At 34.7% G+C, this 120,691-nt stretch overlaps 1 protein-coding gene across 3 annotated transcripts; it reads left to right on the top strand.

The window, feature by feature from the left end:
• Positions 1-19,207: 19,207 nt before the first annotated feature.
• On the top strand, positions 19,208-119,175 carry LOC150104064 (tubby-related protein 3-like). 3 transcript variants are annotated; one of them, XM_090396731.1, is made up of 12 exons: positions 19,222-19,330; positions 26,403-26,481; positions 30,336-30,492; positions 42,112-42,213; positions 46,010-46,143; positions 68,414-68,629; positions 69,926-70,035; positions 79,545-79,632; positions 95,719-95,814; positions 103,719-103,806; positions 109,834-109,917; positions 119,037-119,175. In XM_090396731.1, the coding sequence occupies exons 2-12, from the start codon at positions 26,428-26,430 to the stop codon at positions 119,168-119,170; spliced, it is 1,263 nt and encodes a 420-aa protein (XP_090252857.1). In that variant the 5' UTR covers positions 19,222-19,330; positions 26,403-26,427; the 3' UTR covers positions 119,171-119,175. The 3 variants fall into 3 exon arrangements, with proteins under 3 accessions (XP_090252859.1, XP_090252857.1, XP_090252860.1); XM_090396733.1 differs by lacking the exon at positions 26,403-26,481 and having other exon boundaries at positions 19,208-19,330; XM_090396734.1 differs by lacking the exons at positions 19,222-19,330; positions 26,403-26,481 and adding an exon at positions 55,361-55,439 and having other exon boundaries at positions 30,343-30,492.
• Positions 119,176-120,691: the final 1,516 nt, after the last annotated feature.

Here is a 120,691-nt window from a genome sequence, read left to right as displayed (position 1 = left end):
CTCTCCAGCCAAAAAGCTGCGGGTTCGAATCCCACTATGGGCATGGATGTTTGTGATTGTTAGTGAAAATACTAGTGGTGGTGATGGTGGATGGTAAATGGCATTGTAGTTGGTGGATTGAGCAGCGGAGATGCAGAGTTGTAGATTAGGTGCCCTCCCTCAATGAGTCCTTGGACTCCCCTGGAGGTGTCACTTAATAAAAATAAAAATAATAATGATAAACTGCTGGACAGGATGGGTATGAATAGTTATTAACTTGATTACAAGGCTTGTTGACTAATAGGAGCCAGTGAGCTTTTTATGGAGGTGCAGTTTCCAAAAAAAGGAAAGTGAGAAGTGGGATGTCATCACAGAGCTCTGTTCTGGGACCACTGTTATTTAACTTACATATCAATGATATGGTTCATGGGTGAAAGGAGATATTCTTTTGTTTTCTGATGATGCTAAATTAGGAAGAGCAATGTCAGGAAGTTCTAATGTGTTGTTGTTACAAGAGGATTTGAATAGGTAGGTGCTTTGGACTGAAGAATGGGGATTTCATTTCATTGTTGCTAAGTGTAAAGTTATGCACTTTGGCTAGAGAAGATGAAATGAGGTTTATCACATTGGAGGAACTTTGCTTCAGGAGGATTCTATCAGTTGTTTGCTGATGAAGCAGAGCTCGGAAGAATTACAAGAAGGGAACTGAAGTTTAGAGGACACATTGTGAAAGTTGTAAGGTTTACCCAAAAAATTGTTGCTGTAATGTGAAGATTGCTGACATATACAGATAAGAAGGTAATAGTTCCACTGTATAAGATGCTATTATTATGATTATACCTCATTGGGATTTCTGTGGACAGAAATCCCAATGAGGTATAATTTCTAAATCCAAATAAGGCTAGATTTCTGTGCACAGAAATTTGGTCGCCTGGCTATATTGGTAGTAGGGAAACATTGGAAGAAGAGGCAAATAACTAAGACTGTATAAGGACTCTGGAATATTGAGTGTGAGTACAGGGAATCTGGACTTCAGAATTTGGCAGATAGGAGAAGGAGGGGTGATATGATTGAGATATATAAGCTGGTAAGAGGAGCCTACCAAATAAATACAGTGGAATTATTGCAGAGGTGAATAGGTAATGCAAGAACAAGAGGTCATCCCTGGAAACTGTACAAAGGTCATGTGAATAAAGAGGTAAAAAAGAGATCTTTTGATTGGTGGATGGTGAATGAGTGGAATCGATTGTCGTAGTGAGTGTTCCAACATTTGAATGTGAGGCATGATAGTTATTGTGGTCTGTAAGTGCTCAACATCCTTCAATGAGTCTTTGGACTCCATGGAGATTAGAAGTAATACTAAAATGGAAATGCAAAAATGCTACAGTTAGTCCGATAGATCAGAAATTGAGTGCCTAAATGAAACCAGCAAGAAGTATTATGGGGGATAGTGGGGGGCATGTCCCAGAAAAGGAAGGTAACCAGTGGCATACCACTGTCGTTATGCTTGCAGAATCAAAGTGATTAACTTAATTTTAATGATATTTCATTAGGATTGATAGGGGATATTCAATTGCTTGCTGATGAAGCAAAGTTTGGAAGAGTCACAAGAAGTAATGCTGATGTCACATTTCTTCAGGAGGATTTCAACACATGTTTAGCTCATTTAAGCTAAAAGAGAAAGAATGTCACTTTATAGTCCTAAACAACACCCTCGCTCATTCAAGCATTACCCTTTATGATTTTTCATTTGGCACTATTGCATTATTATTTTATTATTATTAAAGCAAACATTCATGTAATCAACACCTATTGTTCAGGGAGTATCACATTCAGTAAGTAACTAATGACTTGTCTGGACATAAAAAGCATGTAAGGATGGATATTCGGGAAGTTGTTGAGTGAAAGAGAACAGTGTAGTTGAAAAGGTAGTCAATATGTTGTCTAGGTATGATAATGATGAGTTGAAATGGAGAACAGGGATCATGAATGGTATGTTAACAGAGCTGTGTGAGGAGAAGGAGTAGAGTTTGTAAGTGTGTGGGATGTGTTTGAGGGAAGGATGGAAATGTACAGAAGTAACTGGTTGCATATAAATGGACTTGATGTGGGTCAGTTAGACTATTGCTGCAAGGAGGAACAACGAGTAATGTGAGAAAGAGAGCAGAGGAAGTAAGAGGTGAAGAGAGGAACTGGTGAGACTGAAGTGATTGTAAATAAGAATAGTATTACTATTCTTAATGATAATGATAGAACAAAAATGCAAGATGTACAGAGAAACGGGTGGAATCAAGAGAACAAGACAGCAAAGGTTGGTCGATTGGTAGAGCCTTTGCTACTAAGGACTCACAAAAAGTTAAGCAAGTTTGAGCACGGTTAGTAGTTGGAAGGGAGTTCAATCGTTCAATGCTGTTGGCACACTCTTCCTCGATGAGTCTTTGGACTCCCTGGAGGTGTTAAATAATAACAATAATAATAATAAGGAGAGTGGAAGTTGGAAGTAGTAGTAATTGTGTGTATGAGGATGGTAAGTATGGGAATGAGATAGCCTGGGATGTACGCGGTCTAGATGAATCTAAAGAGGTAGATAGGGTAGTAATAAAGGAAATTGGGAATGGTTAGATGTGGGGGAAATCAAAACCCAAGTTGCATTGACAGGACTGGTTATAGACCTAAAAGTGAATTGTTGTGTTTATTTACAAATGCCAGGACTATCAGAAATAAGGGAGATGAAATGGTTTTGTTGATCAAGTTTATTCACCCAGAAATTATTGAAATAAGTAAAATATGGTTGAATAAGGATGATATCCTGACGGGAATAGAAACAGAAGTGTATGATGTTTTTCGCAAGGATAGAAAGGACACGAAGGGAGGGAAGGAGAGTGCTGTTGATGATAGCAAGTGAATTATGTCTGCACAAAGTGAAGATGCCAGATGTAAATAGTGGCAATATTTTTGAGTCAGTATGGTGTGAGGCAGTGGTTGACAGGAAGAGATATTTAGTCCGATGCTAATATAGGCCAGGGAATGTGGAGAGTGGTGATGAAGAAATATATAAACAACTTTGGTTGGTGAACAAGGAAAGAGTGATTATCATGGGTGATTTTAATTATAGCAGTATAAATTGGAATGAAGAGACAGCATTTGAGAACAAGATAAATGAATTTCTTGAGTTCTTGACAGATAACTAGGCAATGTGTAAAGGAGAGCACATGAGGATCAGGAGTTTTAGATCTGATATCATCAGAGGATGTGATTGGGGGGGGGGTCACACTTGCCTCCAGTTGGTGAGAGTGATCATAAAATGATTACCTGGATTTTGGCTAGCCATATGAAGATTTTTGTAAGGAAAGAATATGTGTGGGGAACTATAAGGCTGGTGATTATGAAAAACTCAGGAGGCAGCTTGGAGCTATAGCATTGTATGAGGTGTTTAGCAAGAGAGAGATAAATGCTGCATGGGAACTGATAACGTCCAAAAGATATTTAACAACATCGATGTGCGAATGGATTCTGAAGGTCAAAAGACTGAATAAAACTGGTGTCAAATGGATGAATGAAGGGATTAAGTGTAAATTTGGATGAAGAGGATATTATGGAGGCAGTACAAGATGAATAATGATAGCAATCAATTGCATGAAGAGAATAAAGAGCAAGCCAGGAAGGTGATGACTCATTTAGCAAGAACAGTAAAACTGCAGTATGAGCAGAAATTAGCAAATCGGCAAAGAAAAACCCTAGATAATTTTTACAGGCGTGTGGCAAGTAAAAGGAAGAATAATTATGGTAAAATGATGTTAATTGATGAAAATGGTAGAATGGTAACTGCTGAGGAAGACATACTTGAGGTATTCAGTGAACAATTTATAAAGGCATTCCATCCTCATCAAGGGAAAATCATGAAAAACTCAAATGTAGAGAACATAAGAGAGGATGGCTTAATTGTGAGTGAGTAGGAGGTATATTTTTCTGGTCTTAATATGAGTTAGAATGTCATTTATCTTGGATTATGCTTTTGCAAAATCTAATTATACCACTTTATATGCATCTCCCTTATCCAAAATGTTTGTCACCTTGTTACAGTACATAATTAAATTCCATTCTTAAGAGTGGCATCCCACTGTGCCTAAAAAGGAAAGTAACTGATGATACAGGGATGGATTTAGCTGGTGATATGCAACTGTTTGAAAATGATTATGTAAAATTGGGGAGAAATGCAGAGTCAAGCAGATGTTATGGCCTTACAGAAGAACTTGAATAGACTGTATGAATGAGCAGGTAAGTGAAAAATCACTTCAGTGTTACCAAGTGTAAGGTTTTGAACTTTGGTAAGCAACAATGGGATGCAGAGTATACACTTGGTGGGGAAACATAAAGGAGGTAGAGGAGAGAGAGAGAGCTCTAGGAGTGTTGGTGGACAAGGACCTGAAATTTAGGAGTCACATTGCATAAATTGTGAAGTCACAACACTGGATAATGGCAATGATGCATAGGACCCTTACATGCAGAAATAAAGAGGTGAGGTTATGATGCTATTGTATAAAGCCTTGATCAGGCCTCATATGGATTATTGTGCACAGATTTGATCACTGGATTTCCATGGTGATGAGGATATGTTAGAAAGGGTCCAGAGAAGATTCACAAAGGTGGTCAATGGTCTTTAGAATGTGGAGTATGAGGACAGATTGAGAGAATGCAAACTGCAAAGCCTTGTGAGGAGGAGGAGAAGAGGGGGGGATATAATTGAGACATATAAGTTCATCAGGAATTGCTATCAGGTTGACATGGAAGAGATTTTCATAGAATGGAAGATGGGGTAGAACAAGATGACATCCCTGAGTGCCTGAATGTGTTGTGAATGTAGATGCATTGAATCAGTTTATGACATTGTTGGATGAGCTTTGTGTGTGTGATGGTGTATACCTCTCACGATGAGTCTCCTACTTCATGGAGGTCAGATGTTAATAATAATAATAATGTTAATGATGATGCCAGTATTCTCTGGGACAGAGGTTTAGCATGTGAAGTGGGAAAATATGATGTTATTTTTTGTGCTATTCTGCATACTGGCTTTGCTGGCTTTAAAGTCAGCAAATCATCAGGTTAGTATTCAATAGCTGCAAGCCAGAGGTGTTTGTTTTTAGGTGCATGTGCTTCTGGTATTGGCTTTTATGGTGTGTTTTATTTGATTTTTACAATTCGGTTTTGCTTCCAGAAAGGTGAGACATTGACTTAATTGAAATGATCAGGTTAGCATTTGACAGCCACAGGCCAGAAATATTTGCTTCTAGGTGCATGCATTGCTGATATTGGTTTCTGTGATGTGCTTCATTTACTTTAGTGTGCACAACTGTGTATGTTTGGCTTCACTGACATTAAATGATTAGGTCAGCTTTTGAGTGCTGCAGGTCAGAGGAAGTGTTTATTTTTATTAGCTTTTCTGCATAGTGAATGATTTATTTTTTCTTAATCTTGGTTCCCTGATCTTTAAAAAAAAAGGCCCTTTTTTTTTTTAAAATCTTGAGAGAGCCCTTTTTTTCTGACTTTATCCATTATTTATTAACTTGTAATGCTTGTATGAAAATCATAAAAATGCCAAGGATTTTTTCCATTGTTCTTGTTTGTAAAACCTATCAGATTTTTTTTTTTTTTTCTGAAGTACTCATTCTCAAGGGTAGACAAATAATGCAAAATTCCACTCACCATGTAAAAATGTACTCACATAGTACCAACTCCTTTTCCCCCCTCCAATTTCTAATGATATTTTGCAATAAGTCAATATGAGTTCCATAAAGTGATTAATGGTGCTGTTTGGAGATCATTTCCTTTCTGTGAGAATCATTGAAGAATTCAATAAATAATAAGAATAGGAAAAACAGTAAAAACAACAATGAATTCTTGGAAAATATAACTAGTTAAATAATTTTATTTTACTTGAATTATATTACACATTTATATTATGCATATTCTTCTGTGTTTTCTTAAAGTTAAAAAGTGTTTTATTTAGAAAGTTTTTTATTAAATAAAAAATATTCTACTTAGTCCAGTCTGCAACTACTCACCAGTTGGCAAAATCTACTAGCCATAGGCAAGTGTATTTGTTGAGCCCTGCTCATTCTCATTATTTTCACTTCTTGATGTAGTAGCCATGCTAATATCTACTATAAACAATACAGATTATCTTGAAAATGTCTGCCAAAAAAACTAGACATTGCTGAAGAAAAATAATACTGATATCTGTTATGATACATTTTGGTTTTAGTATGAAAACTAAGGTTTTGGTTTGGTCATTGCCTGTATCATATGATTTGATAATGCTTATTTTAGTTAAAAATTGAAGTTTTTTTTATGTAATATTTCTTTATTCAAACCTAATTCCTTTTAGTTGAACCAAAAACTGCAAAAAAAGAAATTTGTAATTTTCCTCTCAATTTTGATACCTACTGTGACTTTAACATAACACTGCATTTTTTTAAAGAAATAAAACAAGTGGCAAATTTTAGGAGTTGATACCTGACATCTCTTGATATCTTAATGTAATTTTTCCTGCAACCTCCTGGACTGCTAACTTGAAATAACCAAAGTATAAGAAAGGTATGCTATGCATTGCATAGCCCTCCTATGATGAATATCAATGCAGGGAGTTAATGAGATTTTGAATAATAATAATAAACACCAAACCTCTGTAGAAATGTTATTTTGTATCAGATATAATGGTTTTTTTTTCACTGAAGTGAGTTAATCGGTCTTATATTGCTAGCAAGAAAACCTCATGGTGAGATTTTAGATTCACTGTGGGCAGTGTGTTAAGTACATTGTGAATAATTTTTGTGGGCCTCCAGCAATGAGTCTATGAACTCCAATACAGTTATTTATTTAACAATGTTAATAACAATAAAATTAGTTTTTCCTCAGCAAAACAGCTGAATGGGGAAAAAATAAGTATTGGTATTAGATTATGAAGTATAGCATGGCATCAATGAGTCTTGAGACTCAATGTACGCTATCTGATCAAAAATATCTGGATGTCTACTTACAGGGCCGTCGCCAGATTAGATCCTGCCATGAGGCAAACAATTAAATATTACCCATGAGGGATTATAAAACAAAAATATAAGAAAATCTCCAACTGCTAATTTGTTTTTATTACAAGAGAAACATTAATGCAAAACAATTACATAATAATATTAATTAAATGTTTGCTCTATGGGGATATCGCACAATAAAATTGTTTATAACTCTTCTAAATTTAAATTATAAGCTATGTCCACCTCTGTCAATATACTGGTAGTTGCTAGACCAATCAATCTTTCTTGGGTCACTGCTGTTCGCAAACAATTTTTAATCAGTTTAAGCTTGGAAAAACTTCTTTCCACACATGCTATGCTAACAGTAATTGTTAACAATATCCTTAGGTGCAGTGGTTATGTTGGGATAAATTTCTACACACACACACACATATATGTGTGCGTGATAAAATTTGATGAGGAGCACTTTTCTCTTGTATTATTTTGGTGAGAAATTTTTAATTCTTCAAATAAATCTATTGCATCTACATCAGATTTTGAAAAATATCTTGTTGCCCTAATATGGCCCCTACCGTATGGCTGAACGAGCGCCCTTAATTAAGCGGCGCCGTGAGGTAGGCTACCTCTATGTGATACCCTGTTGATGGCACTGCCTACTTATCCTAACTCTCACTCTTACATGAGGGGCATTAATATGGAGTTAGTATACTTATTGCTTCTATAACTGTCTTCAATCTTCTGGGAAGATTTTCCACTAAATTTTGGTATGTTGCTGCAGCAATTCCCTTCCAATCTTCCAGAGGAGCATTAGTGAGGTTGGTTACTGATGTCGGGCAATTTTGCCATGGCTACAATTGACATTCCAATTCATTCCACAGGTGTTTGGTGGGATTAAGATCAGGACTGGGTGCAGGAACAGTTAAGTTCCTCAACACCTACCTTATCAAACCATTCCTGCACATAGCTCACTTCATGGATGGGTACAATGTCTAGAATGTTATTATATTCCACGACATTAAGATTTCCCTTCATATGGTTCAGTCTGGGCCCCTCTCAGACTGAACCATGAATAACAGCCCCACACTGTGATGCATCCTCTGCCAAATTTCACAAATCCAGATTCAATCCATTGGACTGTGAGATGAAGCATGATTCATCACTCCAGAGAATGTGTTTCCACTACACCAGAATTCAATGACAGTGAGCTTCACACCACACCACCTGACACTTGGTGTTGTCCTTGATGTTAGTTTTGTGTGCAGCTATGGAAACCCATGTTCTTCAGCTCCTAACATTGCAGAACCATTTTAGAATTTGTTAGCAAGTGTTTCAACCAAGGAGATGGAATTTTTTCTCACCATGCACTTCAGCACTGAGCTGTCCTGCTCTGTGATTCTGTAACCTTGCAGGTCATAATTCTGCTGTTTGTTACTCCTAGGCATTTCTACTTTTCAATAGCATCACCTACAGTTGATTTGGGTAGCTGACGTAGGCAGAAATTTACCAAACAGAGTTGTTGCAAAGGTGGTATACTATGAAGTGCCGTGGCGAAAGTTACTGAGCTCTTCAGTAAACAACAAATTACACAGATATCTGCAGTAATTAACTTTAATGAAATGAAAGTACAGATATTTTGTAGTGAAAATAACAGTACATAATCAGTGCATAGAAACAAGCAGATCAAAGAAACGGGTGGCGCATTTAGAGAAATGGAAAAAAACACTAGAAAATTTTTCAAAAATCTTTTCCTAATTAATACAATTCATTTTTTTTTATTTATGTTGTGTCGTGTCTTCTATTTCTACACTACTTATAAATTAGCGATCATCGCAGATGCTCAGTCATAGGTCGTATGCGATGTGTAGTCTTCTATTTCTACACTACTTATGAATTAGAGATCATTGCAGATGTGTAGTGTATATTCTCAATTCATCTACTCAACTACCCACTCCCCGAACCAAGATTAAACCCTGAGTGCGCTACTGCATACAACAATCGGTTTACCAATTAAAAACTGTTGCCACGTGTTAGAAATTAATATATTAATAAATAATATTATTAAAACTATTTTTGATGGTTACATAAAATGAGAATTTCTCAAAAGTTTGGGAGATTCTCATTTTATGTAACCATCAAATTATGTAACCATCCATTTCAATGAATTTACCTTTAATTTTATTGTGTAATTATAAAGGTCAAAATAATAATTTTCTTTTGCCTAATTAAAACTTGAAGTTCCAAGAGAGACAGAGAGGTCCTACTTCTCCTTCTGCAGAGATCAGTAGCTCAGGAACCAACTGAAAAAAAAAACAGTCAGGAAAAGTTCCTCTAGTCGGCAACCAAAATCGAAGATCAAAAACAGTTACGGTATTTTATTTCCTCGTTATGATTCCATTTTTATTGGCAAAATAAGATTCCTTTCCTTTTTTGTTAAAATTGGCGTTTCTTGGCAAAAGCGATTCGAAACGATAATTCATTGTACATTTCAGGGTAGTAATTTCCGTTGTTACATCTTTGTTCAAGACTAGTTAAAAATTCCCCCACACCCCATAGAATTTAAATTTCATTGGAAAAATAATTGCCAATGAAATCATAATAATCATAATCTTTTCCTTCTTTGTTTTCGTTAGAATTGTTCATTTTGTTACTAATTAGGATGACTATAATAATTCCTCCTGTCTTAACAAAAGTCAATGAAATTGGTTATTTAGGACCAGTATTAATTTTTTGTTTGTTTGAAATGTGATTTGAATTATATCTACAAAACACGATTATATCTACAGTAGGAATCCTCAGCTCAAGATTCAATTTCTCGGTTAATGAATGGTGTTACTATATTATTATTATTATTATTATTATTATTTCGTGGCACCTCCAAGGAGTCCAAAGATTCATCGAGGGATGGCACCCACTCCACTACTCTTTGTCTCCATCATCTACACCAACGCTATCTACTGCTTATTCCCTTACTTAAGATTATTTCCTTATTGGCTTTTGGTTTAAATATTTGGTTAAATAAACAGAATTAAATATTGTCGCATTTAATTCTGTTTTGCCTAATTTTGCCACTTCAAATAGTCCGAATGAAACTAAAATTGAAACGATTAAGTAAATCTTAACAAAGATCCTGAATAATATTAGCATTATTTAGAGTTTCTGAAAAATTAAATTAATCACATTGTCTGTTAGAGAATGTTATCAATCGAGTGTCATTAAATTCTATCAGGTGAGCGAGAATTACTAATATCAATGTGCTCTTCTCCTCTCCCAGAATAATTTAAGTACGGATAAACAGACAAAGCGAATTTAATACACCTACTGGCCACTGAATTGGAAACCTTTATGCAGATATACGTGAATATCACTTACCGTATATGCAAAATCTTGGTCACGTGCGTCACCAGGTTTTCCAGGTAACCATTTAAGAATGCTGATGGTTAGTAATCATCAAAAAGTATTGATCACAATGGGGAAAGCAAAGAAACTTGCAGAGCTCAATAAAGATCTTATTGTGAGACTGTAGCCACGATTTTGAAAACATATTATTATTATTATTATTATTATTATTACTATTATTATTATTATTATTATTATTATGGGCGACTCCATGGAGTTCTTAGACTCATCGAGGGAGGCCCTAAACATCATGTCCATCAACTATTCGACATTCGCACAGTATCTATGATACTTTACCTTGAACTCATTCACTGTCATAGCACCCAAAGCACACTCTGGCACCTTATTCCACTCATTCACCACTCTAAAAGTAAAAATCCCAGCTCTAACGCTCTTACTAACCACACTGTTTCCCAGCTTCCATGGATGTCCTCTGGTACTTCCACCACCAGTTCTGTTCTCAAAAATATCCTCTGAATTAATCATATAGAAACCCTTCAGCAATTTGAATGTCTCAATCATATCTCCCCCTTTCCGCCTATCAACCAATTTCTGCAACCCACAAATCTTCAACCTGTTTTCATAAGGTTCATTCCATAGACCTGCTATCATCTTTGTCACTCGCCTCTGGATCCTCTCAACCTCCTCCCCATCAAGAAGAAATCTGGGTTACCAGATCTGGGCACAGTAATCATCAAGACTTGATACAGAGGAAAAATAACTTGCTTATCTCTGCTCGTCAAAGTATTCTTCAACATCCACGTGATTTCATGAGCTGATTTAGCCACTTTTGCGATGTTCCCCCTAAACTTCAACTCCCTATCCACCAACACTCCCAAGTCTCTGCCCTCACCAATCTCCTGGAGTACAGTTCCACCAAAGTGATATACTGCTGCTAATCTTTTCACCCCAAAATGCATAACCTTACACTTCGCCACATTAAATTGACATCCATGCTCCTTAGCCTAGAACTCCAATCTATCCAAATCATCCTGCAAAATTTTGACATCTTCTGCATTTACTATTGCCCTACCCAACTTAGCATCATCAGTGAACAAACGAACCGTTCCTCTCAGATCCTTCCCTGTATCGTTAATGAACAAATGCAGTGGTCCAAGAACAGAAACTTGCGGCACACCACTAGTCACAGGCCGTCTTTTGGACTCTATTCCTGAGTAAACTAATCTCTGATATTTCTCCATCTCACCAACCCTGTATCCATTCCCATATGTTGCAGTTTACGGATTAGACTTCCATGTGGTATCCTCTCAAAGGCCTTAGCGAGGTCCAGTAGAATCACTGTAAATCCATTACCCTTATCCAGTTCAGCCATCACTGTGTTATAAAACCTGAGCAAGTTACTGAGAAATGATCTACCCTTCACAAAACCATGCTGTCTTCAATACAGTATCTCATTTTCATCAATCCTTTCCTGTATTTTTCCCTTGACTACTTTCTCCAAGACCTTGACAACGACTCCTGATATGCTGATCGGTCGGTAATTTGTTTCAGTAGTCTTGGATCCTCCTTTATACAGTGGAACATTTTCCCCCTCTTTCCACCCCTTCGGGACTAAACCAGACACAAGACTCAGATTAAACAATAAGGTCAAGGGCACTGACAATTCTTTAGCCACCTCACGTAAGACCCGTGCGGATATACTATCCAATCCCACAGCTGTATTCACATTAAGGTTCTGTAATAGACTATTCACCTCCACTTCATTCACCACAATTCCCCATATAAACTAATGGTTCGTTCAATGTTACCACCTGGTGATATATTCTTGCAAAGTGCTCACTCAGTAATTCCACTATATCGACTGATTCAGTGACCTCCCTACCATAGGCGTTCCTTAAAATCATTCTGCCGTGTACGCACAGTTTTTCTTTTACTAGTAGCATATTGAAAGAACTGTTTGGGATTCTCTTTAGCTTGCATGGCTAATTTCCTTTCATAATCCGTTTTTGCTTTTCTCATCACACTCGTTACCCTTCTGGCCTGCACTTTATACCGTTCATGTGCTTGCAGGTCACCTTTCTCCTTATATTCCTTCCAGAGTTGTTTCTTTTTTTTTTTTTGTAACTCAAGTTTACATCACAGGTAACTAGTTTTTCAAAAGGTGAGATAGAATTACTGTTGGCAGTAGCATGCCTATTATGGAAACCACTGATTTCTGCGAAGAACCGGAAAGTTTGTCTACAGTGGTGTCAGAAATACCATGACTAGACATTAGAAGATCGAAAAACGTCACGTGATCTGACTAGTCACAGTACACCTTGTTCTGTACCAATGGTAGTCAGAGAGTTTGGGAAATGCTAGAAAACCAGATCCGGGAACAAAGTCCTCTTCCATCAAATCTGAAGCAGTTAAAGAACTGTCTAGTGAACCTCTGGTTGTAATAAACATAGATGAAATCCAATAATCTATGCCAAACCGCATATATGCTGTAATTTGGGCTAAAGGCGGTCCAACACGGTATCAAATAAAAGTTTTTAATTTAATTGTAGGTTCGTACGTATTTTTGGAAAGGGTAATTAGAGTAAATTTCCATTTAATTAATTAATACGTAAATAGTGATTATGTTCTGGTTTAAACAACAAAAATAAACATATATTTCACTCTGTAGCAGTTATTCCTGTGTAGGAAATGTCTCTCATGTAAGCATCAAACAAAATTCTGCTTAGTCACATAACATTTCAGCATTGTTTATGCTTGTCAACTGTTTCATAATAGTGAATACATAATGAGGTCAATAACCAAGTTCTGCAGATAGAAGATTTAATATGCTAGTTACCAACTTAAACATACTTTCTACCTATGTACCGATGAACTATACAACTGATACCTCTAAAAGTAATAATCATTAATGTAGACACCGGTTATATAGTAATATCACATGTACTGCTGATAGATTGTGACGCTGTTGGAATGTTTCTCTTCCTTTTATCTTGTGCTAATCGCCTGGAACCCAAATACCTCAATTACAAATTTCTTGATTGGGCACTTCTCGCCGTAGCTGACAGAAAGTGCCGATACGGTGAGAATAATTACTAATTATCGATTTCCATACAGTGTTTGTAAACATCGACCAATAGCGTGTTATTACTGATGATTCATATGTAGTGGGTTTTTTTTTTATACTCGTGCCCATTTTAGACTGCAATATGCGATACAACGCCATCCTCAGGTTTTGTCACAACACTATAATGACATTTATCATTGATATTATTCAGTCCCTTCAGAGATCTCAGTAGTACAGTCGGATGGATAATGCGTGCACACTTCAGTTTAAAAGACCTGGATTTAAACTTCGACATGACTTCGAAAACATTTTTATAGGATTTTCTTCATCCGTACATGAGTTAGTCGGTCTCTCAGACAGAAACAAGATGTTTTGTTGTTTTTTTTTCTCTTTTCGGTAACGCGGATTTAATCTCCTGCAAAACAAACTGTTGTGAATTATATGCATATAACAAACCACTGCCTACTATGGATGTTTTTTTTTAAAAAAAAAGTGGGGGAGAGGTTGGGAAAAGCAGCTATCCTATTCTCTCGCAACTAACTTCGCAAGTCTGCAATAGTACATATAAAAGGAAAGGTAAAACATTCTAACATAATCTTTAAAGAATCTAGAACTCATCTCAGAGTCCGATTCTACACAAACAGTGTATATCAAATTATTTACACTACATCAGTTTATTATACATGAGAAGCAGCAGAGTAGTCGATGAGTATTATATAATGTGTGTGTGTGTGTGTGTGTGTGTGTGTGTGTAGAAGGGGTCATGTCGGTAGTATAAAAACAAAAAATACATACAAAAGAAATTCATTCACATCTATTTCGAAAATATTCCTAGCCCTGTCACAAACATAAATGAGATCCGTTACTACCACAAACAAACATTTCGCATCCAGACTCACTTTTTTTCTTTTTTTCTGAACAGAACTTTAACTAGCGCACACACAAGAACTGCCCACTTCCATTTTCCAAATTACCACAATTCATGGATTCAGTCGTTCCATTTATTACTAACCGCTTCTAATACCCACACACACAAGAACTGCCCACTTCCATTTTCCAAATTACCACAATTCATGGATTCAGTCGTTCCATTTATTACTAACCGCTTCTAATACCCACACCGAGCTCTCTGAATATGTCCGAACCTGATTTTCTGCGATCCAACCACCCTGATATTGAGGCCACCATTTTTCAATTCCACTGTCCAAGCTGGAAGAAATACTGAGCGGTATCTGGTGTTAGTAATGGATAATGGACCAATGCAAATTGTCCACATATCCACCAAGACATGATATCCCTCTCCACTTACAGCACGCTTGATCTCTTCTTAACCAGTTTTCCTTTAACGAATACTGCAGAAATCATACTCTTAGTAATTCTAACCATAACTTTGTTCAAATTTTTCTATGAAACGCCCTTTACCCACCTGTGCTCAGGTTTTCGTGTTTTTTTCGCGCCACGATAGTATCAAATCATGGTCTGATTGGTATTTCTGCTCACCTCACCAATAACTGAAAACATTCTCGAAAGAATGAAGTCCTCATTCCCCTATTCCAATCTATAAATCTTGGTCTTCAACAGGTATACCATGGCAAATAAAGTAAAAATAAAAAATTCATCGTCCCCAAGTGGCTTAGAAAAAACTTCATCTTGATCTTCGGTCTACACTACAGTTGCAAACACACATCTAATCAACCGTTTACTAAAAATAAATAAATGTAAATTGGCAGCAAAACAAACCATCAATTAGGAATTTTTAACACCTAATGACTGAATGTTGGTGATCATAAATTGTTGCGAGGTTTATCTAAGTAATTAGTGTTCTCATACCTGGATTCATTGCTGTATGTCTCTGTCTTTAAGTTCATATGTAGTGACGATGCTGATTATAGAAAATAAAATGAATGTAAACGTGATCGAGTTGGCCAGAATAGCTTTATGCACTCCATTCAACAGGCTGTGAGTTTGAATCCCACTATACTATAGCTGCTTGTAAAAATATTTACACAGTATAAATTTCTTTGCATGATGAAAAACTCCATCCTGCTAATTGGAATCCTTACATGTTAAATTATTAGACTACAGTACTATAAGGTTTCACGAGTGCAGAAGAGGAGAAATGGCATGTATTTTCATATTCAAAACTATAGATAGAATTTGAGATTGGAGAGGGAAAGTCACTGATGTATAAGAGGAAGAGTAGTAAACCAGTAGCGCACTCAGGATTTTATCTTGGGGAGAGGGGGGGGGGAGAGTTGAGTAGACCATTTGAGAATAGACATTACGCATTGCATACGACCTATGACTGAGTATCTGCAATGATCGCCAATACATGAAACCCGTGATCTCCTCTGACCCGGCTCCGGACAAACGAAGTAGAGCTCGATCCTCCCGAGCACTGCCTCGTTCGCCTTGCGTTCACAGCGGCCGTGATTCCCAAGAGCTATAGGGTATTCCTACCTTATGTGACCGCTAATTCATAAGTAGTATAGAAATAGAAGACACGATACAACATAAATAAAAAAAATAATTTTAATCAGGAAAAGATTTTTGAAAAATTTTCTAGTGTTTTTTCCTTTTTCTTTTTTTTGGGGGGGGACAGTCCCCCCTTCGCCGCTGGGTGCACCACTAGAGTAAACAATTACCGTGGCATGCAGTGATCACCCAGAGAGGAAACTGACAATCCAATCACGAAGGCAAAGTGAAACCTTATGGTTTCACCTTAAGATATCCTTATGGATATCTTAACTTGGTAAGAAGGTTTGCTTCGATACGAGACTTGCTGAAATGCTTTGGAAATATCGAGTAACTGGTTAGTTTTTCCAAGTTTCTCCCATGGCCTGTGTCTAAAGGTGATAACGCTGGCCACGAGATCTAATATGAAAGGAGAATAACAAAATCCATGTTGGTGATCACTAATTACTTGGTGGTTGTCAGGTAGTGGAGAAACGTGGTGCTATGTCTTCCATTACTTTCGAGAATATAGAGGTGAGGCAATGGAATGATAGCTTGATGATAGCCATTCTTCTCTCTTTTTAAGCTGTTGAGAAGATTTTTGATGAGAATAACAGCTTATGTGAATAATATAGGGTAAATATTAATTCTGGAACACAAGTTTTCATTACAATTAGAGGGATATCAACTGAAAGTTTTGAGTATCGAAACGACTGAGGAATCTTCTGTCCTACTGGCGAAAACACCGAAGAGGCATGCAGCGAGCGGTTTGTGGTATTGGGAGAAAGAATTTTCATGTTGTCTATACAAGAAATGAGGAAACGATTGAAATATTTTTTTTCTTTAAATCTTTCTCACATATTAATGAAAGAGAGGTGGAAAAAGAAAGGACATAAGTTGCACCCAGAACTCATAGTAACAACCAGAAGGACCACTGCAAAAGGCGAGGTGTTTTTTTTTCATTCTGCCTTCACTAATTCTGCTTTGAATTAGCTTATGATTTTGTTACAGCTCATACAACCTGTAGTGGAGGCAAAGAGTGTTTATATTTTATTTTAGTTTTTTAGTTGAACTGCTTTAATACACCTGTTGGAAGAAAGGCTTGAATAGAGGGATCATGGAATTTGGAGTGGAGTGGGTAATGGAGGTTCTCATTCCAGCTAGATTGTTCAACTTATACTGTATATTGTATTGTAACAGGCGCTTGGATTGGAGTAATCACAGAATGGGAGAGAGTCATCCTGGAAGCCTTCCCGTTTGGTGAGGTTGTAGTGCCATAGAACATGAGAGGAAGATTAAACAGGAGAACATCGATCTGTAGAACAAGAAACATTGACAGGACGATATTCATAATTGTCAAGAGGAAAACGTGCATTTATAATGCATTTGGAACGAGATTTGGTTAAGAAAAAAGGATCAATGAGAATGATAGATGGAGTTCAACGAACATCCCTGAAAATACCTATAGAAAAGGCAAAAGCACAATTTGTATGACAAGAGGGACTGGAATGAATGAACTTGAGAAAGTGCGATAATCAACTAAATTGCTCTCTTCTGGATGGCATCAAGAAATTTTAGGAATGCTTTTAACTTCCCCTACTCCAATATGAAAACAGTATTCTAAGGTCTGGCGGATTTCAGATTTGTATAAAACTGCACCTGAACTATATAAGTAAGAAATGAACTCTTGAGCAAAAAAATGGGTGCGTGATGCTTTTTTTTTTTTTTTGTAAGGACATGCTAACAGCGCTTCTAAGTCAACTTGAGAAGAGAAATCTAATCTAAGCTGGAGATCTGGGTATTATGAAATACATCATTAGTGATTAGAGCAATAGGATAGTAGAAGGATGGTTCCAATACTCCTTCACTAACAAGGCAATTTAAAGGGAAGATGATGCAATGGTGTGTAAGTGACGACCTAAGATGAAACTGGTCACTCAGCTGCAAATAATAGAAACCAGACTATCACATTATTATTATTATTATTATTATTATTATTATTATTATTATTATTATTATTATAACGGTGTCTCCATGGAGTCAAAAGACTCATCGCGGGAGACTCACATTGACATACTAACCATTATTTACACAATACCTGTCATACTTCTCATTAAATATTATTATTATTATTTGTGATACCTCCAAGGCGTCCGAAGACTCATCGCCGGAGGACACCTACTATACAACCATCTGCACCACTACACCGAACCTCTACTATCAGTCATCTCCATCAACGTCATCCACCGCCCACCCCACCACAACTAGTATTTTTTGTCTGTAAATTGTGTGTTCTGAAGGGCCGATTTGCCTGTATGCGGGATGAAAAACCCGAGTTTCCGGGAGAAAAAAACATGCTACCTTCGTATGAGATCGGCTAACTCACCTTCGATTGAAAAAGTCCACATAAAGATTCCTCAAGTTCACGACGAGAATCGAACTTAGGCCTATTTCAATCGAAGGACGCAATGTACCGTTGTTCTTCCAATTGCGCTACAGAGACGCTTATCTCATGTCACTTATTTCATGAGTTTCTCCAATCCGAATGTTTACAAAACCTGGAATTCTCCGATTTGTAAAGAACTGAACTTCAAAAAACAATAAAAAAAAGTCAACGCTATTCATTCCCTATACAAAGTAAGCTGAACCATTTTAGCCCTATCCAACTTCAAAATTAAGGCCTATGTTGCTCAGTGGAAGTGACGCTTGTGTCCTCTGCACTAAGCCGCCAGAAGATGGGATTAGGTTCAAGGCTAGTCTCGAGGAGGAACTTTTTCTAAGCCTTTCTTTGACCGGTTCCCTAGTTAATTGATCTCTGGCACGAGTAAGCGAGTTTTTTCTCCCGGAAACCCTCCCGAATTTTTCGACCTAAACTCAAGGCAATCAATTGTAGAACACACATTATTTCAGACAAAACATATCCTGTTAAGGTTAGGCATCAAGAGAGATGGCATCACTTGTTTGCCTGTCTCTTCGTCGGTTGCTTTATCTAATTCTTTATCTAAAAGCCAGCCACCCGAATTGGACATATTGCCAGTCAAGAATTTCATTATGCTGTTTCAAATCTCTCGTTACTCTTTGACTTGGAATTCTGCTAATTGAATATAATAATAATAATGACAAAGAAATAAAATTTCTTTGTATATAAATGAATATCCGCTAAAGTCTGCTATTCTCGTAGGGATTAGGAAAGGCGGTTTTAGCGGATAATTTCACAAATTTGTTTGTTAATTTATTTATTTTAACCGTTTGATTTAACCAGCAGAGGGTATGCATGGCATTTCACATACCTATGAGCATTTCGTGATTTTGTTTGTTTACATATAGTTTGAAAAGAAGGGTTGTTTTGATATAATAAGTTGTAGTGTATTTTATGCACTAGAATTGACAGAAAAAGAAAAACCTAAATCTTCAGAAGTTCAGTTCTTTTGAAATCGAACATTTTCAGGTTTTGTGATTTTATATAATTAATAATAATTTGGGTTTATGTTTGAACTTTACTTTGAAGTAGTAAACGCGCCTCACAAAAGTACAGTAATTACTGCTTAGGCATTAATAAGTAATTGCACAGTATTGATATACTGGGATATGATGCAATTAGAATTATAATTGCGTAGACAGAGTTGTTGATGTAGTTAAATTTGTTACTGTGTAACGAATGATATTCTCTAACCAAAATGCACTTATCTAGAAATTGATCTTTATCTAAAATAGGACATGTTCTTATCCATTTAATCTTAATCATATTCTCAGTTGAATTGCTAAATGAAGTTTAATAACGATTTTTAGTTAGTAGTAATTAAGTCCCCCCCCCCGGAGATTTACAGGTTTTTTTTTCAGAGTAGATATTCCTATAAATTTTGTGACACAGGTATGGAAAAATTCACTGGTTTCTCATGGAATAAATTATGAATAAATTCATTTTTTTCCGCCTAATATTCCTATAAATTTTGTGACACAGGTATGGAAAAATTCACTGGTTTCTCATGGAATAAATTATGAATAAAATTCTTTTTTCCACGTAATATGGAAATAAATAAACCAAGCAACTTTTGAGTCCTTTCAGATCTTTCCTTTTCATTTCAACCTTTCCCTAGAAGTAAGTACATCAAGGATAGTAAAAGCATGTACCCTGTAAAGTGCTTCAGAATAATTCTGAAACACTGCAGAAATTTTTTTAAACTTTCCTCAAGGTGATATCACTGTATTTATACAGGTTACAAAAGTATCTTTGAAAAAGGAAATAAAGAATATTAAAGATTTATGAGTTGAATCAGAGATATATGTTGATTCCATTTGAAATGCCACACATATCATTAACTTGTGAAAGACTGAGTAGCCACCTCAACTGTGAAGCACCACTCAGCATTCATTTTGTAGTTATAATGGACCTTCTTCTTCTTATTGTGCTATCTTCTATCGAAGATCAGCGACTATCTTGGCAAACAAACCGTGCTCTTGTGCTAATCTGAGCAGTTGTGCACTGCTCTTTCCTGTCCACATCTTGATGTTGTCAAACCATGATATTCTTTTTCTTCCGCTAGTTCCTTTGCCATCAATTCTTCCTACCAAAATAGTTTGTAGAAGTTGGTATTTGCTGTTTCTCATGATGTGTCCAAGATATGATGTTTTTTGTTTCTTGATTATTTGTACAAGATGTTTAGCTTTGCCAATGGATTTTAAGACATCTTCATTGGTAATTTTTTCTGTCCATGATATCTTTAGCATTCTTCTGTATAGCCACATCTCAAAGGCTTCGATTTTCTTGATGGTTGTCACCTTCAATGTCCATGTTTCAACTCCATAGAGCAGAATAGACCACACGTAGCATTTCAGCATTCGGCATCTGACTTCCATGTTTAGGTCTTTATTGCAGAATAGTGTTCTCATTTTCATGAAGGACTGCCGTGCAACTTCAATCCTTGTCTTTATATCTATTTCTGGATCCCACCGTTCATTAAGCCAGCAACCAAGATATTTATATCTTGACACTTGATCAATATTTTTCCCATTGAGTGTCAGTTTCATTGATGAGGCTGGATGTTTGCTGATGATCATGTATTTTGTCTTGTTGATGTTTATATTTATTCCCATTCTTTGGCTTTCTATGTATACTCTGTCAATGAGTTTTTGGAGATCCATAATGTTATCTGCAATTAGCACGGTGTCATCTGCATATCGTAGGTTGTTAACAATCTTTCCATTTATTGTGATTCCCTCTGGACATTCTTCCAATGCTTTTTTAAAGATTACCTCTGCATATATGTTGAACAGGAGTGGTGAGAGCACACATCCTTGTCTCACTCCTCTTTTGATGTTAATATCACTGGTGGTAATGTTGTCTAATTGAACGGTAGCTGACTGATTCCAATACAGATTTGTTATTAGTCTTATGTCTTCTTCGTCTAGCCTTATTTGTTGAAGGATTTCTATTAAGTTGGTGTGTCTGACTTTGTTGAATGCTTTTTCAAAATCTATGAAACACATAAAGACAGATTTCTGTTTTTCTATGCATTTTTGTATTAATATTTGGGTACAGAAAAGGGCCTCTCTAGTACCAAAACCATTCCGAAAGCCGAATTGTGTTTCACTTAGAGTTTCTTCACTTTTTCTATAAATGCGATTCTGAATTACTTTCAAAAATATTTTTAATGTTTGGCTCATTAGACTAATAAGTCTGAAGTCACCACAGGTATTCGCTTTGGGTTTATTTGGGATAGTGATAAATGTAGATTTGAGCCAATCTGATGGAAATTCATCACTTTCATATATTTTATTAAATAGTTTTTCAAGAAGTTTGATGTTATCTGGTTCGATTAATTTTAAAAATTCTGTTTGCACACCATCTGGTCCACTGGCTTTTCCTGTTTTACTTGTTTGTATAGCATTCTCTATTTCGCATTTCATGATTGCTGGTCCTTGAATGTTATCTTTTATATTTATAGGCTTCTGTCTAGTATCATTGAAAAGTTCTGTTACATATTTTATCCAAATCTGTGCTTTATTCTCTTCTTCTAGAACTATTTTTCCATTTTCGTCTCTTAGAGACACTATTTGCTTTTTCCTCAGTTTTCCGGAAATTTCGTTGATTTTCTTATACAGATTGAAATTATCATGTTGTTTCTGAAGCAGTTCAATTTCAGTACATAAATTTTTCATCCAATTTTCCTTGGCTTCTTTTATTTTTTTCTTGATGATGTTATGTGTTTCTGTATACCTGGGTAGGTCTTTGTTTTTATACAATCTTCTTGTATCAATAAGAGAAAGAATCTCATCTGTCATCCATTCCTGTTGTTTTATATTATTCACATAACCTACTTCTTCAATACTTGTTGTTACGATGGCATTCTTTAAGCTATTCCAAAGAGATTCCACACTTTTATTTTCTTCTATGTTAATCTGTTGTAATCGCAGGTTAAGCTGTGTCTTGGCACTTTTATTTATGTTTGGGTCTTTCAGTTTTTCTACATCAATTTTCTTTTTCTTCTTTTGTGATTTTTTAGCTGATTTTAATCTAAGACGTACTTCTGCAACTATGGGATTGTGGTCTGATGAGATATCTGCTCCAGGATAACTCTTTGCACTCTTTATACTACTGTGGAATCTTTTATTTATCAGTATATAATCAATTTGATTTCTGACAATATTATGTTGGTTATCTTGAGGCGATTTCCAAGTGTACAGTCTTCTGGGCGGAAGTTTAAACCAGGTATTTGCTATTGTTAGATCTTCTTCCTGACAGAATTGGACTAGGCGATCTCCTCTGTCATTTCTGGTGCCTAAGCCATGTTCGCCAACAATTTCTCCATCACCCCCTCTTCCCACTTTTGCATTGAAGTCACCCATCACTATGTTTATATCATGTTTCTTTGTTAGGTTTTTAATCTCTTTTAGGTGTTCATAAAACTCTTCAACATCTTCTTCACTTTTGTCAGCTGTGGGTGCATAAGCTTGGATGATATTTATGTTAACAGGGTTTCCCTTAAGTTGTAACAGCATTATCCTTTCAGAAAATGGAATCCAATTTATTACTGATTTATTGATTTCTTCATCTACTATTACAGCTACACCATGTCGATGTTTGTTCTCATCATTCCCAGAGTAATACATTGTCATATTATCTTGTTGACACTTTCCAGATCCTGGCCATCTTGTCTCGCAAATTCCCAAAATCTGGATGCCCAGCCTCTTCATTTCTCTTGTGGCATTTCTTAATTTGCCAGCTTCATACAGAGTTCTGACATTCCAAGTTGCAATTTTAAATGTGGACACCATTTTGAGCCCGGAGATTCTTCGCACCCCTGTCCCATTTAAGGGACGCCGGGAACTTGGGGCCAATTGTAAGGGTTTGCTCGCCATGGTGGTTGTTCTGGAGATAAGGTAGAGCAGTAGTTTCTCCATTTGCTTTCTGCTCCGCAGTATTACAGACGTACACAATATAATCATATTGCCATCTGCAAATCTCTGATCATAAGCTTTTCCGTCATCATTTGACTTCAACCTTGGTCAGTACTGACAATGCTGCTTCCCAATGTCAGGGGCGGTGACCCCAGCAGGTACTTATTTAATGGCAGCACTACTCGCCATGTCACCGAGTTGTCATTGGGCTTTGTGAGGTTTTAAGTGAGACAGAGTTGCTACTTCTGCTCCCCCACGCCCTGATAGCTCAGTCGCTGTTGGTCCACTGCTGCTTATTCGCCAGATTGCTCTGCTTATATCGCAGCTAACCTCCATATCTGAAGGCTGTTCCCCGATCCGCCACCTGGGGACGCACCCGGTAGTAGTCAGACTAGAACTAGAACAACTAGAACTAGACCAACTAGAACAAATGGTAGCTACCTAGCAGTACTGTTTAACTCATAACAGGTATCTGCAACATCACATCACACCATATGAAATATTTCACCACTCACCATACAAAAATCTTGATTTTTTACATGGAGAGTTTGTGGGAGAGTGGAATGAATTATTAGTTGAGGTGGTGAATGCATGAATATTGGCAGCATATAAGGTGAGTTATAGCAGGCATTCTGATGGTTAGCATAGATCCATTCCATGATGAGTCATATAATCACAGGAAGGTCTGAAAATAATAATGGTGTCATGGTTTTTATCTTGTAGGTTAAGAATGGGTTACCTTGAGGTTACTGATTCATATCTGATTAGTGCTACACAAGAATAAAAACATGTTGAAAACTTAGGGACCAACTTTCAAACAAAGAATTGATTCATTTTGTATATAAATATACAAACATAGAATTGAATGATTGATTCAACTTAAATATAAATGATAAAATAACAATAAACATGCATCTGTGTAAATGCTCACAACTGCTCTACACACATCACATCACATACATTTAAAATAAAAATAAATAAATTAAAATTAAGATTTTACAAGCATCTAAATTCAGATAGTTATTATTATTATTGAATTTTGGTGCCAGATGTACAAAAGTTAATATGCATGATGAAAAGACTCTTTGTTATAAAATATTCCAATATAATAATTAATGTGAATTTAAAGTTTTCCCATCCATGATTTCCAGTTGCAAAGAAAATTTTAGCACATAAATTCCTTATCATGTTGTTTTCTTTAAAATAAATATCATTCACAGACATCCGATTCTTTAGAAGAGACAATGAAAATACATCTTAGTTAGCAGCAAGAGTCAGGAGGATAAAGGAAGTAGAAATTAAGTGGATGAGTAACATCATTAATCATGAGTTGCTAAAAAAGAAAGGTTTGTGAAAGAAGCCATCTGTGCCAGACCTCAAATACTTTGAAAATGTCTAAGTGTAACACAGATTTCTCCAAACTTTTTCATGATGTATCCAAAGATGGATGATATAGGCAAGGATATCCATGAATCTTGATTATTGAAATCCATATTGCTGGTCACTGATTAGTTGCTAGTTCTACAGGTGTCAAAGAAGTTTATTATTGATGAATTTTCTCCATTATTTTAGACAACACAGATGAGACCAGTGGTCAATAGCTTGAAGGTACACACATCACATTTTTTTTTTTTTTTTTTTGGATACATATTCTACATATGATAAGGAACAGATGGTAATTCAGGAGAACATCTCTTGAGCACACTTAGTGAAATTCTATCAGGACTATAAACCTTTTTGCTATCCAGGTTTTTCAAAATTCTTCAGATGTCTTTCTGGCAGAAGGTCACTGGAGATGATGCATGTTCCAGATAAAGGAGGAGGTGATTTGCATTGATCATCTTTGTTGGAGTTGGATGAGAAGATTGATACCTGGAGATCAGCTTTATCTTTGGGTGATAAATCTGTGAAGCACAGATGGACAAATATATCACCCAACAGCTTTTTTGAAGAATCAGAAGGTATTGATTACCATTGGCACAGCTGGTGAGTTTTCTACATTTAGCCCTTCCAAAGTCAGACTTAGCACTTAGCCCTGTTAATGATGATTTTACAACTGCTGTAGGCTGGGAATTTTGAACAGAGTAGGAAACAAAGATCATTCCAACTTCTGTGACAAGATCTAGAGAATAGAAACAGTAGTCTGACCATGGAAAGAAATAGTAAAAAGTCTCAGAGATCTTCCCACTTGGCATTTGTGGTGTCAAAGTACATCAGTTTGTGAATGGTTGAGAGGAGGGCATTCCAGGAGAAGATTGTCTGGAATTTTGGGTTGGAATGAATGATTTGCTTTGGTCATTGTTTAAAGCAGTTACCTCCATTTCTCTATCTGGATGACATATCCTAGTAAAAAATCACTCAGTAATTCAACTGCATTTTTTCTGCTGCTTTCACCTTTCTAGTAGCTGCATGCATTAATTTTATCTATTCCTAATCATCCTTTCTTTTACTTCTCTTGCAGTAAAATAATTCACTGGACTACCTTTTTGTTTACTTGGCTGATTTTCTTTTATAATCCATTTTCTTTTTTACCATGATTACCACTTTTCTGGCTCAGTCTTCATGCTGCTCGTGAGTTTGCTTATTACATTTTATATTCCTTCCACAGGAATTTATTTTTATGCAAGTTCTGCTTAATGGATAAATCCCATCTGATTTATCCATTTAAGCCTGAGATTACCGATGCTGTTGGCACACTCTTCCTTGATGAGTCTTTGGACTCCCTGGAGGTGTCACATAATAATAATATATTACAATCTAATACTGCTTCTTTCTTCTCATGCACTGCTGTCTTTTCATTATTGTTTTTGATATTGTGTCCCCAAGCTGTTTTCAGAATTTGTTGTGAATTATCAGCTTTGAAGTTCTTCTAATACCCTATATTTGACTAGTGATATTTGTCCAAATTTTTTAAGATAAAGCTTATTATTATTGATGCATTTACTGATACAGTGAGCCATTTATTTGTTTTCAGATAATATATAAAGCACTCACGCAAAGAAGTTAGAAGAAAATTAAAAGAAATTTAAAAATGATGCCATGATTTATTTGAATTTTTTCTTTATTCATTTTTTGTTTATTTTTTATGTTGTTAATATTTTAAAGCTTTTTTTAACTTTTAGGTAAATTTATCATTCTGGTTTTAAAATGGGTGAAGAGTTGGCAGCAATCAGAATGCGTCAACAAAAGATTAATCAGCAAGTATGAAAAAAATATGCATAATATCACTTTCACTTTAAATTGTAGAACAATAAGAATATTTATTTTCAATAACCTATTCTTAAATAAAACCCTATATCATTGGTGTACAAATTAAACAAAGGACCAAGTACTGAGCCATTGGTGTATCTTATGGTACATCACTGGTTGCCTGCCTTCTCCATAAACCACTCTTTGATATCTGTCCATCAGCCCTTCTAATCCAAATCACCTTATTAATTTCATATCCATCCCTATTTGCTCCAATTTATGCAATAGTTGTCAAATGCTTTTGCAAAGTCTAGCAAATATCACTTAATAGCATTTCCCTTATCCATCTCCATTGTCTCTTGATTATAGAAAGTAAGCAAATTACTAAGACAAGATCTACCCTACACAAAACCATCTTGTCCCTTAGAGGATCATATTCTTATCCACCCAGTCCTGAATTCTATCCTTCAATAATTTCTCCAATACCTTAATCACCACTCCTGAGATGCTGATTGGCTTATAATTTGCTCCTTTGTCTTGGATTGGCTTATAATTTGCTCCTTTATGTAATGGGATTATTTTGTCCTCTTTCCACTCCATTGGCACCTTCCCACTGCTGAGGCTTAAATTAAACATCTTGGTCAGAGGAGCTGATAATTCCCTTACACATTCTCATAATACATGGGCCGATATGCCTTCTAATCCCATGGTTGTGTTCATATCGAAGTTCTGCAATAATTTAAGCACTTTCATTTCTTCAGCCTCCATTCCTCATATCAAGTTCTGTTACCTTCCCACCATCAGCACTTTTTAAATTCCTCCTTTTACTTGCCACACAGCAGAAGAACATTTTAGGATTACTTTTGACCTCATTAGCTAGCTTTCTCTCTTTGGCCTTCCTTGCCATACTAGTCACCCTTCTTGCCTGGGCCTTATACTGCTCATGGGCATTCTGATCACCTTTTCCTTTATAATCTCTCTGCACCCTTTTCTTTGTGTGCAACTCATGCTTGATGAAGCTATTCATCCATTTAATTTTTACCTGATTTATCCTTTTGACTCTGGTATTGCTTTCTTAAAACACCCCTTGACCACCTACCATGCACCAACATCTCTCCTCTCCAAATTCTTATGCCATTGCTCCTGAAAGCTGTCTCCTTAGCTTGTCATAATCACCTTCTTTGTAATACCAGACCCTGAGATAACCACTAGTTACCTGCCTTCTCCTAGACTCAGCTCCTCCATAAACTACTCTTTGATATCTGTCCATCAGCCACCCTCTTATCCAAATCACCAGCTTTGGATTAGAGAACGGATCCATTCCCATTTGCTCCAATTGATGCAGTAGAATTCTGTATGGAATCCTGTCCAATGCCTTTGCAAAATCAATATCACTGAGTAGCCATTTCTCTTATCTAACTGCATTGTCACTTTATTACAAAAAAGTAAGCATACTAAGGCAAGACTTATCCTTTACAAAACCATGTCCTTTTTAGAATACCTTATTCCTATCCACCAGCCCTGAATTCTGTTTTTCACAATTTGTCCAATACCTTAACCACGACTCCTGAGGTGGTAATTGGTCTATAATATGCTACTTCTGTCTTGGCACTTCACTTTATGCAGTGAGACTGTTTTGTCTTCTTTTCACTCCATTGGTATCTTCCCATTACTGAGGCTTAAATTAAACAGCTTGGTCAGAGGTGCAGATAATTCCCTTACACTTCCTCTAGTACATAGGCTAATATGCCATCTAATCCCATGGCCATGTTTGTATTGAGGTTTGGAAATATTCTAAGGAACTCTACTTCAATTTCTATTCTCCCATCAGTCAATATCACATCTGGCATTGCAACATCACCACATAGATGGTACATTCTTGCAGCAAAATGATCACTTAGTAGTTCAACAATTTGGTTTGTTTCTGTTACCTCCTCACCATCGGCACTTTTTAAAGTGATCCTTCCATCTTTTTACTTGCCACATAGCAAATGAACTCTTTAGGATTTCTTTTGGCCTCATCAATTAGCTTTTTTTCATAATTAGTTTTGGCCTTCCTCACCATACAGGTCACCCTTCTTGCCTGTGCCTTGTACCTCTTGTGTGCATGCGGATTGCCTTTTTCATTATATTCCCTCCACAGCTTTTTCTTTGTGACTCCAGCTTAATGATGCTGTTCATCCATCTAACTTCTACCTGATTTATTCTTCTGATGCAGATATATATTCTGATTCTGCTTTCTTCAAACACCCCTTGACCACCTACCATGCATCCACTGTCTTTCCCCTCCAAATTATTATGCCATGGCACTACTGATAGCTGACTCCTTAGTTTGTCATAATCACCTGCTTTGTAATTCCACATATATATATATATCCCTTCTTAACAGAAAATTCTGCATATCTGGCAATCTCCCAGTTGAAGAGTGCATGACAAATTTCCCGAAGCAAAGGCAACGTAGCTAAATTGGTGTTTCTGTTAGGTTCTCTGATTCTATGATCAGATACAGCACTCTTGAACCTGTGTCCCATCCATTACATGCCGCCTTAGGTAATTATCTCTTAGCAACTGCATAAATTCCGTTTCCTTTCCTCCCTGTGACTATTCCTCCTCCTAATCTATGTTCCCATAGTTGAAATCCCCATAATAATTACTCAACCTGCCTCATCATGCTAATTTGCCAATGCATGTCATCTACACACACACACACACACACATATATATATGTTAAAGATGCCAAGCTATTTTAAACCTGGTATCTATAGAAATTAATCCATCATTAGATCTTACCAAACTAAATATTATATTTAAGATAAAGGTAATAGTTTCATTCAAATATGAATGTATGGCTTAGAAGCATTTGCAAATTCAGCACAAGCATTACCTTGGTAAAAAGCATTACCAAGCATTACCTTAGTATCACAAAGTGATTATTATTAGCTGATTATAGACATGTTAACACAAGAATATTTTAATATTTGACAAATATTTCAGTCTGAAACTAACATACTGTCTTCAGTGGCTACATAGGAACTGTTTTTAACAAGGTGGGATACCAACAATTGGTCATTCAGCTGCGTGATGTTACATTGCTAAGCATTAAAGAGATGAAAAATTTCATCAGAGTGATGACTACATTATAGGCATTTTAATTGAAATTGATTCCTGTTCTCCATTAGGTTTATCTTCATATGTTGTGTTGAATACTACATATCTTCTTTTCCCTCATATTAATGCATGAAAAAAATCATAATTGTTGTTTAAAAGGATCTTGTCTGTTTTCGTAGTCTCAATAACACTAATTATGTTGATGTGGTATTTTTGCAGTTCTTCTGCTAGTTTCACCTCTCCACAGAGTCAATTTTCCACATTCATTATAGACAGGTTTCTTTCTTTATGTAGCTGCAACCCTTAAGCAATCCAAGTTGTAATACATAAAATGTATATACATAATGTATGTTATGTGTTTATGTATAATTTATATTTACTTTTTATAAAAATTATTTTAAATTAATTTAAATGTGCATAATAAAGGTGTTATCTAAATTAAAAAAGTATGATGGACTTGATGACTGGCTTCTATCTACATTATGTAGTAATTTTGTGATGCTAATAATAAATATATAAAACATTTAAGAAACATAAAAAAGGATTAATTATATATGTTAATGCATTTATATAGCTTTTATTTACAAAATGTTGGTAATTAATAATTCCATCAATAAAAATTACTCCACACTTGTTATGATTATATTGATTAAAATTAAACATGGAAAATTAAACAGATTCAGTTCATAATATGAAAATAATTGAAAGTAGTTTAGGTATGGAATTATATATATGTGTGTTTTGTTTTACATTTATAGCGCCAGTATTTGGAACAGAAACAGAGAAAGAAACGACAGTCACCTGGTATGCTGCAAGTAACTGAAAATTTTGCTACACCTAAACACAGGTTATTTATGTATAGCAAACAGCAGATGTCTTTAGAAGATCCTGATAAGGATGATAATATTATCAAAGGTCAGAAAAGAGTTTTGTTTGTTATATTATTTACTGTGATTGTTTGCAAAAGTTCTTTGTGATGATGTGATTTAAAATATAAGGAATTTGGATGTTTTCCAACTATGTAATCCTGGCTTATGAATATCAGAAAGAAATTTAAATATCTATATTTTAGATATGGAATGTTTTAGCATGACGATGTTGTAAACGTTCAACTGTTATTTAACTTTTATATTTTTGTAATAATCACTGTTATAGAAACTGTTCAGGAGTGGATTAACATTAAGTTCTACCATGACTAGAATTTATGGTAGAAGTTAATGTTAATCCACTCCTGTACAGTTTCTATAACAGTGATTATGACATTGGTATGACAGCTGTTTAACAAGTAGAGTTCTTTGCCGAAAATAGCCAAAGTTTTCTGCAGATATGATTTCAGTGCCACTGTTAAACCCTTCATATTTCTCATAAAGATCACTGTTATGTAACTTTTATAATTTTATAATAATCACTGTTATAGAGACTGTTCAAGAGCAGATTAATAGTAAGTTCTATCCTGAATAGAATTTATGGTAGAACTTAATGTTAATCCACTCCTGAACAGTTTCTATAACAGTGATTATGACATTGGTATGATGACTGGTATGACAGCTGTTTAATGAGTAGAGTTTTTTGCCAAAAATAGCCAAAATTCTCTGCAAATATGATTTCAGTGCCACTATCAAACCTTCCATATGTTCTCATAAAGATCAGCTGCATCCTGTTGAACATCCCAGAGCATATAAAGTTCCTTGTGTCTGCAGTTTAGCATGCTTTGGACAGATTGGTAGATCAGTTAACATCTGCCTTGAAGAATGCCAAAAATTACATCCACAGTCATGTATGGCAAGTTGAAATTGGCAAACCATGCTCTGGGTACTCTTTCACATAGGATCAGATGGAGGAAAACATCTTTATTATATATAAGTCCTTGTAGGTCTGAGAGACTATTTTTAGAATCAGCATCAGCTATAGAGCACTATCCTAACCTCAACAATTATGGTTGCATTAATTTATCAAAGATATGGGAGACTCATTTTAAGACCTGATAGTTTTATTTCTCTAAATGAACATTGTGGTTATCCTACCCATAGAGGGCATCATGTAAGGGACAATAGTTCTGTTGTCAGTTACAGTTTAAATTGTTTTCCTCAATTATATAGCCAGGTATACAGAAACACATAACATCATCAAGAAAAAAATAAAAGAAGCCAAGGAAAATTGGATGAAAAATTTATGTACTGAAATTGAACTGCTTCAGAAGAAACATGATAATTTCAATCTGTATAAGAAAATCAACAAAATTTCTGGAAAACTGAGGAAAAAGCAAATAGTGTCTCTAAGAGACGAAAATGGAAAAATAGTTCTAGAAGAAGAGAATAAAGCACAGATTTGGATAAAATATGTAACAGAACTTTTCAATGATACTAGACAGAAGCCTATAAATATAAAAGATAACATTCAAGGACCAGCAATCATGAAATGCGAAATAGAGAATGCTATACAAACAAGTAAAACAGGAAAAGCCAGTGGACCAGATGGTGTGCAAACAGAATTTTTAAAATTAATCGAACCAGATAACATCAAACTTCTTGAAAAACTATTTAATAAAATATATGAAAGTGATGAATTTCCATCAGATTGGCTCAAATCTACATTTATGACTGTCCCAAAGAAATCCAAAGCGAATTCCTGTGGTGACTTCTGACTTATTAGTCTAATGAGCCAAACATTAAAAATATTTTTGAAAGTAATTCAGAATCGTATTTATAGAAAAAGTGAAGAAACTCTAAGTGAAACACAATTCGGCTTTTGGAATGGTTTTGGTACTAGAGAGGCCCTTTTCTGTACCCAAATATTGATACAAAAATGCATAGAAAAACAGAAATCTGTCTTTATGTGTTTCATAGATTTTGAAAAAGCATTCAACAAAGTCAGACACACTAACTTAATAGAAGTCCTTCAATAAATAAGGTTAGACAAACAAGACATAAGACTAATAACAAATCTGTATTGGAATCAGTCAGCTACCGTTCAGTTAGACAACATTACCACCAGTGATATTAACATCAAAAGAGGAGTGAGACAAGGATGTGTGCTCTCACCACTCCTGTTCAACATATATGCAGAGGTAATCTTTAAAAAAGCATTGGAAGAATGTTCAGAGGGAATCACAATAAATGGAAAGATTGTTAACAACCTTCGATATGCAGATGACACCGTGCTAATTGCAGATAACATTATGGATCTCCAAAAACTCATTGACAAAGTATACATAGAAAGCCAAAGAATGGGAATAAATATAAACATCAACAAGACAAAATACATGATCATCAGCAAACATCCAGCCTCATCAATGAAACTGACACTCAATGGGAAAAATATTGATCAAGTGTCAAGATATAAATATCTTGGTTGCTGGCTTAATGAACGGTGGGATCCAGAAATAGATATAAAGACAAGGATTGAAGTTGCACGGCAGTCCTTCATGAAAATGAGAACACTATTCTGCAATAAAGACCTAAACATGGAAGTCAGATGCCAAATGCTGAAATGCTACGTGTGGTCTATTCTGCTCTATGGAGTTGAAACATGGACATTGAAGGCGACAACCATCAAGAAAATTGAAGCCTTTGAGATGTGGCTATACAGAAGAATGCTAAAGATATCATGGACAGAAAACATTACCAATGAAGATGTCTTAAAATCCATTGGCAAAGCTAAACATCTTGTACAAATAATCAAGAAACGAAAAACATATCTTGGCCACATCATGAGAAACAGCAAATACCAACTTCTACAAACTATTTTGGTAGGAAGAATTGATGGCAAAGGAACTAGCGGAAGAAAAAGAATATCATGGTTTGACAACATCAAGACGTGGACAGGAAAGAGCAGTGCACAACTGCTCAGATTAGCACAAGAGCGCGGCTTGTTCGCCAAGATGGTCGCTGACCTTCGATAGAAGATAGCACAATAAGAAGAAGAAGAATTATATAGTCTGGTTCTGGATTGTAGATTTTAAGGATAGATTGAGAATATGTGGACTGCAGACACTAGCAAGCAGGAGAAAAAGAAGTGATGTGATAGAGGTCTATAAACTTCTGAATGGGTGTTATAAATTTTTGAGAGATGAAATTTTTTGTTATATGAAAGGTGGGGAAAGGACAAGGGAAGGAACATTTGTGGAACTTAAGTCTTTGTGCAGTTAAGAAACAGGTGAGAATTAGATTTTTCTCTCACAGAGCATGAGTAAGTATAATGGGTCGACTGTTGAAGTAATGTGGTGTGAATGAGTAAGAGAAGGTATGACAACTGGTGTGGATGATCTATGGCTTCCCTCAACTCCCTGGAGGTCTCAGTTAATTATGATAATAATTTAAATTGTACATGTTTTTGGTCATAAAATGTTACAAAATATAAGACATCATCATCATCATCAAATTCCTGCCATGTACCCTCAAAGGGGTGTACAGGATATGATAGTACAACATGAAAAAAATTACATTATTACTAACTTCCTATCTACAATTTTCCTCCAAATCAGTCTGTTACTTGTCAAGACTCCAACGTTATCAGATCTTATATTTCTATCGTCTAAGGCACTTTGTACCGTATCAATCCACCTATATCTTGGTCTTCCTCTGGGTCGTTTTGCTGCCAACCTGGCAGAGAACAAAATATAAGACTTATTGTTTAATTGACCATATATTTAAAACGTACTTCTGTTCGTACAAATTGCCTACCGGTTTCGCTAGTAACTGACTAGTCTCAAGGCTTGCACAGTACAAAAAATGGTAAATGCAAAAAGGTTTAAAAGAACTGTTAGTACCTGTTAGGTAGCTAAGGTAACACGTTCGCATGACACATCTACTCAGTATCATGAACACACGTTACATGCAAACGCGTAATACGATTATTCGCGTACTGTAGCTGTGTTGAACTGAGGGAATTAATTAAATTTTTCCACGTATCGTTCAGTATGGCCCCCTGATTTCTGTTTAGGTTACTGCCTGTACGTAATACAACTGCTGCTTCTTTAAATATTCGATGTCTGTAATCCTCGTCTACTTAGGGCATGGAGCTGTTATTCCAGTCTATAGTGTGGTTCTAAGTTGAAAAGTGATGTGCTAATCCGGAGGTGATCGTTCTGTTGTGATTAACATCACCGACATGTTCTTTCTGTCTTATTTCCAGGCTTCTCGAAGTCTGTCCAATGTAGGAAAGACCGCACATGCAAGGAATATTATACACACCTGGATATTTATAAAATGGAACACTGTCTTTAGGAGATCTTAGAAACTGTCTTAAGCTATTTGTTGGTTTAAATACAACCCTGATGTTATGGGTCTTTAACAATCTCGCAATTTTTGTGGAAGTTGAACCTATAAAGGGGATGACTGCTGTTGAAATTTGCTGGGAGACTGTTCTTTGTTGTTGGTTATCTTTGTATAGAAATTTGTTGATGATGTTTCGAAGATATCCATTTTGTGATAATGTTGTAGCTATTTGAGACAGTTCTGCTTGAACTTCTTCCTCGTCAGAGATAAATTTTCTAGCTCGATTTCTCAACATGTGGATGATGTTATGTTTCTGTGACCTATGATGGTTTGAAGAGTAATGTAGATATCGTCCAGTGTCCGTTGGTTTTTTGTAAATTGACAGTTTGATACTGTTACCTTGTCTTTTTACTAGTAAGTCCAAGAAGTGTAGCTGTTCGTTATTTTCTACTTCTAGAGTAAATTTTATTTTATTGTGGAGTGCATTGATTCTATTAACAAACATGTAGGTTTTCTAAGTTGTCCTTCCATATGATGAAGATATCATCCACATATCTCCACCATATAGAAGGTTTAGGAGTAATGCTGGTGAAGATTTCATCTTCAAATTTCTCCATGAAAAGGTCTGCACATGGTGGCGACAGAGGGCTGCCCATGTCTAGGCCTTCTAATTGTTTGTAAACCTTGTTGTTAACTTTGAAAAAATTTGATTGTAGGCAATGCTTGAACATTTTTGTAATATCTGGAAAGAGATCTTTGATAGTGTTCATTACTTCTTCTACTGGTACATTTGTGAACAAAGACACTACATCTAGACTGGCCATTATGTCTGTTTGTGGTTTTTTAACGTTTTTGAGTTTGTCCACAAAGTGTTGAGAATTTTTTAAGTAGGACTCTGTCTAATTTTTCCCTTCAGTAAGTTCGCTAGGTGCTTAGCCAATAGATACGTTTGGGAGGACCTGCCATCCACAATCGGACGAAGTGGCACTTCTTTATGCACTTTAGGCACCCCATACAGTCTAGGAGTAATGGGATGTGAGGATTTAAGTTTTCGTTTTAGTTCTTCAGGCCAAGTATTCATATTGTGGATCAGGAAGTTTGTCTCATTGTGGTTCTTCATGGTAGGATCTCTGTTGAGGATTTTGTACGTGGAACTGTCAGTAAGTTGTTTATCTTCTTAAAATAGTCTTTTGAGTTAAGTATAACGGTGGCATTCCCCTTGTCTGCTTTCGTTATTATTATTATTTCTTTGTTCTTCCTCAAGTTCCGAATAGCTTTCCTATCATATGGAGTGGTATTCAGTTGTGTTTGTTTTGCTGTTGCTAGGATGATAGTGCTTTTGAATCTAATATCGTTGGCTACACCTAGTGGTAGTGGGTAGAGACGTTTTTCAATTCCACATATAAAGTCCATTTTTGGGATGTAATTAGGAGTGATTGAAAAGTTAAAACCTTTCTTTATAATCTCTGATTCATGTTTCGAAAGGCAGTGATTCGACAAGTTGAAAATCACTTTGTTAACTGGGAGGCCTTTGTGTGTCTGGTATTTTTTCTTGTACAGTTCATTAAATTTTCTAATTTGTTTGGCTTTATTGCACTGGAACTCGTGGCTCTGTTCTATCATGTGGTCTATATAATTCCAAGTCATATAATCTAGACTATTGGAAATGTCATCAAAATAGTTGCGGCAATTAATATCACTTATATTCAATTCGTACCTGATATGTTGGATTCTTTCTCTGAGTAGTGCCAATGACATCCTGTGGTAAATTCTTTTGGCTTGTATGGATTGAATATTTCCTTTGATTATAAGGAATTTAGGGATGATAGAGAAATCCCTGCACCTGTTTAGGAAAGTTAAGTGGTTCAATACTTGGCCTTTCTGCATTTTTCCTTTTCTAAGCACCATACTTTGTGTTTCATTAGACTATTTAAATTGTGCATGTTTTTGGTCATAAAATGTTACAAAATATAAGACTTATTGTTTAATTGACCATATATTTAAAACATACTTCTGTTCGTACAAATTGCCTACCGGTTTCGCTAGTAACTGACTAGCTTTCTCAAGACTTGCACAGTACAAAAAATGGTAAATGCAAAAAGGTTTAAGAATACAAAGAACCATTAGTACCTGTTAGGTAGCTAAGGTAACACGTTCGCATGACATATCTACTCAGTATCATGAACACGCGTTACATGCAAATGCATAATATGATTATTCACGTACTGTAGCTCTGTTGAACTGAGGGAATTAATTAAATTTTTCCACGTATCGTTCAGTATAGCCCCCTGATTTCTGTTTAGGTTACTGCCCATACGTAGTATAACTGCTGCTTCTTTAAATACTCGATGTCTGTAATCCTCGTCTACGTAGGGCATGGAGCTGTTATTCCAGTCTATAGTGTGGTTCGAAGTTGACAAGTGATGCGATAATCTGGAGGTGATCGTTCTGTTGTGATTAACATCACCGACATGTTCTTTCTGTCTTATTTCCAGGCTTCTCGAAGTCTGTCCAATGTAGGAAAGACCGCACATGCAAGGAATATTATACACACCTTGATATTTATAAAATGGAACACTGCCTTTAGGAGATCTTAGAAACTGTCTTAAGCTATTTGTTGATTTAAATAGTCTCCCAGCAAATTTCAACAGCAGTCATCCTCTTTAGAGGTTCAACTTCCACAAAAATTGCGAGATAGTTAAAGACCCATAACATCAGGGTTGTATTTAAACCAACAAATAGCTTAAGACAGTTTCTAAGATCTCCTAAAGACAGTGCTCCATTTTATAAATATCCAGGTGTGTATAATGTTCCTTGCACGTGCGGTCTTTCCTACATTGGACAGACTTCGAGAAGCCTGGAAATAAGACAGAAAGAACATGTCGGTGATGTTAATCACAACAGAACGATCACCTCCGGATTAGCACATCACTTTTCAACTTAGAACCACACTATAGACTGGAATAACAGCTCCATGCCCTAAGTAGACGAGGATTACAGACATCGAATATTTAAAGAAGCAGCAGTTGTATTACGTACAGGCAGTAACCTAAACAGAAATCAGGGGGCCATACTGAACGATACGTGGAAAAATTTAATTAATTCCCTCAGTTCAACACAGCTACAGTACGCGAATAATCGTATTACGCGTTTGCATGTAACGTGTGTTCATGATACTGAGTAGATGTGTCATGCGAACGTGTTACCTTAGCTACCTAACAGGTACTAACAGTTCTTTTAAACCTTTTTGCATTTACCATTTTTTGTACTGTGCAAGCCTTGAGACTAGTCAGTTACTAGCGAAACCGGTAGGCAATTTGTACGAACAGAAGTACGTTTTAAATATATGGTCAATTAAACAATAAGTCTTATATTTTATGATAATAATTAATAATGCTATTGATATATGTTACATAGATACATGTAATTTTTTTTGTATACTTTCTGTGGGTACATATGTGCTTTCATTGTTATAGTCATAAGATGTTTAAATTCATACAAAAATCTTAAAAATAAACACCCAGAAGTAGTAGCACTTGACAAAAACTTTTTTTCAGCATTCTAAAGAAACATGGTCTTTTTCAGTTTCAATCATAAACACAATTTCAGTAGTGGATGCAAATAAGTCATCACTAGTGTTTTTTTTTTTTTTTTTTTTTGAATTTTTAGGATTGTGTGACTTATACACAAAGCAGTGTCGTTGAAAAGGGGACATGGGCAAATTATTTTTCAAACCAAAACTTTACCATACTAAAAGCAAAATAATATTGCATTTGACATCAAAAGCATAAACAAAATATTCCATATCAATCTTTGTGCCATTAAATGTTTTTGCAATATACTTTAATTGGAACTGCAATGATCAATTTGCTCTTAAATAGCTTACATAGATTTTTTTTTTTTTATGTCCTTGTGAGAACGTTTGTTCTCACAATCACAACTAATATCTGGGAGCATTCTTTCTCTAATGGTGAAATGCAGAACTAGGTGACTCTAAAATTTGTAATTCTGATACATGTGGTACTTGGTTAAGTGAGATTTGAATAATACTGTTGACTGTATTTCTTTGTTCACTATTCATTAGTATTGGCATTTTAATTCTTCCACTGTTCTCTAAATTGTTAAAACAACAGTTTACTGACTCTCCTTCATAGCTCATCTCCAACCTCACAGAACAAATTTTTCTTCCTTTTCATTCACCTTTTGCTATCACTTGAAATGGTGTATTTGCTAAAAGTATAGTCTACAGGTATACAAATAATATGGTTGTAAGTTTTTTTTTTCCCTAAGACTTTCTGCCCATCAATGTCACTGATATACTATAGGTTGAAAATGGCTTCGCATGTATGCAATTATCATAAAAAATAAATAAATGAATATGTCATGAGGGGAAAAAATATTGAATTTTGCGTTATCTCTTCTAAAATCTATCATCTGGCTTGATCCTGGCTACAAACCTGTTCTTATTGTAATTTTCATTCTGTTGATTTTTGTATAGTTTTGGGTTCTTTGCTCTACTTTCATTTCCCCAAATGTTCACACTGGATAAATTGCATCTTGACTTGCCTATAGGCAAGTCAAGATGCAATAGGCAAAACGATGTATGGGATGCCATACATTGTTTTGTGCTTTTTGTTTGCATATTGGATAGGCATGCAGCCAATCTCTCTCTCTCTCTCTCTTTCTATATATATATATATACAGGGTGTTCGGGATAAATTTGACATATTTATAATTAATTATATTTTTCCGTAAGTTACATGTATTAACACACACTTCTCTTCATTTAAAAGTTTGGACCCTTCTTCATTCATATACAAGATGTCAGAAAGGATGGATAGCTGGAACCCACCTGAATCATGGAAGAGAATAACTTGTATCATGATGATTCGTGCCCGCCATCAAAATAAGGATATTACGACTGCTGCCCAATGCTCCCTGAATACAGTAAAAACAATCAGGCATGAACTAGAGACTTGCAATGGTGACTACGAGGATGTAGCAAGAAGAAAGATCCCTAGCAGACGATCTGATTGCGTTCGTACAGCAGAATTCCTCGCAAATCTGCAGGAACAGGTGTTGAAGAACCCTGGCATTGGAATTCGGGCTTTGTTCGTGGAGTTGCTAACTGTAGTCAAGCCCTGGATAACAAGGGTAGCCAATGGTAGGCCGTATGTATGGCAGCAGGATTCGGCCCCTTGCCACACCTCTGGGAAAAGTCAAAAATGGTTGTCTGAAAATTTCTACGACTTCACCAGTCCAAATGTTTGGCCTCCAAACTCCCCAGACCTTAACCCCATGGATTATTTTGTATGGGGCGCAGTTGAAAAAGACACCAATCGCACTTCCAGTAATACAAAAGCCCAGTTAATGGATAAAATTAAAACAGTTTTTGCGGCCCTTCCCAGGGAGACTGTTGCATCAGCTTGTTCGAGGTTCCGAAGCAGAATTGAAGCTGTGATCGATGCTAATGGTGGTTATTTTGAGTAAATCTTGTTGATAGTATTGTAATTAACTCTGCCTGTAATGTTTTTTTGTCAATTCATTAAATTTAATAGATACAAAGAAGATTTTCTTTTTCCTTACGAAACTGTCAAATTTATCCCGAACACCCTGTATACACACACACACACAAACACACACACACACACACACACACACACACATACTAGGGGTGTTCCGCCTCCCTAGCACCTACAGTGCCCAACTCCCCCTGAGTTCTGGGCTGGTAAGATGAAAAACGTGACATAAAAACTTTTCAAATTTCGGCTTGTCTTTTTATATATATAGAGTAGATATTTTTTATTTTCTAAAAATATTCCTAGTGAATAACACTATACGAATGTTAATTTCCCCACATACCATAACTATACTGCATGGCAACACAAAAGTAAAAGTTATATTGCAATGCAAATACAGTATAACATCCTAACAATCTGTTTCAAAATAACGGATAAGTGAAATTTATTCTTAGAATTTTCAAAGATTATCCCTTTATTCTTTTACCCCAAGAAGAACTTCTCTTAATTTTCAGAGTTTATTTACAAGAAAAAAAAACTTACTAATCTCTTCTTATTTTTTAGAAATTATGTTTGGAAAAAAAGTAGAAATGAAAAATCATGAGCTCTGTGCAAAATTTGCATTTTAAAGTTGATATGTCAATAGCACTGTTTATAGAGAGATTTTATACAATTGTTATACATTTTATAATTATTTTATAAAAGTAACAATGACTGTGGTGTATATGTGTGTGTTTTATGCAATATTTGATTGTATTTCAAATGACTGCAGGATACATAAGAAAGGAACAGAAATTTTACTCTTCAGTTTTACTTTTGCATTCACCACATGTATATAAAATCATTACACGTTCAATGAAGTGAATGATAATTAGAATATATATTATATCTCACTTTCCCTTTCTCAAAGCAACAGTTAATTAAATTTAAAAAAAATCTTCTGTTGTAGAAAATAAAAGTGGTCACAGTGGTTGCAGTGATACTACAATCTTGCTGAAATTAGTATAGAAAACTAATAATTATAATGATTGCTTTATTTTCTTTTGCTGCTTTTGTAGATAAAGTGGGATGATATAATCATAAAACTGAAATATCACTAGACATTGATGTATACATCACCAGGCAATGAAGCCAACCCATTTTGAAAAGTAAATTTTTTTTTGGACTTCAAATAAGATAACATTACCTTGAGATTGTCTGCACCTAGTTTTACATTAAAAGTTCATCAAAAAATATTGAAATTTCATCTATATATATTTGTCAATTTGTAAAATCTGCCAGCCCAGTGCAGAAGGGACATGATATACAATCAAGCAGGTTCTCCTGACTTGCAGTTTGTACAGAACACAGCCTAGCATGAATGTGTTAACAAAGGAATCAGAACTGGTGATGCTATCCTTGTAACCAAAGTCTGCTAAGCTTAATGTTTCTCTTAAAATGATTTTAATGGCTTATGAACTAGAGTATTTTTTTTTGTACATTTCATCATCCATGTCAGTAGTTCCTGATGATATCATCAATATGGATGATGAAATGCTTAACATAATATAATTAATGAAATCGTATTTTCCCTAAGCATCGGTAACATCCTGCAAAAATTAATGAATTAAAACACATATGTATTAATGTAAATTCAACATAAATGGAGGAAGTAAATATATAGAGTTTAAATGGAACTTTTTTTTTTCCTATGAGTTCTCACAATCCTATGAGTATTTTCTTATGGCCCAGCTTTTTGAAGCTACTAATGTAAAATGTTTATTAATAACTAACTTTTAATTATTTATTTATTTTTATAGATGATGAAACACTGGATCACAGACAAGGTGTCTTGGAATCAAATGAATTCTTACTTGATTCAGAATATATTCTTGCTAAAGAGCATCCTGCAGAAGAATCAGGTAGTTTTCCATTATTTTTTCAAATAAATATTGTTCACACTAATGTTTCATGATATAAACAACACTAAGAGAGTAAAAAAATTAATAAAATATAAATTTTAATTTTAATTTTTATTATTTTTAATTTAAAATTTTTTCCCCTCTTGGTGGTGTTTATGCCATGAAGTGCTATTATGAATAATCAACAATACCTAAGTCTTTCTATGTGTGTAGCATAGCTATGGAATAGCTGGTACTGAGAAGACTATTTACTGTGGTGAATAGCCTTCTCAGCCACATGGTTCATTTATGACAAAATATGACAAAGGCAAAATTTTGTCATATTTGGAGTAAGGGGGGAGATGAAAGGTTGAAAAATATTTCTTTTCTTTGACATACATAGCAGATAAATTCAGTCAGTAATTTGAAGTTATGCAAGATTTTGCAAAAGGTTAAGATCATTGTACAATTAAACAATAATAGCACTGCTGCATCTGAAATTTCTTTTTAAACAAAAAATGTTATTTCAGCACATAATGGAAACAGCATAAGATGAGTGATAATAATCGGTTGCATGAAGAGCAGGCAAGGGAGGCGACTCACTTGATGAGGGTGGCAAAAAAAAAAAAAGCAGCATGAGCAACAGTTAACATGAGTTAGCTCACAAGACTGAAAAGAATTCCAAGGAGCTTTTTCAATATGTAACCAGTAGAAGAAAGAATGATTATGGGAAATTGATACTGGTTGTGAAAATGGTAGAATAATGACAACTACAGAGAATATAATTGAGATGCTTAATGAGCATTTCATAAAGGTATTTAATTCTTGTGACTGTAACATCATGCAGATGAATACAATGGGAAGGAAGGAGGAAGAGGTACTCATGGTGAGTGAATAGGAGGTATATGAGGAATTAAGTGAACTTGAAGTTAATTAGACAGTAGGACTTGATGACTGACATATCACTACATGTTTTGAAGGAATGTTCTTGAAAGTTAACAACACCTTTGACATACCTTTCTAACATGAGTCTTGCACTGTGCCAAGTTCCAAGGAACTGGAAAGAAAGCAAAGTCGTTCCACTTCATAAGGGAGGTGATAAGAATAAAGCTTTGAATTATAGACCAATCTGTGTGTCTGGAGTTGTGGTTAAAATATTAGAGAGGTTATTCAGAAACAAAATTCAGAACAGGATTGATAACAGCAGCATTCTCTTTGATGGTCAGCATGGATTTACTAAAGGAATATTATGTTTTAGTAATCTGCTTACTTATTACAACAAGGTGACCAATGCATTGGATAAAGATGATGCATACACAATGATATGTTTAGATTTTGCAAAGGCCTTTGATTGATTGGAAATTGGGGGTTGGATAATAATTAGCACATTGGATAAGGGATTGGCTGTCTGATAAGCATCAGCAAGTTGTGTATTGAGGAGTGATATCCCAGAAGAGGAATATTGCTAGTGGTGTACTCCAAGGGTCTGTTTTCAGGCTGTTGCTGTTTAACTTGTATGTTAATGATATTGGGAATGTTTGAATGGTGCTATTCAGTTGTTTGTAGATAATGCAAAGTTGGGGAGAACTATGAGGAATGAAGCTGATGTCATGGCTTTGCAAGAGAACTTGAATGTGCTGGTTAAATTGAAAAGTGATTGGGTTTGACAGTTTAATATTGCAGAGTATAAAGTTTTAAAATTTGGGAGGAAAAGCTGGGATGCAGATATGGCAGTGATTGTGGACAAGGACCTAAAATTTCATGGTCACGTTGCTAGAATCATGAAGACAGCAGAAGGATTGTTACATTGATTTGGAGGACACTGACGTGTAGAAGTAAGGATGTTATGGTTTCACTGTATAAGACTTTGATTAGGCTACATATGCACAGATTTGGTCACCTTTTTTTTTTCATAAGGATGAGGAGATATTGGAAAAGGTCCAGAGTTGATTGACAAAGATGGTTTCTGGTCTCTAGAATGCTGAGTATGAAGACAGATTGAGGAAATGCAAATTGCAGACTAGTGGACAGGAGGAGAGGGGGGGGGGTGAGGGATATGATTGAGACATAAGCTATTAAGAGGTTATTACCAGATTAATGTGCGTGAGATTTTACATAAAATGGGGAGAAAGAGTCCTCCATAGAAGCTGTAAAAGGAGAGTGTGAGAAAGGGATAATAAGTAGGTTTTTTTGCATGATTGGGTGATTGGAATGCATTACCTGAGAGTGTGGTGAATGCAAAAATGGTAACTATATTTAAGGCATAGTATGATGAACTGTGTGTGTAATAGTGGGATTTCTCACAATGAGTCTCTTGACTCCATGGAGGTCTGATGATGATAATAATTTTATGTGCAGAGGTCAACAGTGTTAAGTTACATTGAGTCATTTGAAGGGTGACATCACATGGGTGTATAGGGATTGTAATAAAATAATTGTGATAACATAAGCTTTGTACAATCCTTGATGGGCATGTCTTGCTGCTGTTGCTGTCCAGTGAGATAGCTTCATTCATATCTCGTGATTACACTACCATGAAGAGCAGGGGTAGGCAAGAGCCGTCATTCTGTCACTTACATTTTGTAACTGTGTAATTTAACAATTGCTTTCTCTTAAATGCTTTAAAGTGCCTTTATAAAGTACATTTTGGTGTAGTTGCTGTTTTGTTGTTCTATGGACAGGCTGTGTATCATTGATTGGGCCATCTTAAGTTGCATTGCAGTATCTTGTAAGGGACAGTTAAGATGTAGGAAAGTGTTAGTAAAATCTGTAAAACTAGCATTCACTCTATACAGCATGTTTGCAGCAGGTGTGCACTATGTGTAAGAGAATGATTAAGGGATACACATTTGTTTATTACTATTTTCTGTTTCATTAGTATGAGGGAACATGGACACCAAACAGACTTGATATTAACAAATATCTGTCTTTTCTGCAAAGGCACACGTATCTCTGTATCTCATTATAATACTTGACCAGTTCTTGAACTACTAAAAACATGTATTGTGGATGTACAATTGTTCCATTGAGTCTGAAAGGGCAGCATGTATTTGCAAACCAGATCTAAATTTCAGCTATCAGTAATGAAACACCTCATTTGTAATTCAATCAGAGTTAAAATGATCTCATGAAAGAGCCTAGAATGCAAGGTCAGAATCCCCCCCCCCCCACAGAAAAGAAGCATATAGATCATCTCCTTTCAAAAGCTTCAGTAAACGTTTTGTTTTATGAGTGTCTTTTTGCAGTGATATTTGAAAATAATTTATTTTTGCAGTGATTTGCAGTGTATTGACTTCCTATCAGCAGATTAATGAAAACATTAAGGAGGAACTGGGATCTTGATGAAATGTGTTCTTGATGAAAACTGAGAGTCAGATATGACTGAAGGGTTAAGTTATCATCATTCTTGGAATCTGTCCCAAATCTGAGAAGCACTCATCCTCAAATCTTCAGCCCAATCGGCCAAGACCAAAGCCCACTAGGTGGCACCATTTAAGACTAGGTCCAACTTTGATTACCTTTCTTCAGCCTCATTTACCCAGTGTTAATGCTTGCATTCAACATATCATTGTTCTGTGATCTCTGATGATGACAATTTGACTTTACCAAAATTTTGGAAGTAATAAATAAACTTATTTAATTTTAATATATTCATTTATAAAATTAAATGAATGAAAAACATGAAAAAAAATTTCAGAAAAATATCTTAAATGAATGTTTTTTTCCTCATTTTATATGATATAAGTAATAAATTATAAAAGGAAGTTTTTTTTTCTCTCTGTAATTTAAAAAGATATCAAATTTTTTTTATGTATAGATTATCAATACAAGGGTATTACAAGTGCAGATTCTGTTCATTCTTTATCACTGGCATCAAAATCTGAACATCTGGACCCTCCTAATTCTCCTGAAGCTCCAGATCTTTATTCAGAAACATCATCACCAGTTCAAGTTAGTAATTTGGGTTGCAGTCATTTGATTATGTTTTTGTATTGATTCATTTTTTAAAATTTACCATTTCATTTTTAAACAACATAGCTCTTAATTATTTTAGTTAATTAAAATGGTCACTTTGGGAAACTCATGCATTTTAAAAACATTATTGTCCAGAAAACTTAAAATGAATCCACATACCATATTTATTCAAGCAAATGCATTTAAAGTCCATTAGGTAAAACCAACTCTTATTTAAGGAAATAACACTGCATTAAAAAAAAAAAAAGAAAAAGAAAACATTCCTGGAATACAGACTGCTGAAGATATTATGTTCTCTGCATAAGTGTACAGAGCATTTTGTTTATGGAATATGTCCTCTAGACAGTTTAAGGCAATTTATCACTTATTGCTTCCAAAAATGAAATACAGCCTCTCTCCCTACTCCCTTTAGTGCCATAACATTTATTTTTGTTTTAAATCATTATTGAACAGAGCATGAGCATCTGCAGTTTTCAGTTCAGCAAATTCATTAGAAAGAAATATGTCACTACTAGATAAGAATGGGAAGACAACATTGAAATAGATGCAAACAACTCTATTACAAATACCCATGAAAAATTTAGCCACCAACATGATAGCCAGCACACCTTCATATTGCTGACTTGCCATGTATATAACAGGTTTTTTAATTCCTTTTTATTATTTTATTTTCATTTCTTTTAAATTCATAGTTTGCTTAATATATTTTTTAAATTGGTTTCTTTCACATTTTTTGGCTATCTGATAACTATTTCTATGCTCATTTATTAGTTCTTTATGTTCTTATATATAATATAAATAGAATTTGATTATATGTCAAAATAGCATATAATCAAATTCTATGCTATTTTGACCTTCAAAAGTGCACACAGGTATATCAAGTTAATAATATTTACTTAGTAAAATAAATCTAACTTAATTTATTAGATTCTTTTATCTTTTAGCCTAGTTATAATAGCGAGGCTGCTCCATTACCAAAATAGCTTTGGGTTTTTTTTAAAATATTGATATCAAAATAATAGGAACATTGGTTTCTCAGATAATGTTCATTATTATCTATTACTTTTAAAAACTTTTGCAAAACATCCATGCCACATCGGGATTCAAATTCACAGTCTGTTGGTTACAGAGTGAGCTATCCACCTCAGCCAACCAGACTGGTAATAAAATGGTGACAGTTGTCATCAAATGGAATGCCAATATGAAAGTAGAAAGTGAGATCACATTGTTAATGCATACTTTATTATGTAAATCCCCCCCCCTCCCCCACATACACAAATTTAGAAACGTATTTATTTATTTTTTTCAAATTATTAGCTGTAAATGGTGAGATTTTATACCAAGTATATTAAGTTTGAAAGTCTGAGGTGTCACCATATATCATCAATATATATATATATATACACAGTTTTGCTGGCCTAATTGACCAAGTGGTTAGTGTATCCACTCTCCAACCAAAAGGCTGTAGGTTCAAATCCCGCCATGGGCATGGATGTTTGTGCTTGTCTATGTGAAAATAGTGGTTGGCGATAGATGGTGTTGGTGTAGGTGATGAAGGTAGTTGCAGTTGGTGGAGACAGAGTTGTAGAGCAGGTGCCCTCCCTCAATGAGTGTTTGGACTCCCTGGAGGTGTCACATAATATTAATAATAATACTGTTACAACTTCTGCATACTCTCGCACTACCCACAGAATTGCGTGAGCCCAGTTCCGTTAGTGGTGCTATGCGCAGCCAACATTCACATGTTTATCAGTAGAGAGATGTCTATCTGTATGGGTTAACATGCAGTGGGGAGATTATAAGAACCGTGTAGCTGTAATAGCACTTCACAAGACTGAAATGCAGCCACCTGTTATTTTCAACATTCTAAAAACATTTGGGATCAGTAGGATGTTTGTGTATCAGACTATTAACCATTATAACAATACAGAAGACATATCTTACTGCCAAAGAACAGGTCGACCACACTGCATTAGGATGCAACAGCTTGTGAGGGCTGTGAAAGCACACCTCTAAAATAATCTTTTGAGAACTCAGAAAGTGATGTTGCAAGAGATGAATGCTTTGAACAGAATGATGTCACATGTACTAACCAATGACCTGGGAGTGAAAGCCTATCGGCAATCTACTGGACACTTCCTAACACCACAACTTATACAGCAGAGAGTGATAAAATCAAAGGCACTTCTCTGGTGATATGCAAACAAAGACATAACAACATATTCATTTAACCACCAAAATGTTGAGGTATATTCCCCATATGGTTGAAGTATATCCCTGTGTCAGTGATGGTTTGGTGGGAGGTGATGCATCAGTGGTATCCAAGTTGCATTTCTGCGAGATGGGGGGGGGTCTAAACCTCTGAAAAAATGTATCAAGACACTGTGCTGGAACCTGTTGTATGGTCCTTGAACAACACCTTTTTTCACAGTAGGCAGTAGACCTTCCAAAAGGACTCAGCCCCTGCACACACAAGGCGAGGACAACACATCAATGGTAATGTGTGATCAGGCAAATGTGCCTGATCATACATCACCATCTGATTGGCCATCTAGAAGTCCTGATCTGAATCCATTGGGCTTCAAATTGTAGTCGGAGATTGAGAGAGTAGCCTGCAAGAGATGATACCCCTGCATTGTCAGCCTGAAGGCAGATTTGCAGCAAGTAGTGGCAAGTACATGCATCGATAGTAGCATGTACAACATGCTACTATCGATATGTGGCCTTACAGACTTGGGACTTGCGTGGAGGCAAAAGGAAGACATTTCGAACATTGAGTGCTGTTATATGCATGTTATACATGTTGTTTGTATGTTTTAAAAGCTGTAAATGATTTACTGATAGATTAAAGGTTAATGCACTGTTCAAGTTGTAACAGTGTGTTTATGGCTAGACTAGGTATAATAAATTATACATATTCCCCTCCTGCCACTATGTTTTATATATATTTTTTACTTTGCTATTAAAAGATATATTTTTCTGTTTTAATAAAAATTATTAAGTCATTATTAAAGCTTGTGTAACAGCCAGGCATTATGTACTAAATGCCTGGCTGGCCAAGTGTTTAGTACATACACTCTCCTACCATCAGGCTTCAGGTTTGAATCTCGTTGCAGGCTTTGATCTTTGTGAATGTCATTAGAAAATGAAATTCATGAATGCAAGCCCATTACCCTACTTATTGGAGGCCTGAAAAAGATTGAAAAGTTCCATGTTCTCTAGAGAAGAGTTATGTAAAAAATAAATTTAAAAAAAAATGCAAAAAAATATGAAATTAATTTTAAAAAAATTCCTTATCCCACCCATAGTACTAATGTACTATAGAGTAACAAGCTTTCATGGATGAAAAAAAAAAAACTCAATTCTCTTTAGTTTAACAGCTTCACATTCACATGTTATCATAATTATTATTATAATTTCTTGGCATATGTCTTCAAGGGATGTATGGGATACTATGATACTGCTACATAATTAATATGATTACTAGTTTTCTATAAGTAGTTTCCTTCCATATTAATTTTCATTTGTGGAGTCCCCCAGTATTATCAAATTCTATATTTTAGTCTTCTACACCCTCTGTCCAAAAAGAAACCGAACTTTTCAAAAATAGAAGAAACTAGTGGCACCACCTGTTGTATTCTTTTTTTTTTTCTTTGTCGAAAGCAGCAACCTTCATTAGTGTTGTGTCAATTGTTTATGTTTGTTTCATTTGTTTCATTAGAAGCTGAGTTATAGTACCAAGAGTGATGACAGTGTGTTTTGATGAACGGTTGGAAAATGAGTTTCAAACAGAAAGCTGTGATTGACTTTTCTGTTAAACTTGGTAAAAGTTTTACCGAAATGCATCAAATGCTTAAAAAAGCATACAGTGATGAATGCTTATCCCATACTCAAGTTTACGAGTGGTTTAAGCGATTTTAAAGTGGTCGTGAGATGCTTATGGATGACGAAAAGCCGGGCTGTCCAAAAACTGGACTGAGCGAAGTTAACATCCAAAAAGTGCATGATTTCATCAAAGAAAACCTGAAATTGTCCATGAGATTGATTGAAGATGAATTGGGGATTTCAAAAATCAACTGTCCACAACATTTTGACTGAGAGTTTGGGAATTCGTGATTTGTTCCCCACAAGTTGACCGACGACCAAAAAATGTATCAAATTGAACACTGCAAGGACCTCATTAAAACTGCTCATAAGGACTCAAACTTCCTTGAAATGATCGTTACTCTGGTGACGAAACATGGTGTTTTAAGTATAAGCCCAAAACAGAGTGCTGAGTGGAGACCACCAGAAGAGGAGCATCCGAAAAAAAATTTGATTTGTTTCTATGATTCCAAGGGCATTATCCACAAAGAATTCGTTCCGCCTGGCCAAACGGTCAATGGTGAGTTTTATCTCGAAGTTTTGAAGTGATTGATAGCGAGAATTCGTCATATAAGGTATGAATATCGTGATGCAGGCCACTTTTGCACAATAATGCACCATCTCATTGTTCGAACATTGCGAGACAGTTTTTCAGCAAAAACCAAGTTTGTGTGTTGGATCACTTGCTGTGTTCACCTGATTTAGCACCCTGTGACTGCTTTCTCTTCCCCCGACTTCATTTGCCGATGAAAGGAAAACGATACGACAACAGTGAAAACGTTCAACCAGTAGTAACCACGATCCTGAACAGTATCCCAAAAACCGATAACTTTTGTTAACTTTTCCTGTCATATTCTGTTTAAGCAACTATAACTATCTTAGATTAGCTCTGCTCATACATTCTTGAATGCTGATAATGTAAAGTTCCTTTGTAATATTTAATATCTTTACTATTTTTTACAATTTTTTTCAGAACTCTCTTATCTACAGTCTTTAGTTTTCAGTTAACTGTTTTATTTTCGATGTAAATTTCAATTTAGTTTTTGGTAATTTCTGTCTTATTATAAATTTTATAGGTGGATTTCACAAAACCTTGAACAGAAAAGGATGCCAAGTATATTATAGGTAAATGTTAGTCTGAGAAAAGAGATCTAAAATCTGGCTCTTTGTGTATTATCAAGAGTAAGAGAATGTGAATTTAGATCCTTTTAGTGAAAAGAATGTCTTTTGGTAGCATCAAAGGTGACTAGTTTAATCTTGCAACTATGGATAGGTGGATAGTCAGTAAGAAAAGGTCAATATATATAAAAGAAGGGTGGGTAGGTGACAGAATAGAGCTCTGGAATATACATACCTTCATCATTCGTAAGGCAGTCCAAAGAGAGGAAGCTATCCACAACATGCAGTGATTGACCAGGAAGAAAATTTGCTATCCATTTCAGAGTGGGAGGTAGACCAAAGGATGGTAATTTGCTGAACAGGTCCTGATGTCAAACAGACATCAAGACCTGTTCAGTATGTCAAAAGCAGTTGCACAGATTTTTCTGAATCCTTTCTATAGCGTGCATTCTGAGTTAGGTAGCATAAGGAAAGAGATTGCTGTAGATCTGGAGTGATGAAATCTGTATTGGAAGTTGTTTATTAACTGGTGCACTCCAAGCAGTGGAGCAATTTGATTGTTAATGATTTTCTCCATTTTAGAAATAACAGATAAGGACAGTGGATTGGTAGTTAGATGGCAGATTGTATAATAATGTAAAATCACTGAAAAATTATGGAGTTTCAGAATACGTGCTTTTTTTGTTTTTATGTAGTCTACCTTATAAAAAAATAATAATAATAGCAAACAATAAAAATAAATAAATAGAAAAAGGAAGGAAGAAATGGAATGAATGAAAGTAAAAAAAAAAATAGAAAAAGAAAACTAGCAATTGTGAACTTTGAATATTAGGCACCATTGTTAACTAAGCTAAAAGGTTTACCTGAATTACAACTGATTTAAAAGTTTCATTGTTCTATATATTTGTTGAAAAGACTCTCTCTCACCAGTTAATTACCACTTTAAGTCAGATTTCGCTGTGATATGTTTGTGAATGTCTGTAGGTGGCAGATAATTTTCATTGCACAGTGAGACCACGCTCTGCTTATTGGAAGTCTGAAGTGGGTTGAAAAATTGTCCCATTTGGTTTCCAGATTATCTGATTATCCCATTCACATTACTGCTGTGCTATAGATTGTTATAAATTGAAAAATTATTTGGCAAAATAACAAATTGAATTTCAAATAATAAAAGAATAATTTTATCAAAAGAACTTCTTAACATGCAAAATAATTCTGTATGAAATTACACTTTACAAAGAATTTAAAAACAAGATTAAGTATAATAAGATTTTTATTATTTTTTTCTCCTACTCAAGTATTTATTAGATATCAAATATTTTTATTGTGTGCATGCATATTTTATTGCCTAACTACAATTTCATCTCTTTTTTAACTAAAACTGTCTACTCACATAAGCCTATTCTTCTTTTTTTGATGATATGCTTCAATAGCTTGTTGACTAACTTAAAAATAGTTCTAACTTTAACAAATTATTATTATTTTTTTTTTTCCCTGAAAGAAAATGTTTAGTTTATGCTACTTATTTTACTATGTAACATTACAAAATATATTTTGAGGAAATTAAGTCACTGGTGAATTTTTGTCAAAATATTGACAAAAATCCCCCCCCCCCCCAAAATTAAATTGCTTAAGAGAGCAATTTCAAGTTTTATTATCAAAGCAAATCATAATAAAATAACCACTTAAAAAATAAAGTCAGATTAAATATTAATTCTAGAAAAAAGAATAAAATAAAGTAATATGCCTAGTAAATTATTTCAGCATAATTGCTTATATGCATGCCATTTTTCCCTCTTATTTGTATTGTCATTTCAAGTTTTGATTGATAACTTTTTAAGGCATTTTTGTGTCTAAAAAGTTAACTAGTTTTATAATGAGTATAGCTTGACTTTTATTATAACTATTATAACTCAGAATAGTGTATTAATTGCTGAATTTTTGAAGGTTTTTAAAAATGAGACGCTAAGGTAATTCTGTAAATAAATGGCTGAGAATCGATAATTAACATATAGAAGAGGGGTCTGTAAAGTTCTGATAAACACCTAGAACAAAATTTTTTTTTTTCATAGAAAAATGTTTTTTCAGAAAATATCATTTCTTTTAGGATATGTAAGAAGACATAAAATTAACTAATTTTTGTTTGTTCTAGGTGTTTATCAGAACTCTCCCCCCCTCGTGTGTGCGTTTGTAAAGACGCAAGTGACAATAAGTACCTTACATTGCTAAATTCACTATATGTTTAATTTCCAATCATGATTTTTGAGCTAACATGTCCAGAAGCCATTAATGAAAATATATATTGAACAAAAAACAACAAAGATAATAAAATCCTGTTTTCATAGCTGACTAATATGTTGTTAGCACTCTCAACATCATCATCAGAGCCATAATGTTAAGTTGGAATATAAATAAGATGTTTAAAATAAAGAACACATCTGTGTACTGACTGATATTGAAACAAACATTAATACACTTAAAGGAAAAAAAGCATGATGAATATCTAACAATGAGGATATTAATATTACAGTGACTGAAATGAACAATAGTCCCAAATAGTTAAATTGCTCTTTAAAAAAATATTAAACATTGCAACTTTTAATGATAATTTCCTACATTTGTGAGAAATGAGTATACTATGATTTTTACTTAAGTTGAGTTGATTTCGCTTGGTTTCACATATGGGAATATATATATATGGAAGCTGCTTCTGTAAACATAATGAGGATTATTCCATTTAATACTTTTAACTAGTGGTCAATTAGGTATAATGATTAGATGCTTTTTTTTGACAGGATTACTTAAAGGAGGCATACAAGTTCAATTTCTTAAGTGTAGTTGATTCCGCTGTAGAAGACTTGTTTAGTGTAACAAACTGTTGAAAATTTACAAACCAAAGCCCCATAAACACACCGTTCTAAAGAAAGCTAATCGTAACTACTATAACAAATTATTTGTAAGATCCCATACAAGTTCCGTAGTTAGAGTCAGCTGGATTCTAGATTCTTGCTTAGAGCTCTTTCATATCTACAGGGAGTCACAGACACCTACAGGGAGTCCGCAGACTCCCTGTAAGTGTCATGTAATAATAATAATCATCATCATCATCAAATTCCTGCCATGTACCCTCAAGGGTGTCATGTAATAATAATAATAATACAAAAAATATCTATAATACCAAATGAATTAAAAGCTTTTCTGGATCTGAAAAACAATACAGGAATACTTTAATGCTAACAAAACTTGGAGAATAGTAAAATTTGTAGCTTGTTTTAAGCAAATAGTGTAAGAAGTTATAAAGAACAAAGATTTAAATCTGAAGTGATCATGATTTGAAGGAAGCAAGAAAAAGCTTGCTATCATTTAAAAAAAGTTTAGCTTTAGAACGTTAAACAATAAGATGACAATACTCTTGCCTATAAATTGATTCTTCAAAATTTACATTATACCATTGAAAAAAAAAGCTATTGAACAAAAAAATACAGACTAATGGGGTGGGGGTACAATTAAAGTTGAATATAATCAGTCAGTACTTTTAATAACTGTGATTATCTGTAGCTTGGATTGATTATCCAGGGAATGTTTTTTATTTACTCCAGATAATTGCAAGTCTGTTGTATTATTTATTTGCATTTTAGCTCAACCATGTATTTGCAAATGCCCAGTGCATTAAATTTTGCATGCTCTTTATATTAAAAATCATCCTCTTTATATTCCATTGTCTTAACTAAGAAAACTAATAATTTCATCTGCCTCTGATCATTCTTTCTGAAACTAGCAAAAACATTAGTCAGATACAAAAATTAATTTTATTATCTTTATGGGATGTTTGTTTGATAGATATTTTCAGTCACTGAAAATATCTATCAAACATGTTTAATTTCAAACTTTCAATGCAGATTTCAGTTATCTTCATAGATAGATAAGTGAAAATAAATGCCAGAACTACTAATATAAATTAAATTTTATGTTTCTTGTATTGTAGAAAAATAACTCATTATTTTACCAGCATCACACATTAATATTTCACATAATTTTGTAACAGTACAAATAATTTCTGGAATCTTAGTTGGGTATTTTGTGCTGAGTAATGTGCTTTTGTGTCCATATAACTTTGTCAGAGGATAATATATAAGGTCAGTATAAAAATCATATTGGCACAAATTAACAGTAGGGCACAGTAATCACAGTCATGTTATTATTCATATAGGTTTACGACTAGCACTGGAATTTATTGTTTGACAGAATCATTTCCAGGAATTGTCGAATGGAAACTGAATATTTCTTATGTGAGTATTGGAATTATGGATCATTTCTTTCATTTAAATGTTTTTGAAATGTAATTTTATACCATAAAACCTATTGTGGTTGATGTTTTTTTTTTTTCCTTCTTCTTTTCATGATGGCAATTTTATTAGTACAACATATTGCAACTTCTCTGCACACATTTTTACTGTTAAGTTAGGTTTTTTATGTTTATATTATCAAAATAGTCTGTTGGCTTTGATTATAATCTGATTTAAATATCATGGTCCTGTTTCCAGTGACAATTTTATTAGTGCAACATATGGCACTCAACTTCCTTGCACTTTTTTTTTTACTGCTAAGTTTGTTTGCTTTTGTTTATTACTAAAATAGTTTGTTGGCTTTGATTATAATCTGATTTAAATATTATAGGTCTGTTTCCTTTATATTTGTACAGGTGGTACTTTTTGTTGCAGTATTGTATGCATAGTTCAGTTAATTTGTTCTTAGCTACTTGATTTATTTTTTATCATTATTTTCACACTTTCTTAACAGCTGATTGCAACACATATTTTGATTCATTTTGGGCTTCTGCATTTTTCTATTTATTCATAATTATCAGATATCTAACCTGTTTAAAGAAGCCAGGGGAGATATTTCTGATTTTCCTATTTATTTTTATTTAGAGAAAAATAATATAATGAAAAAATTTGAACAGATATTAAAAACTCTGAGTATGTAGTAAATATTGCCATTGGTTTGTTAATTTTACTTCTGTTGTGCAATACAATGATATGGGATATTTTTGATATCTTCATATGCAGTACTTTATATTTGAGTCATATCTGTTTATGGGTGTCGTGTTTTTTAATCATATCATAATTGATACTAGCCTTCATGTGAACTCTTATGGATTGAAGTATAGTAACTTATTGCATAACAAAGCTGAACGCAATGTTAGGTTAGCCATTATTATGGCTAACATAACAAAATTCATTAATGTGAAACTAATTTTCTAGATTAACATTATATTAACATTTTTTCTTCCTAGAATTGTCTTTCTCATTTACTAAAATTGCATATCTTTTGTGCCTGAACTAATATTTTTCTTCTGCTGCCCGAAGTGCATCTCTGTGTCTTTTAGTGATATAGCAGTATCATTGATTAAAACTTTACATTTTTTTCAGTAATAATCGACTTCTTGCCAGGTATGTAGTAATTTTTTTCTCTTACACTGTAGTGCAAATTTATCTCTCCTTGTAAACACAATATTGTCATAAAGAAGGATTCCAAGAAACAATCTTTTTAAAGGGAAATTGTGGAAAACTTAAGCAATGGTTATAATATTTTTTTAATCACATCACATATTTATTGCTAACAGCTAATGCAATTCAAAACAGATGCTTTTACATCGACAGCAATTTGTTTGCCATATTTCATTGCTTTGTCAATGGGTTAGCAAATAGGAATTTATATAGATCACTTGCAGATGCAGTTGTTCAGTTTGGCAATGTTATACCACTTGCTATATATTTTAAAAATAATTTCATTTATCTTAATTAAAAAAAGTGTTTAAAGCCTTTGGCTTTCCAGCATTATTTAAAAAAAAAGAAACAGTTTCATTCCAACACTTAATGACCGAAACTTAACATATGGTTCCTATAGAAAATCCATTTCTTAAGCATTAACAAGTGAAGTCATCTGCTTCTATATATAAGTCATTGAGTTGTGAAGATATTGCACATGTAAACTTTGTTTGTTAACTACTCTTGGATAAAGAATTAAAATAATAATATACTTTTTTGTTTAATATAATTTACTTTAATAGTGTAGAAGACTAAAACAATTATATTACATTCAACATTTCCTCATTTATGTCAATGACATCATCATCAGGAGTTAACAAAAATACCAAACTTAACAATCCACAATCATCAATAAGTATAAGAATAATGTGAAGTTTAATGAACTGTTACCCTGAAATAGCACAATTTGCTGTGATGACCCTTTGTGCTTTTTATTCACTGTTTTTATGCAACCCAGTGCCCGATATTGCAGCAAATGGTCAAGCAGGGCAGAAATTTTTAACCTGGAGTTCTAATTTCTTGTAGATCAATTAACACATTCTGTTAGAATGCCTAATGCAGTATGTTAGATTCGATTCATTTGTATCTTAAGGTAAATAATGCATCTTGATATCTGAGTTGGTTTTTGTGGATGTGGAGGCAGGGGTCTGAATGCAGTTACTAATTTATATTTTTTGAGTTCTTTAAAATTATTTTTAAGACTGTAAATCATCTTTAACTTGTTAAAGATACTTCTGAAAAAATCAGCAAAACTATTAAAAAATACAAACTATAAGCACATTCTGATTTCCACAAAATCAGAAGTATTGGTACAACATCGAATTCTTGACGGTGTACCAATGTTGTATGATGTAGAACCAAATTCTCCTTCTCCTTCCATTTTCACAACTAGGAATATATGGAATACAGTACACACATGCAACTTAGCATATTGTTATTTATATGAGGTATCTCCGTGGAGTCAAAAGACTCATCATGATAGACCCACAGTAACCATTATTCGCACAATACCCATCATACTTTTTCCTTCAACTCATTCAAATTGGAGCAATCACAACTATCTCTGGTAATTCACTCCGTTCATTCACCACTCTCCAAGTAAAAAATCTAGTCCACATGCCCTTGCTAACCACACTCTTACACAACTTCCAGGGATGATCCCTTGTTCTCTCTCTCTCTCTTTCTCTACCTGCTCGTCATGCATTCGAAAATTTCTTTGGTGTCAATATTATAGAATCCTTTAGTAACTTATATAAGTTTCTATATCATGTCCTCTCTCCTTCACCTGTCGACTAAACTCTGCAACACCTTCAATTTATCATCATAGAGAGCATTCCACAGACCTTTCACTAGCTTGGTTACTTGCCTTTGAATCCTCTCTGACACCTTCTGATCTCTTGGAAACCCAGGATGCACCAAATCATAGCCTTATAAAGATAATAATCTCCCTATCTTTATTCGTCACTGTGTTCTTCAACATCCAAGTAATCCTGGGAGTTATTTTGCCAATTCTCTGTTCACCATCACCATAGATCCCTAGCCTCGTCAATTTTCTATAATCCAGTACTATCAACAAAGTATGTAATCTTTTCATTCCATTCTGCAACATTAAATTGACAGCCACTGTCCTTTGCCCACACTGCCAATTTATTTAAATCATCCTGCAGGATATCTGCATCACCTTTATCAACTATTGCCTTCCTCAGATTTGCATCATCAGCAAACTGAATATTCCCCTTTTCCCTTAAATCTTTCCTTATATCATTAATATACAAATTAAAGACTAGTGGCCCTGGCATGGAGCTCTGGGTCACTCATTAGTCAGACTCATTTGCCTTAATTCCACCCCTGATGTCTGTCATAACCTCCTCCCCCTCCCAAAAAAAAAACACCTCATATCCATTCCCATTTGTTCCAACTTATGTAATAGTTTTCTGTGTGGTTTTCTGTCAGATGTCTTTACAAAGTCCAGCAGTATTGTAATGTAACCATTTCTTTTATCCAATATTCTGCTGCCACATTTATTAAAAAATGTAAATAAATTACACATATACAAATTCATGCTGCCTCCCATAGAGTATCATAATTCCTATCCACCCATTCCTGAATTTTACCTTTAACCAACTTTTCCAATACCTTAACCACTACTGCTGAGATACTAATTGGTCTGTAATTTGCTATTTCTCTCTTCGAGCCACCTTTATGTAATGGAACTATCTTACCCTCTTTTCACTTGCTTGGAACTTGTCAGAGATGAGATTTTCTTCCTTCTAATCCATCACTTGTCACCCATGATAATTGCATGATCTGCACTTGTTGGGCTAATCTGCCAATTCATGTAATTTATATCTTCCTCTGGACCACCAGGTCTATAGCAGCAACTAGTAATGTATTTTGTCCTGTTGGCCTTTATCTCACACCAGATAGCCTCGAATGAACCAGCTTCCTCAGATCTAAAATCCTGCTTGTCTTCTGTGAAAATACTATATCCCTTACATTCCATCCCTATAACTACACCATTCTCTCTCAACATGTCTTATCGATGCTGATAATTTTTGGCCAAGTTGAACTGATCAATGCCAAAAACTTCTTTCCTTTATTTCTAATACTTCTGGCATTTGTGTACATGCATTTCAGCATCTCCTTGGGCCCACATAATGTCATTACCCATTTAGATATATTGTCCAATTATAATTATTGTCACAAAAGAGAGAGCATTATATGTCAAAAACTAACTTTAATAAAAATTACTTCTTTGAAATCTTGCAAAGATAATTTGACATTTTCCTTTCAGTTGGAAAGATCTGTGTTCAGATCTTATCCTGGATGGGAGAAACTTGCTTTAGCTTTCTCAACACAAGTCATCCAATCTCATACAGAGAGAGAGAGAGAGAGAACGGGAGGGGGTGGTGCAGGAAGGCAGGGTTTTCTATCCTGCAAGACATCTGGCTGGAACTTTTTTCAGTTGTCTGTGTTAATTAATCTATAAGAAATTAACTTGTTTAAATTATAAATCATCTTGATTCTAATGTTTGAAAAATAATTTATTTATTATTTTCCAAAGTAATACAAGAGGTCACATTGATCACAGTATTTTTTGGACAGTAATTCTGAAGCTTCATATTGTGCACATTTATCAGTAACTGTGGCTTGTTAAGTTTGATATTTTTGTTACTTCTTGACATTTACAGGAATTAACAAAGATGATGAAATGTTAAGTGAAGTATAATTAATATAATAACATTGAACATTAATTAATAACACAAACCACATGCATTCTGCCAAAGAACCAGTTACATTCTGCTTCTTTGTTATTGATTTTTGGTATAGTTGGAGTATTAGTGTGGTATTTTTTCTGTACCAAAAATGAAGGGAAGAAATAAGTACTAAAGTAATACAAATCATATGAACGGTTGATTCTTGTTGGAGGGGATTCCCTAGAATTTTATGATTGTTTCCAATCAAGGAAGACTTGTTTCCACAGCTAACTGTTGTTATTAATGATGATAAAAATTTTATCATCATTAATAACTATTTTTAAAAATAAATTCTTGTTTCTATGAGAATTTATGAATTCAGTTTGGTAGAATTACTTCCAATAACAAAATTATATATTTCATAAATTTTCACAGATAAAATAATGAAATATTAATTCCCAGATGCAGAAGCTTACCAGATTACTTTAAATTTTTCAGGAAATGACAATGTATACTAAAATATTAATTAAAAAAACTTTAATCAATACCTTCCAATATTTTGGCAATGTTACATTGTCATCTTCTGGGAACATAAAGCTATGATATGTGCATGCAGGCACATATCATAGTTTTATGTTCCCAGAAGATGGCAATGTAACATTGCCAAAATATAGGAAGGTACTGATTAAAGTTTTTTAATTAATATTTTAGTATACGTTGTCATTTCCTGAAAAATTTAAAGTCATGTGTAACCAGCGTATAAGTTTATCTACAAGCTTACCAGATATTAAAAGTTTTCAGGAAATTGTCATGTATGCTTCTGGTGGTCCAGTAAATATCAAGATGGTACCTAATCTGTTGCCAAGTGTTTTGTATTATGTCTATTATGACAGAATGACCATCACTGATTAGTACAAATGCAGGTTAGCCACTTCTTTTGCTGATATTTGGTTAAAGATACTTAAAGGACTTCATTTGGTATTCCTAATCTGATCTTTTTTATGTACCTTCACAAAAGAAATCTATTTTGAGGAATTAAATCTGAGGACCTAAGAAGTTATGCAATAATTTTGCTCTTCTGATCCATCTATTTGTAAACTGCTTATTTAAAAGGCTTTTACTGGGTTTGCTTAATGTAGCGGGGACTGTCATGGAAGAGATGGCCTTTTAATATCAGGACTGAATTGCATACTTTTTGCAGCATGCTCAGGTACTTTGAATATTGTGGCTTCTGCAACAGTTAGAATCAAAACACATTATGCATTCAGTTTTAGACTGAATCAGTTCCTTTTTTTTTTTTTCTTACAATGTGTGGATTCACTTCTGCAAATTTCACAATTGCATCAATGTACCCTAAATAGAAACACAAAATATGACTTCGTCATTGTTAAGAAATGTCATTATCTACCCACAATAATTTCTGGTATGGACTTCTTCTAGATAGATTTACCACTTGCAACTTCTCCACCATACAAATTTCCTAAAACATAGTATTTTGTGCACATCATCTACAAAAGACTTTGGAATTTGTAATTATTGACTGCCTCAACAAAGAATTTACTGGGCTATGTTTGGTATTCCTATATCACATTAATCAGTTCACATCCACTGTCTAATTCCCAATTTTTCATCGAACCAGTTTCCAACAAGTATGTAAGTATGTCATACCATTATGCAGCATTGCTCAGGTAGATCCTGTCAGTATTTCTGCCTAAATTTTCTTGCACAGCAAATGGAAACATTTGAATTCATCAAACATCACTTAGCTCTTTTTTACTGTTACATTGTGAACAGCACCATTTTGACACTCGGTTGTTTGCAGCCGATTCACTGAATGCAGTCACTGCTGTATTCGGTGAATCAGCTGCAAACAGCATCTGTATTCCATGTTAGGAGCGACTAAATTCAGGTCAAGGAGTGGTGGCTGACACGTGACGAAACTTAACCATTGAAACCGAATGAACTCTAACCAACCTAAAGATACATGCTGGCTCGACCGTTGCCCGGTCAAACAAGGGTTGCACCCACCATTAGGGAACCAAGATAGTGAAGGCGAAAAATATGCTATTGAAACAAAACATCACCTAGTAGACATGAAAAACATAACAAGCATAGGAACATGGAATGTAAGAACTCTTCACCAAGAAAGGGCATTGGAAATACTACTGCATGAATTAGACAACTCCGATGGGAAGTGATTGGACTCTGCGAAACTAGATGGACTGGAAAAGGAGAATTCCACCATGTACAGTACAAAATCTTAACTTCAGGCAGGGAGGACAACAAACACCAAGAAGGAGTAGCACATATATTAAAACCAAAGGCTCAAAACTCTCTATTGTCTTATAATCCTATCTCACCTAGGATAATTAAAGCAAGATGTAAAACATCAATCGGATCACTGACTATTATTCAAATATACTCACCAACTTCGACATCATCAGAAGAAGACATTGAGGAGTTCTATATAGATTTGCAAAAAGCAGTACAGCAAACATCAGGTCAAGATCTCCTAATTGTAATGGGGGACTTAAACGCAAAAGTAGGCAAAGACTGGGATACCTGACTAAGAGTAATCAGAAAGTTCGGGTATGGAGAAAGCAGTGAACGTGACGAAAGACTGCTAAACTCCTGCTCAAATAATAGACTAACAATAACCAACACTCTCTTTAAACAACCAAAACCCCAAAGAAAATGGACATGGATATCACCAGCCAGACAAACCAAGAATATGATAGACTATATTATTGTAAACCAAAGATGGAAATCAAGTATCCTAAATTGCAGATCCTTTTCTGCAGATTATGGATCAGACCATACGCTAGTATTAGCAAACCTAAGAATAAAGTTAAAATCTGAAAGCACTTTTAGAGTCAAAAGGAGACTGAATGTAAAAAAATTACAAGACAACAATATTTTATGAAAATGTTCAACTAGAACTAGATAAAAACCTGAAGGAACTACCAAAACAGAATATAAACATCGAAGAACATTGGTGCAAATTAAAGGAAATAATATTAAAATTGGCAGAAAATACAATAGGTTATATATACAATACACAGAAAGAGAAAGTAAAAAGGATTGGATCTCGAATGAAGTAAAAAGGTTAAGCAATCAAAGGAAAAGCATGAAACTATAACAGAAATGAATATAATGGATTAACCAGAGAAATTAGAAAACTAGTTAAAAGAGACAAGAATAACTAGTTAGAAGAAAAATGCAAAATGGCAGAGAAGCTATCAAAAGAAAATAACCTTCATGGATTATATAAACAAATAGACCAAATTAGTAAGACATGGACAATAAAAATTATAATGATCAAAAACAAAGAGGGACAACTAATTGAAAGTAAAACAAAAAGAATGGCCAGATGGGAAGAATACTTCAGAGATTTATATAATAAAAACAGCTCCCAGGATATTACTATTCCAGCCACTGAAATGGAAGAGGAAACAAATTTTTACCAAAGAAATAATAGCACACAGCGTAGAAAAACTCAAAACTAGGAAAGCACCTGGCACTGATCAAATACACGCAGAATTCTTAAAAGCAGGAAAGGAACAACTTTTGGAACCATTAAAAACATTATTTGAAAAGATCTACAAAAATGAAGCAGTGCCTGCTGATTGAAACAAATCAGTTATAACTCCTATATACAAAAAAGGAGATAAAACAGAATGCAATAATTACAGAGGCATTAGCTTTCTCAGTATTCCAAGTAAGGTTTTTACGAAATTACTCCATAAACAAATTAAGCCATATATCCACTACGAGAAGAACAAGCAGGTTTCAGACCAGGACGAAGCACAATTGATCAACTATTCGCCTTAAGACAGCTAATAGAAAAGACACTAGAGGACAACTAAAGTTGTTACATAAATTTCATAGACTTTCGTCAGCATTTGATTCAATCCGTAGAAGAGAACTATGGAAGAATTTGGAATTCCCAACAAAACAATAAGAATAATAAAGAATCTTTATGAGAAATCTGAAAGTGCAGTATGAATGGAGGATACCTTAACCAACTGGTTCCTCACAGAGAGCGGAGTAAGACAGGGATGCAATCCGTCACCAGACCTATTCAATCTTACATTGGAAGAAGCAACCAATAAAGCCTTAAACAATGAAGACTCCAGAATCAAAATATATGGGGAAAATGTAACAAATTTAAGATTTGCATTACTTGCAAGCACAGAAGAAAATCTACAACGAATTTCTGATAAAATAAAGGAGTGTATAAAATCTGGATTAAACATACATATAGACAAGACAAAAATTATGCAAATAGGAAAAAGAAGCACCAATCTGAAAATTGAGATTGATAGTAAGAATTTAGAGCAGGTGGAAAACTTCACCTACCTTGGAGGAGTTATTGAGTACAATGGTGAAATTACAAAAGATATAAAGAGGCGAATCAGTCAAGCATCCCAAACTTTTGGACAACTTAATAAAATGTGGAAGTCAAGAGACATCAAACAAAAGTAAGAATCTATGAAACAATTGTTCTCCCAATCCTCCTCTATGGAAGTGAATGCTGGAATCTCAAAAAGGCTGAAGAGAAAAAATTATTAGTTACTGAAATGGGTTGGCTAAGAAGATTACTTGGAGTATCTCTGCTGGATCGACTAAGAAACGAAGATATAAGGAAACGACTAAAACAAGAAATAACAATAATAGACAAAATCCAAGAAAGAAGACTGTGATGAGTTGACCATGTGACCAGAATGGGAACAGAAAGACTATCATCTAAACTTTCCACTTCTGTCTGTCTCCCAGGACAGACAGAAGTGGAAAGAGTTCATTCGGCCTCATCATAATCATCATCCACATAGATGATGGAAGAAGAAGAATGCCATTAGGCTGGATTATTTGCTCTCTTGGTCACTAAAATTTGGTAAGTTTCTTCTTCTGCAAGTGAAAACCCAGTGATTCTATTATTAGTTATAATGGTTTACTGAAAGAAATCACATGTAGTTTGATTTTTCACAGTTTTTTTAATTTATTAGCTACAATTTTTTTTTTTTTTTTTTTTTGTACTTAGATGGTAGGCAATATATGTTGCCTTATGTGAGATCATCTCCCTGCTTATTGGAGTCTTGAAGTTTGAAAATTAAACAGTACTTTGTTTGGTCTGTAGAGCATTGTTCCCAGATTATCCTTAAACCCACCCTTGGCAATAAGCTGCCAATCTTTCATTGGTGAAATTATTATTATGAGGCAGGGGTAGTATGCTGATTTTTATTTTTATTTTTTTGAAGTTTTTGACTGTTTTTTTTTTTTCCATGTATTTTTAATGATTTTGAGTTTGCTTGAGGTATTTAAGGCAGATACCATCTAAAGCTTATTTTCCAGACTAATGAGTATTTTGCAGTTGTTTGCTTATTCTATTTCCAGGTTATTTGACATCTGGTTTGAAACATGGAGTATTATGTTTTATCCATAATGCCTATATCATATTGTGATTCATTATTGTCTTTTTAATCTATTTTACATCCCTTTTGGGCCGATTTTATTTGTGGTAAGAAAGTTTATTTCAGTTGAACTCTCCCCCCTCCCTTTCTTTCATAATATCATAATGTTATTATTATTATTATTATGGGTATCTCCATGGAGTCAGTAGACTCATCGCAGAAGACCCAAACTATCAAAATAATAACTATCATATCTGTTTGAATTCATTATCAGATGAAGAACTCACAACTGAGTCAGGCAATGCATTTCACTCATTCACAACTCTCCAGGCGAAAAACCTCGGTCTCACACCCTTGTTAACCACACTTTATCTTAATTTCCAGAGATGACCTCTTATTGTTCCATCACTATCATACAGCTGAAACATTTCCCCTGCATCAATCTTATAAAAACCTTTTAGTAATTTAAATGTTTCTATCATATCCCCTCTTCTCTGCCTATCAACCAACCTCTGCAATCCACAAGCTCTCAATCTATCAATGTAGGGAGCATTTTTTACATCACTCACCAACCTAGTGTCACTCTCCTCTGAACCGTCTCTCCACAACCTCCTCATCTCCAAGGAATCCGGGCGACCAGACCTGAGCACAGTAATTCAAATGTGGAAGTATCAACGCTTTATAAAGGGGAATAATAACCTCTTTATCTCTGGATGTTAGTGTGTTCCTCAATAACCATGTAATCTTATGTGTAATCTTGGACACCTTAGCAATGTATCCCCTGAACTTCATCTCCCTGTTTACCAACACCCCTAAGTCCCTAGCCTCATCAATATCTTGGAGTACCATTCCATCAATGTAGTACACAGCTGGTAATCTTTTAATCCCAAAATGCATAACTTTACACTTTTCCACATTGAACTGACATCCATTTCCTTTTGCCATTTTACCAGCTTATTTAAATCATCCTGCAAACTCTCAACATCAGCTTGATTTTTTATTGCACTACCCAACTTTGCATCATCGGCAAACAACTGAATATCTCCCCTCAAGCCATTTCCTATATCATTTATGTACAAATTAAACAACAATGGCCCAAGTACAGAGCCCTGAGGCACACCACTGGTCACCTGCCTCATCCTGGACTCTACTCCTCCATACACCACCTTCTGGTGTCTCTCCTTGATCCATTCTCCTATCCATATCACCAGTTTAGTATCTGTCCCCATCTGCTCCAATTTGCGCAACAGTATTCCATGGGGATATCCTGTCAAAAGCCTTAGCAAAATCCAGAAGTACCACTGTGTAGCCATTTCCTTTGTCCAACTCAGATGTCATTCTATTATAAAAAGCTAAGAAATTGCTAAGGCAGGATCCACTTTTAACAAAACCATGTTTAACAAATGTCTAACAAAACAATGTAAAGTTCCTTTCATTCCTTCGTTAATTTTAGGCTCTACTTTGTTGATTCCAATTTTCTTAACCATACACACATGAACATGTAAGTTCTATGCTGTCAAGAACGTGTTGTCTTCATGATTGTATTTTTGATATCATTGATATTTGTAGTATGTATTTATGATTGCATTTCTCAAAGCACTTTTAGTATGACATAACCAGTGCCAATTATTGTACATGAAACAAAATGCAAGTGGATTTATGATATCTTCATGATACTACTTGGTGAATACCTCTCTCATATATGGGTACGGATAAATTGAAGTGACTTACTCTTTTCATCAGACCACAGTGCTGTCAAAAGACATAAAAATAACTAAAGTTAGCAACATATTTTGATGATGTTGTTTTCTTTATTCATTAATATACTAGCAATAGCCAGTCTGAGTAGTTTACGTACCTACTCTCCAACCAACAAGCTGCTAGTTCAAATTCCACTAGGCATGGATATTTGTGATTGTCTTTAGGTGACTGCCTCACTTATTGAAATCCTGAAGTGGTTTGAAAAGTTCAATGTTTGGTCTCTAGAGTAGGGTTTCCAGACTATGTAAAAATACATTAAACAAAAAAAAATAAAATTGATAAAATATAGGAAAAAAAATCCTTAGCTCGCCCATGGCAAAATGTACTATAGGTTTGCAAATAACCTTTCATGGGTGGGAGCACCATAAAAAAAACGATTGTAATTGAATTGTAATGACTTTCAGAAAGCAGTATTGTAATTACTTAGTTATGAGACTTCATTGTGTAATATGGTGAAAATTCCTTCTCTGCTTATCCATAACATTTGTCTCTTTGTTGCATAATGAATTATTGCGTAAGCTATCACACTTATTACATGTATTACTGAAATCCTTCATTATTAGACACTGAAAATATGAACATAAAAGAGGATAATTGGAAATTAATTGCATCTGCTGTGATGAATTATTAAACACATTGTCTAATTGGCCCTTGTATAACATTTTACTTTTTTTTATTTCTTCCTTATAAAGGATAATAAAAAACAAGGCAACTGCTAATTAAAATATATGCAGCTAGCCATTTAGCTGTCTTAATTTCTTATAACTGCTTCTTTAAAATATTTTCAATAACACTTATTCAGTGTGTAAGAATGAAATCATTATAGATTTTTATAATATAAAAATTATGTATATCAAGTTTTTTATTCAAAATTTACACCATGAAGTTTGATCATATAAAGCTGATATTTATATCAAATAATTTGCTGTATAATGTTCTCCATTTGAAAAAGTGATTATTTCATTATATAAAAATAAGTCAGATATTTAAATGAGTTAATATTCTCATATACTTGATTATAGACTGTAGATTCTCAAAGAGAATCTCATATACTTTATTATAGACTGTGGATTCTGAAAGAGAGCCAACAAGTGAGAAGGCAACTGTGACAGAAACTTCAGAAAGCGTTGGGGATACATTAAACATTAATTCTTTTGTTAAAGAACCATGTTCACTTGGTTCAATAGTACATTGTCGAATCACTCGTGATAAGAAAGGAGTTGACAAAAGACTGTTTCCTGTATACTTTCTATATCTGGAGAAGGATAATGGAAAAAAGGTATGTAAATTTTATATAATACAGTAACATATATATAAGAAGCAAGATTTAGTATTGAAGCACATTCAGTATGCTAAGGAAAGTGCAAGAGTAAATTTAAAATCACATGGCAAAAAAGGCTGCTCTCATTTTTGTTTAGGGATTAAGTGTTTAATCATTTGTAATGCATACATGATTATATATGTGATAAATAAAGACCATAGAATCAAAATACCTAATTATGCTTATTTTATTATATGCCTGCAAAACACTATTTTGGTCCAAAAAGTATCATTTGTCATGGATATAATAACGATAACATGATAAAGGCATTTGTTGCTGGCAGGTAAGTGATCATGTATCCTCAGAAGACATTAGAGAAAATGTGGAAGAGCTAAATTATGTGTAAAAATAGATAAATTCATAAGAATATTTTCTTCTATATTCTTTATAAAGAATATAGAAGATAAATATCATGCATGTGGCAAAATGTTCTAGATGCTACCAAAAAAAACTTAGAAATGAAAGAACAAGTGCAATAAAAGACAAAAACAACTTTAAGAGTAATTACTGGAAAAATAATTGAGATAAGCAGTAATGTCGTAAGTAAGCAGAAGTACTATCTCAGTATTCTGTACATTTAAGACACATACCAGGAACTTGATGATAACAGAATATTTGCCTTCATCTGTTAGAAGCATGTTAAATGTTAAACTAATGATAAACATTTGGTTTACATTAGTTTGTTTAGAATTAATGCTTTAATAATATAGTACCTGTATTCTGTTTTGCAATTTGACTGTCCTTGGATAACATTTGACGTCCATTTTCTTTTGTGTACGTTTTGTATTCCATTGTTTTGATAATGGCCATGTTACATTTTTCTTAAATATTAATCCCACACGTGAGAAATTGCAATAGTGTTTTTGTGTTGTTATGTAGACCAGATGGAATGATGTTTTTGTCAACAGAAAGTTTGTATTCATCACTCCTTAGCCCACCCAATGTGCTGTGATGTACTACATGTCTGCAACATTTTGTGGGTAGGAGTTACATAAAAAATGCAATTAGTCTATAATTAACTGTGACTAATTGTATTCATTATATTTCATTTAAACCATAATAGAATAATAAATATACCACCAAATTTATGAATTACAGAATATAAAATTCTTTTATTTGAATTTTTATTTTTAGCTCTGAACAACAGTTTTGAAATGTGATGTTTATTTCAAGTACATGTATTTAATAAATAAAAATGGTTTTTTATTTTTTTATATCAGTTTTGGTGAATTTTTTCAGTGATTTTTTTTCCAGGTATTTTTGCTGGCAGCTCGTAAAAGAAAGAAAAGTACAACCTCTAGCTATCTTATTACTACTAGCTCAAGTGATTTCTCCAAAGCAAATTTTGTTATAGGAAAGCTAAGGTGAGGTGGATAGTGTGTTTATTCTATACTTATTCATTCATATTATCATTTTCTTCCATTCACATAATTTTTTCATGTTTATTTAAGGGTAAAATCAAACAAAAGGAAATAGAATAACATTTCATCATTCATATATAAATAAATATTTAATGATAAATCCACTGTATAAATTATTAAATCCATTTAATGATAAATTCACTTACCTACCTTTTGTTTCAGTAAAAAGGTTGAAAATCTTTAAATGGTGCACTAGTACTTTACATAGTCAGATAAACTTGGAAATCATGCTGCAGAGACCAGAACAGGATGACCAGCCACTGTAAGAGTGACAACGAGTAACTAGATATGCATACCAAGTAACATCAGTCACCAAATCTCTGCCACCTCTTCCCTCCCACCCCCACCCAAGATGGCCTTAATACATTTTCATTACTGTTAGCTTATCTGGATGCTAAAGGAAGATTCAAATGAATTTAAATAGTAATAGTATAGTACTTGTTAATTTGACACAACAAATGTGGTCTTTGCTATAGAGACCACATGTTTATATCAATGAGAACTAGTTTTATTAGAATAAAAGTTTCACAAGTCATCAGACTTACATAGCCAGGAGTGCAGCACTTATACTGAGTGATGAAAAAACTAGAAAGAATAATTACATATGACAAAATTTATTGTGATCTTCAGCAATCTAGTACATATCACAGATTGAAAAAAACTATTGGAATAAACAGTGTGCATGCAATCAAACAAAGCTATTTCTTGCTTTATGTTTGTTTTGTTATGTTTTGTAGCATAATGCATATCATATCCCACATCTGCTTTTTATTAGATTCTTAATAAATGCAAAATTAACTGAGTGTAGAATCTAACCTTTGTTTTTGTTACAGTGTGTATAGTAGGGGGGGGGGGGAAGTTGGGAGCATTTCTGAGGCTTCTTTAAATTTTCTTTATAACAGTTGTGATCGTTTTTAGTTAACAGTTGAAATTTCATTTGTTAGGTACTATCAGAGTTGTCTAAAATTTTGCTAATCTTCAGTTTATATATATATATATATATATATATTCAGTTTATATTGATGAGGAGAGAATATATTTAAGATAATGCTGTTATTTCTTTTTCTGCCATACTAAAGACGTTGTAGGATCTGTCTTGTAATGTTATAATCATGCCTATCTTTTCATCAGTTAATACAAGTCCTGTACCCCTGATGATGTAATTATGATAACTTGCAAAACTTGTCTGGTTTTTTAATTCTAATAAAACTAGTTCTCATTAATAAACATGGTCTCAGTTACGAGAAGTCAAAATCAACATTTGCTTAACAGAAATGTGAGACATTATCTGGAAGCTCATGGTGAGTCTTTATGGTCTAAAGCTGGGATCAGCAAAGTGGGCAATGTTGACTCCTGGGGGTCAATGTGGCTATCCAAGGGGTCGATAAATGTCTAGGGGGTCAACTGATATAAAGAGATAAGCAAAGCTTTGTTTTTATGAAGCATCCTTGGATCCTACCATTATTATGTCAAGATTGGACTGGCAGACCATGCTTTGGACATCACACAGAAGTAGATGAAAGAAAATTAATGTGCTGTATAGAAATTGTTACAGATCAGAAAAATTATTTTCAGAGTCAGCAGTAGCTATACACCATCCCCCTAATCTTAACAAGTATCACTGCATTAATTTGCCTTGAAAGACTGTTATCTTAAGATAACTTCTGCATGACTGTAATACTTCTTTTTTTACAACATTAGAGGGTTGCAAATTAGAACTTTAGATCTTTTTTCCATTACAATTTGAATTGTTTCACTTACTCGTTGTGTGTAAACTATACTATGTTTACTCTGAAGATGTGTTCACTAGTGTGAAATCCAGAAAAATACAAGCCAGTTAATAAACATCTTTTTATAATTGAGCTTGTTTGCCTTTGTAATATCATTAAAATAAGTTATGAATAATGTTCAACTCTGAGCTTGTCAATTAGATCACTTATGTTATTGTCTGTAATAGTATGATTTCTGTGGTCAATTTTTTGAGATGTAGGGATAAGATCTGAGTTTCCAGGAGAAAAAAAACCCTACTTGTCCATGCCAGAGATTAACTAACTCTGAAATCAATCGAAGAAAGGCTTATAAAAAGACATTTGACAACTAGATTTGAACCTATAATGGTCTTCTTTAGGCAGCCTGGTACTATGGAAGCAAATGGAATTTTTATAGGGCACCCTGCAATCTAAGAATGTATTTCAATATTGGAGGTATGGTTTGGATTAGATGATATTTAAACCTCCTACCTCAAAAAGATTGGAGGCCTATTACATTTTATTATTCTTATTATTTCTCAGATATCTACATTGAGTCAAAGAGTCATCGTGGTAGGACCACTCTAATTGTTGTTCACACAATACTTATCTCTCTCCTTGAACTCATTTGCCAACAAAATACATCTCCCTTCGCAACCCAGTTACTACCTGTTAAGCAAAAAACATCTTAACATGCTTGCTAACCAGACTTACACAGTTTTCAGGAGTGATCCCTTGTTCTCTTCTGTTCCATTCACTGAAGAAAGTCGTCAGTGTCTACCCTATATAACTTTAATAACTTATATGCATCTATTGTATCCCCTCTTTTTTGCCTATTTACTAGCCTAAGCTCATGCACCTTCAACCTATCCTCATGGGGAGTATTCCATAGATCCATGACAATCTTGATTGCTAGCCTTTGAATCCCTTTTACCACCTCCCATTCCCTGCTTGTCATTATGTTCTTAAATAGCCACATAATCTGATCTAAAGTTGTTTTAGCTACCTTTGCCATATGTCCTCTACACTTCAATTCCCAGTCCACAATCATCCCAAATCCTTGTCCTCATCAATTTCCAGTCTTTCGGTTTCATCACTGTGGTACACAGCTTGTGAGCTCTTCATCCCATCATAACATTTTGCCATGTTAAACTGGCAGCCGAAGTTATTTTACAGGATCTCTACATCATCTTCATTGACCATTGCTCTTCCTAGCTTTGCATCATGGTAAGCAACTGAATATTTCCCTTCAAGTCATTTCCTGTATCATCAATGTACAAATAAGCAGCAGCAGACCAAGTGCTGAGTGCTGCAGTACACCACTGATCACCTGCCTTCTTCTGAATTCAATTCCTTCCATATACTACTCTTTGATATTGCCAATCAGTTGCTCTCTTATCCAAATCAGTTTCATATCCATCCCCATTTGTTCCAGTTTATGCAGCCAAGTTCCATGTGATATCCTGTCAAATGCCTTTTCAAACCAAATATACCACTGAGTAGCCATTTCCTTTATCCAACTCAATTGTCACTTTAATTAAAGTAAACAGATTACTAAGGCAAGACGTCATAAAACCATGCTATCCCTATAAAATATCATACGGCTCTCCACCCAGTTCTTTATGGTAATAAGAATTCTGTCTTTAGTACTGAGTGGACAATGGAATTCTGCTTCACAATCAGTATTTTCAAATATGAAGCCATAAAAAATTGTGTTTATTTACACTACATAGTTTCAAAACTTTAGTTTGAGCCCCAACTGATTAGAATAGTGTTCTATCATCATGGTTGCAATGTTGAACTGCTAGGAACTATGCATCATCTATCATAAAGTAATTGAAGCATTTCATTATATCATGGTATGAACTTTCTTTTACATTTTAAAGTGTAAAAGAAAGTGTATATGTAGATGTGTATTTTTAAGTTCATACCCAGTTAGATCCAAGTGGTTTGACTCTTAATTCAGAATAAAATAAAACATGAGATATGAATCTGTGCAAGTTAGATTTGGAGTTTACACTGAAAATAAACTCCAAATCTAACTTGCACAGATTCATCTCCCACGATATTGCATAAACATCTTATCTTCTAAGTTAATCATTAAGAGACTGAGTCTTCACATGCCTCATAACCAAAATAAAAAATTTTAATTTATAAAAAAAATGCAAATATATACAACATCAATCAATTAAACTAAGCAAGGATCACTGTATTCTTTCAACTACAACTTCAAACAACATGAAACACTGTAGCTACACAGCTTCCTGCAGAAACATTTATTCCTTCTTGAATTCATACCAGAGAAAGACTACCACAAAATTTGCTTTCTGTATAACAGCAACATAACATGGTCAAATTCTTCTTGCATTCTAAAATCACAGAACACTGAAGAAAACATATCTTGTCTTCATCTAGGACATTTCTATAACTTCACTTTCTATATGAAAGTAACAACAAACTCCATTGAATAAACCTTATCAACACTTTTATCACTTCAGTACAACTTTGCCTTCTACATAAAAGTTCCTGAAGAAATAACTAAAAACATTAATAGTTTAAATTATGGAAGAATCACATTGCTCCTAAATGGTTTACAGTAGAAAGGAAAAGCAAAGTTATTTTTGCCGATGGAGCAGACCTTTTGTAACACTAGACTTATAAGTTAAATTTAATAGGCTTAAATTAATGATATTAATTAGCATACCTGTGTAAAAGTCTTGAAGTAAAAATTTTGAAAACTGAACAGAAGACTCGATTGGAGCGAGACTGGATGCAATTTTAAGTGCTGGTTAAAAGATAGCAGCCACTGAGTGTAGAAAATACATGAAGTATAAATATTTTTTCTTGTTGATTAAAGTTTTCTTTTAATTAATATTTAGTATACATTGTAATTTCCTGATATAATTTAATAGCCATGAAGTATAAATAAGAATTAAAACTGATGACAAAAAAGTTAAAACTGAAAAAATTAATTGTGCAAATTTTAGATTTTGAAGGAACTGAGAAAATTTAGAATAAAAAAACCTATAACTAAATTTTACTAGGCCCATTTCTATATGAACTGGAAATCAATAGAGTTCCTTTCAGCTCTAACTGAAATAAACCCTATATGGATTAATGACAGCTAAAAACTTCACTTATGTGTCTCCTTCTCCTCTCTCTCTCTCTTTCTCTCTTCCATTTCTAACTCTTCTGATTTCTGTACAGTCTTCATATATTACAGATACAGAAACTCCTCAGTTTTTCTCCCGCTGGGTTCCTTTCCTACTTTCTGAACAGCTGAATGCTTGGCAACATTCAATAATATTCTTTTCACTTCCACAGATATTTGGAAATGCAACTGAGAAACTTCTGCTCCAGTCCACTATGTGCCACCATTACTGTCTTGAGCACTGTGATTGAAACCATGATAAAGTTCTTTTCATAGTGCAGGAAAGTTTAATTCTTCTTCTACAGCTTCTCCCACTTAAGTGGGGTCACTGTTTGTTATGAGTCTCCTCCACACCTTCCTGTCTTGGGCTGTCACCACATCCAAGTTCTTCATCTTCAAGTCCTCTTCTACCAGCTCCCTCCATCACTTCTTTGGCCACCCACGCTTCCGCCTTCCTTGCACATCCATCTGCATGACCCTTCTTCCCACATATTCGTCCTCCCTTCTCATCACATGACCAAACCATCTCAACCTTGCCTCCTGTATTTTCACTCCTAAGTTCGTAACTTTCACTGTTCCCCTGACATAGTCATTTCTCAGATGATCCTTTCTGGTCACACCGCACATCCACCTAAGCATTCTCATCTCTGCTACTTCCATCCTGCTGATGTTATTTTTCCTCAGGGCCACAGTTTCTATAGCATATGTCATAGCTGGCCTCACTATTGTCCTATAAATTTTGCCATTCAGATTGATCGGCACCCTCTTATCGCATAACACTCCAGCCATCTCCCTCCAGTTCCTCCAACCCGCTTGTATCCTGCATCTCACTTCCTTCTCAGCTCCTCCATCTTCTTCCACTGTTGAACCTAAGTATCTAAAGTCTCTCACCTTCCTGATGACATTTCCTTCCAGCTCCAGATCTGTCTCCTGGCCACCGCCCACTGCGCAACACGTATACTCTGTCTTACTTCTGCTCAGTCTCATACCTCTCTCTTCCGGTACTTTTCTCCATCTTTCCAGTTTAGTTTCCGCTTCTTCTCTTGAATCTACACACAGCAAGATGTCATCTGCATACAACATTGTCCAAGGTGCATCTTCTCTCACCTCCTCTGTTACCACCTCCATCACAATATTAAACAGAAACGGACTTAATGCTGACCCTTGATGCAAGCCAACTGTTACTTGAAAACTTTCTGCCTGTCCCAAACAGGTCTGTACATTTCTGTACATTTCTCGCACCAACCTGACATATTTCTCCGGCACCTTCTTCTCCCTCAGACACCTCCAGACTTCTTGCCTTGGCACTCTATTGTATGCTTTCTCAAGATCAATAAATACCAGCTGTAGCTCCCTTTGTTTCTCTCGATATTTTTCCATCATCTGTCATAACCCAAAGATAGCATCTGTTGTTGATCTACCAGGCATGAAGCCAAATTGTTCCTTTGCAATCTCCACCTCCTCCCTCAATCTACCATCAAGAACCCTTTCTAGGATCTTCATTGTGTGGGACATCAACTTTATTCCTCTGTAATTTTTACAGTCTTGTGCATCCCCTTTACCCTTGTAGATGGGAACAAGAGTACTCTCCCTCCATTCCTCGGGTATATTTTCTTGTTGGCAAACTTTCATGAACAGGTCTCACAGCAGGTCAATTCCCTCTTCCCCCAGTGCCTTCCATGCCTCCACTGGAATTCTGTCGGGGCCCACAGCTTTTCCATTCCTCATCCTCTTCATGGCCTCCATCACTTCCATTCTACTGATGTTCTGCACCATCTCCTCTGTGAGTCCTTGCATTTTCCTCATTCAAAAGTCCCTCAAAGTATATTTTCCATCTGTTTCTTATGTCCACATCCCTCCATAATACTCTTCCTTCAGCATCTTTGATCTGTTTCACATGTAAGATGTCCTTAGCTGCTTTATTTCTACATTTCACTAGTTGGTAAATTTTTCTCTGTCCTTCCTTTGTTTCTAATTGATCATACAGATCTTGATATGCCATGGCCTTCGCCTGTGCCACAACTCTCTTGGCTTCTTGCTTTCTCTCTTTGTACACCTCTCTGTCCTCTTCCACTCTTGACTCATCCCACTTCTGCTTTGCCTTCCTCTTAGCTGTCACTGCCACTTGTACATCATTATTCCACCACCAACCTTCCTTCTGCTCTCTAATCTTTCCAGATGTCTCACCAATCACCTCGATTGCACAGCTCAGGATTACTTTTGAATTATGTTTCCACCAATCTTGTACACTTTCCAGTCCATCCAAAATACTCTCTAACACTCTCTCCCTAAAACAATTCCTCACACTCTCCTCTTTTAAGCGAAACCACTTAATTGTCTTCATCCCATGGCAACCAGAAGTTCTTATCTTCGATCTTATTTTAAAGTCTGCGCACAGCAGTCAGTGTTACTGTGCTACTTGATCTGTTGGAATTACTTTACAATTTGTCACAACCTTAAGATGTTTTCTTCTAGTCAAAATGTAGTCAATTTGTGAGCTGTTGTTACCACTTCTAAATGTTATCAAATGTTCTTCCCTCTTGAAGAAAAACAAGTTCACAATTGCCAGATCAAACACTACTGCAAAGTCCACAACCCTCTCTCCTTCCTGGTTCATCATTCCCACTCCGTGGCCACCATGCACCCTTTCACAGTCTCTATTCTGTCTTCCTATGTGCCCGTTCAAGTCTCCTCCGACAATCACCATCTCATTTTCTTCCAATTCCCTCATTTCTTCATCTAACACGTTCCAGAACTCATCTTTTTCCTCTGCTGTACAACCAACTTGCGGGGCATATACACATAATACGACCACCCGCTCTTCTCCAAGACCCAATTTCATTCGCATGATCCTGTCATTCCTTCTACCCATGTCCAGTACTTCACCCTTCATTCTGCCACACACCACAATTCCTACACCATTTCTTCCCTCGTTATTCGCTCCAGAGTAGAACAATTTATATCCATCTCCCAGTTCCTTTGCCTTTCCCCCTTTCCACCTTGTCTCCTGCACACATAAAATGTCCAACTTCCTCTTCCTCATCATGTCTGCCACCTCTCTTCCCCTTCCAGTCATGCTTCCAACATTCAGTGTTCCCACTCGCAACATCCTCTCCACCTGCTGGGCTCGCTTCTTTAACCGCACCCACCCTTGATGCGGTAGCCCTCGTCCACTTCTCACAGCTGTAGGGCGATGTGGCTGCGCGTCACTTAAGGGGGTATGCCCTAGCCCTTATATCATTTTCTCTTCGACTCATAATCATAGTTTGAGTTGGCACTGAAGTTTTCCGACCGGATGCCCTTCCTGACATCAACCCTCGCATTTATCTGGGCTTGGGACCGGCACCTATTGAGGCTAGCTTGCCTCCTTCGGTGGCTGCATAAGACGAAATGACTTAGCAAGATAGGAAAGACTCACCCCTATCCCTCGAATACTCTAATAGCATCAGGGGGAAGGAGCAAGGAGAGGAGAAAGAAGCAAAGAAAGAAGAGGAGGGACCAGTCTACAGAATAATATAACAGATATATATTACATGAAGTAAGGCATGGTCCAGCATTAGGTACCTCAGGTTTGCCATGCCCGTGCTCACTAAAGTGAGCCCTTGAGGAAAGTTAATTATTATCTCAAAATGAAATAGCAGAAATTTTAAGTTCTGTATTTTGCAATGTTATGCACTGAAGTAAGCTCATTTAATCACTTCTGATAATATAGCAGTGACTTTTGCTTCTCTCATAATTGACAACATTTTGTCAGTTATGAGAGAAGTGAGATTACAATGATGCCTAACTTAATAAAATTTATTTTTAATTTGTGAGATATCTGAATTTCAGTACAGATATGTTACAAAACTGTAACTTTGGCTGATAGGAATGCCTGTTTGATACATGAGATAATGCTTTAAAAAAAAAAGCTATTTTTTATTGTAAATGTGTCTGAATTTTTGCTAGTGTTAAAAAGTATGCTCATAAAAATGCTGATTAAACATTTTTTGAGTAAATATCAAGTAGCCTGTAAAGTGGATCTAACCTTGATGACCTTTAAAGCAGCCATCAAGATAGTGACTCTTTTGAAGAAAGAACCAAATAAACGCCCCTCAAGAGTAGTCATCAGTAGCAGAGTATCTCGTTGTAACAGTTAATACTCAAGTAGATGCCATTGGATGTAAATTATGATAAAATAATAAAATGATGATGATGGTAGTGGTGATTGGTGGAGATGGAGATTTGTAGAGTTGATGCCCTCCCTCGATGAGTCTTCGGACTCCTCGGAGGTATGATGAAATAATAATAATAATAAATAAAATAAAAAGTACTGTAAATTGAATTTTATGGTACTCGAGTAATAACTTTGCAATTTTACCTCACTTGAAGCAAAGAAAATTTTTAAAAAATTTTTACTTTTATCTGTCCAGACTATATTAACTCTGTTTCTACATTAATATAATGTAAAAAGAAAACTACTTAATTTGAAGTATTCTGTGCATATTTTTTTCACTGTTAAATTAATTCAAGTAAAATTTTGTTTTATGATAAAATAAGTCATTTTTTAATAGATCAAATCTACTTGGTACTGAATTCACAGCTTATGATATAGAAAACACACAAGAGGAAAAGGTTTCTGAAATGGCAGCTATTATATACGTAAGTAGTTTTTATGTTTCTTTTTATATATATATCAGTAATGCAGTTCAGATAGTTAATAGTAATCTTACTAATTCAGTGATAAAATTAATTTTTAATCGTCTGCAGCAAAAACATTTATTACATCATGAGGGAGGAATTATTATTTTATATTAATTTATATTTTATATTAATTAATATTTTATTACATCATGAGGGAGGAAATGAATCTAGCAATTCAAAAGACGAAAGAAGGAAAATCCTCTGGAATAGATGGTATACAGATAGAACTTATAAGGAATATAGGTGGAAAAGGTATGGAAGTTTTATGGCAAATTATTAACGGAATTTATGAGGGACAAGAATTACCAGAGGAGTTTAGAAGATCAATTTTTATCCCCATTCCAAAAAAGACGGGAGTTTTAGACTGTAACAATTTTAGAACGACAAGTCTTATAACTCACACAGCAAAAATTTTGGTACAAATAATTTTAGAGAGAATTAAGAATAAAATAGAAAAAGAAATGAATGAGGAACAGTTTGGATTTTGAACCAACAGAACTAGAGAGGCTATAACTTGTCTAAGAATTATTGGGGAGAAAAGAAAACACTAAACCATGGTGGAAAGTTGTTTTTGGGATTTCTAGATTTTGAAAAGGCATTTGATACAGTGAAACATAAAAGGCTTTTTGACATTCTAGAAAATATCGATATTGACTCTTATGACTTAGAAATTTTAAAGAGATTATGTTGGTCACAAACAGCGTCAGTATGTGTAAATGGAGAGGAAACAGGGGAATTCCTGGAGAGAGGAGTTAGACAAGGATGCAAGCTATCACCATTATTGTTTAACCTTTATAGTGAACAGATGCTTAGAGAGAGACACTTGAGGATGTAGAAGAAGGAATAAAAATAAATGGAAGAATCATTAATAACTTAAGATATGCAGATGATGTAGTGCTGATGGCAGAAAGTGAAAATGGATTACAACAAACTGTTCAAAGAATTGAAAACTCTTGTAAAGAGTACGAACTAAGGATTAACACAAAGAAGACCAAGATAATGATGATGGACAGAAAAATAGGAGATAATGTAAAGATAAGATGTGAAGGAAAAATTTTAGAAGTGGAAAGATTTCAATATTTAGTTAGCTGGATCTCAGAGAAAGGAACTTCAGAGTTGGACATTAGAAATAGAATAGGCAAAGCTAAATCGGCATTTATGGAAATTAAGAGAATTTTAATAAACAAGAATATTAAAATAGGTGTTAGAATTGGAATAGTTAAAGCAACAGTTTGGAGTATTGCAAGTTATGGAAGTGAGTCATGGACACTCAGAAAGAGAGATATGGAAAGAATTAATGGATTGGAAATGTGGTGTTATAGAAAGATAGAAAAGATTAGCTATACAGAGAGAATATCAAATCAAGAAGTTTTAAGAGTTGGGATGGAAAGAACACTGCTCAAGAATATTATGCAAAGAAAGACCAAATTTGCAGGACATCTGAGAGGTTCTTCGGGACACCTGACAAGAACTATATTACAAGGGAAAGTTGAGGGGAAGAGAAGACGTGGAAGACCAACTAGAGAGTGGTTCAATGACATCATGGAATGGACTGGTTTAAGAATGATGGAGGCAACAGACAGAGAGAAATGGAGAAGAGCTGCTCATCTGCTGCAACCCCCTCTTGCTAGAGGATGCTACCAGACAATGATGACTAATCAGCTACTTTGAACTCATTAGTGAATGTGAAGTATCTTCACTTTTATTGAAGTAAAAACTGGTATGGGTAATGATTCTTCCCATAAGTCACAGCAATATACATGTCAAAGGAAATATGCTTTGCATTATGGCAACCTAAGGCAGTACAATGTGAAGTCATTCAGTCGAAGGAATGCTCTGATGAAGTCAACCTAAAATTTGTTATTGTGTTTCATCCAGAAGTCAAGTAGAGCATAACTACTAAATCTGAACTCATAACATTGACACACAGATATGGAGTGTGATATGCAGTGTTAGGAAGTTACAGCATGAGTGCTTTATGCAATCTGATGAATAAATAATTCTGAAGGATTATTAAAATGTAAGTTGACTCATTTGTTCTAATTAAATTATACTTGACAAGAAATTATATTCTTGTTTTAACTCTTATCGCATACAAGCAGTATAGTTGCGAAGATACTTCATGTGTGAACTTTTCTTTGCTCATGCATGGATAAACGAGTTAAAACAAGAATATAATTTCTTGTCAAGTATAATTTAATTAGAACAGATGAGTCAACTTACATTTTAATAATCCTTCAGAATTATTTATTCATCAGATTGCATAAAGCACTCATGCTGTAACTTCCTAACACTGCATATCACACTCCATATCTGTGTGTCAATGTTATGAGTTCAGATTTAGTAGTTATGCTCTACTTGACTTCCGGATGAAACACAATAACAAATTTTAGGTTGACTTCATCAGAGTATTCATTTTAATCATTTCTTTTTATATATAAAATATATGAATTGTTGTTAATGCCTTTAAAAATAATCTACTTCATTTAGATCATAGGTGGCCAACAGCAGGCCCACGGGCCGCAAGCGGCCCGTAACGTGATTTTGTGCACCCCCGACACAGGATAAAAACTATATTAAATTATATGTATTATCAATTTAGCTATTAGTTTCCGCAGATTTTCTGATTGATATACTAATTATATTCATTATTTCTAATGACTGAAACAATTTATATTCTCAACACAGAATCAAAATTGCTTTTAAAAGATTACTCAGTTTATAAAATCTACTGCTTCTCTGTGCGAGTTGTAGTAGTGGAAGTGGTAGATTTCTATGCGCTCCAGAGTAATGCATCATTGAAAGCAGTGGCTGCTCGTACATAAGCACTGTGACACTGCAGCACACCCAAGGAAAAAATTAAATAATTTTTTCATTTTTTTTTCCTTGGGAGTGCTACAGTGTCACAGTGCTTATGTACGAGCCGCCACTGCTTTCAATGATGCGTTACTCTGGAGCACATAGAAATCTACCACTTCCACTACTACAACTCGCACAGAGAAGCAGTAGATTTTATAAATCGAGTTATCTTTTAAAAGCAATTTATAAATAATAACAATGCTTACATTTTATTTTGTTAAAATAACATATAATTATTTATTTATTATAGATACAAGGCTGAATTATGATGAGTGTCACTATTGAAAATATGAAAAGAATTATATTTTTTCAATTATCGTTACACGAAACAAATGCCCTGCGATCTGACGCAGCGTGAGAATTGCAGCTAGACTCGCCAATATTCGTTTATGCTTGTCATTGCATGTTACAAGTGATTCCGACACTGCTTGTTTGGGTAGTGTATCGTATGCTTGCACGCATTATTTCTGTGAGATACGAAACTTTTATTATCGGTGTTTGTTCATGGTGAGGGTGAAATATTTTTAATAAAGCAATTTTTTAATATGTAAATTTATTTATTAATAAATTTGTTACTGATTAGGAAAAAAAGAATTTATTTTATTTTGTATATGCAGTACTCCCACTTTTACCGGCTGCCACTGATTGAAAGTCACTTACTCTGCTCTGGTTACAGTGATCAGTTACAGAGACTCGGTTTCACAGTTAACAGTGTTATTGTTGCACAGACAATAACGACAACAAACCACAGTGCCTTGTGTGTTTACAAGTATTGTCTGTGCATAAGGAATATAGCCTCAAATGCTACATACAGCACCATGCTGCTAAATACCAAGAGTATGTTGGACAAGTATGTTACTAAAATTTGTCAATTTGAAGTGAAAGGTTAGTGCTCAGAAATCTATTTTTACTAAACCAACATCAATACAAAAAAGCTCAGTCTTGGCATCGTTTGTTGTAAGCACAGAGATAGCAAAAAAAAAAAAAAAAATCATTATCTGATGGTGAAGTTGTAAAACACTGTTCTGTGAAAATAGCACGCACATTTGGAGAAGATAAAATTGCCAGTGAGTTTGAAAGTGTCCCACTAACTGTAATGAAGTGTGTGAATCTAATTAAGGGCGGAAATTAGACCTTGACACACTGCAAGTTTCTTTCTTTTTTTTTTTTGAAATGATCTTTTGCTTTGAGAAAGAAAATAAAACAGTTTTTAGAGGAACACGAGAAGACAAACAAAGAGATAATCATAAAACTATGTGATCCTCGTTTTAACTGCTTACTCGCCTTTCTAACAGACATCACACATCACATGAATGAACTCAACGTGAAGTTACAGGGACGTAACCAAACAATCTCAGATTTAGTTGGACACCTAGATGGGTTCATAAGTCGACTGAAGGTTTTTAAATTCACCCTAGTCAGAGGAAACTGGGTACATTTCCCTTCCTGCAGGGAGTTGATGGAGGAGAGCCATGACATTGACTTCAAGTTTTCTGTGCCAATGTTAGAACAACTTTTAGAGCAATTCAGTAAGCGATTTCTGACTTCAGTGACATACTGCCACAACTGACATTATTTAACAACCCAATGAAATGCAACATTTCAGAGCAGCATGACACTATTCAATTGGAGTTGTGTGATTGGTTGTTGTGTGACCTTCAAAGTGACCCCTTTTTCCAGTCAAGGGTTGAGATAGGCATTGACTTTTGGAAACTGGTACCAAGGGAAAAATATCCTGCATTGAGTGATTTCAGCTTGAGAATTGCATCTATGTTTGGAAGCACATACATATGTGATTGCACTTTCTCAACTATGAGGGCGGTTAAATCGTCACTGATGACCACCTTCAGGATTTGTTACGAATATCGTCATCATCATCATTGAAAATCAACTTTGATGAACTTGTTGCCGCACGTGAACGCCCAGAGTGTTCTCATTAAGTTGTGTTACATGTAAAAAAAACAGAAATAGGTAATTAAATTTAATTTAACAACTTATATTTAAATCAATCAAGTGTTTTATATTGTTCTCCCAGTAGTAAAATGATTTAACAAATATAGTAATTCAATACATATAACTATTGCCTTGAAAAAATGCAGAATTTATTTTTATTTAAGTTCTGTCTAAAATTGTGCGGCCTGTGACACTACCACTCATATATTGGCCCTCGTATAGAATGAAGTTGGCCACGCCTGATTTAGATTTGGTAGAAGTTGTAAATAACAGGGTTCTGTTTATGGGCAGTTATATGTAGCAATCAGAAGAATAATAGATGGAAGCAATTTGAAGAAAAACAAAATGAAAAACAGCATCTTGATTTTATTTCTTATTTGATGGGAAATAACGTTAAAGTATGGTATGTTGAATGAATGGAAGACAAGATATAGCCTACAGAATATTAAGGAAATTAAACAATTAAGAAAGAGATACAGTACAAATCAACGTAATACAAGAGAAACAATGGATGGATTATAAGAATTTATGGTATGATCCAAATTTATGAATAGAAAATAATAATGAAGAAATCAGTACTGATATAGAACCATTTAGATTGAATGAATTAAAAGAAGCAATAAAGGTATCAAAAAATAGAAAATCAATTGGATTAGATGGTATAAATACAGAGCTTTGAAAATATGGTGGAGAATATTTACATCTAAGATTTTTACAGTTAATACCTAACTGTTGGCAGAAATGTGAGATTCCATCAAATTAGTCAAATGCTATATTATATCTAGATTTAAGAAAGGAGATAGAGATTATTGTGGAAATTACAGAGGAATAAGTTTATTAAATACAGGTTTCAAAATTTGCAGTAAAATTTTGAATAAAAGACTTTGAAATATTGCAGACAGTCTACTCTCAGAAGAACAAAATGGTGGCAGACATGGAAGGTGAAGATTGTGGATAGACAATTATGTTTTAAAGCAAATTATTGAAAAAGACAATTTAATTTGGCAACTCATTTGGCCTTTATAAATAAATTATGAGAAAGTTTTTGATAAAATACATCGAGAAAAATTATGAAGTTTAATGAATAAACAAGGATATCCATTATATTTAGTACAAAGCTATACAAGGTTTATATAAAGATACAAAAATACAGTTTGGTAATAAATTAACAGAAGAGATTGAAATTAGTCAAGATGTTAGACAGGGATATAGTTTATTTCCCACTCTATTCAAAATAGTATATATTGATCTGGTACTCATACAAATAAGTGTCTCTTTAACACAGTTGATGGGCAGTGGCATTTGGTTGGAATCTATTTGAATCATGTTTAGGACATGGAGAGAGCATTAGAATTTTAAGATGAATGCGAATTAGCTAGACTGAAAATTCTTTTCTTTTATATCTAACGTTTATATTAAATTTTTAAATGTTATATCCCTTAAATAAAGAGCCAATAGGCTTCACTTCAGCGATGTACATTATTTAAATTAAGGGGATATTAAATCCCACATTATTTCAAAGCTGAATAAGAAACTCAAAGATTGGAATCAAAGAATTTCATGCCGAATATAGTAAAGTATAAAAGTTTCGGCAGATTGTAGCATAAGCTAAAGCACATAGTTCAATACTAACAACTCGTTGGAAAGGTGGGTAAAGTTCTGATCACTATTCTTAGTATTTTCCATAATGTAAAACACATCTCCTAGGAGATGTATGATGCTATACATTATGGTGGAAGGTCACTACCCAGACCGGTTTGGACCTTTATTGAGGTCTCATCAGCTACAATCCGCCAAAACTTTTATAGTGTACTGTATTCAGCATGAAACTCTTTGATTCCGATCTTTGAGTTTCTTATTCGGCTTTGAAATAATGTGGGATTTAATATCCCCTTAATTTAAATAATGTTACATCGCCGAAGTGAAGCCTATTGGCTCTTTATTTAAGTAATAATTTATAGGTGCACCTTTTTGACAACTCGTATAGTAAAGTATAAGTTCTTTTCGCTATAACCTTAATATTATCTAGGTCTACCTACTCACTGATGAGACCTCAGCAAAGGTCGAAACCGGTCTGGGTAGTGACCTTTACACCATAATGTATAACATCATACATCTCCTAGGAGATGTGTTTTACATTATGGAAAATACTAAGAATAGTGATCAGAACTTTATCCACTTTTGCAATGAGTTGCTTAGTGTTGAACTATGTGCTTTAGCTTACGCTACAATCCACCGAAACTTTTATAGTTTACTATATTCGGCATGAAACTCTTTGATTCCGACCTTTGAGTTTCTTATTCGGCTTTGAAATAATGTGGAATTTAATATCCCCTTAATTTAAATAATGTTATATCACTGTTTTGCCATCACATCATAATTATTTTGTAAGATTTAGAAATGAGAAAACCTCAAATTTTTTATTTGTCAGTATTAATATAAAGAAATAATAATACACTTATCATTTTTATACTTGTTTTTAACCTGTGTTTGGCAAAATGTGTAAATGATTATTAGATTCATTTTTTTCTGTCCATCTATACATATATTAGCTTCACTCTGTCCACACAGATATTAATGAAACTTGACATTTGGAATTTCTACTAAATTTTTTGAGTGAGCCATCTCCTTTTTTTTTTAGTTTCAATCAGGCAAGTTACTAAATAAATACTCTAGAGTACAAAAGCCAAGAATAGCTTTAATGCTGTTTTGAAATGCACTCTTTTATAAAATTACTTTGATCATTGAAATACTTGTTATATTATATTAAAATTCAAGTAAGTCTTTATCTTAGTAAAAATGCAATCTCATGAACAGTATATTTTTATAAATATACACCACAAGAAATTGCAAAATCATTAATACATTAGTGACATTTGGTGACACTTATGGGTACCAAGCAAATGATCATTATGGGCAACTTTAATTTTCCAAACATTTATTGAGTAGAAGAGAAATCTCATGATAAGAAAGAACAGGAATTTATTGAATTGTTGTGAGATAACTTTCTCAAGCAGCATGTAAAAGAAGGAACTCGAGGTCAAAGAGTGTTGGATTTTCTCATAGCAAATGAAATATATGGCTATTTTACTACCAATTGATGACAGTGATCATGCTGTACTTTCTTGGGAAGTATCTACTTGTATTGAAGCTCCAATTAAAACAGGCTACATGCTGAACTACAAAGCTGGAAATTATGATCAACTTAGGAGAATATTATATTTGGTCCCATGGTATCAGTTACTGAATGGGAAAAATGTCAGCAATGCATGGGAATCTTTGAAGAAGTGCTTGAATGAGGCAGTATCTCAGTGTATCCCTAGTATTCAAAGAATAAATAGGTTGGAAGTGAAATGGATGTGCAACCTTATTAAGCAAGAGATCCACAAGAAGAAGATGATGTGGAAAGAATATCGTGAGAATAAGAGAGAAGAGTTATGAAATATATTAAGCTCAGGCCAGAAAAGTAACGAGTATTGTGAGGAAAGCTAAAACGGAATATGAAAAAGAAATTGGCCATGCAAGCTAAAGACAATCCCAAAGAATTTTATCATTATGCTGCAAGCAAAAGAAAAAATGAATGTGGAAGAATAACTTTATTGAATGCAGGTGGTACACGATTGTCTGAAGCTTAAGAATATTATTCAGTTATATTAAATCAGGTGTATGTAGCATGGTGCACGGTGCTACTGCTACGTTGGATGAAGAGTTAGAGGTTCATGAAAATGAGGTTGAAGAGCTGTTGCATAACCTGGATAAGAATTTGTCGATAGGGACAGATGGAATATCAGCCTTTGCTAAAGGAATGTTCAGCTGAATTGGCTGGGCCTTTCACACATTTGTATAACTTAAGTCTCAGGTCAGGAATAATACCACACCTGGATTATTGTGCACAGATCCTTGGTTTCAAGGGGATAAACAAGCTTTGGAAAGAGTGCAAAGAAGGGTTAAGATTATATCTGGATTATGGGATTTAGATTATGAGGACAGATTGCGAGTATGTAGATTGCAGATTGGTTAACAGGAGAAAGAGGGGTGATATGATAGAGGTCTATAAACTTTAATGGGTGTTATAGCATTTCAACTGATGAAATTTTTCATTATATGGAAAGCAGAGAGAAAACACTGGGGCATCCATGGAAGTTAAGGTTGTTCACAGTCAAAAAAGAGGTAAGAGATAGGTTTTTCTCCTAGAGAGCAGTGAGTGAGTGGAATAATTTGCCCTTAGGGATAGTGAGTACATCTAGTGTAAATGAATTTAAGTGAAGGTATGTTAGCTGCTTTGGATGATTTATAGCCTCTGTCGATGAGTCCTTGACTTCCTGGATAATAATAAAGAAGAAATATGCTTTGTTTCTCTAATAGCATGCAAACTGTGAACTACACGTGTGTAATTCACAGAAGTTTTTTTTTTTTTTTTTTTTTTTTTTTTTTTTTTTTTTAGAAGTGAAATATCTTAATAACAGTTGTGATGTTCATGTAAACAGAGACAAATCAGTGTGCTGAGGCATTACCTGGAAAAAAAGTTTGTTTTTCTCTAACATAGAAACAGTTGCACACATCAGAAGAGAAAGCAAGTTGCAGTTGGCAACCAAGTTTTCTTATGATATGCTTCAAAAACTGCCTTTTTTTTTTTTTTTTTTTCCTTCTGAAAATGGTCATTTTGTCCATTTTTTTTTTTTTTTTGTATATATATATATATATATGTACAAAATCCTGTGTATATATATATATATATATACACACACAGGAAATAACAGTCAGGGAAAAGAAGGAGTAGCTAAAATATTAAGCACTAAATGTGATGATAATCTTCTTGAATGGCAAGCAATATCAGGTAGTGTGTGGCTAATATCAGACTGGGGAACCAGATAATAAGACTTATTTGTGCTTATGGTCCCACAGAAGGTTCTACTAAAGAAGAAGTGAAGAAGAGGAGGAATTTTTTGAGGCATTAGAGAAGGCAGCCTGAATAATTCATGTTGGTGATCACTAATTAATTAATGGGTCTCCAAGTAGTGAAGAAGCTGTTAATGACCTTCCCCTTCACTTTCAAGAGTATTGAGGTGATGACATTAGAATAATAGTTTGATGGCTGACTTTTACATCTATTTTTAAGGACAGGCTGGATAAAGGCATAATTGCATGTTGTTAGGTACTAGGTGAGTACAATAGCTTGTATAGACAATAGTGCCTGGTTTTCCCTTTCCAACTGTAAGTGGTATTCCTGGTGAGATTTTTACAGGGTAGTCCACCATTGCTTCCCCCCCCCCCCAAAAAAAAAAAAAAATTATCCGGGCTCAGGACTGGCATATGGCTGGGACGTATTCATGTGTGTTCATGGGACCAGTTTGCCTGTTCTGGGGGATGAAAAACTCTCTACCTCCGTATGAGACTGGCTAACTCACCTTTAGTCGAAAAAGACCAGATAAAGACCGTCACATCACTGATGGGAATTGAACCCAGGTCTTTCCAACCAAAGGGCTTCGTCTACACTGAGTGAGCCATGGAAGCTCAGACAATAGTGGATGGATGTTAATTGTGTAGCAGATGTTTTGAGCACAGCTGAAGGATGCTATCAGAACCAGTACTTGTTAATATCAAGACTAATGAGAGTTTTTCATGAATACTCACAGATACTTCTGATTTTGTGCCCTTCTAGCACAAAATCAGAAGTATCTGTGAGTATTCATGATATTATAGGAGGTGATTTGCCTTGGTCATCTATACAGGATGGACTACAAAGCTACAAGAAATGTACATAATAAAACACAGCATATATATTCAGTGGCACACAGAAACTCCAGCTTCTCACTCAGACAAAAAAACTACTGCCCTAAAACAACTGCAAATCATCAAAAATTTCAAAGTAGACTTTGTAAGGCCCAAATGATGTAATAAGCTTTTCTGTTACTCAACTGGCAGTTTGAGCCTTAGCCTTCTGGTCTTTCGCTAATGTTACTGGCCTAACGTTTGCCTTCTTTGTTTTCATTCCTCTCAGATTCTGATGGTACCATATCATGGCAACATCACAAAAGGATGAGGCAGACCTCCACTCTTTTTGTGAAAGAATTGTAGGAGGAAAATGAGATGTAATATCACTGGTGAGTGAATGTGTAAGAAGTGTTTTGACAGTGAGTGTCAGTTATGTGGGAGAGTAAAATGTACAATAGTGGAATAGAGAATGTTGACAAAAGGCAGGAAAAATGTAAATATTGGTGAGTTGTTGATAAAAGTGCAGTGGTGGAAGGTCAGGAGAAAAAGGATGTCATGAATGGTAGAACATTCCTGTAAAGTTTTTTGTGAAGCTTGAACAACCTCTAGAAATGTCAAGTAAGTGAGAAGTAAGCTGAGAAGAGAAAGAAATGGCACAAGGTAAGAAAAAGAACATATGACAGAGCAAGAGGAGAGTAAGAAGAAAGATTTTTTATGGTAATTCTGTGATAAGAGGAGTACTTGATAAGAGCATGATTAAATCTTGTTTCCCTGATGCAAAAATTAACAATATTAGTGAGGTTTTCAGAATGCAAAGACATAAAAATTGATTGTTTTGGCAGGCACTATTAGATGCTTGAAAGGGGAAAGTGCATTGTGAGAGAAAATATGAGAATTATTGGAAGAGATGAAAAAGAAGAGTGAGAGAGTAAAGGTTGTGAGCCTTCTGCCATGCTATGATAGAGGTGATTTGAAGAGGAGGGCCTTGATTGTAAATGAGTTATTGGGTGGGTGGCATAGAAAGAGACCCAGCCATAGGTCTGATTCGTCAGCTATGCCGGTTCCAGAGCCCGGATAAAATTTTGGGGGACTGAGATGGTGCTGTACCTCCCCGTAAAGGAGACTCACGGCCGTGTATCATCATGCGATTATTATTATAGAAAGAATATTGTGTAGTTTATATACCTTTGGTCTGAATTTGATGGACAGAAGGGCTTGTATATGGCTGATGGAAGAGAAAGCATGATACAAGCTTTGTATTACATTAATGCAGGGGGGGGGCAGAAATAGGAAGTTGAAGTTTATTGAGCATATTGCAGATGTGGCCAAGGAAACCATTAGGATTACCTGGGTTTCTTGGAGAAGTAGTGGAGTAAATCCAGAGGCAGGTGACCAAGATGGTGAGTGATTTGTGGAATATCCCTACAAGGATAGATTGAGAGTTTGTAGGTTATGATTGATAGGTAGAATCGAGGAAAATATGATGAAAACATTTAAGTTACTGAAAGGGTTTTTATAGGATTGATACAGAGGAAATTTCTCAGCACTTGGCTGGGAGTGGGGAAGCGAACAAGGGGGTCATCCCTTGTTCTCTTCCCCACTCCCTTTGGTAAGGGCTTCAGAATTAGTTTTTTTTGGCTTGCAGAGTAGTGAATGGCTGGAATATGATGTCAGAATCTGTTCTGAGTGCTTTGTCAGTGAATGCATTCAAGGAAAGGTATTATAGGTGTTCTAGGCTTTTACCATATTACGTTGCTCTAGATTAGGGATAGTTTGAATTTGTGGAAAATATATAATATTAGACAAGAAATTATATTCTTTCTCTTTTTTTTTTTTTTTTTTTTAACCCAAGCATAAACAAGCAGAACTGTTTCATTTGCAAATTTTGCCTTCTCATTTGGATAAGAAATTGTCAAGTAAATATATATTGTCCAGTCCAGCAGGGAGAGAGAGAGAGTTGCTACAACTATCACTAATTCAGAATATTGCAATAACATATATTGGTGATAATGATATATGCAACTTGTATATGGTAGATATGACTTCTGCTATCAGGATATCACTATCTTCATGAGTATATCCCACTGATAAGACATCATTAAACATCAAACTGGCCTTGGTTATGACTCACCATAATGCATTGCATTAGTTTTCCACTGACTTGATTGGTCCAACTATTAGTGTATCTATCCTCTAACCAACAGGCTGTAGGTTCAGATCCCACTGTGAGCATGGATGTTTTATGAACTCTTTTTAGATAGGAGATGAATTACATTGCTGTGTGTGAGGCCACCATCCTGCCTATTAAAAAGTGGCAGAATGGTAATAAAAAAAATCTGTTTGGTCTAATGCATTATACTGATTGCATTAGACCATAGATTAACAGCTTTTTTTTTAAATGGAATTCACATAAAAAGAAAAAAAGAGAAAAGGAGGGGAAAAGGTACAGTGACCTATGCATGAGAATGTTTCATGCAGTGCACAAACGCTTGTTTGCTTACGCCTGGGTAAAATGAGGATTATAACAAGAATATAATTTCTTATCAAGTTATTACATACTGTCCAATCCAACAAAGAACAACAACAACAAAAATTATTTCAGCAAGTTTTTCCAGCTTATTTACCTATTTCTTCTAAAAATGTAAGTTGAAAAAAAAGTTTCTCTTCTAAAAAGCATCTTGTCTGTTTTAAAAAAAAAAGTAAGCCGAGTGCTGAAGATGTAGGAAGTTTGTTGCAGTTTAAAAATGGATACTTATCTGATATTTTTTATTGTTCAGAATATAAATGTGCCTCTGAAATTCTAGTAATAACAGTACAACTATTAAAAAATAATGGCAGCCAGCGTTCTAGTTTCTTGGTGTATATTAATTACAGACCAATCACCATCTCGGGAGTGGTGGTAAAAGTATTGGAAAAGTTGGTTAAAGACAAAATTAAAGAATGGGTGGATCAGGATATGATACTCTATAGGGGTCAACATGGTTTTGTTAAAGGTAGATCCTGCCTTAGCAATCTATTAACTTTTTATAATAGAATGACATCTGAGTTGGACAAAGGAAAAGGCTTCACAGTGGTACTTCTGGATTTTGCTAAGGCTTTTGACAGATACCCCATTTAACACTGTTATGCAAATTGGAGCAGATGGGAATGGATACTAAACTGGTGATATGGATAGGAGAATGGCTCAAGGAGAGATACCAGAAGGTGGTGTATGGAGGAGTAGAGTCCAGGATGAGGCAGGTGACTAGTGGTGTGCCTCAGGGCTCTATGCTTGGGCCATTGTTTAATTTGTACATAAATGATATAGGAAGGAGGTATTCAGTTGTTTGCCGATTATGCAAAGTTGGGTAGTGCAATAAAAAATCAAGCTGATGTTGAGAGTTTGCAGGATGATTTAAATAAGCTGGCAAAATGGGCAAAAGGTAATGGATGTCAGTTCAACGTATAAAAGTGTAAGGTTATCATTTTGGGATTAAAAGATTACCAGCTGTGTACTACATTGATGAAATGGTACTCCAAGAGATTGATGAGGTTAGGGACTTAGGAGTGTTGGTGGATAGGGAGATGAAGTTCAGGGGACACATTGCTAAGGCGTCCAAGATTACACATAAGATTACATGGTTATTGAGGAACACTAACATCCAGAGATAAAGAGGTTATTATTCCCCTTTATAAAGTGTTGATACTTCCACATTTGGATTATTGTGCTCAGGTCTGGTTGCCTGGATTCCTTGGAGATGAGGAGGTTGTGGAGAGGGTTCAGAGGAGAGCGACTAGGTTGGTGAGTGATGGTAAAAAATGCTCCTACATTGATAGATTGAGAGCTTGTGGATTGCAGAGGGTGGTTGATAGGCAGAGAAGAGGGGATATGATAGAAACATTTAAATTACTAAACGGTTTTTATAAAATTGATGCAGGGGAAATGTTTCAGCTGTGATAGTGATGGAAGAACAAGAGGTCATCCCTGGAAATTAAAGAAAAGTGTGGTTAACAAGGGTGTGAGAACGAGGTTTTCATCTGGAGGGTGGTGAATAGTGGAATTTATTGCCTGACTCAGTTGTGAGTTCTTCGTCTGTAAATGAATTCAAGAAGAGATATGATAGATATTGTTTTGCTAGTTTGGGTCTCCTGCAATGAGTCTACTGACTCCATGGAGATACCCGTAATAATAATAATAAAATTAATAATCTCTCTCTCACTTCATTTACATATAAGATGATTTTAGAGAGTCTAGCTTTTTCTTATCATAACTCAAACAACATCAATTATGTGGTTTAACTTTTGTGGATACAATCAAATACTGGGAGGCGGAGGGGACAAGTACTGATATATTGCTTTCTTTTATAGGAATTTAAAGCAATGTATGGGTTTTATTAAGATAATCCCTCATTTGCAAAGATTTTCCTTACCTAAATGGTAAGAGCTAGGACAACCAAATTTGGAACACAACATCTTATCACAAATTAATGCTTATTAATTAATTAATAAAAATAGTTGATCTCTGGGCTTTGAGCAACATTAGTTAATCTTAGTATAATATATTATAGAATAGAATAGAAGGAAATTTTTTTTTTATTTTGTTACAGAAATTTCCTAAATCTCAACAACTTAATTATTGTGTACTTCTTCCAGAATTGCACATATCTACAATATGTAGTGAATTTATTCATTCTATTCTTCATTAATTAATTAACTTAAATAAACGCATTTATAAAAATCAAGTAATGGTATCATCTTAAAATTATGGCTCTGTTTAGTTCTAATAAATGTCTATAGAAAAGTAATGATATTTTACTGACCTCTTCTTTATTGAATGATGAAACAAAGGAATACAGTTGGCTGTTGTAGCTAATACAACAATCTGGAGCATAATGAGACTATCACATAACGTTTTTGAATTATTTTATTTACCTCTCACTCTTTTCACTCTTAACTAGCAAAATTCCTTCATTCCATTCTTTAAACTTAAAGAAGTTTCATAAAACACATGTATATTTTTTACATACTTTAATTGTTTTATAATCTAAAATCTAGATTTAAAAAAAAAAAAAACATTTGAACTTTAAACACTTTAACTATCCCTCACAGAACACATACAGTTTACAGACAGCAGACAATGCAGGCAGAATTAAGTGCTCTTTCGTAAGCAGTTATTAGGTTTATAAGATGCCAAGTTACTTGGTTGTGACAGACCATTGAGCCTAAAATAAAAAAGGATAGGATAGGATGGGAACTATCCCTCATTGGATGTGAGATTTTTTGTTGTTGAGTTCTGTTTGTAATATTAATAAACGAAGACACTGAAATTCTTTATTATGTATATTAATTTTTCTTTCACTCATTTAATAAAAGCAACTGTTTATCAATTGAAAAAGCTATGACTTCAAATCCCATAATGTTTGGAAAACCTACTGTGGATAAGCTAAGCTTCTTGAGTTTTCAGGATTTATATATTTTTTTAATTAAAACAATAAAAAAAACTATTAGAAGTGACAAATGACTTATAATTTTTGTTAGGAACCCAATGTTTTAGGCTTCAAGGGTCCTCGTAAGATGACTGTAATAATTCCAACCCTAAATCCTGATAACCAAAGAATTGCAGTCAAGTCTTCTGTAAGTAGAAATCACAATTTATATTATAACTGACAGTATTATTTTTTTTAGTTTATTAAATAATTAGTGTTAGTAGAAGAAATCATATTGAGTAGGAAAGAATTCCATACAGTTGACCCTATAAAATAGGGACAAATATATCTGTATAACAAACTAATGAGAAGTCCAGGCCAATGTCCCACTGATACATTTGTTGTTATTTTACACTAACCTCCCATCTGTACAATTTTTTGAACACTTTATAAGCATATGAACAGAACATACATAGCAGTTTCATTCTTATTTTATGATAATTTTAAAACAGAATTTGGCTACTGATAATGTACTTCATGAACAGCTTAAAAATTCATATGAGAAATTTAAATGTGTATGTGCATATATTTATGATATATGACAAAACTCAAGTCTCTTTTTCAGATAATGTGGTCTTAAATGAATATAGCAGAAACCTGCAGGATTCCCTAACTAAATTGAATAACAAGTGTAACAATTTGGTATGAAAATCAGCTTTGAAAATAAGTAAGAATATTGAAAACATGAACTACATAAATAAACATTTCAGCTATTTATTTACAATTTTTAGTAAAGCTAGCAAATGAAATACAAAAATAGACAACAGAATTAACAAAGCTGGTATGCTATGGAGTTAGCTTAATACATATACATAGCTCATGACAAAAACATGATGTTAAAAAAGAGAATCATGATGTCATTATATATTAACAAGATTAAAGAGTTTAAAATATTTTAAGTTAAAACTTTAAAGGAAAACATAGATCTAATCCAAGGAATTGAAAAATCATTTCTCTAAATGCTGTAATATGTCTTAGTGTTTATTGTAATCCTGAAGAAGGCTTACCACAGAGTTAAGGAAGCTAGCTGAAAGAATCTAAACATTGTCCTTCGGTTGAAGGATCTTGGTTTGAATCCTGTGTAGAATTTGAAAAACCTTGATTAGGTCAGTTTGAAGGTGAGTTAGCTGATCTCATTAAGTAGTGACAGAAGTTTTCCTCCCTTTTCTGAACCCTCTCCAATGTTTCCACATCACATTGAAAAAAAAACAAGTTACCAAATCTGTGTGCAATAATCCAAACGTGATCTGACCAGTGCTTTATACTATGGCACAACCACATCCTTATACCCACATGTTAGAGTACTGCTTATCATAGTGGCACTATGATGTATGCCCTCTAAACTTCAGTCTGCTGTCAATTATCACTCCCAAATATCTTGCACTTCCTGCAGTACAGCAATGTCAATATAGTATACAGCCTTATATTTCTGCATTCCAAAATGCAACACCTTGCACTTATTAATATTAAAACTACAACCCCCCCACTCATTTGACCAAGTCAAAAGTCTATTCAAATCTTCCTGAAGAAAATTAATGTCAGCAGTGTTACTTATAATTCTCCCTAACTTTGCATTATCAGCAAACAATTGTCCCCAGTCAGTCCACATGATAGATCATTTGCGAACAAGTTAAACAGCAGGGTCCCAAGAACAGAACCCTGGTACATTCCACTAGTTACTCTCCTTTTTTGATGCACTGCTCCATCATACACAACTTGCTGGTATCGTTAGGAGAGCCAAACTGATCCATCTAATCAATATACTATATATGCCCATTGTCTGCAGCTTGTACACCAACTTATAATGTGGAAATCTATCAAATGCTTTTTCAAAGTCCAAGAATATCACTGTATATGATTCTCCCTTATCTAACACACACTCATCATCTTGTCATGAAATGCAGTAAATTGATAAAATAAGACCTACGTTTACATATCCATATGACCATCATAAAGTATACTATGTCCATCAACCCAAGCTTGTATTCTATTCCTAACCAATCTCTCCAACACCTTGACTACAAATGCAGTTATACAGAGGTCTATAATTGGAAACTTCTGTTCTAGAACCATTCTTGCAGAGTGTTACTGTTTTGCTTTCTTTCCACTTCTTGGGAACCTTACCCACTGCAAAACTTTCATTAAATAACTAAGTCAAGAGCATAGCTAACTGTTGTGCACATTCCTTAAGAATACATGGTGATATGCTAACCCAATCACACCTGATACACCTCAATTCTTTCACTTCCAATTCTCCTAATACTTAACTCCCTTCTATGTATTGCATGGCATCATTTTACACCAGTACGGTATACACTGATAAAGCACTCATTCAATAATTCCATTATAACCTTTGTAACAGTTACTCTGCTGCCATGACTATCCACTATTGTCAACCCCATAATTATTCTTTCTCTTGCTTGCCATATAGCAGAAGAATTCCCTGGAATTAACCTTGACCCACCTCCTCTCATACTGCATCTTTTCTTTCTTTACCATGCTTGCCACCTTTCTAGCCTGCACTTTATACTCTTCATGTATTCAATCAACACCAGCTGTATTGTATCTCCTCTATAGCATTTTCTTTTCTAACAACACAGCTTGCTTGATTTTGCAGTTCACCCATTTACTTCTACTGTGTTTACTCGCTTAACCCTTTGTATGCAGTTATACATTGTTTGTGTCAGATACTGCATTATGAATTTCCATGCATTGTCGACATCTTTTCTGGACAGCTCATCTAACCAATGTATTGATGGTAGTTGACTACAGAGCTTCCCATAATCACCCACCTTATATTTCCACATATATCTGTTTTTGGCAGTATTTCACCACTTACCAAACAAATACCTCATGATCACTCTCAGCAACTGGCAGCAGTGTCAATATCTCATTACCAACTATATCTTGTAAAGTTATCACCAAATCCAAAACACTATCCCCTCCTTCCATTTTGTATGCCTATAATTAATGTCTCCCATCAGGAACACCTTCTTTTTTTACATGCCCAACCAATTTGCCTAAACATTTCACAACCCTACATTCCCTGGCCTATATATATTAGCCTGTTAATTTCAAAATCTGTGCATGCACTATCAACTTCCACACTTTGCAAACACAGTTCCTCTGCAATCATTAACAGCACTCCGCCTCTTCTTTTCACCTTCCTATCCTTCCAGAAAATTATATATCCTTCCATTTTTATTCCTGACATCACATCATCCTCAGACAACCACGTTTCACTTATACCAATTATCCTTGGGCATACTGACTCAATCATTGCACAAACTCACCCCTCTTACTTTGAATACTCCTATTATTATACAAACATAACAATCCTTATATCTTTGAAGCCGTTCTATTTGAATTATTCTGAATATTAATATATGAAATCTGAGAAAGTATTGGCAAAATCATTCTAAATCACCAATGCCAATCTGGGATGCTGCATCTGGCTTGTAAATATAGCAGTAATATGATTTGATTCCAGTTTCATCATAACTCACTAAGCAACTAAGGCAATGCTCAGGAGCAGCAAGTTTGGAGGGTAGCAAAAACTGGCAACATTTTATCTCAGCCATAAAAACACCATTTTTTTAATTATGGATATCTCTAGACAAATGCCATGGACAAGTTTTGGTGAATCTCAAGTGGTTGCACTTGATATCTCAAAAGCTTTTGACCAGGTCTGGCACAAAGGCTTATTAACAAACTACCATCATTCTGTCTGACCCAGGACTTCTGTAGTTGGATTGCCAGCTTTCTGTCTGGATGCACACTGTGTGTGATGGTGGATGGCTCCCTATCCTCTCACCATCCAATTAATGCTGGGGTTCGGCAAGGTTCTGTCCTCTCATCAACCCTCTTCCTGCTATATATATATATATCAGTGACCTACTTCAGTTGTCCTCCCAATGCATAGTTTTGCAGACGACACACTACTTTCATTTGATAAACCTTACTCTACACAACTCACCTCAACCTACAGAACATCAACCACCACCACCCTCAATTCCAATCTCCAAGCCATCCTGCAATGGGGTTTGGATTACCTCATCAATTTCAATGCTAATAAAATCCAGTTCTGTCCTATATCTCATAAAAAAACCATTTTTTCCCATTATCCTTTTTGACGATACCCAAATTTCCAGACAGTTTGAGATCTCTCTTCTTGGAATTACCCTCACATCAAAGCTCTCCTGGCATAAACACATCACAACCATTGCATACTCAGCTTCAAAAAAACTAGGATTTCTGTTTGGCTCAAGACATTACTTCACCCCTGAACAGCTGCTAACATTATACAAATCACAAGTCTGTCCAGCTATTGAATACTACTCCCACATATGTGGTGGGGCCCCTAAAAGCTCTCTCAAAATGCTTGACTCAATACAAAGGAGAGCAATTAGACTTATTAATGACCCATCTCTTTCCAACTCTCTCTCTCTCCCTCCCCCCCTCACTTTCGCACAGACGTTTGGTTTCTGCAGTATGTATATTCTACAAATATTTCTTCCATGGGAAATGCTCATCTGAAATAACATCAATAATTCCTCCACTCAGTACTAAGCTCGTTGGAACATGTGCAGTTGCTGCTTAACATCCCTTCACAGTACACCTAGAAACAAACAGAACAAGTTTTTTCTCCTCCTCCTCCTTCATCCCTGCAACTGCTACACTGTGGAACAGTCTTCCCCTGCTGTATTTCCCAAGGAATACAGCAGGAATAGACTCGTTTACATTTAAATCAAATGTAAACGAGTTCCTCCTTTCCCAATCCACTACCCATATATGGTACTGATGTACTATAGGTTGAACAATCAACCTCTTGTGTATTTTATTTATGTTGTGCACAACATAAAAAAAAAAAATAATAATAATTAATTTTTTTTTAATTTAGGGGAAAAAAATAGTGCTTGCCTATTGACAGAATATACCCTAACAACTGTCCTATTTGCATCAGTTTTATTTAACATTTGTGGTTTACTAGCATGTGCTTCATTTAGTGTAGTCTGTGGCCTGCAGGCTTCAGATGACCTCATAACTGATTTAATCTAATTTGCAAGAATAAATTGAGAAATTCTTTTTAAAAAATATAATCAAACTATCAATAAATGCTTGAATGTACTGTCATACATTCAAGCATTTATAGTCATGAGTTATATCCACAATGATAGTTCAAATCTCATACAATTGTGTGGTTATGTGAAGCAATGCTTGTCTGCAAAGAGGACATAGATTCCTTTCTTTTAGAGTTACACGGTGATCAGCATTCATTTTAAAAATTTATGGAATTTACAACCGTGTTAAAAAACTTTTTTATTATCCTGACGTTTCAATCTAAATATAAGCTATATAAAAAAAAATTTACAAATTACATGAAGCTAAATTCTATTTACAATGACAGGAATAAACATTCTTTCAGATGGTTTTCTTTCAGAAACAATGATGTCCTATTTTTAGTATTACAATTCTTATTTTTGCTTTTAAGATACTGGGTTTTCTGCAGTCCTGTATATAGTTGTTCTTAGTGAGGAACGTTTTGTGGGTCGAATATATACTTTTCATATGTTTGAAATTTTTAGACCACCATTATTGTTCAGATTGGGGTGGTTGATAATAATCTCACATGCTTCCTTAAATTTCCATTCATACCATGTTTTAGTGCGATGTAGACAGCTAGTGCTTTTCCAGTCAATTCTGTGTAAGGTATTCAAGGCATGATCAGAAAGGCCAGCTTCACCATAATTATTATATTTAATGTGTCGTTTATGTTCTTTTTGTCTGATAGGAATTGTGCGTCCTGTTTTTCCTATATATGGTGTGTTGCAAGTACAATAAATCTGGTATACTCCAGGGTGGGCTAGTGGAGGGAGTGGGTCTTTGGATGAGTTGAGCAAGCTTTTTAATTTTGCAGGAGGTTTGAAGGTGACTTTGAGGTTGTATTTTTGTAGTACTCTGTTTATTTTGTCTGATGGTCCTTTAATGTAGGGAATGGTTATAGTTTTACTGTAGTCTGGTTTGTCTTTGTTTTTTATTGAGATTTTGTAGAGAATTTTGTTAATAGTGTTTTGGCTGTATCTGTTTTTTTTGCAAAGTATTAATAGATTGTTGTAGAATAGCTCTCCTAAAATTGAACTTCAAGCTCTGGAAAATCTGATAACTAGATATGGAAAAGGTGAAGACAGTTACTCATATTCTGTAATATCCTTCCATTTGATTTTGATGGTTTTTGAAATATAAGAGATGCCATGAGAATGTTTACATCATCTATATTTAATAAAGCTGAAAGCAAACTTTTTCATGCATGAAATTGAGCAAATCTAAAACTAGAAACAGGGCATCAAGTATCATCTTCATTGTTTACTACAAACTAGTGTGCTGTCTACGAATCCTAGTTATATATATCACCTTCACACTGTTATACAATCCTCCTATATTTCACACTGGTATGAGATATATATAATCTCAAGCATTCCACTGATTTATGTATTTTATGTATTACAAAGTAGGAAGTCGTTAATAGTAAATTCTGAAATGTTTTAATAAAAAAAAAAAAAACTTTTAATTAATCCAGAAATTCTGGTTTTTCACCCTCCCCTTTCCTTTTCACAGTTTTGGATATGGATAACAAGCATTTATAATCATGAGTTATATCCACAATGATAGTTCAAATCTTACACAATTGTGTGGTTATGTGAAGCAATGCTTGTCTGCAAAGAGGACATAGATTGTTGTAGAATAGCTCTCTTAAATTGAGCTTCAAGCTCTGGCATATCTGACAACTAGATATGGAAAAGGTGAAGACAGTTACTCATATTCTGTAATATCCTTCCAATGATCATTTTTTTTACACTCTATATATCCAGAAAAGTTGAGCATCAGATTTAGATGAAGATGTGTATTCATTGCTTTGGACTAACACTTGTGGATCACGATTGCATTGGTTGAAATGCAGTCTTTATCAGGATTCAGTCACTGGGTCTCAGTAACTGAAAAAACTTAAGCAAGAATCAGTGTGAAGGTGATGTTAACAATTGAATGCAAGCTGAAGGCATTGTTCTTTGGCTTTCTAGTTTCTGCAATCAAACAGTTATTTCTTCAGCATAGTCTGTGACCTAAATATCTGTGTTTTAAATGGAGACATTTTTTAAGTTCCAACTATGTATTGAATGAAAATTCACTAAGCCACATGAAATTGTCAACATTGGCATATCTTTCCATGGCATTCATCCCTGTGATGACTTTGGCCTCTTCGCTGCATTAATAGACTCTCCCTTTTACACTGGGGTAAAAGGATCAACAAGAATATAATTTTCTTGGCAAGTATAATTTACTTAGTAAACAAGCGAAAAAAAACTTTCTACATCTATCTCGGATCCAGAGTATTTTAATAATAAAGTATTACACCTTTTTTACTGTTTGTATATGCTTCTCCATTAATTTAATCTTGGAATCTTCCTAGATCTGTCTCCCTCTGATGAGATCCAGTTTGTTGAAACCAGTCTAGGTACCTCTTTAAATGCTTCCAAAAGGAAGACTGCTTTGTATTATGGAAAACAAAGCCAATTGATGTGAAGTCATCAGCCTCTATATACAAGTAGCCTGAAGATATTTCACCTGCAGACTTTGCTTACACTTTGGTAAAAGGATTAAACAAGAATATCTTTTCTAGCTAATATAATTTAGTCAACATTGGCACATCTTTCCATAATCTGTCCCTGTGATGACTTTGGCCTCTTCACTGCATTAATGGAATCTCTCTAAGGAAAGTCTCTTCAGCACATATAGGATCTTTATGGGTACTTGACCCATTCATTGTGTTTATTAAAAATGCTGCTTTGCAAATAAAATTTTCTGGTTACTCTGCCTGTAGAAAAATTTATTTGCTCAGGTTGTGATTATTGAAAGAATACAGGTTGAAGAACATAAATGTCCTTGTTACTTTTACTGCAGTAATCAAGTTTCACTACTGTTTAGTTTTATCATTATTATTATTAAAACACATTTGCATTTGTTATTCTTTCAGTTAAAGTTTGTTTTTATTTACAGGAACAGAATTGTCTCGTGGAAAAATGGCACGCCCAGAATATGAAACAATTTATTGAACTTCGTAACAGGCCACCAGTCTGGGATGATGGTGTGTTTTCTTTTGTTCTCATTTAATTAGTCTTCAGTCATTTCATGTAACAGTTAGCTGAAAAATTGTGATTGTGAAAAAAACCCCCGAAGAAATTGCTTCTATGAACCTATCTTTTTAAAGAAATTAATTAATCAGTTAGCTGTTTGTTTGTACTGTAACATAATAGAAGGGAGTTGTATGCAAAAGATGCATTACATTTGAACACAGAACAGGTATTTAGAGAATGTTATTTGACTGACTGGGCAAGTGAGTCTGTTAGTTTAGGGAAACTAGAATTACAAGGGGGATTGTAGCAAGGATGGCTTCATGCAGGAATAGTGACTTGAGAATGAGAGCAGCTTGGGGAGAGGTGGAGCATTCAGGGAGTAATAATAGTTATATGAATACTGGCAATCCACTGTTTTTTTTTTAATTATGCAATTAAAAAAACAGTACAGAATAAAAGGAATGAGTTTGTGGCATCGATTGATTCATTCTATCCAAAGATTATTGATATCATTGAAACTTGGTTAACTGCTAGACTTCTGCACTATCGTTATGGCAAGTAGGGTCTGGCAGACCATGCCTTGGATACCACTTCACACAGGATCAGTTGGAAGAAAACAGAAGTGCTACACAGAAGTCATAAGTCAGAGAGATTGTTTTGGGAATCAACAAAAGCTTTAAAACATACTACAAACCTCAACAAGTATGGTTGTATAAATTTACCAAAAATCTGGGAGACAGTCATTTTAAGATTTAATTAATACTTGTTTTCTCTCTTTTTCCTACACAGATAGCACCTAATAAGAACTTTAGTTCCTTGTGGTATTCATTACAATTTTTTTTAAACTAGTCCCACTGTTATACTAAATTGTTGTTTCACGTACTGTGACAAACTGTTTTTGTGCTCTGAAGATACTGGATATAATGCCAGTGAAATATCAGTAAATGAGTTAATAAATATTATTTTCTTATCATTCTGTGTTATCATCAATACCGTGAAAATAAATAGCATGTACTGCGAACACATAAGCCTTTCCATGCATTTGTCTCCAATAGTTATAAAATTAAAATGGTTTTGGAACGTACTGGTTCTTAGTCTCTCATATAACATGGTTTCACACTACATGAGATTTTTTATAGGAGACTAACTACCATGTTATGCATGGATTAGCTATTAGAATATACAGTATAGAATATTAATGTGTTAGTTAGTGGCATATACAAGTTATAAATGTGTTGTTAAAGTAACTTTTTATTTATGCCATGTGAAGCCAAAATGTAAACTATCTTTTACAAAATATGTTATATCCTGTAACAGTGATCCACACTAATGATATCTCCTTATTTCATTCAACATCTGGCATATGTTGAATTTTAAAAAGATGGCAGTTTGTTTTTTAGAAATCTGCATGTTAATATCTCTTTATATTTGTGTTTGTTGTGTCAATCTGAAGAAATACACAGTGTTATTGTTTGAAACTAGTCATTGATTTATTATATTGTTTTGTTTTTTACTTGGCATTTTGCCAGTATTAATTTAATAATTGTGAAAAACAATCTGTTACTCATATGCATGTCAACATTAAAATAAACTTCTAATTCAAAAAATACCGTATTTCTTTAATTTACAGTTTTAAGACAAATCAGCATATACTATCTGTCCATTATTGGGTCTCTCTCTCTCTCTCTTACATGATTCATTCTACAGTTGCAAGGGTGACTTTTGCACATCAGCTGTCTGTCACTTTCTCCTATCCTTGTTTGACCAATGTAATTTATGCACACTAGTTGTTCATCACTTGTGCTCTCACCCTCCGTGTGAGTGTACAAGACCAATTATAAACATGGCTGACTTTCAAAGTTTTGGATTTCAATATTATAGATCATGCATTCATGTATATTTCAGGTAAGTATCATTCAATTAAGCTATTGTAACATTTTGAAACTTAAATATTAATTCTGGACTTTCATTTTTATAATTACATACTCTTCCAGTTATTTTTCATCATCATCATCATATTCCTGCCATGTACCCTCAAGGGGTGTACAGGATATGACAGTACTACATGAAAAAATTACATCATTACTAACTTCCTATCTACAATTTTCCTCCAAATCAGTCTGTGTTACTTGTCAAGACTCCAACATTATCAGATCTTATATTTCTATCGTCTAAGGCACTTTGTACCGTATCAATCCACCTATATCTTGGTCTTCCTCTGGGTCGTTTTCCTGCCAACCTGGCAGAGAACACTTGTTTTGCTAATCTTTCCTCGCCCATTCTGTTTAAGTGACCATACCACCTGAGATTAGCTCTACTAACGCATTCCATTCCTGGATGCTGACAATGTCAAGTTCTTTCCTAATATCCTCATTTTTAATATGATATTGCCATTGATGCCATCTGTTCACGCATCTAGTCTTTCTAAGGACTCTCATATCTGGGGTTTCTAGTCTTTGGTGAAGTGTTTTACTTCTGACCCAGCTCTCAGATCCATAAGTTAAAACTGGTTTGAACACTGTCTTGTATACAGCTAATTTAGTGTTCCGACTAATTTCTCTCTTATTCCATATGAATTTATTCAATTGACTTCCCACCATACCAGCTTTGCTGATTCTGTTGGCTATTTCTATATTTAATTTACCATCTTCAGTAAAAATTGTGCCTAAGTAGCTAAAATGTTTTACTTGTTCCACAGGTTCTCCATTCACAACACAGTTGACATTTTCAATGATTCTGCCTATTTTCATTGTCTTTGTTTTTTTATTGCTGACCTTCATACCATATCTATTACAACAGCTATTCAATTTAGTCAGAGAATCTTGCAGACTTGTAGCAGATTTATTTAGAAGTATAATATCATCTGCATAAAGCAAAGAGCTGACATTAACATCTCCAATTTTGATATCAGGTTTAATACCACTTTCCTTCATAATGTGATCCATATAGATAATGCATAACAGAGGGGGTAATGTACATCCTTGTCTCACACCAGATTTAACATTAAACCATCTTCCTGTACTTCCTTCAATTCTATCTGCTGACTTACAACTCAAATAAAGACTAAATTTTGCTTGATATAATGCCCCATTGACACCATATAGCTGCAGCGTATTGAATAGCTTCTCTCTTGGGACCTTGTCATGTCCAAGTTATTTTTCCCTCCTATTATTTTTTGAACTTGTGCTTTTTTTATATATTATCCTTTTGTATACTCATTGTGCATTTCTTATCAATCTTTGCATTCAGTTGTCTGCTTGGTTTTCTGACATTTCATTTGTTTATTTATTGTTATCTCCCCCAAACATATCGCTCTTCAGTAGAAGATCATGTCATTTTGGTTATGATATTGGATATTTATAGCTGTTACTGGCAAGGTTAACGTACCCAGTATACAACCCAGTAGGCTGTAGATTTACAACTGTGGGTGCAGATATGTAGTGAATGTCTTTATGTAGAAGATGAATTTCATATTAGACCATCAACCTGCTTACACTGAGAGCTAAAGTGGATTATAGTCAAAAAATAAAAAATATGAAAATAATAAATAAAAAAACTTAACCTATGTACACAGTACTAATAGGTTTACAACTTATTGTGGGTGCAGAAAAAAGCTTCTTTTTTTTTCAGTATCATTTCATTCTAGTTGACTTTCCATTCTCTAATTTCTTTAACTCTTGTTTTGCTGTAGCTAACAAAATTTTGTTGTTTCATCCATGTCCTTAAAGTTGATGTTTGAATTTGATTTAGTTTCTATCAATACAAAAGTCAAAAATAAAGATAAGTTTTAAATTTTCTTCGTTGAAATCATATAATGATAAATATATAATCAATGTAAAAGGTGAGACAAAAAATAGTTTCATCGTTTTTCTTTTGTTTTCTAATTTTACTACAAAACACAAATTGTGTGAAATACTTTCCACAGCATCACTCCCATCTGATGTATTTTGAGCTGATGGCTTTTAGCAGCTAATCAGTATAAATATTACACTAGTCCAGTGTAATGTTCCTTTGTAGTCCTGCATACACAGTCATCTCCTTTTCACATGTATTGCCATACCAACACAGATAATATGCTGTTTTTGTGCTGAATAGATTACATTTAAAAAAAAAATGCAACCGTATTCTGCAAATTCAAGAAGGTTTGAACTTTCAGTGTTTGCAATAGCAAGCTTAAAATAGCATTGGTACTATAGAATTTAATTCAAGCTGGGACTTTTCTTTCATTTGTTGTAGTGCATCATCATTATTTCTATTATGGTAGTATTTGTTACAATGTACATCTACTGTACTGTGAATTATTATGGAAGAGATGCAGTCTACAAGCAAGTTAACAACAGTAAAATATGTTCTTAATTGTCATAGGCTAAGACCCACGTTAATCAGTTGGAACTGTTAGGGGGAGGAGAGAGAAGTCCTACTTGAAGCAATGAAAGATGAATGTATGGAAACTGTGAAATAGTGAGAATTAGCGCTAAGGAGACTCATGTCAATCATTTGGACTGAAGCAATGGAAATTGGTCATGTGGAGATGACTAGTGTATCTCTTCTAGTCTGATGGATGTGCTTATACATGGAGGATGCTTGGAGAGCACTTTTAATCTTAAGTGTGTTATCCTGGTGATGAAGGTTTGAGATGGTAATGTAATAATGCAGGGCTGCTTGGTTAGGTGTACTATAGTAGATCGAATTATGACTGTAGGTCTTATATTAATGTTCTAGACAGTGAGCATATCTTATATCTTAACCGATGCAGTCAGTTTTATAGTATAGGCCTTTAACCTTACAACATGATAATAGTCCATGTTACAAAATAGTGATTTTAAACACATGATTTGAAGGAAATATTAGAAAATTGCAGTCGCCACTTAAACTAAATAACACATTTGTAGGATACAGTGGAAGAGGGCAAATTCAATATGGCTTGCTTGATTAGCAGAATATACTAATGCTTGTAAAGAGGAATGGAGCACAACACCACCAATTATCTACTACAAATTAGTAGAAAGTTATAACTAAATGTGTTTAAACCAAGGATTAATAGGACTTATGGCACATTAAGACTTAGCTATCCTTTGAAATGACTGTTAACAGACACTAAGAATTAGCAACATAGGTGATACATTGGATGTGCAGCAGAGAATATCCTTTGTTAAAATATACAGTTAGCATTATATAGAGAAAGTAAAACTATTTAGGTGATGGAGTACCCCTTTAAAATTTATCCAACTAAATTATAGAGGTGCTAAATAAATGGAATTATATTAAATAAGGATTTTTCAGAAGCTGAAAACATTAATAGTAAATTGACTTTACACACACACACACACACACACACACACACGCGCGTATATATTTTTATGTAGATATCGTGAATGTATGCTCTGCCAATGCATAGAATGATCATTGATGAGATATCTTAGCAGTAAAGCGAACTCCAAAAAAACTTTCTAGAATATGATCCTAGAAAGTTCTTTGTGGATTCCAAATATGGATTAATTTCTTTTCCATACCATTGTGTTCTGCATGCAGATAGAGTTGTCAAGGGTTTTTTTTTTTTGTAAGAAATAGAGTTGAACGTTATAACCATTCATCCTGTTAGCCGAATCCGAACTTCCTGAAGATTGACAAAAAAATTTTAATTAATTTCAACCATATGATATAGTTCAAAAGAATGATTATACACAGTGGATTTTACCAAGACTGTCTGCATAAAGCTTTTTATGCAGACATAAGTCATCCACAAGTAGTGTTTTTCTTTTACAATAATTTGTATAATAGATACAATAATTTTTATTCTGTATTATAAAGAAAAATATGTTATAAAAATTAACAGTGATTTTAGTGTATTTCTTTTAATATTCATCTCACTTCTGATTTACTTTATATACTCTTTTCATATTTAAACTAAATTGGAAATTTAGAGCATATATTCAGATAGAGTTTAGTTTGTAATTTTTCCATTTTATAAGAAGCTGGGTTTTTCATGAATAGCATAAATTCAAATATTAGGGATTTTTCTTTTATTTTTTTTATAGAAACAGAGTCATATACTTTGGACTTCAGTGGCAGAGTAACACAAGCTTCGGTCAAGAACTTCCAGTTAGTTCACGAAAGCAATGGTAACTAAAATTCTTAAGAAGTTGAATTATTATATTATATAAATTATGCATGATCAGTTATTATCATAGGTGATGGAGCACCTATCATAAAACCTCCATTGGAGTCAAAAGAGTCATTACCAGAGGTCCTATGCACAATTCATACTGTGCCTTTAAATATATTCATTGTCTCTGCACTCACCATACTAGTAGTAAGAAAGTTCATTCCACTCACCTGCCACTCTCGTGCAAAAAACCTGCTCGTCATCCCCTTGTTCACACCCTCCTTATACTGCTTCTGGGAATGACCTCTTATTTTCCCCCATTCTGTGTAAAACTTTTTCCTCATTTATCTGGCAGTAACCCTTTATTAACTTATATTTCTGAATCATATCCCCCCCCCTCCTCCTATTCACCAGTCTCTACAATTTTCACTTTCTCAATCTTTTTTCATACTCAACATTTCAGAAACCACCTTAGTCGATCAACTCTAGACCTTTTCTAGTATCTCTTCATCCTTTTGAAAACTTGGTGAACAATAATCCATATGTAGCTTGATCAAAGCCTTATTTCTAAATGATAAGTGACTACATCATTTCCATAATCCATTGTGCTATCTTCAGGATTCTAGCAATGTGTCCCTGAAATTTTAGGTCCTTGTCCACAACCACTCATCTACAGCACTTCTTCCAAGATATTCTCACCAATTGTATTTACAGCTTTCAGCACATACATACCACATGTATAATGTGCATATAGCAGCACTCAATGTTTGAAATGCCCCCATTTTACCTTCATGCACGCTCAAAGTCTGTAAAGCCACATATTGATGGCACCATGCACAATATCATACAAACGCTGCCACTGCTTGCTCCAGATCTGCCTTCAGAGTGACAATGCTGGGGTGTCATCTCTTGCAGGCTACTCTTTCAAGCTCCGACCACAATTTGAACCCCAACGGATTCAGATCGGGACTTCTAGATGACCAATCAGATGGTGATATGTGATTTGGCACATTTGCCTCCAACCACTGTTGTGTGGTCCTAGCCTTGTGTGCAGGGACTGAGTCCTTTTGGACGGTCCACTGCCTATTGTGAAAAAAGGTGTTGTTCAAGGACCGTACAACTGGTTCGAGCAGAGTGTCTTGATACATTTTGACAGAGATTTTGACCCCCTTTCTCGCAGAAATACAACGTGGATACTGTTGATACATCACCTCCCCACCAAACCATCACTAACGTAGGGTGAAGAGCTCTCTGAATCCTAGATGCTATGGCACATGCTTTGCAACCATACAGGGCATATACCTCGTTTTGGCATTTAAGCAACTCTTGAATGGGCAAAAATCTTCTCACCTGTGAAGAGGATATCTCTGTGTCTGTTGTTTGCATACTGCCCGAGAAGTGGCTTTGATTTTATCATCCTCTGCCACATAAGCTGTGGTGTTAGGAAGTGTCCAGTAGAATGACAATAGGCTCTCTCTCTCTCACTCCAGGTCATCATAGTACATGTGACATCATTCTGTGGCCTAATACAGCATGGGTGACTTGTTCTTTGACAGTTAGATATGTTCTATATCATTATAATGGTTAATAGTACGATACACAAACATCCTACTGATCCTGAGTGTTTTAGTATGTTGAAAATAATCAGTGGATGCATTCCATGTGAAGTGCTGTTACAGCTATATAGTTCTCATAATCTCCCCACTGCATGTTAATCCATAGCTAAACAACTCTCTCTTTACTGATAAACATACACATGTTGGTTGTGCACAGTGCTATAATGGAACCGAGCTAGTACAATTCTTTGGGGAATGCAGAGGTGTTCAGAAGTTGTAATAGTGTTTATGGCAAGACTGTGTACATTTACTATTTGAATTGCAAAGAAATCTTTTCCAAGACCTTCCTCTTTTCAATCCTCTTAACAGTGACAACTCTTCCCCATGTTATTTTTTTTGTATCCTAGTAAGTGAGAAGGATCATTCCTTCTGAAGATGAGAGTGAATGTCAACTAATCTGGCACTGGTAAACCTGGGTAGTTTATATATAACTTGATGTGAAGAACAAGCAACAGGTGATATAGGAGGTTCTTCAAATGATACTAGGACACCTCATTTGATAGCTTGTGCTGAGTCCTGAGGAATATAACTGGATGTGGATAGGTCAGATGGCAATAGAATAAGGAATTAGTGCTTGACTATTTCCACAAGACCTTGATACTGTTTGTTGAGTATCGAATAACTCAACAGCAGCAGGAGTGAGTGGCTGATATGTAACTGGAGTAAACGTATGACATTGATATGGTTTATCAGAATATATCAGCACATTTTCTTGTCATCACTTTTTCCATCAACCTAGATGGCAGCACTAATTCAAATTCCATATTCACACCCAATTGCAATTCTTCTACTGACACCAAGTCTGGTGCTGATAACGTTTGTTGATCCACACCACTAGGAGACAGAACTTGAGAACTTCATCATCATCATCAAATTCCTGCCATGTACCCTCAAGGGATGTACAGGATATGATAGTACTACATGAAAAATTTACATCATTACTAACTTCCTATCTACAATTTTTCTCCAAATCAGTCTGTTACTTGCCAAGATTAAAACATTATCAGATCTTATATTTCTATCGTCTAAGGCACTTTGTACAGTATCATTCCACCTATATCTTGGTCTTCCTGTGGGTTTTTCCTGCCAACCTGGCAGAGAACACTTGTTTTGCTAATCTTTCCTTGCCCATTCTATTTATGTGACCATACCACCTGAGATTAGCTCTGCTAATGCATTCCTGGATGCTGACAATGTCAAGTTCCTTCCTAATATCCTCGTTTTTAATATGATATTGCCATTGATGCCATCTGTTCACGCCTATAATCTTTCTCAGGACTCTCATATCTGCGGTCTCTAGTCTTTGGTCAAGTGTTTTACTTCTGACCCAGCTCTCAGATCCATAAGTTAAAATCGATTTGAACACTGTCTTGTATACAGCTAATTTAGTGTTCCGACTAATTTGTCTCTTATTCCATATGAATTTATTCAATTGACTTCCTACCATACCAGCTTTGTTGATTCTGTTGTCTATTTCCATATTCAATTTACCATCTTCATTAAAAATCGTGCCTAAGTAGTTGAAATGTTTCACTTGTTCCAGGTTCTCCGTTCAAAACGCAGTTGACATTTTCAACAATTCTGCCTATTTTCATTGTTTTTGTCTTTTTATTGCTGACCTTCATATCATATCTATTACAACAGTTATTCAATTTAGTCAGGGAATCTTGCAAACTTGTAGCGGATTTATTGAGAAGTATAACATCATCTGCATAAAGCAAAGAGCTGACATTAACATCTCCAATTTTGATGTCATGTTTAATACCACTTTCCTTCATAATGTGATCCATATAGATAATGAATAACAGAGGGGATAATGTACATCCTTGTCTCACACCAGATTTAACATTAAACCATCTTCCTGTACTTCCTTCAAGTCTAACTGCTGACATACAATTCAAATAAAGACTAAGTATTGCTTGATATAATGCTCAATTGATACCATATAACTTAGCGTTTTGAATAGCTTCTCTCTGGGCACCTTGTCATATGCCTTTTCCAGATCGACAAAACTTAAATACAGATCTTTGTTATATTCCCATGCTTTCTCGACTATTTGTCGTAAAATGAAGATCTGATCCTGACAGCCTCTATTTGGCATGAATCCAGTTTGTTCTTCACCAAGCTTTTCTTCTGCAATTTTTCTCAACCATTTCTCAAGTATACTTGCATATATCTTACCAGGAACACTCAGTCAGTAGAGAAATACCTCTGTAATTCTCACATTCAGTTTTATTTCCCTTTTTATATATGGGTACTATGAGAGCTCTACTCCAATCATTGGGAATTTGTCCCTCTGTCTAGGCTTTCTGAATTATGCAGTGCAACCACTGTAAGACTTTTGTACCATCATACTTCAGCATTTCTGGTTGAATATCATCTACTCCTGCTGCCTTTCCACATTTCAAGCCTTTGATAGCTTTTTCTACCTCAAGCATGGATATGTATTCCTGACTGTATGCCTGTTGAGTGTTTTTTACCACTGTGCTATCACTGCTTGTTTCATTTAGCAATTTTTCGAAGTAATTACTCCATACTTCAAGGATATCTTTTTTCTCCTGTTTTCATGTCACCTTTATCATCTCTAACTCCTTTTACAACACTCTTTCCTCCATTTCTAAGCTTCTTCAACAACCTCCAGAATATCTTACCACCTTCTTGATATTTATTTTCTATGTTCTTGGCAAAGTCCTCCCATGACTTTTGTTTAGATAGTTTTACATGGTGTTTAGCTTTCTTACATTTGTCTCTGTATTCTCTAAGAGCACAAGCTGACTTATTTACCAGGAACTTTTGATATGCTTTCTTCTTTTCCTTCACTGCCTCTTTAACTTCCTGTGTCCACCATGGAGTTCTGATTTTTCTATCCTTGCAGACAACCTCACCACATGTCTCTCTGACTGAATTCTTCAAGGCTTGCAACTGAATCTCCAAGGTTTGGTTGCTGTTCTCAAACTCTTTCATTTTTTCTTCAATAATTTTTGTGTATTTTAGTCTACAGTTCACATCTGAGAGCTGCTCAACTTTTATTATTATTATTATTATAAATTTAGTTTAATCCTTTATCCGAGTGTGAGCAAACAAAGTTTGTGCCCGAAAGTGTCTTCAGGACTGGGGTAAGGTGGTACAACACCAGGGCACTCCTTGCAAAGGTGGAGCAAGCTACTAACACTCCTATCTCAGTATCTCCCATAATGCAAAACACATCTCCTTGCGGATATGTCTAATGTTATGCATTAAGGGAATCTACAACCCAGACTAGTTTCGACCTTTATTGAGGTCTCTTCAGTGGGAGCCAGGCCCAAGTGGAGTGCTCTGGTGTTGTACCACCTTACCCCCAGTCCTGAAGATAATTTCAGGCCCAAACTTTGTTTGCTCACACTTGGATAAAGGATTAAACTAAATTTATTATACTCTAACCAAGTGAAAAATAAACTTTCAATATTATTATTATTATCTGAGACCTCCAGGGAGTCAAGGACTCATCGAGGGAGGCTGTAAATTACCCAACTCAGCTATCATACCTTCCCTTAAATTCATTTACACTAGATGCATTCACTATCCCTAAGGGCAAATTATTCTACTCACTCACTACTCTCTGAGAGAAAAGCTTAGCACTTACCCCTTTCTTGACTGAGAACAACCTTAACTTCCATGGATGCCTATATGTTCCCAGCCTTCCATATAACAAAAAATTTCATCATTTGAAATGCTATAACACCCATTCAAAAGTTTATAGGCCTCTATCATATCACCCCCCCCCCCTCTTTCTCCTGTTAACCAGGGTCTGTGATACACATACTTGCAATCTGTCCTCATAATCTAAATCCCATAATCTGGATGTCATCTTTTTAACTCTTCTTTGCAGCCTTTCCACAGCTCCTTTATCCCCTTGAAACCTGGGAGACCAAATCTGCGCACAGTAATCCAAGTGTGGTCTTATCAAAGCCTTATAAAGAGGCAAAATTACTTCCTTATCCTTACATGTCAAGGTTCGCTTCAGCATAGAAATTATCCTCTGAGTTGTATTTGCATCTTTTGCTCTGTGACCTTTGAACTTTAAATTCTTATTCACCAATACACTAAAATCCCTTGCCTCTTCAGTTTCTTGTAGCATAACCCTGCTAATATAATATGCCGCTGGATCTCTAATCACACCAAAGTGCATAACTTTACACTTACTAACATTAAACTGACAGCCATTTTCGTTTTATTCGCTTTAAAACTTTCTTACATGTTATTCTTTTCAATATGAAATTCAATTTTATCCTACTCAAGACTAAATAGTGATCACTTCCAATTTCAAATCCTCTGTACACTCTGGTGTCCTGCACCAGGGAGAAAACATCACTATTAACAATAACATAGTCAATGAGACTTTTCTTATTCCTTGCCTCTTCTCTCCATGTGAATTTGTGCACATTTTTATGTTGGAACATGGTGTTAGTAATAACCAATCCATGTCCTGAGCAGAAAACCAACAGGTATTTGCAATTATTATTAGCTTTGCTCTTTTCTCCAAATTTTCCCAAGATAGTTTTGTATGTCTGACAATCATTTCCCACTCTGCTATTTAGATCCCCAACAAGGACCAACTTTTCCCTTCTCATCATGTGTCAGGTGCTTTCTCTAAAGCATGAAAAAATTCCTCTACTTCTACCTTAGTAGAACCTTCTGTGAAACCATAGGCACAAATAAGTCTCATTGTCCAGTTCCCCATTCTCGTATTTGCCCACATCACTCTACTTGAGACTACTTGCCATTCAAGAAGATTAGCCTCATATTTAGTGTTGAATACTATGGCTACTCCTTCTTTTCCTTGATTGTCATTTCCTGAATATAACATTTTGTATTTATTGCTCAGAAAAATCTCACCAGTTTTTGTCTTTTTTGTTTCAGTCACCCCTATTATGTCGATCTGGTACTTATCTAATTCCTCAGCTAGCTCCATTTCTTTGCCATTCAGGCTTCTTATGTTGATAGTACCGATCTTTAACTCTGGTGATGTTGATTTGGGGTGTGTTTTCAGATTTGTTCCAGTAGCTGACTTTTCGCTGTTCGCCCTGGTTCCCTGGCGAAAACAACGGGGGCCTTGTTTAACTAGGCGAAACCCCAGCCGGCATGAAATTTTGTCATGTTGTACCATCATTTTGTATTTTGGTTTAAGGCAATAGGAATACAATTTGGTAGGCTAAATCCCAAATTGGCAACCCATCCTCGTTCATTCAGTATCCAGGTAGATACGAAACAGGTTGCACCACGAGAAGGTGAGGATTGGATATTAGGTCAGAAGCCCTAGTCGGTTCTCTGCATTCCTTTAAAGGCTATATGGAGGTCTCCTCTCAGTTATATAGCTTTGACCCTTAAGCACCCCTAGAGAACTTAACGTTAAAGAACTTAGAGAACTTAATCTACTGAATCACCTCCTTTGTATAATAATATCTGAAGGTCCTCCCTAGTTCACCTGTCTGTGATATAGCGAATCAATCTACACATGTAGATACATGTGATGGCTTAATAAGTGAAAAAAAAAAGACTGATTCACTATACAATGTAAATAAAGCACTTATTTACATCACATCCACAAACAAAAATGTTATTCTGAATAGACTGGCTTAATGAACATGCCAGCAGTTTAAACATCAGTCTACACCATTAGAAGTTTTCCATTAAGTAATAGGATTATCACATTTACAGCTAGTGTAGCACTTTTCACTTCACTAAGAACACTATCTTTTTTTGTACAACAGTACTGTAAGGTAAATTCAGCTTGTGGCTTATCTCAGTGTTCAGTACACAATCATCACTAAATTTAATCATTTTTATCTTAGTATATAATAGGTTTACTCGTCATCTTTTCTTTTCACTGGAAACAACAACATTCTTACTTTGAATGCTATCTACCATTATTAATAACAATAAAATAAAATAATAATTATGAACAGTTTATAATTCACAGCAAAACACAGAGAGAGATGTAGTGAGGAATGACATCATAAAGAAACAGTCCATGAAACTGTGTAGCTGTTGATTCATGGCATTGTCATGTTGCTAAAACTGATAATGTATCATATAAATGGGCATTGGCCGTAATTGAAAAACATCATATGAGTAGATTGTCTTAAAGTGAAACATTGTAAAGTGGGTTACTACTATATTTCATGTCATTGAGGATAACCCTAGGGTGTTTACAAGAAGGAGGTCTTGTTGGCCTAGTGGTTAGCTTATCTGCTCTCCAGCCAACCAGCTGCAGGTTCGAATCCTATCGTGGGCATGGATGTTTGCGATTGTCTGTTAAAATACTAGTGGTGGTGATGGATAGTAGATGGCATTGGTGTAGCTAATACAGTTCTTTGTAGGTGGTGGAAACGGAGAGTTATACTTGAACTCCCTGGAGGTGTCACGTAATAATACTAATATTAATAATATATATATTATAATAATACTAATAATAATACTAATAAGAATAATGAAAGAAAGGACTACACGCAGATAGTCCTTTTATATGTTGGCCAGCTATAGACTAAACCTCCTTGTACCTTCTCAAATATAGATAATTAATTTAATGTACTAAAGAATTCTTATAATCAGTGCTAATTATGAAAGCCTACATCACAATGGCAGTAAATTAGGCTTAGCTTGACATTCATTTCAAATACTTGATATCATTTAGAATGTCACTAGTCAACTTAACTCAAAATACTTGTAATTATTCATCATCTAATACATATTTATAAATCATTGCTGAAATACTATTAATGTAATCACTAAAATATACTACAAGCTACAAAAACACATAATAACTTGATATTAGAATTTTTGTTTAATGTTTTACTCTTTTAAAAATTGTGAACTATTAAAACACTAATGAGATAAATTTTTTTTTATGAATTGGAGAATGCTTTTTATTTTTTATTTAGCAGTCATGCTGCTAGATAAAAAAATAAAAATAAAACAAAAATCTTTGGCTGGCTGAATTGTGCTTCATATGATGTATATTAAAGTTGTAAAATTAAAGCAAATTATACAAACATAATACATATTTCAGTCGCAAAAAACCTGGGTTCATATACTGTTTAGGTATGAACTAACTGCAGAGTGCAACATGTTTCCTTATATAGAGATGGCATGGATTTTCCTCCCTCCTGGAAACTTAGTTTTGCTTCTGCATTACAGACATGCAGACTGGAGAATAGTTACCAAAATCAGGTAAACAACCAAATTATATGTTCCCTGACAGGTCCTTAGGGATTAGGAAAGTCAGAAAAAAATGGCTTGAATCCTATCTCTAGGATGAGAAGAATACTTATAAAAACATTTCACCTTGCAAAAAAACAAACAGTCAGAAAATGTACATTAATAGAGATAGCATGGAATTAGGATTAGCTGCCTTTAAAATAAAGTTTATAATATGATAGTTACTTAGCCATAATAGGACATTGGGCTTTTAAGACTCATCTGAGAAATGACATCTGAAAGCTGTTATTGTTTTAATATATATATATGCTTTTTTTTATAGTGAACTCAGTGATCATACAGTTTGGTCGTGTAGCAGAAAATATTTTTACTTTGGATTTCAGCTATCCTGTATGTGCCATTCAAGCCTTTGCCGTTGCTCTCTCCAGTTTTGATAATAAATTAGCTTGTGAATAGTAAAATATTGTTTGAATTCCATTTTATTCACTGTAAAAGTATTTTCATATGAGTCATGATGTGTGGTTTCTCATTTATGAAAATTTTTAAAAAATGCGATACTAAAATTTTATTCACTCTTAAGTGTTTCTTTATTTCAAAGTACAGCAGAGTTTCTGATTATCAAAGATAAAATCTGACTATTATTTAAAAAAAAAAAATTATAAAAATTCCATTATATCATTGTGATTGTATGTATGATACATAATAATTTTTCTTCACCAATTCATTGATTTTTATTTTTCATGTATACACAGATTTTGAAATCTTCATTTACTTTTTTTTTTCTAATGTTTAGAAAAAGTAAATGAAAACTTTATATATGTGTATGTAATGCTAACATGTCCAAACCAGGTTTGGAGAAACCATCTTGCCTTGCCATGGGATGGGGACAGGACCATTGTCTTGAATTTTCTTTTTGTGCATTATGCAGGCTTGCCACAAATGATGGTGACATGCTTGCCCAGTACTATCAAAATATCCACTTACTATCAAAATCAAAACTGCATAAATGAGAAAACAGTCAACTATTTTTAGCACATATTTGCACAATAAGTAATGTGGGCACCACATTGCTTATTGGAGACCTGAAGTATGTTGAAAAAGTTTTATGTTTGGTCTCTAGATCAGGGTTTCTGGACTATGTAAAAAATCAGCTAAAAGTGCAAAAACTATTAAAAAAATATTTTTTATAAACTATCTATAAAAAATAATTAGAAGAGCCATATGGCTTCATTTTGGTGATATAAATTACATAGAAAAAGTGGATATTAAAGATCCAACATTATTAAGTTTCGTAAATTTGACCTGAGCGCTTACGAGAATACAGACCTTAAGAGAGCAAAAATATATTTAATGCTAAAGAATTATTTTTACATATTGACTGAGAGTTCACTTACAAAAAATGCATTTCCCTGACATTGGATTTCTTTAGCACTGAATGAGAACTTTTGCTTTCTTAAGGTTTCTGCCTGGTCTCTGAAGAGAACCAACTAGTTTGAAACAGCTGTCAAGCCAATGAAACCTTTATCAAATGCACTGATGAAAAACAAATATAACAATGTTCAGGCAGCTCTCATGTTTGAAGTAATGCAAGCTAAGACAACTCAAATGCCAAGGAAATTCTTGTACGCTCTCAGGTCAAATTTACAAAACTTTCATAGTTCCTACAAACATTTGGCTTTGAAATAATTTGGATCTTTAATATCCACTTTTTTTGTGTTATTTAAAAAAAAAATCTTAGCTTAACTTACAGTACTACATGTTTATTGGTGGGAGATACATTTAAAAAGTACACACATAACCATAATTAAGATAAATTTCTACAAGTGTTCCTTTTCTTGAAAACATAGACATAAATAACAATATTTTTATTACTTTCACTTTCAGGAGATTGGAATGAAACTGATAGTGTTCCTCCCAATACTACACAGATATAAACAAAATAAAGTAGATGTTTATTGTATCAGCAAACACAATATA

Source organism: Typopeltis vanoorti, chromosome 8 (assembly GCF_054136105.1).
Source record: "Typopeltis vanoorti isolate ZY-2024b chromosome 8, IOZ_Tvanoo_1.0, whole genome shotgun sequence".
NCBI lineage: Eukaryota > Metazoa > Arthropoda > Arachnida > Uropygi > Thelyphonidae > Typopeltis > Typopeltis vanoorti.
This window is presented reverse-complemented; position numbering and strand designations above follow the sequence as displayed.

Bases quoted from the DNA above. Each gene is read 5' to 3' on its own strand.
- LOC150104064 (XM_090396731.1), top strand. From the start codon at position 26,428: ATGGGTGAAGAGTTGGCAGCAATCAGAATGCGTCAACAAAAGATTAAT. The intron at 42,214-46,009 runs GTAGTTTTCCAT...TTTTATGTATAG, and splicing joins GCATCCTGCAGAAGAATCAG to ATTATCAATACAAGGGTATT. The intron at 68,630-69,925 runs GTATGTAAATTT...TTTTTTTTCCAG, and splicing joins AGAAGGATAATGGAAAAAAG to GTATTTTTGCTGGCAGCTCG.